The sequence below is a fragment of the Rattus rattus genome, chromosome 9, assembly GCF_011064425.1.
Source record: "Rattus rattus isolate New Zealand chromosome 9, Rrattus_CSIRO_v1, whole genome shotgun sequence".
NCBI lineage: Eukaryota > Metazoa > Chordata > Mammalia > Rodentia > Muridae > Rattus > Rattus rattus.
In genome coordinates, this window is record NC_046162.1 from 783385 (window position 1) to 916530 (window position 133146).

At 45.9% G+C, this 133146-nt stretch overlaps 4 protein-coding genes, 1 long non-coding RNA gene, 12 other non-coding genes and 1 pseudogene across 21 annotated transcripts; 2 read left to right on the forward strand and 16 right to left on the reverse strand.

The window, feature by feature from the left end:
- Positions 1–25633: 25633 nt before the first annotated feature.
- Positions 25634–26575, reverse strand: LOC116909395 (olfactory receptor 1361-like). Its single transcript, XM_032912955.1, has one exon. It carries the CDS (start codon positions 26573–26575, stop codon positions 25634–25636), a length of 942 nt encoding a protein of 313 aa, XP_032768846.1.
- A 27671-nt stretch (positions 26576–54246) lies between these two features.
- Positions 54247–54319, reverse strand: Trnar-ccu. The gene has a single exon. It is a non-coding gene; the product is annotated as a tRNA-Arg (tRNA).
- Positions 54320–56807: 2488 nt separating this feature from the next.
- Positions 56808–56879, reverse strand: Trnap-agg. Its single transcript has one exon. It is a non-coding gene; the product is annotated as a tRNA-Pro (tRNA).
- Positions 56880–57236: 357 nt separating this feature from the next.
- Positions 57237–57309, reverse strand: Trnak-cuu. The gene has a single exon. It is a non-coding gene; the product is annotated as a tRNA-Lys (tRNA).
- Positions 57310–58859: 1550 nt separating this feature from the next.
- Trnak-cuu lies at positions 58860–58932 on the reverse strand. The gene has a single exon. It is a non-coding gene; the product is annotated as a tRNA-Lys (tRNA).
- Positions 58933–61687: 2755 nt separating this feature from the next.
- Positions 61688–61759, reverse strand: Trnap-agg. Its single transcript has one exon. It is a non-coding gene; the product is annotated as a tRNA-Pro (tRNA).
- A 1030-nt stretch (positions 61760–62789) lies between these two features.
- On the reverse strand, positions 62790–62861 carry Trnap-ugg. Its single transcript has one exon. It is a non-coding gene; the product is annotated as a tRNA-Pro (tRNA).
- A 2273-nt stretch (positions 62862–65134) lies between these two features.
- Trnap-cgg lies at positions 65135–65206 on the forward strand. The gene has a single exon. It is a non-coding gene; the product is annotated as a tRNA-Pro (tRNA).
- A 97-nt stretch (positions 65207–65303) lies between these two features.
- On the reverse strand, positions 65304–65376 carry Trnak-cuu. Its single transcript has one exon. It is a non-coding gene; the product is annotated as a tRNA-Lys (tRNA).
- Positions 65377–75309: 9933 nt separating this feature from the next.
- LOC116909786 lies at positions 75310–76365 on the reverse strand (annotated as a pseudogene).
- Positions 76366–79404: 3039 nt separating this feature from the next.
- On the reverse strand, positions 79405–79476 carry Trnap-ugg. Its single transcript has one exon. It is a non-coding gene; the product is annotated as a tRNA-Pro (tRNA).
- Positions 79477–80327: 851 nt separating this feature from the next.
- Trnak-cuu lies at positions 80328–80400 on the forward strand. The gene has a single exon. It is a non-coding gene; the product is annotated as a tRNA-Lys (tRNA).
- A 1247-nt stretch (positions 80401–81647) lies between these two features.
- On the reverse strand, positions 81648–81720 carry Trnar-ccu. Its single transcript has one exon. It is a non-coding gene; the product is annotated as a tRNA-Arg (tRNA).
- A 1748-nt stretch (positions 81721–83468) lies between these two features.
- Positions 83469–83541, reverse strand: Trnar-ccg. Its single transcript has one exon. It is a non-coding gene; the product is annotated as a tRNA-Arg (tRNA).
- A 714-nt stretch (positions 83542–84255) lies between these two features.
- On the reverse strand, positions 84256–88582 carry LOC116909104 (caspase-14-like). Its single transcript, XM_032912579.1, has 9 exons — positions 88520–88582; positions 88048–88434; positions 87138–87245; positions 86843–87010; positions 86357–86579; positions 86014–86118; positions 85583–85651; positions 85033–85136; positions 84256–84363 (listed from the first exon to the last, which is right to left on the reverse strand). Exons 1-9 carry the CDS (start codon positions 88580–88582, stop codon positions 84256–84258), a joined length of 1335 nt encoding a protein of 444 aa, XP_032768470.1.
- Positions 88583–89955: 1373 nt separating this feature from the next.
- Znf213 (zinc finger protein 213) lies at positions 89956–96660 on the reverse strand. Of its 3 annotated transcripts, none has more exons than XM_032912925.1 (6): positions 96393–96660; positions 93898–94416; positions 92999–93116; positions 92721–92791; positions 92469–92634; positions 89956–91441 (listed from the first exon to the last, which is right to left on the reverse strand). In XM_032912925.1, the coding sequence occupies exons 2-6, from the start codon at positions 94294–94296 to the stop codon at positions 90789–90791; spliced, it is 1407 nt and encodes a 468-aa protein (XP_032768816.1). In that variant the 5' UTR covers positions 94297–94416; positions 96393–96660; the 3' UTR covers positions 89956–90788. The 3 variants fall into 3 exon arrangements, with proteins under 3 accessions (XP_032768816.1, XP_032768817.1, XP_032768818.1); XM_032912926.1 differs by lacking the exon at positions 96393–96660 and adding an exon at positions 95571–96386; XM_032912927.1 differs by lacking the exons at positions 92469–92634; positions 92721–92791.
- A 12424-nt stretch (positions 96661–109084) lies between these two features.
- Positions 109085–111777, reverse strand: LOC116910445. Its single transcript, XR_004389152.1, has 2 exons — positions 111370–111777; positions 109085–109210 (listed from the first exon to the last, which is right to left on the reverse strand). It is a non-coding gene; the product is annotated as an uncharacterized LOC116910445 (long non-coding RNA).
- A 1375-nt stretch (positions 111778–113152) lies between these two features.
- On the reverse strand, positions 113153–121422 carry Znf205 (zinc finger protein 205). 3 transcript variants are annotated; one of them, XM_032913786.1, is made up of 7 exons: positions 121313–121422; positions 120609–120746; positions 118302–118485; positions 118001–118092; positions 117373–117529; positions 114841–114948; positions 113153–114593 (listed from the first exon to the last, which is right to left on the reverse strand). In XM_032913786.1, the coding sequence occupies exons 2-7, from the start codon at positions 120663–120665 to the stop codon at positions 113539–113541; spliced, it is 1653 nt and encodes a 550-aa protein (XP_032769677.1). In that variant the 5' UTR covers positions 120666–120746; positions 121313–121422; the 3' UTR covers positions 113153–113538. The 3 variants fall into 3 exon arrangements, with proteins under 3 accessions (XP_032769677.1, XP_032769678.1, XP_032769676.1); XM_032913787.1 differs by having other exon boundaries at positions 117373–117493; positions 121020–121416; XM_032913785.1 differs by having other exon boundaries at positions 121020–121416.
- Positions 121423–133146: the final 11724 nt, after the last annotated feature.

Consider the following 133146-nt stretch of genomic DNA (forward strand, 5'->3'; position numbering starts at 1 on the left):
GTCCAACATCTGCTTCAGGAGAGTCAGTTTTCTATTACTGCAACAAGAGTTCTTCCCTAGAGGCAGGGGAGAGGGCTCAGTGGTGAAGAGTCCTGGCTATTTATCCAGAGGACCCAAGTGTATTCTCAGCACACAAGTGATGGCTCACAATTGTTTGTACTTCCAGTTCCTGTGAATCTGGTTCCCTCTTCTGGCTTCCTTGTGGAAGACATTTTTGTCTAATTCCATTTGTGGTCAGGTAATGCGGAACGTAAGGTGATGGTAACTGCTAACAGGAAGAGGTTTTCTGTTCTGACATTATTTAACATCCACGACACAGCGCTGTCAGGGGCGAGCGGAGCATAAAGCATGTTTTCATACGTGTGAGATACAGCGAACACCAATGACTCATTCCTAGGGCGTTTATAATCACCCATCTAAAATGGCGTGTGATTGCCGTTAAGAGCTGAGCAAATATTTGTTCTCATTTTGTCTTCTGAATGAATACTGCTTGTCACTTCCCCTAACACTGTGTGAGTCCTCCACTGAGGATAGAAAGGCATGAACTGAACAGCATCTCAAAAGCAGTGTTTGCATAAAGAATGGTGTTGTCATGAGGCTCCTGTTTCTGTTGAAACTCAACAATGAACAGAGGGACAAATAGCTGACAACTTATGGACCTGTGGGGGTGTGTGTGTGTGTGTGTGTGTGTGTGTGTGTGTGTGTGTTTGTGTGTTGCTCTCATGTGCACCTGTACTCTGTGTGAATGTGTGTTCGTATATGTATATTTGATATCTGATATGGTTTGAACTTCAAAAAGTCAGATGTTGTAAATGTGTGAGGATTACAAGCGGGGCTCTTTGGAGTTGATTGGCTCATGAGCCTTCCTTCCTAGTAAATGTGGTTAACTGTTTTAAGGGCCTCACACTTTGACTATTTGTCCTCTGCATTCTGCAATGTGAAGACACAGAGTCGCTCACTGACTTATGCATCCCTTACTATACAACTCAGCTGATCTAGAGCGTCCTCTCTTCCAGAACCGAGATAAGCACATTTCTATCCCTTATGAGTTACTCAGCCTCAGACAGTCATAAGTAGGATGAAAGAGAGAATGGTGGTGCCCAACACACCTGATAATCTTCACACTCAACCGGAAGGAACTTTCACTTTGTTCTATTAAAAACACAGAGACCTGGACCTACAGTGAAGATGTCTTAACATTATCGAATTTGCCAAACTTCACAAACCAAACTTAAATATGAGGGATTTTTCTACAGCAAATGCTGATATATATGAGAACATAACTCAGAAAGGTGTTCGGTAATTGAGAAAAATACTTTGTTTATTACAGACCATAATAGCCTGAGGCAATTTACTCCTGAGTGCTAAGGAAAAGAGTGTTCTTTGAAGTCAGGGAAGTAGAAGCAGATAGATGCTTTTCTAAAGAATTTATTCTGTGTTACAAGTAGAGGGAAGTAGATGCAGATAGATGTGTTTCCAAAGAATTTATTCTATCTCTAAAGTTGTAAACAAAATTGGAACTCAAGTCTTTGTTAAAAATATGGACAGTAGAAAGGATACTGTGGTTTATTTTATAAAGTAAACAGGAATTGTTCTCTAACCTTAGTTTACAGAGCATATAAAAATGCGTAGTAGATTGAACTACATATATTCTAAAAGACACAGTTATCAAGTGTGTAGCACAACACAGCTCTTAGCATTAGAATTCAGGCTGATTCATTTTGTAGATGGATGTGAGTCAAGACAATCCACCATTGACCATCAAGTTCCCTGTACATGCTTGCTGTGAACTCCAAAACACGGTAAGCCCTGGCCACTCTTTTCCTGCCCATTTCCCAGAGTTTTCTTTGAAGCAAAAGATGCAGCATGTCTTCCCAAGAGCAACCTGCGTCTATGTGGTGTAAAAGCTATGACTCTACCAAGCCGAGCTCTTTCTCTATTCATAAAGGATGCTGCAGTCCCTTGTTTCTGCCTTGGCCTCCTGAGCTCTGGGACCATATCTGTTCTCTTCCATACCTGGTGTCACATAATATTTTACCCATCAGACATTAAATTTCATGGAGAGAGATATTAAAGTTAAATACGATTGCATTATTTAGAATTTCTTATCTTCTGATGAAGTAGCTGGCAGACGCCATTTGAGAAGACGTTAATTTGCTCTCACTATGTAGGAGGACAGTCTCATCAGAGTGGATGAAGCAGCTCTGTGTATGGCAATGGGAGACGTAACTTGTCACCACAGATATACCTGCTTCCTATCCCGAAGGTTCCAAAACACCTCCCAAAACAGTGTTGCCATCTAAGGATCAACTCTTCAAACATAAGGCTTGGGGACATTTCACACCCAAAGCACAAAAATACCTAGGAAAATAACTGTATAAAATAAACTTATAATGGATGTTTATTGAAAAAGGAGTTGGGAAAACTGTAGGAAAAGTAATTTCTTTCTGATACATTTGGCTGATTTTTAGGAATGAAGACAGGGTGTGATGATGTAGTCCTGACTGTCCTGGAACTCAGTTTGTTGACCGAGCTGGCCTCAGAGTCGCAGACCTGCCTGCCTCTTTCTTCTGACTGATGGGATTCAGGGTGTGTGTCACCATGACTCTGGCTTATACAGTTCAATAAGAGCTTTCTGAACAGTAGTCTATTATGTGCAGGGCTGTGTGGGAAGATGCGGTAAGTAAGAAAGATTGAGTCCCACTGTTTTCTTTTGTTATTCTCCTTCCCAGGAGCCTTTTATCAAGATGGTTAGTTTAATTTGAGATTCGCAAGATACCATTTCTGTTCTTGAGTTTCTCTTAAGTTCTAATTTAAGTGAACATGAATTGTCTATAGAGGTGGGGTTTAAACCATAACTATGGGCGCAGTAATGAGAGGACTGAGTGAAAGTCTAATGAATGGGTGTAAGCAATGACATGGAGATTTGCAGGTGCTGTGGCCTCAACTGTGACCCCCTAATACCCACACGCAGAAGCTCTAACACTCCAGTGGGGTAATCAGACTCCTCAGGGACAGACCCTTCAGAATATGATAATGGTTAGGCTGAATCATAGGCTGGGCCCGAATCCTGCAGCACTGTGGACAGTACAGAGATGCTGTAATGTATGTAGGGAACAACTACATGAGGTCTTACTTGAGGAAAACTACCACAAATTCCTTTCACCAGAATTCAAACTGAATGGAAGCTTAGCCTCGAGCACATAGACACCAGAACTGTAACACCGTAAATACACAACAATGTAGGTACACAGGTTCATTCCAGGAAGTCTGGGGTATGTTGCCATGACAGCAAATAGATGAGTCCTGCAAGCAGCTCCGGAACGTCACCTAAGCTTTTTTCTTGAGGAAAGTGGTTATTATTATGACAGATTCAAATAGACTTGGTTATTTAAAAAAGAAAAACAGGGATGGCTATACTTAAGGTAAAAGATACAACCGAAAAGTCTGTCTCGGAGCAGAACGAGATTAGCTTAGCTCATGGTTTCAGAGGTATTCACCATCATGGCAGGAGACAGTTACTGGGCAGAGGTCTTCTGATGATGACACTCAAACTGGAAGAAGCACTTAAGCTTACCTGCTCCTTTTTTTTCTCCCAGCTAATGAAAGCACACCTCCCACCGTCTAGGTGTGTCTTCCCTCCCCAGTCGACTCTGCAGAACTGCCTTTACAAGCACACCTCTGACATGCTTAGCCAATCTCCTAGAAGATTTTAAATCTAGTCAAGTTGACAGTGAAGATGAACTGTCAGAATAACTAACTCACTGTGAATCCAGGGAGACTTTTCTGAGACTTATGAGCTACTACTGGAAATCTTTTATATACCTTTAGCTAACTTATGCTCTTACATAGCACAGACAATGCTTAGAACAATCATTCAGATACTTGAAAAGTGATATCCTTTCTTTTTACAGTTCTTAGAATGTGCTATGCGCTTTCCCACTTTATAATGTACTCAGATAATGTACATGCCTGTTAATACTCAGAGAACATACATGATGTGCTCAGAATACGGTATAATCATGAGTGCAGATAATGCGCATGGCTGTTAATACTCAGAGAACAGACACAATGTGTTCCAGAATGCATTACAATCATGTGTGCCACTCAGAGTAATTGCAGCAGGCCGTTTTCCCTTGTCAGCTTCAGTCTTCTTCTCATTCTCCAAGGCTCACTGCTGGGATTTGTTTAACTCTCTCTTATTCTCAACTAACGAGAACTGTGCTCATCCACTCCTTGGCGCAAGGCATCTCTTCCTATTGATCTTTGCTGCATTTTAATTTGCACTGATAATTAGTTTTGTTTTTCAGCTAGGACTTTTCCAGGGCACAGTCTCCTTCATGCATACCTGAATGCACAATATCCCTGGCAATTCCAAATGCGCTTATTTCCCCTTCTCTTCTTCTGCTTGCATGCTTTGGTTAATTTTACCTCACAAATTTCATTCCAGCAGATTTACAATTTTAAATTATTAATAATCCAGTATATTGAAAAAATTACATGTGTAAATTTTAAGGCCCTATAAAGCATTGTCTATTCATTTAAACATATAAAGGGTTTGCCTATATGCTAGAAGTTAATATTTTTATCTCCTTGAGATTTATTACATAATCCTGCTCAGTGTAAAATTTTAAATAAAATGTATTTATTTTAGTAAACCAATCTAGTGTTCCAAAATTGTTTTTCAATATTGATTCAATTCCTGAGACTAGTATAGTAATGGAAAGTTAAATTTGAATTAGAAGACTTGTCCATTTCTGAAGTACTTATTTAGCATGTAAAGATAAAAAAATATAATGTCAAGTACCTAGACAGGCTCTGAAATATACATTTATTGGTGAAAATTCTCCAATAGCAAAGCAGCTACATAGAACTCAATTTCCACTTCTCTTTTTAAGCTCCATAGGAAAATGTTTAAATTTAATTGTTAATAGGAAGGGAATTTTTATTTCAGGATCTTAAGAGAAATAGACCCGATAGAACATGATGTGTTATGGTGAACTGCCTCGCGTGTCTGTGGAGACTGACGAAGGAGTGGGAGGCCCCGTACACTCGGCAGTGCAGCTCTGAGAAACAGAGCTTACTAGTAATAGAGCAGGATAACTAATACCAACCCAGGGAGATGGGATCAAATGTTATAAATTATTTTATCCTGAAAATACATTGTGAGTGTAAGGGTATTTTTCTTTACTCAGAAATGAAGCTGGGCCATCAAGTAATCTACACAACAAAGCTCAGATTGTTAAGTCTACGTTTTCCTAGGCACTATCAATGAATACAAATACTACCGACACTGATCTAAATTTTATAGCAATGTAGATTTATTGGTTTTGTTTCCTATTTTTCAAAAATAATATTTTAATAGTTGTTAAGTGTTCAGCTTGTGTCAGATATCTAGTCATTTCTTAATAAGCATTGAGAATTCACCGATTCTAAATTACTTAATTTTTTTTTAATGTAAAACTTTAAATCTGTACTGTCTTAAAATTGTGTAAAGTCATGTAAACAACAAGAGGGATGGTATATGCTAACAATAATATCCTATTTAGGAAATGAAGTGGCAGGATGTAAATCACTGCATACAGCTGAAAGATCAAAATATGTTACCCTGTCTCTCACCAGGAGGATACACCAGCCTGAGTTTTCTACAAGGAAAAAAATATAAAATATTGAGCAACAATCACCTCTTGAATTATATTCAATGTGGAAAATAGGTGATATTAAGAAAAGTTTATGTGGAAGGAGCTTGCAACCCAATAAGAAAAACAATAACAAACAACTAGAGCTCCCAGGGACTAAACCACTACTGAAAGACTACACATGGACTGACCCAGGGCTCCAACTGCATACAGAAGAGAATAGCCTTGTTGGGCACCAATCAGTCCAGAGGTTCCTCAGAAAATTGGACATTGCACTACCTGAGGACCCAGCTATACCTCTCCTGGGCATATACCCAAAAAAAATGCTCCAACATACAACAAAGACACATGCTCCACTATGTTCATAGCAGCCTTATTTATAATAGCCAGAAGCTGGAAAGAACCCAGATGCCCTTCAACAGAGGAATAGATTTAAAAAATGTGGTACATCTACACAATGGAGTACTACTCAGCTATCAAAAACAACAACTTCATGAAATACTTAGACAAATAGAATGAACTAAATAATAACCCAATCACAGAAAAACACACTTGGTATGCACTCATTGATAAGTAGATTAGCCCAAAAGCTCAAATTACCCAAGATGTAATCCACAGACCACAGGAAGCTCAAGAAGAAGGATGACCAAAATGCGGATGCTCCCACTCCTTATAATGGGGAAAAAACATACATAGGAGGGGATATGGAAGCAAAGTTTAGAGCAGCGACAGTAGTAACAGCCATTCAGAGCCTGCCCAACATGTGGCCCATATATATACAGCTACCAAAACTAGATAAGATTGATGAAGCTCAAAAGTGCATGCTGAAAGGGACCGGATATAGATCTCTCCTGAGAGACACATCCAGAGCATGTCCAATCCAGAGGTCAATGCTAGCAGCAAACCACTGAACTGAGAATAGGACCCCCTTATGGGGAATTAAAGGAATGGTTGAAAGGGCTAAAGGAGCTTGCAACCCCAGAAGAACAACAACGCCAAGCAACCAGAGCTTCCAGGGACTAAACCACTACCCAAAGACTATACATGGATTGACCCAGGGCTCCAACTCATAGGTAGCAATGAATATCCTAGTAAGATCACCAGTGGAAGGGGAAGTCCTTGGTCCTGCCAAGGTTGGACCCCCAGTGCAGAGGAATGGGGGGGGCAGTAAGGGGAATGTATAGGGGAAATACCTGTATGGGGGAGGGGAAGGGTAGGGTTGGAGGTTATGGACAGGAAACCGGGAAGGGAATAACATTTGAAAGGTAAGAAATATATCTAATAAAAAAAAAAAGAAAAAAGAAAATGAAAAAAAAAAAAGGAAAGTTTATGGGACTGTTTCAGTATACAGAGTTCTAGGTAGGAGAAATATTGATGAGTCAAATGAATGAATCTCATGGTGTAGCCCTTTAAAATGAAATCAGATGAGCATCAAGGTTCAGAACAAAGCTGACATTAGTTACTGTCCAAAACCACCAGTTGGTTCTAGTGCAGTGGTTCAGAACCTATGGGTTGTGACCTCAGTGGGCATTGAAAGTTCATTTCATAAGCATTTTCTAGGACCACTGGGAAACATAGGTATTTACACAGCAATTCACAGTGGAAGAAAATTATAGTTATGAAGTAGGAACAAGAAAATTTTATGATTGGTGTCCACTACAACATGAGAAACTGTATTAAAGGGTCTCAGCCCACTTCTCTAGAAGGATGGTTCATAAAGTGCTGAATTTATTGCAATGCTTTCAAATACAGAGATTTTTCTCATGGATGGATCAAGTTTCTATAATTGAATTTTAATGCGATGATAACTTTTTGAGAATAATTATTAATTTAAATTAAATTACTGGGTGTGGTAGTTTGAATGAAAATGTCAACTATAGGCCATAGGGCATGGCGCTATTAGGAGGGGTGGCCGTGTGGGAGTGGTACAGCCTTGCTAGAGAAAGTGAGTCTCTGGGGGTAGGCTTGAGGCATCTTGCAGTTTCTGTGTTGTAACTGTTTCTTCTGAACTGAAAATTTCCATTAAGGCTAAGGAAGTATTAAAAACATGTAAGAAGCCCCTGAAACATTTGTATTCACAGAGTTCTCTTCCCAGCACAATATAGGTGATAATATAATTAATAATAATAATAGTAGTAGTAGTAGTAGTAGTAGTAGTAGTAGTAGTAGTAGTAGTAGCACCAGCACTAGCACCAGCATCAGCACCAGCACCAGCACCAGCACCAGCACCAGCACCAGCACCAGCACCAGCACCAGCACCAGCACCAGCACCAGCACCAGCACCAGCAGCAGTAGTACCCTGGGAGAGGAGACTCTCAGACTGACTAAGCTGCTGGTAAATTGTTCAGGAGCCCCAGATATGCAGCTTTCCTGAGTTCTCTCCTATTCCAATTTTGAGATGTGCTTTTTAGTGATATAGCTGCCCTTGGCCCACCTATCTAGGTACCTGTTAGTGGCCCCACATTATAGCCCTATAAGTGACACTCAGAATACCACTGATTCACTAGGCTAAACCTGGGTGGCATTGTGAATTTTGTCAGTTGTCTACTGGTAATTTCTTCAAGTCTTTCCAGAAAAAGTCATACAATATTCTAAGTACGTATAGAAATTATTAAAATTACATGTTTTATACAAAGGTGGAAAGAAGGACAGAAAAGAGAAGAAGGCAAAGAAAAAGATGTAAACTGGTACTTAAAATCATTTAAAACTCATCACCCTATTTTTCCCCCAACTGAAACAATTACTTCTACAGCTGGTCAACCGCATTAAGGTTTCACTGTCTAAAGAGAATTGACCACCCCTTCTCACAGACAAAAATACAACTACAGCGTGTCCATTGTTTCATGAAGTAGGTACTGCTTCTTCGGCTGTTAACTTTAGCTGCCCATATCACACACTTCATATTCTCACTGGTAAGGTATGAAAAACCTTCACAATAATGTCACACTCTCATTCTGTATGAGATCATGTCATCACAGTATTGGCCTCAGTCTAGAAAACCAATTATTTCATATACGTCTCAGAGATATGAAGGGTAATTAATGGTGGTGTTTCAACAGTGATATCTAAGTGAAGACATGGAACAATGTACAGAAGGATGTACAAAAAGACAATGCAGTACATTGCTGATGGCAGAGACATTTTTGTCATTATTAATAATTCTCTACTTCTCACTTATCTCACCTTCACGACTTTCTTCTTTTGCAGATATCCTTAGTACCTTATTGAAACAATAATGGCTTTAATGAAGAATACCAGACAATGCTAAAGTCTCGCTGGAAGTGGAATAAAATGCAAATCTCAGAGCCCATACTTCAGACAAAGACAAAGCACTGAGCATGAAAATCCTGGCATATCTTAGGAGTAAGAGGAGGAGGTATTTAATGACCAAGGAATTGGGATTCCACAAGGTAATATGAAAGAAGGTTCAGGGGGTGTTTCTGAGGAGTCGAAATATTGGAGGAAGTGGAGATAGCATTAAAACAAATTCTAAGAACATGTCTGTGTGATTCATCTGTACTCCTGATTTATAGAAAAGCTTTTAAGAATATACAAATCATTCTCTGACCTGAGTTCAGTCTGTTCTCATACTTATACTTTGTTACTGTGAAGTTTGGACCAGGAGCTGTAGAGCTCTGTATGACTTATGCACAATTAATTTCCCTGATATTTGCACATTAATTTTAACTCACTGGTTTTATTTAAAGTAAAGGTTATGAATTCCAACTTTAAAATAAAATAAAATGGTCTTTCTGCCAAGAAAAGCACAGACATGTATGTGATCTAGGTGATCTCATTCAATAGCTGCAATGTGTCACAGATCTGCTTAGTAGATAGATATTGAAAGCATCAGATTGTCAATAGAAATAGAATATACATGTTCATTCAAAGCACAATATACTTAAAATTATAGAAAAATATAAGCTTTCTATTATTGTATGTTAAATACAACAACTGAATAAAAATTATAAGCAAATTAGCTCATATCAGATAAAATTCAAATTGGTATCAAATAGGTAATTTATACAATACATTTATACATACATAATTGTATTCAACTTAGCATGATAAAACAACTGATATAACACAATAAAACAGAAAATTACAGATACACTATATAATTCTTTTCTAAAAGCATTGAAGGACAAACTTGGTGTCATACAGTGAAGTGCTATACCACTGATGTGTTTGTGCTTGTGTGTTGTGTGTGTGTGTGTGTGTGTGTGTGTCTGTCTGTCTGTCTGTCTCTGTCTGTGTGTGTATTTACCTGCTTGCATTATCTTTTGTCTCCACATATCAATTAATCCATTTTCTTTGATTTGTTTCATTCAGTTTTAGAAGGTACATTGACCAGGTCACAGTTGTAATAACAAAGATGTGGCTAAGTGGCAATGACCTTTGTGTAGTCAGAGTCACCATTTCAAAACCTCGAGACTAGTAACAAATTCGAGAAAAGTTTGTCAAGTGACTGGTCCAAAAATATTGTGGTCCTTCACTTCTTTTACAGAACAACAAGGTGGATTTTAACTGGAAAAAAGATAACCAAAACATATCTACTGATTATGTGTAATTATCATTTTTTTCACTTGGGGTGCTCAGTCATGTTATTTATCCTACAGAACCATGACTAAAAATCAATGACTAGTAAAAGCACTTCAACATGTATTTGTTAAAAATTTTAGATGGGGTAGCTTTCACACAGAGAAAATGGCAATCATAACATTATGTATTGCATTCACATGATTCTTTTTATACTGAGTGATTATAAAAATGTGTGTATGTGTCCTGGTATAATTTGGATTGAACTGATTTTCTACATGAAGAATTTCACTTTCAGATAGGCAATAAGGTTTTGTCAACAGTTTTATTTGAACATGGTTCTTACTGTGTGTTTCCTTTGAAATCTCAAGGACAGAGACCAAAGTCCAAACTAATTAGGAGCGGAGTGTTGTTTTCCATCATGTTCCCTTCTGCATGATCTCTGTATGCAATTTTTTCATTTACTGGACACACATTTTCAAAGGCCTACCAATCTATCATGTTTATTGTACTGAATAAATAATTAAAAGAAAAATCTATTTTCCTATAACACTTGTACACAACACAACAGAGAATGCTTTCTGAAAGTCATTCAAGTCAATGAAGATGGAACACTTCCTATAGGGCCAGAGCTGGCATTTGAGTTCAGTCTAACAACTAGGCAGAGGTCTCTATAGATAACAGGAAAAGAATATTGTCATAAAATAAGAAGAATAGAGGAATCCATAGTAGCATCAGCCAAGCAGGGGATTCTTGAGGACATGAGTTGCATCTAACTCATTACTGAACCACCAAGTAAGAAAATCTGATACATGTTCTAGTTTAGGGTCATTTCAAACATTCAAGATAAAACCTGTTTATTCAATCCTGTCCCAGTACTGGAAGCCTTGCTTGGTGACAAGAGATAGTCAGTATGCACTCCATATACTTCACTATTAGAAATTTTTATTAAAGTCATCTTCATATATTTTAGAAAATTCCTCTGCACTAGATTTCCATGTCATCCCTCAAATGCCCTCTAATTCCAACTGTGGTCTCTCCCGATACCTCTTCCTTCAACCCTAATTTCCCTCTTCCTCCCCACTTGATCCTACCATTCCCATCCCTACTTGCCACTAGTTCACCCATAAAATCTATTCTAATTCCCACTACCAGAAAGATCCATGTGCCTTGTCCTCAAAGTTCCTATCTCTATACCTAACCTTTCTGGGTCTATAGATTGTTGCTGTTCATCATTTATTTATGGTTAATATACACATATAAGAGAAGACATACCATATTTATCTTTCTGGTTTGGGGTTACCTCTAGCAAGATGATTTTTTTTCAACTTCTATACACTTGCCTGCAAATTTTATAAAAAAAATAATTAACAGCTAAGTAACATTCCACTGTATAGATGTACCACATTTTCTTTACCCATTTTTCTGTCTAGGAACATTAGGTTGTTACCAATTTCAGAATATTGTGAATAGGGCACCAAAGAATATCCTTGAGCAAGTGTTGCTGTGATAGGACTAAGTATCTTTTGATGTCCAAAAGTGGATCTTGGGGTAGATAAATTCCCAACTTTTTGAGGAAATGTTATATTACATTTAGTTAAGTTGTTGGCTAAGAGCATCTCAGGCAAATCGCTAAATAACCCAACTAGTGCTATGACCATGGGTTACTTTCTACACACTGATATTGGGGCCACATTGCAAAGAACAACACCCACTCATTGAACATGAGAAGTTGAGCTGGTGCCTACATGAAGCATTCATACTTATGTTCTAGTGTCCTTGGTGAGGAAAGTACTCTTCAGGCTACCCAAAGTGAAACGTAAACACCAACCCAACAGAAAACCTTTGACCTAAAATTTTTCCTGCCTGCAAGATATATTAGGGCTACATAGAACTTGTTGGAGTCACAAACCAAAGTCTGATTTGACTTAAGACCTACTCCATGAGATAGAAACCATACTTGAAACTACTTAGGTGACCAACAACCAGAGACTGAATAGCCCAGAGACTAAAGTAAAACCAAATATTACTAGTATTCCAAAAGAATCAATAACGTGACTCCTCTTCATACTCAGTTCTACTCATAGATTGGTGCCTTGTTCAGTTATCATCAGGAGGCTTCCACATATAGCAAGTGGGAACAAATACAGAAATATGGAGACTCACAGCCAGATATTTTTTCCAAGATAGACCTTGGTACACTTATCTCTAAATGGGTTGTCTTTGTCTAATTCCTCCCTTCAAAGCTCAGAGAAGTTCATGGGAATGGTGGCATAAGAAGTTTAAGAGCCATAGGTGAGAGTAGACATAAGAAGAAAAAGACCCTCTGAATCAAATGAACAAAGCACATATAAACGGAGAGACTGCAATAGCAATAACAGGGCCTAGATACGGCCGCATCAGGCCTTCTGTGTGTATATTATAATTCTAAGCTCAGTATGTTTATGCAAATTCTGAGTGTGTGAATGAGTGGGTCTTTCATTCTTTTTTCTGTACCTGTGGTTCTTTTCCTTCTTTTGGGTTGCTTTGTCCAAACCTGATGTACTACTTTGTTTATCTTTTGTTTTATTTTGCAAAAACAATATCAAGTCAATTGCAATATTCCAAACATTCAAGGTAACAGTTACATACAGAGAGAATAATCTAGAGTATAATTTAAAATATACCAAAAACCAAGACTTTTATCAATGGTATACAGCATTTATATAAGATGGTAAGATGGGGATCAGAGAGAGTTGGAAATAAGAAACTGTGAATGAACTTTGAGAATACACAGTATGCACAGTTAACAACAATACAGGTGGGCTTTTTATGAGTAATATGCACAAACAGAGTTACCAAATTGTACAGCATTAAAAGAAATGAAGCTAAACTTTTGCCCCAGCAAACCCATTTGTATAATATAAAATGTCAACTTATCATTCATTATATTTCCTGAACTTATTCCATCTAGCCTCATAGTAGAGCCGAGAACACCTTTCCTTCATTTTCTTCTCAAGGACCAGCATAACATTTGCCACTTGGAGCATTAGAATTTGCTTAAAGATCCAGGAGTTGATCCCAGGTTTGAGTTTGAGATCATGCCATCCTAATGCAAAATCTCTAGGGAGGCCTGAGGGTCACTTGCTTTCTGTTCCTTTGTTCTGCTGATCCTGCACTAAGGTTTTTCATTTCCATTGTAAAACCAATAAATCAGCATATGTTGCCTGAGGAGTTTTAACCTCTTAAGATGCAATCAAATTGCTCCATCAGAGTGACTCTGGAAAATTGATCTGCACATGACTGCAAGAGAGAAAGAACTTCTATGAATATAAGTAAAATGTACCACTGATTTATAGGATAATGCTAAGTGGATCTTGAAGAGTTGAGCAATGCTGTTATACTTAGAAGAATCTGACCCTACTTATACCAAAGAGGACAGGATGTTGTCTATTAGTAACTCTGACTAACTGCCATGTTGGTACAACTGTATAAAAGAGAAATTACTTTTATTTCCTTCTACCTAGTTTTATTCTTTTCAATAAGGGGGTGGGGAGAGGGTGGTGTGTAAATAAGATGGACCAAAGAAAGATGATCAATTTTATATTAACATACCTATGGAAGTGGTCATTAATCAATAACTCAAGACATTATTACAGTTTGGGTTATATATTATCAAATAAATGTCTTTAAAATTGTCACAGACAGGCCAAGACAAAGGACTGAAGATCTAGAAGCTTCCAAATGCAGGAATATAAAATATGGAATTAGTATATAAGGACTAGCTAGAATAGCTTGCTACACAGACCCATCTCATGCTTGGCCTTTACACTTAAGAGGGTAAAGCTGTTCCTAGAGATTAATTTCTGCCTCTCATGCTAAAGAAAAGGAGATGGGGGCACCCTAAGCAAGTGGAGGAAGTAGGAGGGTTTGTCTTGTATCTGCTTCTTCCCAACTGCCTTTGACTCACACGCATCTGCGTATATTTTAGAGTGGCCTATCCAGTTGCCTCTGTTACCTCAGCAATGGTATCAGCAGGCATGCTGACATTGTTTCAGTTACCTTCATGATAGTAAAAATGTTTACCATTTCTGATGGATGTGAAAAGAAGTAAACACTGTAGACACAATTAATTCCTGGAACCTGTTTCTCTGTAATTGTATAGCATTCTAATCTTTGTTTTCAGTTGACTGTTAAACCATGTGCCTTTGTAGTGACTTTCCTTACTTATACTTGATATAAATTTTCACCATAATTGGGTATTTGAGTGCACTACATGAGTTTTAGCATATTAGCTTCATCTTTCAAAGTGTACTTCAAATGATTAATATTGGCAAATTATTGCCAATGTATAATTTTCAAATTTCTTCTGTTCAACTCTGCCATCCTTGTAGATTAGCCACACAAGAGAGGCTTCGAATTTTCATTTCCAAAGAAGGGAGGTGGGAGAAGCTAGGGAGAGGAAGAGGGGGAGGAAGAGGGGAGAGGGAAGAAGGAGGGAGAGATGGAGGGAGAGAGAGAGAGAGAGAGAGAGAGAGAGAGAGAGAGAGAGAGAGAGAGAGGGAGAGGATCTTGAAGTAGTTGGGAGGTGGAATATGATGAAAATATGAAATTCTCAAAGAATAGATTTTAAAATAAAATTTACTTTTCCTCTTTTTGCTAGGGCATTAGGAAACCAGAGAAAAGCACAAGTCTCTTGACACCCTACCTTTCCACTTCCCTCTTTGATGAAGCATTATTTACATAGTAAATTTAACCAGACACAGATTACATAGGTAATAGCTTTACATAGGTAATAGTTTCCTGGAGTTTGTATACCTTATATATACATTGGAGAAGCTGCATGGCTTCTTTGTGTCTTCACAGTTTCATCCAGTCTTATGTTCACAAACTGCTTTTCTGCTTCATTGATATTATAATCAGGTGACCGTGTTGTCAGTGTAATAATTATGGATCTCATATCAAAGAAAAACCAATGAATCATAACTGCTGAAATCACCAAGCAATATATGAAGCTCATGAACATGAGCAATAAATGAGGGGTTGAAAGTTCTAAAAATAGTATTGTCCCTTTTCTTACAGAATTGAGCACCAATTTCTCCCTCTTGCTCTGCTGAATGCCATGTAAAATGTAATCCGAGCATGTTTTGCTAAACTAGCAATACTGTTGCTTCCTACTTCTATGCCCCCATAGAATAGAATCCAACTTTCCCATTGTAAGTGGGATCATCAGCAACAATCCTCGCCTTCAAAGTTTTGTGTTGTTATGAATAGAAAATAATAATTGCTTCTTTCTGTTGTTATCACAAGCTCATGTAGTGTTCAAATGTAATGAATGCGGAGAAAAGATGAATGGGTAAAAGGAATTGAAAAATGAAACCAGTCATTTAAAGAGGGTAGTGAGGAAGTCTACCAATACAGCTGCAATGCATTAAATTAGAGTTAATTGTTTCAAAGTTTTCATCAAAATTCTTGAGGGGGAGTTGTTGGCATGGTGAAGAGAGAAGGGCAAGCTATGCTAGGCATTTTGAATTATTCTAAACGTCCCTACATTCATTTTTATTTCACATGCTTAAAGGGAAAGAAAGTAGAGAATTAGAACCACCTTCCCTAATTCATGCTCCAGTCCCTGGTTACAAAACTATCATATACATCTTTTTTTTTTTTTCTGGAACTGAGGACCGAACTCAGGGCCTTGTGCTTGCTAGGCAAGCGCTCTACCACTGAGCTAAATCCCCAACCCTTATCATATACATTTTGTGCCTTTGATGTTTTGCTGTTTGTGGAATGGACATTTTAAATGCTGAGACTGGGAAAAGTTTGAAGAACAACTATCTCACATCAGTATGTCCATTTTTCTTTTTCTTTTTTGCCATACGTGTGTCAAATATTTACAGCCATGCCCATGCCCATGCAGAGTCCAGAGTGGGATTTTTGACCCTTTTCCTTTGCCTGGCTCTCTGCCTTTTTACTTGGGGTTGGGGTCTTTCTCAGAATTGGAAGCTCACTGGCTTTTCTGCTGGGCTCCTGAGCACTGGCGTCTCAAAGAACTGGCAGCTTTGAATCAGCACTACCAGAGTAGTTATCCAACAGAAATAAATAAGATCTACACACCAGTTCCTCCATCCCATTCCAGGATAATACTGGTATTAGGTATTAGGACATGGGCTTGGTGGTACAGTCATGTAATCCCAGATACTTTGACCTCCAAAGAGAAACTGGAAAGAGTATACACTAGCAACTTGACAGAACACCTGAAATCTCTAGAAAAAAAGAAACAAATACACGGAAGAGGAATAGATGGCAGGAAGTAATCAAACTCACACCTGAAATCAACCAAGTAGAAACTAAAAGAACTATACAAAGAATCAATAAAATGAGGGCTAGATGCCATTATGTAGGGGAATGACAAGGTAGGGAGGATACAGGGAGTGGATGGGATAGAGATTTTTTGGATTGGAAACCAGGAAAGGGTGTAGCATTTGAAACTCAAATAAGAAAATATCTAATAATTTTTTTTCAAAAAGAAAGAGAATAGTATAATTCTCAAATAAATATAACACAATGACAATAGCAACAGCAAAATGTAAAATAATAATAGTAATAAAACCTAAAAGTTGAACAAATACTAGCTACCTCTCCATGATTGCTATACTCTACTACTGCAGTTTGATTCCATATTGAAAAATAATCCTTAAAGCCATAGCAGTGTTTTAAATTATTGGGAATACTGGAGATTGAACCTAGGACCTTAACTCAGGCTAGCCATTGTTCTACCCCTGAGTTATATCTTCAGTATATTTGTTTTGAGATGGGCGTCTCACTAAGTCGCCCATTGTGTCCTTGAGTTCACCGTCTATTCCAGCCTGACTCCAAACCTGTGTATGTCTCCAAAGTAGCTGGGATTACAAGCCTGTACCACCAAGCCCATGTCCTAACACCTAATACCACACTAATTACAAGGTTGGATCATTAAGGCATTATGAGGCTATGATGCTGTGAAATTGATCCCATTGTAAAAGCACTTGAAGGAAGTGACTTTGTGTATGTCTTTGTGAATGTATGTGTGTATGTGTGTAGTCTGTTTTTTTTCAAACTACAGTTAACATTTTCATGCTACTTAGGACATGCATTCTGACATCTTATAAGATCGGGAGGTAATCACTATTCTTTTATATATTATAAATGAAAATAATATTTAAAAAGTCATGACATATAGGGCCCTTAACTGGGTTGTCTAGAATTCAGTAAATCTGGAGCCAGACCTTCCTTGCATCAGTGTCTTTCATGTTATTGTCATGCTGGTCTTGGAAACTGTCCCTGATGCAGCATTCTAGTCAAGTGCTGCTTTACCCAGAATAGACTGTACATTATACCGTCTCTCTCATTTACAAAGAATATCAGTGCAAAGATTTGGACGATTATATCAACTTCTGTGATTATTTCAGCCACTTATAAAACTATGAATTTAATCTAATTCAGTTTGAGCTAATAGATCATTAACCCAACATTAGAAATATATGCTCTATTAAGAAGCATAAAGGAAAAATGTTCAACCTATGTGTTGTAGATCACTGCAGCAGAAGATGAAGGCACAACGTACAGGCCTGGAACATTTGGAGAGCAGAGCGATACATGCAGAAGCTTCCTTCAGGACTGTGACAGAGTCATGCATGCCTCAGTTTCCGTGTAGTCTACAGATTCCTATGGAAAGAATATGAGGCACAGCAACCCAATGTCAGGAAAATAATAGGAAGTAAAATGTCAAATTGATACAATATGCTTGTATAGAATTCTACAAGCTAGACAGTATAACATATGACATGATTTGCAAAAGAAAGTCGATTCTGAAGGGAACAAAACAAAAAGGGATCTGACTAGATAGGAAACAAAAGAATCATTACACAGACCCTTGAGTAATTGGAAAAGAGAGGTATGTGACTCAAGAAGAGAGCAGAAATTTAAGTGAAATGTAAAGCTGAGAAAGTATGGGAAGATTTTAAATTAGAATTTGAAGACAAGCGAGGAGTTCTTCTTGGAGCCTGAAATAAGGAGAATGACAGCATTGAAAACTCTGAAATTAAATTAAGTATAGTGAAGAGTCACAAATTAAATACTGAAACAGAGGTTAAATTCGGTGACTAATAGTGTTTAATAATTCCATCGAGACATTGTACTTTAACACTAGGTTATCTTTAATTGTTTTGACTAAATTTAACTTCTGCTTGAATGAAAAAACAGTCATAAACTTGTTGAATTTAAAGGCTGAAGTCTGGAGACAGAATGCAGGTAGCTGGAGGATGCCAGAGGATTTCTAACTATAGAATAGTTTGTAAAATTAGGATGCTAGATTCTGTGCCCAGTGGTTGGGTTACGCGTTGATTCTGAACTAAGATGGTGTGGCGTTTTCCTTCACATAGCGAGTCAGCTGGATTCCAGAGAAATGTACGGTGGCAGAGCATGGTAGTGTGCAAGGTTATACCCCAGCCAGCCACGGGAATTTGGAAGCACAGGACGTGCATGACAACAGCCAGGTACAGGAATTTAGTGAGCAGGGAGGAAAGAGCAATTTTGGAGCTCCAGTGAGACAGAGCCTGGGTGAGACAGGCACTGGCCAAAAGGAAAGAATGCATTCTTGACCTGTCTGCTGGGCTGGATACAGACTGAGGCCCCTGGCTGGTGATAGTATTAACTTGGGTTATTTTTAATATTTCACACTACAGGTGGCGCCCAATGTGGGGCCCAAACCCAGGACCCTGAGATTAAGAGTCTCATGCTCTGCTGACTGAGCTACAGGTGGCTATCCATCGTGCTAAGCAAGAGTCCACTAGAAATTTAAGATTCTTCTTCTGTGTGTTAGGAAATAAGTCTGGGGAAGTGGAACAAAGGTGAGTCACATGATGGCTCAAGTGCAGGGCGCTTGAAAGAAAGAAAATGGGCAGATTGCACTCTCAGGTTCTGCGGTCCCCTGCTGTGATAAATACAGGATACACTGAGTCACAGAGAGTCAGAGAATGGAAGCTGCCTACCTCTTGGAGAAAATATTGATCGGAATATGCTTTAATTCAAAGGTTGGTTTCTTTGCTTTTGGAATAGATTAATATATAGATTTTATCCGGGTCACGTGGGGAATTTTACCCATGGTTTAGAACTAGTAAACAAAAAAAAATATATTCACTCACTCCAAGAATGGAGCAATGATAATTGCCTGCTATGAACAGGTATTAATAAAATAAATGTCTGTAGCTCTTGGCCAGAAAGCATAACAGATAGGTGCCATAATATAGTCTGCAGGATACACATATTCTTTGTTTGTGGGCTCCATGGTAATTTTGAGTTAATATCCTGGCATCACAAATTAGAATGGGCCTAAGAATGGGCTCATATAGTATTTGTTTAGTTTACACTATTTGGTTTGAATTGTTTTCATTATCAAAATGAGTAGGATTATGAGGCTTATGGTTGTTTTATTATTCCTCTGGAGAAGGCAAGCTATGGGTTTTCCTGGTTACGTTGATTTGGGAGAAAAGTTTTGTCTTTGAGTTTTTAGAAAAGGTGATTAGTGTCTACACATCTTCCAGAGTTATATGGATCTGATTCTATAGAGGCAGGCCCCCTGAAGAAATAGATTCAAATATATATTCTTTGTGCCATCCCTCACATGGCACAAATGAAGACTTACAATTGGAGCAAAATTTCATCATAACTAGTCTGAACACCACATACAGACTATTACAGTCCACATAGATATCTTGATGATGCTAAAAATTTTGTTTAAATTTGTATATTATAGAATGTATAGCTTTAGTGAGTTTCTTCATCAGACATGCTGAACTGACCTGATCTCATGCACTCCTGATCTCATGAACTTTCAGCCAGATCCTGTCAGGACACAGACATCAGACACTAAATCATTGGTGTGGCCTTCTTAAGGCCAACCAACTCCCTCATTTTCCCTACCCCCCTTAAAGACATCTTAACATCCATGTTCAGCAGGAAGAAATTATGAAGAGTTGTTGTTTCAGTTCCCTAAGCTTGGGGGCTGGAGGTGGTTATTCTAAGGTTGTCTTCTGGGGAATTAAGAAATGGTCATAATTTAACAAGGAGAAAGTACCTAGAATTGATTTTGTAGCTATAATCTCATTTGGTGGAAATCTTATAATTGTTACTAAGTTGAAGTTACAATTTCTGACACTGGTGCAGAATTCATTTTTGACACAGATTTAAGGTTTTCATTGGTATAAATTTCTTCTATTGATACAAAGATTTTAAGAATAAAAATCTTAGGTCCAGTCCTTTCCTAGCTGCCATTACAAAATGATCTGAGATGATTAAACATATGAGTTAAGGGCCAGATAGCAAATTCATGACTCTGATTTAACTGTTAGGGTGTTTTCAAGACATTTTATTTAGAAATAGCTGGGAGTAGTTAAAGGACAATAGTCCATATTACTTTGCATAGAAATATAGTCTTCAAAAACATCAAAATTGTGACATTTAATGTTGTTTAATCATTTGTTGTTGAGAAATATCTGCTCGTGACAGCTCCCCATTCTTGGATTTAAAGAAGAAACTGAGCATCTTTACCTCCAGGTGAGGTTGTACATTGTGGCAAGGTAGCCACTGGGCAGAAATTACCTATTCATCTACAAATAAATTACTGTTCAGAAAAAGGACACACTATGTGGAATCGTCAACTGATAATCTCTGCCAAGACAGGGTAATAAATCCTTCATAATTTTGCATTACAAAGTTCTGTCTGATGATCCTGGGCCAAATAGTCACAATTTGATGTTGTGTTGGTAAACAGGGAACTGCATAGGTAGGCAGCTGTCTCTACAATTTGTATTGGTTCTGGAAGCTATATTAAGCTTCCTATATTTTCAGGTAAATTTTATGCCACTCTTGGAATTCTGGAGGGATTGAAGACTGATTGTAGTCTCATTGCAAACCCAAGCTGTTTAACATTGAGGAAGAAGATATAGATTTGAGAGAATAGTTTTCAGATAGGATACAAGCTAAACTAGGACATAATAGGTATGGAATTGAAAACATTTTTAGTCAGATAGATGGTAGAGTGCGTTGTCTGAATTGACAGATTGACGGACCGGAGGTCATATTTACCTCATACTATATAATTAACTTCTCATGTTTTTTTTTTTCAATCATATCTGGGAAAAGAGGTTGCTTTTTTTTATTGGACAGAAAGGGTGAAATGTAGCTGAATTTTCCCCTAAGTGATTGATTAGATAATAAAGATGACAAGAAGTCAATTACTGGGAGAAGAGGGGGGCGGCCTTCTGGGTCCAAGAGGACAAGGGAATACAGGAGAAAGGAACACACCCTTATGGATGGAGAGGCAGGAGCAAAGCAGACAAGACGTAGGCTGAGGACTGTTAAAATCCACCAGGATCTGACACCGAAAGATTTCTATCGTAGAATAGTTGGTGAATTTAGGATGATAGATTCCTCGCCAAGCAATTGTGTTAACTGTTGATTCTAAACTAAGGTTGTCTGGTGTTTTCCACTCCACAGATACTCAGGTGGGCCAGAGGGAAAGAACTTAGGGTAGGCCATAGGGAAAAAAAACTTATCTGAGGTGGAATTTGGCCAGGATTTGGGAAAGGACTGAACTCCAGAGGAAAGATAGTGAGTGGAGTGCAGGCTGGCAAGAGCACACCCACAAAGCCACCAGGGACCAATAGAGCAATCTCCGAGCTCGAGAGAAGAGCCAGTGTTAGTGGGAGACACTTTAGTTAGGGCAAACATGTGGTCTCCATCTCGGGCTATGTACCAGGCTGGGAACAGACCGACACTGTGGCCTAGCCAGCACTAATGCTGATTGTTTTTAATTAGTATACACAAGAGCAGTGAACGTGAGAAACTACACACCAGGATTGAATTGACTACATTTTGCAAGTGCTTTGAAACCGGATCTCCTGCAGCAGAAGTGTCCTCAACCTTTTGCTATAGCAGAGCCGGCACAAGCTCTTGATCCTTCTGTACTTATCTACTGAGTGCCACAAAAAAAATGTGGATGATGACACATTCTTTTAGGGTAAGCACTAAAGTCTCATGATATGGCATGTGCCTGCAATCTTAGCAATTAAGTGAGTAATAGAAGAGGATTATTAATTTAAGAATGGTCTGAGTGCCCGGCCAAAGTGAGAAGGAGGTAGAGAGAGAAAGTAATATTATCAGAAGATAATTATAAAGGTGGCCTGGAATGTAAGTCATGAGTAGAGTACGTAGCACACCTAGTGGCTGGTTCATCCAGGTTCTGGATAAAACAATGATAGTATAGAGGACACAGCACAGCCTAGAGGTTGGGCAATGCCAGGATTTCAGTCAGTCAACCAGGCTTAGCTGCTCTTCCTGGTGTCAGATCTCATTACAAATTAAAATGTTAGATAGGGGATGGAGGGCCTACTCAGTGGGCAGAGCATTTGCTGCTCTTGCAACTGTGGGTTCAATTTCCACGTCCCACAGGGTAGCTCACAACTGCCTGGAACTCTAGCTCCAGGTCTCCATGGGCCCAAGGCACATAGTGCACATACATGCATCCAAGCATAACACTTGCACAAATAAATAAATAAATTTCCTGAAACGTTTTGTTAAACATAAATAAAAATGTTAGATGAAAATGTAAGTAGACATAAAAGATATTCCATGCACAGAATTATATTGGGACATTAAAAGAGAGTTCAAATCTGGGACCAGTTGCAAATTTAAGTGGTGCTGTTTTCTTTTGCCTCTCCTTCAAATGTTCCAAAAAAGGAGGATACTATAAACATCAAGACACTCACACAAACATCATCCTCCTCAAAGAAATGTGGTTTGGAGAAGTTTTAAGGGCACCACAAAATCTTAATTGACATATGGTAAAAGACACAAGTAACAGTGTTTGTGCTGAAGAAGGAGGAGTTGGACGAAGGACACAAGAGTCAGGTGGCTTGGAGAAGGGACTTTAGAAATATTTCTCCTTGCCTGGTTATACGTGTCTTCATTTTCTTTAACAACAACAAAAGAAAGCCTCTTTCAGTCGCCATTCTCAGGATGTGTGCAGAGGCAGGAGATGGCTCTCAGAGGCAGAGCGATTACCTAGGGCCCAGGGCTCACCTTGCTGCCCCCAGCTAGAAAGCAAACAAAGGCTCAGGCTGTACTCTTTCGTCTCTCTGCCTTCCCTGCTGCTGGTTTCCTTCCTTTCACTAAACTTGACAGTTGCCTTTGCTTAAGGACACAGAGAGCAGTGAGTGGGAGGGCAGAGGCTGCTCATCAGCTGAAGGAAGTCTTATGGTGAGGACAGAATAAATAACTCCAAGAGAGGCTTTGCGGGAAGGGGTGCCACGGGGCTTGGATCACGAGAGCATAGATGATCTGAGGAGATCTGGCAGTGCATCTGAGTAGAGAGAATGAGTCTTGCAATCCTTACCTTATGTCCCACATACCTCAGCTATGCACAGCCCCAAGGTGACAGCCAATCAGGATGCTCCTGAAGGGTCCCAGCTTCAGTGCTCCTCATCTCTGGGGACTTGAAGCCATGTCCTCTCTGGGGTTTCTGAAATGTTTTACTGAAGAGAGTTCTCTCCTCTATGAAGGCCATAATGGAGTACACACAAAGGAGGCTGAGGAAAATCCTCTCCATGCTCACTGGTCATTACAAACACCTCAGAGGTTTTTCTCCATGTTGCCCCTCCCTCCAGAGCCCCTGACTGATGTGTTCAGTGTGGAGATTGTATACTGTATTATATCCTTAGGTGATGTCAATATGCAAGTTCACATGTAACACCTATCACCCAAACAGACTTGCTAACAGGAGCATCCCTCAGGGACAAGTGAGGTGTCTCAAGGGATAAAGGCACTTGCCACAAGGACTGACCATGTGAGTTGGGTTCCTGAGACCCACACAGTTAAGAGGAGATCACTGACTCCTGAAAGTTAGTCTCTGGCCTCCACCTCACATCCCATGCCATGCACACACACACAACACACACACACACACTCTCTCTCACTCTCACACTCACTCTCACTCTCTCTCTCTCTCACTCTCTCACACACACACACACACACACACACACAACACCAACACACACACACACACACACACACACACACACACACACACACACACACACACACAGACACATTCACACACACACAGACTCACACACTACACACACACACACTACACACACTCACATACATTCACACACACACTACACACACACACTCACACACACACACACACACACACACATGCACACACACACTACACACACACACACACACACACACATACACACACACACACACCACACACACACACACACACACACACACGCACACATACACACACACACACACACATACACACACACACATATACACACACACACACCACACACACCCACATATACACACACACACATACACACACCACACACACCAGACACATCACACACACACACCACACACACACACACACCACACACACCACACACCATGTACACACACCACACACACCACACACACACTCAGACACATCCACACACACACAGACTCACACACACTCACATGCACATTCACACACACACTCACACACATTCACACACACATACACACATGCACACAGACACACACATGCATACACACACACAAACTCATACACACATGCTCACACACACACATGCACACACACACACTACACACACACACACACACACACACATAAGTCTTTTTTTTTATTGTATGTATTTGAGACAACGTCTCACTATGTAGCCTTAGCTGGCCTCAGATTCTCTATGTAGACCAGGCTGGCTGCAAACTCATAGACATCCAGCTGCCCCTGTATGTGGCACCATGTTTAGCTCAAAAATAATAATTCTTTAAACAGCTGATGGTTCAGTCTGCAACTTCCCTCCTAAGCCTGAGACTCTGATTTAATCCTCAGAACCAATGTAAAAGGCAGAACTCAGTTGAGTGCTTTTGTAATCCCAGAGCTGAGGGGATTGGAACCTGAAGATCCTGGGGTGCACTGGACTGACTGATGAGCCTACGGTCCCCTGAGAGGCACTGTCTCAAAAAGAGGATGTATGGCTCCTCAGATATGACACCCAAGTTGACCTCTGTCCTCTCTTCACACATTCACAATCATATGATCATGCAGCAGGAGAGACAGACTGACATACAAAAGTAAGGACCTGACCTGCACACAGAATGATTTTATAGTGAGTATGAATAACTGCAGAATACAGCAGGCCGTTGAGCTCTTTGTACATATGTACTAAGTTCCATGCCTTCAACCCCCAAAACGAGACCAATCCCCACCATTTGGTAAATATACCCAGGCACCTGGTGAATAAGAGTCCCCTAGAAACAAGAATCAAACCGTATTGTGACTGAGCCTAGCAGAGTACAGTTGCTGAATTGTGCTTGACTCGGAATTGTGGTACGGAACAAGACCATTCCAAACATTGTCACTGAAAAGAAAAGGTACTTCTGTGGACAAGTTTTCGTAGTGACCATTTCAGGTCCCTGTTCCTCAGGCTATAGATAAAGGGGTTCAGCATGGGAGTCACCACTGTGTACAACACAGTGGCTGCCGTGTCCTTCTCAGGTGAGTGGGCAGTTGAGGGATTGAAATACACAGCGATGATGGTGCCATAGAAGAGGCAGACCACAGCCAGGTGAGAGCCACAGGTGGAGAAGGCTTTCCATCCTCCCCTGGGGGATGAGACTCTCAGGACAGCGCTGGTGATGTGGATGTAGGAGATCAGAATGCAAACAAATGGGGTGACCATGATCACAGCTCCCTCTGTATTAATCATCAGCTCATTGAGATGCGTGTCTGAGCAGGAGAGTTTCAGGAGAGGAGTCACATCACAGAAGAAGTGGGGGATGATGTTGTCCCCACAAAAGGAGAGTCGAGCCATGAGCAGAGTGTGTAATAGGACATTCATATTGGCAGTGACCCATGATCCAGCCACCATCAGGACACAGACCTTATGGGTCATATTTGTTGTGTAGTGTAATGGGTGACATATGGCCACATACCGGTCATAGGCCATCACAGCCAGCAGGAAATTGTCCAGGTCCACAAACATGAAAAGGAAATACATCTGTGTGAGACACCCAGAAAAGGAAATGGCCTGACTGCCAAGAATGTAGTTGGCCAGTACCTTGGGGACAGTGGTGGAGGAGAAGCAGACATCCACAAAGGACAGGTTGCTGAGGAAGAAGTACATGGGGGTGTGCAGGCGGGAGTCTGTGCTGATGGCCAGGATGATGAGCAGGTTTCCCAGGACAGTGGCCAGGTACATGATGAGGAAGAGCAGGAAGAGGAGCTGCTGCTGCTGGGGCTGCCTGGAGAGTCCCAGGAGGAGGAACTCTGAGACGCTCGACTGGTTGGTGCCTCTCATTGGACTATGAGCAGGCAAAGATGATTAAATCCTGTACTTGGGGATACTGGTGAGGACTGGATGATTGAAATAACAGATAAATAGGTCAGAGAAGCTAGTGCAAGCGTGAACGTCCTGCCCAGTGCAGTGGCTTAACTGCTTCATTAGTGCAGTCTGATAGCTTATTTATGTGTTGTGTGCCCCATGTCAGGAAAGCACGGGACAGGTTATGACAGTTCCTGTTGGTGAGTTCCTGGTCGGACATGCGTGCCTCTTGTTCTCTGAGACAGGGTCTCCTGTGTTATCCAGGGTAACCTAGAATTCTCCTGACTTTGACTCCCAAGTTCACAGGGAGATGACCACAATGCCTAACCATCTTAATATTTTTTACAAACATGGTTTTTAAGAATCATAGACTTAAGAATTGGAGGAGAATCAGATGTGAGGGTGCAGTGGTCCGTGCCTGGAATCATAGTGAGTGCAGAAGGCAGAAGTGCAGGACCAGAGTTCAAGGTTATCGCTGCAGGGCCAGTCTGAGAGCAGCCTATGCTATATCCAGTTTCTTATAAATGCCTGTCAATGGATGAATGGACAAATAAATTATGGCATGTATATTTACACAGCAGTGTTCTATTTAAATATGTGAACAAACTTAGATCATTTGAAGGAGAATAGACAGAAAAATGTTATGTAGTAATTGAAGTATGCTAGGCTCAGAAAAAAAAAACATTTCTTTTCATTTGTTTGTTTGTAAACAGGATTTCTTTCCATAGTTCAGGCTGTCCTGGGTCTGGGTCTATAGACCAGGCTCGCCTTGAACTCTCAGAGATCCACTTGGCTCTGCCTGCCAAGTGCTGAGATTAAAAGTGTCTGTAGCCACCACAACCCAGCTATGTTTCTTTTTAAATGGAGAAATTTGGGTTAAAAACAAAAACAAATAATTAAATAAGGCCAGATGTGGTGATACACACCCTTAATCCTGGTACTCCAGAGGCAGAGGCAAGTACATTTCTGTGAGTTCGAGGCTAAACTGCTCTACATAGAGTCTAGAGCTGCCAGAGCTGGAGAGAGAGACCTGACCTTTTTAAAAGTGAACTGATAACTAATACAGAATCATCTTTAGTAAACACTAAAGTAGAAGGGAACCTACTTCAAGTGACAGGGAGAGCCAAGGGGATGCAGAAGCTAATGAAAGATGAAATGATTTGCTTGTGATCACAGCACATTTTCTACCTGTGTGAAAACGGCACCGGAATGCCATTATTTTGTACAAGCAATCTATATTAACAATAAAAAATAAAATCACAAAAAATACATCATGCACACAGAGTGATTGCCATAGATGTCCAGTTCTCTGGAACCCTCAGCAACGTTAATTACTGTGTCCCTTTAGAGAAAATATGAGCTCTTCATCCTCTATCCTTTGAACCAATACCGCTGTACTGACCTGTTTGCTCTGCAGACCAAATTGGCCTCATCCAAAACCACTCCCAGGGCGAAATGACAATGTGCTGTGCTCTACACTCCTGTCTACAGAGCTCACCTACGAGTCCTAAGCCGGGACTTCCTGGCTGCACTTACAGAATTAACCCGGAGGATGATGAGAATGTATGGACAGAAACTTGGCCAACCTGGACTACCCACAGTCAGATGCCAGAACCTGACAAGACCAATGCTGGTTACAGTGGGTGATTACAAAGAATGGCCAGTGACCTCAGGGCTGTTTCCCTGGCCCCACTTACAACAAAGGGGCATCCCTAGAAGGCCTCACCTCCAGTATGCACTTAGTTACCGATAAAGTCCTACTGACCTGAGTTTAGGGGAAATGGCAGTCCTCGATGTCACCAGAAGAGTTGGGAGGGGATTGTTATTAGGAATGTCACTGTATATGGGAGCCCTGGAGCAGGGACTCAGCCCTTAGAACCAAAAGGACATCTAGGAGAGTCACAGGGCAAGCTCTTCAGAGGGTTCCCATGGCCACTAGGGCCGTCGTCCCTGAGAGCCTCGTTAGACACAAGCAGAGAGCAATTTGTCCTTTCTCCTTCTTGGTCTCTTTGGGGTCCAAGAACAATAATAACAGCCTGTGACCTGAGTTACATAGTTTCTGCCTTAAGATGCAGTAACAACACTGAAAATGGTGGAATATTAAGAGTGACTACAGGCAATACTCTTCTGTTACAGGAAAACTCAATTCAATAGTCTCTCCTCTACACACGCAGTCCAAGTAAAGGCTGTTGTTGAGAAATATGACACGATATAAGAATTAAGAGACTGATTTTCAAGAGCTGGTAAGATGGTTCAGTTAAAGGCTCTGACCACCAATATGAGGACTTCAGCTGATGCCCAAGATCCACGTGGTCGAACTGACTCCAGCAAGCTTTCTCAGACATCTACTGTGTGCTATGGCCTATTTTTTTGCACGCACACATATACACACAGAAAAACAGAGAGAGAGAGGGGGGGGGGTTAATGATAATGGCCCCTAGTTGGTAAACAGTTTTGGGAAAAATTAGGAGGTATGGTCTTGTTGAAGAAAGTGTGTTACAGGGAGGGATAGAGGAAGGTGTTGTTGAAGGGACTTAGGGTTTGGGAAGGAAGAATATGGGGGAGGTAGGATCAGCTAGGGGATTGGGGAAGGGAGTGTTAATGTTTCAAAGGCCCACATTAGCCATGCTGCCATTGAAAACTGTACATAGGCACGTGTCCTACAGAAGCCTGGTCTGTGTGCTGTGCTTGGCCTCTAGTACCACCAAAGGCCACAAGGATGTCCATGGTCTGGAACCATGTTGGCATCCATGGGCTGTGCTGCATCCTGAAACCACAGTGATATCAGTGGTCTGGGCTGCATTGAGGGCCTTGTCTGGGTCCCTGGACCTACTGCAGCCGGGGGCAGTGTTCATGATCTGTGTTGTCACCAGAACCATGTGGAAGCCGGTGATCCATGCTCCTGCTCACTGTGAAAAGGAAGGGAGATACTTTTGCAGCTTTATCAATGATTGCAGATGCAGAGTTGAGATGCACATGGAAGGCTTCTGTGACAACCCCTACCCACACACCAGTCCCATACACCCCTAAAAGTAGCAGCCCAAACAGGGGGTGATCAAAGAGATCTCTTAAGAAGTGGTAAGGACACTGAAGTTATCGCTCCACAATTGATGGCTTTGTTGTGGCTGTTAAGCATTCTCGAACCCCAAAAGACCACCAAAGAGCCAATTCTTATGCAATCACACAAGAGTCTTTTATTCAAGATTAAGCTCAGTCTCACAGCCCACCCTGACTCAGAGTACGGGAGGGGGAAGTCCCGAGCTCAGTTTCACACAAGCATTTCTAAAGACAATCAAACAAGCAAGGGGGTATCCAGCTTGGCCCACATCTGATTGGGGGTGCTGTTATAGAATTTGTTGCCCTTTCAAAGGATTGTCTGATGCAGGGATCCAAACCGTAAACTTAACTTTTGCCTTTCTCCTGATTGGTGGTTGTCAGGGAGCGACTTGGGGGTATAGGCTTGTTGAGGAGTGACCTGGAGTCCAGTGCTAGGGGCAGACTTGTTGGTTAACCAGAGGTCAACCTTAGGTCAGGTTCTGTAAGATGAACCTTCTGGTCTCTCATTCCCCACTTTCTCTGGTAACTGGAAGGCTTCATTGTCTAGTTTTTTGAGGGGCTGATGATGACTCTAAATGACCATAAGAGGAATAGCCAAGTCTCTCTCATGTTAAGCAAGGCCCTCTCTAACGTTGGCCATTGATTCTCTGAATACTCCTGAATGGTCAACATAGAATCAGCATTCCCCTTGGAGGGCTGCATATAGTCCTCCTTGTTGAGTGAACAGTACCTAGGCCCCTTCTGGTTTGGAGTATTACTTCTGCCATAGAGCCTAGAGGCTCTTGGAGGTGGGAGGTTTTTTTCTAATTTTTTTTGTACAGTATCTATTGTTTGTCTCAGACCATCACAATGATTATTTTGTAATGACAGGGAGGATATCTCATGGTCCATATCACCTATACCTCATCTCATGAGAACAGCTAGTAACAGGACTGTCTTTAAAATAGGGCAGTTTTATCTCATAGCATAACTAGTATGACTCAGTTAACTCAGGTCTGGATGCATTGCTGACCTGAAAGAACTGGACCATTATATTGCAGAGGGGGTCAGCGTTGTCATCACCCAATCCTTATGGTGTCCCTAGGGCTTGGGTAGGGCCACATCAGTGGAGAAAGGAGGGGGTGGGTCCTCAGGCTGAGTTTCTCCCTGCTGGTCTGGGTCAGCTTCAACTGCAAATGGATCTGTAATTCAGTCATGTATGGGGTGGATCCAAGCTACAATCCCATTGACCTTCAGGTCAGTGAGTGTGGTCAAGTTGATAACATAGGGACCTTTCTAACAAGGCTCTAATGACCCCTGGAAGTGTTTGTTTATTAGGACCCAGCCTCCAGCCCACTGGTTCTGAAGGGGGGTCTGTTTCATAGAGAGCACGAAGTTTAAGCTAAATACTTTTATGAGCCCATTGGACAGCTTTGAGATTGCCCAGCAATTGAAGATCTTCTAACTCAGTGATGACCTCTGCCAGTATGGTAAGAACAATGGGATGTGTATTCTGAACAAGAATTCAAAAGGAGTGAGTCCCATCTGGTAAGTGGGGTTTCATACCCAGTAAAAAGTGAAGGGAATGGGGTTGGGGATTTAGCTCAGCGGTAGAGCGCTTGCCTAGCATGCACAAGGCCCTGGGTTCGGTCCCCAGCTCCGAAAAAAAGAAAAAAAAAAGTGAAGGGAAGGAGAGTTACTCAGTCATCATCAGTATCTAAGGTTAATTTAGTTAAGGTCTCTTCTTTTAGGGCTTTATTTATCCTTTCTAACTATCCTTAACTCTGGGGTCTGTATGCACAATAAAGTTTTTAATTAACCTCCAGAATATGGGGTAGTCCCTGACTTACCTGAGACAAAAGGCTGGTCTATTACGTGACCCTATCATCCGGGGAGCCCATACCTTGGCAATATGTCTTTTGAATGTTTCTCTGTGCCCGTGGGTGTAGTTTCATGCTTAGTGGGGAAAGCCTCAGTCCAGCCTGAAAAGATATCTATGAACACAAGTACATTGAAATGTTTTTGGATTTACCTCAGTGAAGTCAATTTCCCAGTAGGCTCTGAGTCTCTTTCCACAGAGCTTGTAGCCAGAATTCCTTTCGTTGGCCACTGTGTTAGTGAGCTGACAGGCCTTGTAGTCTTTAACAATTTCAGTGATTTTGGAGTTGACATCTCTTATCCTAACATGTGCGTGTCTGATCAGGTCTGGCTTTGGATACCCGTGTGGGAGGAATGATGGATCTTTTTCAGCATACGAGCACCCAGCCCCTCAGAGAGAACGAATCTTCCATCTGTCATTTTTTATCTTCTAATGAGCCATTGGGCCAGGGCAGTAGATGATAGCCAACTTCAGGGGCCCTTTTAATGTTTGTAGAGGGGCGGAAATCTTTCCCTCAGAGGTCCCTCTCTCTGTAGATGGCCCCATGGACACGGGCTATGGCAAATGCATATCAACTGTCCGTATATATGTTCAGCCTCTTGTTGGTTTCTACTCTTCGGGCATTCTTAAGGCTATTAATTTGGTCTTCTGTGTTGATGACCCCCCATGGCAGATATTCAGACTGTATAGTCTTAGTTTCCAATACCACCACCGTCCCTGCATACCCATGTTTTTCGTGGTTGAAGTTGTTGCCATCGGTGAATCACATCACCTTAGCATCCATCAAATGGATATCCTGAAGCTCTGCTCTGGTCCTGTGGTCTGGCCTAGGCCAAAATGTCTGAGCAGTTACATCGTGACCTGTCAAGCTCTGGGTCAGGCAGCAGGGTAGCTGGGTTCAGGGGAGTTGAGGCATCAAAGGTCGTGCTAGGGGGATTTTGAGAGGAGAGACTGGTAATGAGTCATTCTGGCATTGGCTTTGACCCAATGGCAGTTGTAGGCATCCTTTGCAGTGATGTACAAACAAGGAGGCCAGCCTCTGACAAATGGGTCTAATTTCTTTGACAGGTAGGCCACTGGCCAGGACCAGGGCCCAGAGTATGAGCCAATATCTCTTTCACTATCTCAGATCTCTTGTCTATGAATAGATGGAAGAGCTTAGTCACTTTGGGCAATGCCATAGCTGGTTTAGACATTCCTTTCTGGCCTCAAAGAGCTACCTCTGACCTTCTCTTACTATGTATCCCCTGGGTCTGGGGAGGTCACCTGTGGTTAGCAGAGTAGGAACTTCTTAGTGAAAACTCAATGGTCCAAGACTCCCAGGGCCTCCAAGAGACCCAGGGTCCCCTGTAGACATTTTCATTTGGTTTCTGCTGCCACAGGAGGTCATTGACAAACTATTGAGTTTTATTAACTATGAGGAATCTGATGGGTCACCCTCTAATCTTAAGGTTTTTCAAGTGGGGGAGGTCTCTCTCTTTGGGGCTCCCCTCATCTCCTTCTCTGGAAGCCATTTGTTTTAGGTGTTGCCAGATTGCAAATTTGCTCCTCCTTCTCTTTCCTCTACTTTTCTCTGCCTTCCTCTGCTCCTCCTCTACACTCTCAATCCTTTGGAGTTTTCTCTGGTGCTGCCAGGCTGGTAAAAGCTAGAGCTACTGCTGCATTTGCTTCTGTGATTCTGGGTCCATGGGGGTGTGTTGTCAGAATGTCTCTACCCAAGAAGATGGGGCTAAGGAACCGCTGAGTGTTCTCTCCAAAACTGTGAGCCAAACTTAAACCCTCCCAAGATTTTCTGTTAGATAATCTCAGGGTTATAAAGAGCTCTCATACCCTCATCAGACACCCATTCATGGTTAAGTTCAGTCCATCCTATCTCCAAAAGCAGTCCCCTAAAATTAAAATTAAACAACCCACAAAGTGAAAGGAAAATTATATAGATTTAAGGTTTAAAAATATAAAATTAAAAGAATAACTTTCAAAATTCACAAACACTGTGAAAAGCAAGTCCAGGCAGCCCTGCCCTGCCGCTAGGACTAACAGACCATAAAGATAAAGAAAAGGAATGCAGGAACCAGCCCGAGTTATCAGGACTGACTCAAACCATCTGGCAGAGGGGCACCTCCCCCAGCTTACTCAGAGTCACACCTTAATCAGATGTCCTTCAAACCCTTCTAAAATCCTGTACGCTCCAGTCAATTCAATATGTACTCTCCTGCTGTGCTGTAATCTCACTGCCATGTTTAAGTGAGCCAATCACTTATAGCCACGCCAGAAATTAGCCAATTGTGTGTAACTGTGCCAAACCCCCTAGCCTTCCCTATATAAACCCCTGACTTTTGAGCTTCGGGGTCGACACCTCTGTCTCCTGCGCAGGATACGTGTCGACCCAGAGATCCCCGTAATAGATCTCCATAATAAACCTCGCCTTTCCTTATTACATCCAAAATGGTCTCTCTGTGTCTGGGGTCCACGATTTCTCTCGACTTTAGAAAGGGTCTCTCTTCGGGGATCTTTCATTTGGGGGCTCGTCCGGGATCGGTGTTTCCTGGAGCGCACCGTCCTGAGACTCAAGCTAGGATCTTTCAAAAGCTAATTACAAAAAAAAAGAAAAGAAAAGAAAAATCCAGAAGGAAATAGTCATGAATTAGCAAAGGTGTTCTTTGAAAATAGTAAAAAAAAAAAAAAAAACTTTACTCAGCCTAAATAGAAACAGAACCTACCAACTGACTTGGCAGTTGCCAAGTCCAAACCATCTTTTTAGGATGTCTGTATCTTCAGACACTACTGAACTCAGGACCCTGGACGACGATGTCACCCTGAACTTCCACTCCACTTGGTTTCGGTGACTTTTTCTGGGGAGAAGGTGCCAGCCGTCCAGTACAAAGTCGAACAGTTCTCTGAACGCAGAGTAAGGCTGATTGTAGGAAATACAGAAAAAAGATGCAAGAAACAGATACTGGAAGATCTGCAGGTCCTCGCCACAGCAGCAGTGAGTGTATTTCCCATAGCCGTCTTAAACTAACAGAAACAGTTTCTGAAGTCAGACATCTGTTCCCATCCAAAATCCTCCCTGCTCCTTCCAGCAAGGTAAACAGAATCTTTATCCCCTTGCCTTGAGCTTCAAATGCACCTTCTCTTTATTGTCCCATGCCTCAGGTGGCCAAAAATCTGCCAACAGACCCTGACTTTCCTTAACTCTGCCTGACAGGCAGACTCTTCTCCTTTCTTCCCCCTCTGCTTCAGAGAAGAGGCAAAGGGCTCCTGACAGAGAAGTAAAAAAGAAAGTTCATTCCATACAGATAGGACATCAGCAGTGGAAGGAACTATTCCATCCAGGGCTGTCTTGGTGAGCCAATGCCTTCACTGGCGTCATTCTATAGGATCACTGCAGACGGGTTACTTACAGGAACATGAGTGAGATGCACAGGAGTACAGGGGAGGGGTTACTCATGGAAGCATAGGTGAGGGGTGACTTATAGGAGCATCGGTGATGGATTACAGGAGCTTGGGTTTAAAGTAGCCACATCACTGACAAGCCCCACCCAGCGTGGTAACGATTCTCGGTGTCCTGACTTCTGACCAACTTCCTACTTCCTGTGGCTTATGTAGCAGGAGGGTCGGGGTTAGGACAGGACACAGTAAATAAAGGCTCAGGTAAGAGTCAGATAACATCATCCTTGGGCATTAACAGCACCATTATCTCAGTCAAAGACCTATCACTGCATTGTTTTGCTGTTTGGTTGCCATGACTGCAGGACCAAAGTATTCTGTTGGTCACCATAGCAATATGCTAAGATAGACAAAGGTAGCTTCACTTCAACAGCTTCTATTCAACCTCAGTCTGTACTTTCTCTCGCCACATAACATAGCTCTGGACGGCTGTCCCAGGTTCACAGTGACAGCACACATACATCTCTCTACCGTGATGATTTGTTAATCAAGGTAATGCTGCCATCTTCCCCTCCTGGGGCATAAACTTCAACCAAGCATTCCAGATGGGAGTGTTGTGGTTTGCCTGGAAGTTATCTGTATTTTGATGCTAATTCCACTACCCCCAAGGACAGCTGCCTAGTCACTTACTCAGGAATCAGGTGACTTCACCAGAAACTTTCCCCCCATTGAATTTGTAAAGTACAGGTGAGGGGCAGGTACAGGATAGAAGGAGGCCTGTCATTGGAGGAGAACGAAGGATGGGCGGGAGAGAAGTTTGAAGGAAGAGGAGGAGACTGGGAGAGAGAAGCCTTGGCAGGACAATATGGCAGGTGATGTTAAGATTCTGCTCTGTGTAAACAAAGAATTCACAGCTGAGGAATGCCGAATGGCTAAGAAACACCTAAAGAAATGTTCAACATCTTTAGTCATAAGGGAAATGCAAATCAAAACAACCCTGAGATTTCACCTTGAAAGAGCGTACCCCAAAACGGGGAACTGCGTCTCTCGCTCCGATCGCGGGGTGGGGTGCCCCCAGGAATCACGAGTAGCCATTCTTGATGTAAAAGCACGAGGTAGCTTTATTAACGAGATCCCGGGTCTTAGCGGGATCCCGGGTCGACACGTATCTCACACAGGAGACAGAGGAATCGACCCCGAGCCTCCAAACTCGGGGGTTTATATAGGGGAGGTTAGGGGGTTTGGCGCGGTTACACACAATTGGCTAATTTCTGGCGCGGCTATAGGTGATTGGCTCATTTAAACATGGCAGTGAGATTACAGCACAGCTGGAGAGTACGTATTGACTGGAGCGTACAGGATTTTAGGAGCTAGGGGCGTATCAGGGTTTGAAGGACATCTGGTTAAGGTGTGACTCTGAGTAAGCTGGGGGAGGTGCCCTTCCGCCAGATGGTTTGAGTCAGTCCTGATAACTCGGGCTGGTTCCTGCATTCCTTTTCTTTATCTTTATGGTCTGTTAGTCCTAGCGGCAGGGCGGGGCTGCCTGGACTTGCTTTTCACAGTGTTTAGTCCGGAGTCTGAATTTTCTTTTAACTTCATATTTTTAAACCTTAAATCTGTATAATTTTCCTTTCAACCTCACACCAGTGAGAATGGCTAAGATCAAAAACTCAGGTGACAGCAGATGCTGGCGAGGATGTGGAGAAAGAGGAACACTCCATTGTTGGTGGGATTGCAGACTGGTACAACCATTCTGGAAATCAGTCTGGAGGTTCCTCAGAAAATTGGACATTGAACTGCCTGAGGATACAGCTATACCTCTCTTGGGCATATACCCAAAAGATGTCACAACATATAACAAAGACACGTGCTCCACTATGTTCATCGTAGCCTTATTTATAATAGCCAGAAGCTGGAAAGAACCCAGATGCCCTTCAACAGAGGAATGGATACAGAAAATGTGGTACATCTACACAATGGAATATTACTCAGCTATCAAAAACAATGACTTTATGAAATTCGTAGGCAAATGGTTGGAACTGGAAAATATCATCCTGAGTGAGCTAACCCAATCACAGAAAAACACACATGGTATGCACCCAAATGCTTGAATTACCCTAGATGCCTAGAACAAATGAAACTCAAGACAGATGATCAAAATGTGAATGCTTCACTCCTTCTTTAAAAGGGGAACAAGAATACCCTTGGCAGGGAATAGAGAGGCAAAGATTAAAACAGAGACTGAAGGAACACCCATTCAGAGCCTGCCCCACATGTGGCCCATACATATACAGCCATCCAATTAGACAAGATAGATGAAGCAAAGAAGTGCAGGCCGACAGGAGCCGGATGTAGATCTGTCCTGAGAGACACAGCCAGAATACAGCAAATACAGAGGCGAATGCCAGCAGCAAACCACTGAACTGAGAATGGGACCCCCGTTGAAGGAATCAGAGAAAGAACTGGAAGAGCTTGAAGAAGCTCGAGACCCCTTATGAACAACAATGCCAAGCAACCAGAGCTTCCAGGGACTAAGCCACTACCTAAAGACTATACATGGACTGACCCCGGACTCTGACCTCATAGGTAGCAATGACTATTCTAGTAAGATCACCAGTGGAAGGGGAAGCCCTTGGTCCTGATAAGACTGAACCCCCAGTGAACATGATTGTTGGGGGGAGGGCAGCAATGGGGGGAGGATGGGGAGGGGAACACCCATAAAGAAGGGGAGGGGGAGGGATTGGGGGGATGTTTGCCCGGAAACCGGGAAAGGGAATAACACTCGAAATGTAAATAAGAAATACTCAAGTTAATAAAAAAAAAAAAAAAAAAAGATTCTGCTCTGTGTATTTACAGGTTGTTATCAATGCTCCTAAGGGATAGTTGGTACCAGGCTTTGTATGTTTAAGTGGGCAATTATATCTTATCAATTGGATCTAAGATTACTGTGTTGTGTGTTCTTTTATGTGACGGTTTGAGTGTAGGAAAGTGTGCGGCGGCTGGAGACACTGGGCCTCCGAGGAATTGGGATGTGTTTCCACCAAGATATCTAGCAGATATCTTGGGGCACTGCGGTGTGGACCTAGCAGGGTAAAAGACACCATACTTATTTATTTTTTATATTTTTACAACAACATAGGAGTGCGGGATATTCTGACCATACTGGGCCATGGACCAATAGTTACACAGACCAAACTCCAGTCTTGATCTTATGACTCTTCATCTCAATTTTGAACTTGATGAGATCCAGAATCATTTAGGAGATAAGCCTCTTAGGCATGTCTGAGAGAAAGGATTTTTTTTTTCTATTGAAGGTATTTCACCCTAAAGTTCCTGTATTTCCTGAACATCCTTGAAGTGACTTGAATACGCTTGGCCAGAGAATAGCACTCTTAGGAGGTTTGTGGTCCTGTTGAAAGCAGTGTGTCAACTTTGGGGATGAGCTTTGAGACCCTCCTCCTAGCTACCAGGCTTTCTCTAGCTGCCTTCAGATCAAAAAGAACGCTCAGCTCCTCTAGCACCACACCTACCTGCATGCTACCATGCTCTCACCTTGATGACAATGGACTGAACCTCTGAACCTAGAAGCCAGCCCCAATTGAATGCTGTCCTTTATAAGAGTTGCCTTGGTCATGGAATCTCTTTACAACAATGGAAACCCTAACTGAGACAGAGCCCCTTCCACTTTGTCCCAATTAGCCAATTGCATTAGATTGTAAAGTTGAGCTCCAAGCACTGGGATGAGACGCGATCAGGCACAGAAGACAAAGGCTATCTTGGCTGAGTAAGCTCAGTAGCTCTCTTAGAGTTTCATCGCTGTGAAGAGACACCATGACCAAGGAAACGCTTATAAAGGACAACATTTAATTGGGGCTGGCTTACAAGTTCAGAGGTTCAGTCCATTATCATCAGAGTGGGGAGCATGGCAGTGTCCAGGCAGACATGGTGCAGGAAGAGCTGAGAATTCTACATCTTGATCGAAGGGCAGCAGCAGGGGGAGACTGTCATCTGCAGGCAGTGAGGAGGAGGTCTCTCTTCTACCCTGAGAGGATCTTAAGGATAGGACATCAAAGCCCATGCCCACAGTCATACACTTCCTCCAACAAGGTCACACCTACACCAACAAGTCCACACCTCCTAATAGTGACACTTCCCGTGGGCACAAGCCACTACAATGGCCCTATTTGGTCTCTAAGTGCACCCTTTTTACGAAAAGAAATTGCTTTGCCAAGTCAATTTCTCTTTGTTAGTGTATTCCTTTGAACAATTGTGGGGTTCATCCAGGTTTTCAAATCCATCTAATGGAGTCTTTAGAGTTCCAACCTCAGGTGAATGACACTTTTTCATATCAGTAATTCCAGGACAGAAAGTTTCTCAGGAAAAAAGATGCCTCAGCGACCAGAAAACTCTTGTACAAAAAGACCAAGGTAGGGAAGGCGAAGAGAGGCAAAGCGCTCCTTGGCAGCCCGATCATCCTAGAGACACGTCACTTACATGAGGTGCGTGTGGAGACCTGATCCGTAACTCCACTAGTGTCTGTGGTGACTTCTGAATGCTAAGATGTCAGGACACAGCACTGCCCCTTGAGGGGGTTAGTCGGAGATGTATGGAGCATTCAAAATAGAGTGCAAGAAACCTCCATTGCTGGATGCTTAGATTGTGATCGGTTATCAGAGTGCGAGAAACCTCTATTGTGTAGGGATGCCAGTCCGATAGGTTTACTCTCACAGAGCCAGAATGAGAAACAAATGGGTTAAGAAATAAATTCTTCCAGATGGGAATAACCAACTCCTCTGCCTCACCCAGAGACTCCCCTACTCTACGCGCTATTCACAAATCTATCTGATCTCAGCCCAGATCATGGCTAGTTTTTCTCTCAGATTCGGTGAGAGAAAAATGATACTAAAATCACTTTCTCCTTCCCAGCTCTTCTATGTACTTCCAGTGCAACAGCGCCACCTATGGGCACACCTAGACTTCCCCTCTGCTTTTCCAGTGCCACAGTTGCCACCTATGGGCACACCTAGACTTCCCATCTGCTTTTCCAGTGCAACAGCGCCACCTATGGGCACACCTAGACTTCCTCTTTGCTAACCTAACTCTACACTTTTCTATTTAAGAAAAGGAGTAACTTTCCACCATTAATATATGAGACTTACGTATCCCCAAGAGACTTACGTCCTAATGGGGCTAATTTTATCATAGAGCTGAGCTCACAATAAGCATAAAGAACTGTACTGTATTCTCACTAATTTGGATGGTGACTTATCAATATGGTTGGTGGCATCATCCTGATAGCCATAGCCATGTGACTCCACTGCCATGTGGGACTGTGCACCATATGGCAAGAGTCAAAATGATGGCGCCCATAAAAGTTCCTGGGCTCCCAGTGGATTCCCACACTGCTAGAATTTACTGCATCACAGGCATACAGGCACAGGTCCCAACTCTCTTCTAACTTTGTTTTCCTTTCTGGTTTTTACTTTGCTTTTACCTAGAGGCATCATGGAAATGGGAAATCCAGAGGAGACTCCAACATGGTTGTCCTACCGAGTGACAAGGTCAATGCAATTTTGCTTTAGACTAAGAGATAAGACCAGACCTCCACAGCGGGTTTTTGTTTGTTTTGCTTGATTTTGCTTGATTTTGACAAAAAAAAAATAAGACTTATTTATTGTGAGTACACCGTCACTGTCTTCAGACCCACCGGAAGAGAACATCAGACCCCATTACAAATGGTTGTGAGCCACCATGTGGTTGCTTGGAATTGAACTCAGGACCTCTGGGAGAGCAGTCAGTGCTCTTAACCGCTGAGCCATCTCTCCAGCCTGACAAATTGTTTTCTATGATATATTCCCTGATTTCTAGGCAAGACTTTAGAGCTTCCACAGCCGTGGGTCTCCAATACAAGCCTGCTAACAAAGGGAGCTGACATTCTGAAATATAGACTTGGAGAGCTCGAGTGAATTTTCAGGAATTGTTTGGGAAAGTTCAGTCCCAAATGGAACCCAAAGGACAGATCACCAGGCGCTAGGCAAGCTACCACAAGTGGGCAGCTACAACAGCTGGGGCGGGGCGCCCTGGAGATGTGGGCTGTGCTGGGCCTTCGTGCGCCTTCTTTCTGCCCTGTGTCTCAGCCCCTTGAGTTGGAGTGTTCTTTCCCTTCCCCAGACTCCTGTGCTTTATGTCTGTGTCTGCTTCTGTTTCTGTCCCACTGAGCCTCACGTACCCTGAATTTTGATTTTACTTTCAGTTACAGCTCCATGGACAGGCTAAGAGGAAGTGCAGGTTGATGCCACCGCTTTCAAGTTCAGAGTCTTAACAGGGCTTCCTTGACTGAGTTCCTGCTGGATGCTGTGGACACTCTGACGTGTTTTACTGTGCATGGCTGTATTTCTCTATGTGCTACTTGCACTCACTTAAAACCAGAAGCTTGGCTATGGGAGGAGGTCATAGCTGGGTTTACTGATTATTGGTGGAGATTAAAATGGCTGGATTTTTTTTCCAGAATGAAAAAAAGCTGAAAATCATATGCAAGCTACAAAGCTTTGAACAAATCACATAAATGTACAGAAAAGATGCACATTTTATATGTGTGATATTAAAATTTCTTTTTATATTAATTTTAAATTTATTTTATTTCACATGCATTGATGTTTTGCCTGCGTGTACGTCTATATGAGGGGGTGTCAGATCACCTACAGCTGGAGTTACAGGCAGTTATGATTTGCCATGTGTGTTCTGGGAATTGAACCTAAGTCCCCTGGAAAAGCAGCCAGTGCTCTTAACTTCTGAGCCATCTCTCTAACCCTAATATTAATATTGCTGAGGCTAAAGTTTAATGCATTAATGTCAAACCTTTGTTTAAATGTCATTAGTGGAATTTTAAAAGTAGCAGTTTTTGTTTAACCTGGCTAGCTCCCTAATAGTTGAGACAGAGACTATAAGATTTGTTCAACAGCTTTAATGCACAATAACTGAGCAGTTGTTAATCTATTCTAATCCTCTAAAATAATCTGGTGACCTCCCAGACAAAGTGTCGAAGATACTTGCGTTTTAGTAGTGAACTGGCCCTCTCTGCTCCAGATGAGTTCCCATGTTCCCAAGGTGGCTCCTGGGATTCTCTCTCTCTCTCTCTCTCTCTCTCTCTCTCTCTCTCTCTCTCTCTCTCTCTCTCTCTCCTTTCCATTGCTGGGATGGGAAGTAGACTCATGTATTTAAATGCTTGGCCCACAAGAAGTAGTACTGTTAGGAGTTGTGTCTTTATTGGAGTAGGTGTGGCCTTGTTGGAGGAAGTGTGTCACTGTAGGGGTGGACTTTGAGGTCTCTCAGTGCTCAAGCTCTGCCTTGTGTGGAATCAGAGTCCCTTCCTGTCTCCTCCTGGCTGCCTTTGGATCAGATGTAGAATTCTAGGCTCCTCTAGAACCATGTCTGCCTTCATGCTGCCTTGCTTCCCATCATAACGATGGTGGACTGAACCTCTGAAACTGTAAGCCAGCCCAATTAAACGTTTGCCTTTCTAAGAGTTGCCTTAGTCATGGTGTCTTTTCAGAGCAATGAAACCCTAACTAAGACAGAAATTTAGCCCTATTCTCTTCTCTGCTCAATCATTGGCTGATCAGCTCTTTATTGACCAATCAGGGAATAATTGAGGAGCAACGTTTACACAACATTGAGACAGGAGATTCTTATAATAAGCATTACAATGATATGTCCAGATTGCGACCAGATATGAGGGCACAGAAATCAGCATTTGAATAATACAAAGGATAATCTTTACACAGTGCACAATAACATTATGCTGACAAAATGTATGTCTAATAATTTATTTAAAATTTATTTTATAGTGTTTGTGGTTTTTCTCTGCTTTATCTAAATATTACACAAGTAATAAAAGTAAAAGACAGGTATAACTGACCCACTAAATGTCCAGTGACCATACATAGAGGCCTATACTGGTGTAGCCACAGGGAGTTAAAAATGAGGAACATTTCCCCCTTGTTCTCAAAGCCTTAAAGGCAAAAGAAAAATGAGGAGGAGCCTAATAGATGGCAGCTCAAATCTCTAAAAGAATTTCTAATAGACTTTGATTCAGACATTTAAAAACTGTTCCCTGTTCTGTTCACCTGGTTTCCTGGTTTCTCCTGTAGGCCTTGTGATGTTAATAGGTCTCCCCTCTACTTGCCCCTCACATTTCTATCCAGGCACAGGCTAAGGACTTCTTTCCTCCAGATGCACAAATAAAATTACTTGTGTGCTTCTGTGTTGGCCTGTTGGAGGGGAACCCTGAATGCCAGACCCAATGACCTCATCTAGCTGGAAGAAGCTAAAGTGTCCCAGTTCCACGATGGCAGTTAGGGGTACCTTTTAGGAAGGTGGAAAAAACTGGAGGTTCAAAAAATTGGGTAGTCAGTCTAGGGTAAAACAATTCCAAAGAAGCAACCAGTTTCTCCTTGGCTAAAAGCCAATTGGGAAGCCTTTGCATTGGCCAAAAGTATTGGGGGAGAGGTGCTCTCTGAGATTGTTCCTAAACACTTTTTAGAGTTACTTTTTCAGAGGGTTTGTATTATTTAGGGATTTCATTGTTATGAACAGACACCATGACCAAGGCAACTCTTATAAAGGACAACATTTAACTGGGGCTGGCTTACAGATTCAGAGGTTCAGTCCATTATTATCAAGGCAGAAAGCATGGCAGCATCCAGGCAGGCATGGTGCAGGAGAGCTGAGAGTTCTACATCTTCATCCAAAGGAAGCCGGGAGCAGACTGTCTTCCACACTGGCTGGAGCTTCAAAGCTCACTGTGACAGTGACACACTTCTTCCAATAAGGCCACTCCTACTCCAACTAGTAGTAGTGCCACCCTCTGGGCCAAGCATATTCAAACCACCACATGGGGGAGAATAATAAAATAGCACCAAGGACCTATTACAGAAAAAAGTGTTCTAGTCAATCTCAGGCCAGCTCCCATTACTATTCAGCCAGGTCAGTTGCTTGGTTGAGGGGCCAACCCTAGGATGAGCTCACTTTAAACCATGCTTTTGTTGTCACTTGTCTTAACCATCGTTTATTGTCACTAGAGACTTCAAATGCTCAACCTCTGGTGTCTAATATTGAAAAGAAAAGTGTAATAGAGAGACTTGTGAGAAGCACGCTTTTCCTCCCGAAGGTATCTAACCTAACAAGGGCCCCTTTACCCTGAGCCTTTCCTACCTACCCTTCTCTGTATTCCCTTGTGTAATTGTAGCCAATTGCATCAGATTCTGAAGCCAAGCTCCCACCAGCGGCTGAGCTGCCATCATCATCACTTAGATTGAGAGAGAGACACGCCATCTCAGCTGAGCATGCTGGTTAGCCCAGCTGGGGTTCCGGCCACGCCTCTGCAGAACGGCTTCCATCTTGTTTCTGTGCCTTGGGCAACACAACAATTATTCCTTCCCTGGACACAACCGTGGTGGGTTAGGATCTTGATTAGGGTAATGAGGGAGGAAAACTCACCTACTGTGATACCACTTCCAGGGCTAGGATACTGGACCGTCAGAAAGGGAAAAGAAGCAGGCCTGGCAGCACACCCTTAGTCCTAGCCTTCAGGAGGCATACGTAAGTGGATCTCTGCAAGTTCAAGGCCAGCCTGCTCTACATAGCAAGTACCTATGAGCAGGGCTATACAGAGAAACCATGTGTGGTGCCTAGACCTGACTGTATCCGGAATGAACTGCAATCCAAAAATGGAGGGCCCACCTGTGACCCAGACCTTGAGGCTGGAAGACACAAGCTTTTGCTCCAGATCTTGAGGTGGAATGACACACACTCTTAACCCAGATCAGCACACACCATTAACCCAGATCTTGAGGCACGCCCTTAATCTGGGCCATACCTTCTGCTGGAGGTCAACATAAGGACGATGGAAGAAGGAAGGGTTAGTTTATTCATTCTTTGCCTCCTTGCACTTAACTTGCCAGCATGTCTATTGGAGTCTACTTCTTTGGGATTCCAGCTTACACAGAAGGCCAGCTAAAACATCCAGCCTTGTAGGAACGAGCAATTACTAGATCCTTAGACTTTTCCTTTACAGCCAGCCATTATTGGGTTAGTTGGACCGCAGCCTGTAAGTCATTCCTATAAATTCCCTTATGTACATAGATCTTAAATGCCCCTCTAAGTCCACAAATTAAAGGCTTAGACCCCAGCAAGGCTCCACTGGAAGACAGTGGAACCTTTGATAAATGGATCTGGTACCAGAGTTAGGTCATTGAAAGCATCCTCCTGAAAGGCTAGTGAGACCCCAGCTCCTTTTTCCCTACCCATGTTTGCTTCTCAATGATATAGTGTTTTCCATCACCAATCAGCCCCACACTGGAACCTCCAAAGCTATGCCCTAAAGAAGCTTTCTCAGTTAATTATGTCAAATCTTTTTTGTGACAATGGGTAGTGGATGAGTGCACATATCAGAACCCAGGAGTGATGTCATCACCCTCACCAAATGGTAGCAAAGATAAGCTCCCACGAAAATCAGGGATAGAGTCCCCATGGGCAAATCAGATCCCATGATCCCCTGGCTCCTTCATCACAGTTGAACAAAAGGGTTGGAGAAGGACCTTGAGGTGTGGAATTAAATGAGTAGAGTTTTGGAAGAGTTTATATGAAAGTAGAAATTATAAACAGCCATGTCTCAACATCAGCACCTTGAGCAACTAGGAATTAATTTCTAAATACGAGTCTTTGAAGGCCACATCACTCAGCCATACAGGCACAAGAGAGCCTGGGAAAGAACATGGTTAGCTTGTAAAGCCCCTAGGAGATGAGCCAAGATGGCAGAAGTGTTAGGTTAGATGGAGAGATCGCCTTAGTTAGGGTTCCTATTGCTGTGATCAAACATTATGACCAAAGCAACTTACAAGATTACAAGTCTCGGGTCACATTCCATCACTCAGAGGAGTCAGGGAAGGAACTCAAGCCAGGACCTGAAGCAGAGGCCATGGAGGAGTGATTTGTATTGACTGCTCCTCAGACAAGTTTGCTTTCTTAGAGCAGGACCACCTATTTAGGAGTGGCACCGCCTACACTGAGCTGGACTCTCCCACATCAATCATCAAGCAAGAAAATGCCCACACACACTTTCACACAGGCCAATCTGGTAGGGACATTTTCTCAGCTGACATTCCCTCTTCCAAAATGACTCCAGCTTGTGTCAAGGGAACAAAGCTAGCCAACACACTGACTGAGCTACGGAGTTCATCCTGCAAACCTATAAATCACTGGCACAAGAGGAAATGGCTAAAGACCTTCAAACTGAAGGCCAGGGAACATTTGGAAGAAGCCAAGAGTTAAAAATTGATGGAGTTGAGATTTGCACTAGGGATATAGAGCTGACAAAACTTTCTTTTTAAGACACAGTCTCGGGCTGGAGAGATGGCTGAGTGGTTAAGAGCACTGACTGCTCTTCCAGAGGTTCTGAGTTCAAATCCCAACAACCACATGGTGGCTCACAGCCATCTATAATGAGATCTGATGCCCTCTTCTGGTGTGTCTGAAGACAGCAACAGTGTACTTATATATAAGAAATAAATCTTTAAAAAAAAAAAAAAAAAGACACAGTCTCACTTCAGAGCCTTGGCTGGCTTGGAATACACTGTGTAGGTAAAGCTAGCTTTGAACTGATGGAGATCAGCCTGCATCTACCTCTCAAATGCTGGGATTGCATCACACCCAGCTAATGAAACAGATATTTAAAACATCAGAGAAAAGCCAAGTACGGTAGCTCACATCTGTAATCAGAATCAGAGGCTAAGGCAGGAGGAGAAGTCAAAGAGTGAGGCAAACTGGGAGTGGGGTGTAAGGATTGTTATGCAGTTGACAAAGTAAGAGTCAGAGGTCCCTCCCACACCCAGAGATAACTTAACTCCCAGGTTCTTCGACACAACCATGCTCACAGGTGAGACATCCTGTCACTCCAATACCTGGCCCACGAGGCCCAGCTGAAGTGGACCCTATCCACCCTGCCCTGCCAGAGACACAGGCTCACAGGCTCACAAGAGGGACAAGATCCAGTCAGAGACAGTAAGACCAGCTAACACCAGAGATAACTAGATGATGAGAGGCAAGCGCAAGAACCTAAGCAACAGAAACCAAGACTACTTGGCATCATCAGAACCCAGTTCTCCTAAAACAGCAAGCTTTGGATACCCCCCAACACACTGGAAAAGCAAGATTTGGATTTAAAATCACATCTCATAATGATGACAGAGGACTTTAAGAGAAACGTAAATAACTCCCTTAAAGAAATACAGGAGAACACTGGTAAATAGGTACAAGCTTTTAAGAGGAAACACATAAATCCCTTAAGGAAATACAGAAAAACACAATAAAACAGGTGAAGGGATTGAACAAAACCATTCAGGATCTAAAAATGAAAATAGAAACAATAAAGAAATCACAAAGGAAGGCTACCCTGGAGATGCAAAACCTAGGAAGGAGATCAGGAATTACAGATGCAAGCATCACTAACAGAATACAAGAAATAGGAGAGAATCTCAGGTATAGAAGACACCATAGAAGATATTGACACAATGGTCAAAGAAAATGCAAAATGCAAAAACCTCCTAACCCAAAACATCCAAAAAATCTAGGACACAACGAGAAGACCAAACCTAAGGATAATAAGTATAGAAGAAAGAGAAATTCCCAACTCAAAAGGCCAGTAAATAGCTTCAACAAAATTATAGAAGAAAAATTCCCTAACCTAAAGAAAGAGATGCCCATAAACATACAAGAAACCTACAGAACCCAAAATAGATTGGACCAGAAAAGAAATTTCTCCTGTCACATAATAATTAAAACGCCAAATACACAAAACAAAGATAGAGAAGGGAAGATAGGGGAAAATGTCAAGTAACATATAAAGGCAGACCTATCAGAATCACCAAACTTCTCAACAGAGACTATGAAAGCTGGACAATTCTTGGCTAATGTCATACAGATCCTAAGAGAATGCAAATGCCAGCCCAGGCTACTATACCCAGCAAAACTCCCAATTACCACAGAGGGAGAAACCAAGGTATTCCAAGACAAAACCAAATCTAAACAATATCTTTCCACTAATCCAGCCCTACAGAGGATAATAAATGGAAAACTCTAACACAAGGGAGGAAACTACACCCAAAAAGCAAGAAATTAATCATCTCACAATAAACCCAAAAGAAGAGAACCACAAAAACATAATATCATCACTAAGAACAAAAATAACAGGAACCAACAATCATTGGTCTTTAATATCTCTCAACACCAATTCCCCCATAAAAAGACATAAGCTAACACACTGGGCACATAAAAAGGACCTATCATGTTGTTACATACAGGAAATACACATCAGAGTCAAAGACAGACACTACATCAGACTAGAAGAATGGAAATTTTTTTTCCACACAAATGGCCCCAAGAAACAAGCTGGAGTAGCCATTCTAATATCGAACAAAATTGACTTTCAAACAAAAGTTGTCAAAAAAGACGAGGAAGGACACTTCATACTCAACAAAGGAAAAAGCTACCAAGACGAATTCTCAATTCTGAACATCTGTGCTCCAAATGCAAGGGCACCTACATTCATAAAAGAAACTTTACTAAAGCTCAGAGCACACATTGCACCTCACACAATAATAGTGGGAAATTTCAACATCCCACTCTCACCAATGGACAGATCATGGAAACAGAAACTAAACAGAGACACAATGAAACTAACAGAAGCTATGAACCAAATGGATTTAACAGATATCTACAGAATATTTCACCCTAAAACAAAGAATATACCTTCTTCTTACCACCTCATGGTAACTTCTCCAAAACTTACCATATAATCAGCCACAAAACAGGCCTCAACAAATGGAGGAAAATTGAAATAATATGAAGCATCCTATCAGATCACAACACACTTAAGGCTGGTTTTCAACAACAAAAACAACAGAAAGCCCACATACACGTGGAAGCTGAACAACGCTCTACTCAATGATAACTTGGTCAGGGAAGAAAAAAAAAATTACAGACTTTTTAGAATTTAAAGAAAATGAAAGTACAACATATCTAAACATACAGGGCACAATGAAAACAGTGTTAAGAGGAAAACTCATAGCTCTGAGTGCCTCCAAAAAGAAACTGGAGAGAGCATACACTAGCAACTTAATAGCACATGTGAAATCTCTAGAACAAAAAGAAGCAAATGCACCCAAGAAGAGTAGAAGGCAGGAAATAATCTAACTCACGGCTGAAATCAACCAAGTAGAAACAAAGAGAACTATACAAAGAATCAACAAAACCAGGAGCTGGGGGTTTTTTTAGAAAATCAACAAGTTAATTAAACCCTTAGCCAAACTAACTAAAGGACACAGACACAGAATCCAAATTAACAAAATCAGAAATGAAAATGGAAACATAACAACAGAAACTGAGGAAATTCAAAAATCATCATATCCTACTACAAAACCTTATACTCAACAAAATGAGAATATCTAGATTTAATAGCTAGACCAGGTGCCAAAGTTAAATCAGGACCAGATAAACCATCTAAACAGCCCCATAACAATAGAAGCAGTCATTAAAAGTCTCCCAACCAAAAAAAAAAAAAAAAACCAGGACCAGATAGATGGGTTGACTGCAGAATTCTATCAGACCTTCAAAGAAGACCTAATACCAATACTCTTCATACTATGCCACAAAAGAGAAACAGAAGGAACACTAATTCCTTCTATGAAGTCATGGTTACACTGATACCTAAACTACACAAAGACCCAACAAAAACAGAGAACTTCAGACCAAGTTCCCTATGAATGCTGATACAAAAATACTCAATAAAATTCTTACAAACTGAATCCAAGAACACATCAAAATGATCATCCATCATGATCAAGTAGGCTTGATCCCAAGGATGCAGGGATGGTTCAGTATAAGGAAATCCATCAACATAATCCACTATATAAACAAACTCAAAGGAAAAAAACCACATGATTATCTCATTAGATGCTAAAAACGCATTTGAAAAAACTCAGCACTCCTTCATGTTAAAAGTCTTGGAAAGATCAGGAATTCAAGGCCTATACCTAAACATCATAAAAGCAATATACAACAAATCAGTAGCCAACATCAAACCAAATGGAGAAAAACGTGAAGCAATCCCACTAAAATCAGGGATTAAATAAGGCCCACTCTCTCCCTATATATTCTATATGGTACTGGAAGTCCTAGCCAGAGCAATTAAACAATGAAAGGAGGTCAAGGGGATACAAATTGGAAAGGAAGAAGTCAAAATACCACTATTTGTAGATGATATGAGAGTATACTTAAGTGACCCCAAATATTCCACCAGAGAACTCCTAAACTTGATAAACAACTTTATCAAAGTGGCTGGGTATAAAACTAACTCAAACAAATCAGTAGCCGTCCTCTACTCAAAGGATAAACAGGCTGAGAAAGAAATTAGGGAAATGCCACCCTTCATAATAATCACAAAATAACGTAAAATACCTCGGTGTGACTCTAACCAAGCAAGTGAAAGATCTGTATGATAAGAACTTCAAGCCTCTGAAGAAAGAAATTGAAGAAGATCTCAGAAGATGGAAAGATCTCCCATGCTCATGGATAGGCAGGATTAATATAGTAAAAAAAAAAAAAAAAAAATGGCCATTTTTCTCAAAGAAATCTACAGATTCAATGCAATCCCAATCAAAATTCCTACTCAGTTCCTCATAGAATTAGAAAGAGCAATGTGCAAATTCATTTGGAATAATCAAAAACCCAGGATAGTGAAAACTACTCTCAACAATAAAAGAACTTCTGGGGAAATCACTATCCCTGACCTCAAGCTGTATTACAGAGCAATAGTGATTTAAGAAAATCTATATGGTATTGGTACAGAGACAGGCAGCTAGATCAATGGAACAGAAATGAAGACCCAGAAGTGAACCCACACACCTATGGCCACTTAATCTTTGACAAAGAAGGTAAAACCATCCAGTGAAAAAAAGACAGCATTTTCAACAAATTGTGCTGGCTCAACTGGTGATCTGCATGTAAAAGAAAGAGTATCAATCTATTCTTTTTTTTTTTTTTTTTTTCTTTTTTTCGGAGCTGGGGACTGAACCCAGGGCCTAGCGCTTGCTAGGCAAGTGCTCTACCACTGAGCTAAATCCCCAACCCAAATCAATCCATTCTTATCTCCTTGTACAAAGCTCAAGTCCAAGTGGATCAAGGACTTCCATATAAAACCAGATACACTGAATCTAATAGAAGGAAAATTGGGAAACAGCCTTGATCACATTGGCACAGGACAAATTTTTTGCACAGCATGGCAATGGCTCAAGCTCTATGATCAATAATTGATAAATGGGGCCTCATGAAACTGAAGAGCTTCTGTAAGGCAAAGGAGTCTGTCAATAGGACAAAATAGCAACCTACAGATTGAGAAAAGATCTTCACCAACCCTACATCCGATAGAGGAATAACATCTAAAATATACAAAGAACTTAAGAAATTAGACTCCAAAAAATACCAAATAACACTATTCAAATTGGGGTGCAGAACTAAACAAAGAATTCTCAACTCAGGAATATCAAATGGCTGAGAAACACCTAAAGAAATGTTCAACATCCTTAGTCATCAGGAAAATGCAAATCAAAATGACCCTGCGATTCCACCTCACACCAATCAGAATGGCTAAGATCAAAAACTCAGGTGACAGCAGATGCTGGTGAGGATGTGGAGGAAGAGGAATCCTCCTCCGTTGCTGGTGGGATTGCAGACTGGTACAACCACTTTGGAAATCTATCTTGAAGTTCCTCCACAAATTGGAAATAGCTCTACCTGAATACCCAGATATACCACTCCTGGACGTACACCCAAAAGTCTCTCCAACACATAACAAGGACACATGCTCCACCGTGTTCATAGTAGCCTAATTTATAATAGCCAGAAGCTGGAAATTACCCAGATGCCCTTCAATAGAAGAATGGTTACAGAAAATGTGGTACATTTACACAGTGTAATACTACTCAGCTATTAAAAATGACAACTTCACCAAATTTGTAGGCAAATGGATGGAATTAGAAAATATCATCCTGAGTGAGGTAATCCAGAGCCAAAAAGATGTACATGGTATGTACTCACTGATAAGTGGATATTAGACCAAAAGCTCCGAATACCCATGATACAGCTCAAAGCCCATTTGAAGCTTAACAAGAAAAAAAGGGGGGGGGACCACTTAAAAAGGGAACAAAATAATCATGGGAGGCAGAGGGAGAGAAGGAGGGATCCGGGTGGGACAAGGGAGTGGGATGGAGAAAGGGGGGACAGGACCAGGTATGGGAAGAGACAGGAGAGAAGTCCAGAGAGGGCCGGGAGAATGACTAGAAATATGTAGCTGTGGGGGGTGAGGAACTTGGGAACCACTAGAAAGTCCCAGAGGCCGGGGTTGGGAGAGGCTCCCAGGACCCATTGGGGATGACGTTAGCTGACATACCCAACAGAGGGGAGATAGAACCTGAAGAGACCATCTGCAGTCAATAGACATGGCACCCAGTTGAGGGATGGGGTCACCCACCCATCTAAAAAATTTTAACCGAGAATTGTCCCTGTCTGAAGGAAATGCAGGGACTATAGAAATAAGCTACAGTTGAGCCATGTGTACAATTGAGCTATAAGCTACTCTGGCTAGAACAGACTAGAATACGAAAATAGAACAGAGGCTGTTGGCTCAGCTTAGACTCCATTGCTGCCTTTTACTTCCACTCCCTTCCCCCTCCAGGTTGATGAGTGTGTGGTTTAAAGCCAGAACAAAGACACCTACAACAGTTCTTTTATGGGTAATTCTCCCCCAACCCATATCAATAACCAGTCTGCACTCTTCAGTCCAAGGGATGGATTGAGGAGAAGACGGAGGGAAATAGAAAAAGACGAAAGAACAAAGGGGAGAAGAGAAAGTCACTCACCACACATGCCTAATCTAAGATGCAGTCAGGGATTACAGCATAGTCTGAGTGACCAGCCCCTTTCCCAGAATATAGTGAAGTAAAATTAGCTTTAAAAAAGTATTAGATATTAATTAATTGATTTCCTTAGTGCTTTACAGTGCTTTGCAATGTGCAAAGCATGGCTTCACTTGCTACCTGAAACAGAATGACCTAGAGAACTGGCTGAATCAGTGGGTCGTCCTTCACAACGTGCTGACTGCCACCAACACTTATGTAAAATCTCACTCACTTGCTTGCCCACACAGCCTTGTGATTTTAAAGTATAACATAAAATTACAAAGCTTTGCAGGAGCTGCCCTGGCTTCGTTCCACCGATGACATCTCTCTTCCACTCTCAATGGGTCAATGCGCTTACTTCAGGAAGGTTCCCCCAACAATCGCTGTCCTCGGGCTCAAAGAATCTGGCCTTTGTGTCATCAGAGTGCTCACTAAATCATAGACCAATTTGCTGGACCCCAAATCATAGACCAACACCTGAGTGTTCCCACCTTGAATGGATGATAAAAAGTCACAGAACTGACCAGTCTTAAACAGAAATTCCAACGGAAGATCACCCATTACCGGGTTAAGTCATTTTCCTTCTCCCTGGACCCTCCCAGTTCCTCCAGCCCTTGCGGGTTCACTGTCAGAGGAGCAATCTCTCTTCCTTGGACCTGCCTGTTCGTCCACCCTCTAGTCTGTTTTCTAGTCGAGGGAAATAAAAGCCTCTCACACTGATAAGAGCTGGGGCATCAGGGAGGGGCTTGTTTTATAAAAAATCTCTCCCATGTCTTATCAGTCAAGCAGACCAGAATCAGTTAAATTTCCATTGTGAGGTTGAACAACATTAATTAAACAAACTGAAGTTTCATGCAATGTCACTCCTGTAAGGGCAGTACTCAGAAGGCTGGGATAAGGAGAGTTCAAAGCCAGCCTGGGCTACTAGGGGAACGGGAGTGGGGTGGGGCATGCGGGGCCGGAAACAAATGAAACAAATGTTACTTAATTCTTCCCCTATTACTGAACTTTTGCTTTTAGCTAACAGCTACAATAGAGCTTCTTTGTTACCAGATTTCTGTACACCTGAAAGTCTTCATACTCTCCCAAAATACGGGGTTACTTCTGGCATACTTTCAGTGCCGTGCAAACAAAGGCTTTAACAGAACAGAACTCGAAAGTTGAGTGCATTGCCTAGATTGCTCTCAGAAGTTCACACATTGTCTACCCACCGGAAGGTCCCACTTACCACATTTCTTAAGCAAATAGACTGAGCATTTGATGCGGTCGTTATTATATAGCTGATTTTGCCACTCAAAATGTTACCTGCCAACCAGGTAGCAATCTCAACCTACCCCAGGTGGGACTCGAACCCACAATCCCTGGCTTAGGAGGCCAGTGCCTTATCCATTAGGCCACTGGGGCAGTTAGTCCCTACTGTCTTGAAAAATGTTAAGTGGAATACGTCCTCACCAGGCGTTAAGGCGTTATTCAGTGATTAGTGTGGGGACTTAATTACTCGGGATCTTTTATCTGAGTTGCCACAGTCTTCCAGACCCTGCGCCCTCACAGACCTTGAGCTCCTCTGGCTGTGCTCCTGAAACTTCAGCCCACCACTCTGCAGCACCTACGCCTGCACTTCCTTCCCAGGGCTTCCTGGCTCTGGACACACCGCATTCACCTAAGGATAAAGACTCGGGTAGCACTAGAAAATTGGGGATCCCTGACTGCCTCCGACGGTAAAACCCTGGGCCCTCGAAAAGTCCTCAGGGGGTCCTCGCGGGTGTTCCTCTCCAACCCATCCGTGAACCGTGCTGCGGAGAGAGACGCAGGGGCGCCCCGGGACTGAACGCCACCTTCGAAGCTTGGCCACCGTTCAGGACCCTGAAGGTTCAGGCCAGAGCCTCTCAGTAGACACCAGCGCGCCAGGGGCATCGGGGCTCCAGACAGCCCTCCCACGCCCGAGAGCTGCCGGAAGCGACTCCTTAGTGGTAGCTGGCAATTTACCCAGTGCTGAAAGTTCGGCAGAATCTGGAGCTGTTCAGACATGTCCCCACCCCGCCTTCCAGCTCACAGAACTTTAGAGGGACTCCCTCCTCCTCCTCGCGTCCGTTGTCGCTCTCCGCACAGGAATCCACCTTGCAGTTTCGAAACCTGGAGCTGGGAGCCCCGGCTCAGTCAAGACTCTGCAGGGGCGGGAGGGCTGCCTGCGGTTCTTGGAGTATGTTTCCCACCCAAAGCGCGAGGTCTAGTTTTAAAATTCTTTGCATTTTTACGGAGAGCAAGGGGAGCGGGGGAGGAAGCTCTCACGCAGACGTGCAAAGCTGAGTGAGATCCTAGTTGGTTCCGGGAGCGGCTTCCCTTTCTCAGGTCTGCGACCCAGGGACCTGAAAAATGCTAGCCCAGCGAATCCCAGGAGGGCACAAGATTTGCGTTAAGGACTACTGGCAAACTTCAAACTGTGTGTTTATTAGCAAGCCAGATGATGTCTTGTAGGTTGTCCCACAACCCTGTTTGCCCCGAACACACTATAAAGCTGAGGATGACTTTGAACTTCCGATCCTCCTGCCTTCCCGTTCCACTCTCTGGGATAACAGGTGTGGCGTGTACTGCCACGCAGAGCTTCTAACTATCTTTCTTATACGAGTCAAATTTGGGGGGAGAGGAGGCAAAAATGTCGCAAAGACTCTGGGTCTAGTCAGGAAGAACATATCAGCCTGGTAAATCAACCCGTACCTACCTCACTGAAACGCCATTTGGTTGAGCTGTATTTCCGAACGCCTGGGTGGCATTTGCACATTATTCGTACATGGTTGATAAGCTTTTTCATTGTAACTTGGTCGTTTCTGATAAGATGCAAAAAGTCCCCTCCTTCTCTCTTTTTCTTTAGGTGGCGTGCAGGGGATCTAAACAGAAACTGAGGCGTGCTAGAAAGGGCTCTCCCACCTTCTCCTTAAGCCCACTCCTTGAAGGTTGCTGGACAGTGCAGGGATAATGAATCTAGGGGGTATAATTTCATTCTCCGCAAACCCTAGAGAGATATCTGAGGGTCTCAACATCTTAGGACCCCTCCTATGCCAGAGGATTAACTTTCTAGAAGCAGCTCCCAAGGGATAGAGGCAAGTAGGGCATTTTTCCCAGCCACTTGCTCTAGCTCTCCCTGCATTCCCAGGGTCCCGGAGCGATTGGCAATTGCCTTCAAAGTAACTCTGAGGCTCTGTGCGCCTTCCCGTGTCCACATAAATTTGGACCAGAATTCCTTTGCTATTTTGAAAGTTCTCTGATGTGGTGTTTGGAATTGGGGTTGGGGGAAGGGGGACCACAGCTTAGCTCAGGCTGTTCTAAGATTAGTTCTCCTGCCCCATCCGCCCTGGAGCTGGAATCCCAGGCGTATACCATCCTCCTCACAGTCAAGGTTGCTTTTGTTTTGTTTTGTTTGCAATACCACAGCTGGATTGATTTTTTTATTCCAATATTTTCCATGAGTTTTATCCATCAGGTTAGTTTGAATAATCCCAGTCATTCTTGATGGAAATTTTGAGTTATGAACTGATAGCTCAGCTAATTGCTTGCCTAACCCTGGGTTCTAACCTGAACACCAGATTGATAGATATGCCTATATTTCAGCACACGAGAAGTGAAGGTAGGAAAATCAGAAATGCAGTTACCCTTGACTTTGTTCAGGACCAGACTGAGCTACAGGAGTGAGTCCCTGCCTCAAACAGAAAACAAACAAGGTCCAAACAAACACTTTGAGTACTTCTGTTTTCCTTTGTTTAGTCATACCTTCTAAGTAGCTACGGTCAACTTCGAATTCTGCGTGTCTACACTTTCCAGGACCAGGATCACATACAGGCTTTTGAACTGTTAAATTTCCATAGAGTAGTCGCGGTTTTTATGGGCAAAAACAAGAGGGCTCGTCCGGGATTTGAACCCGGGACCTCTCGCACCCTAAGCGAGAATCATACCCCTAGACCAACGAGCCTTGAGCATTGGTTCTATCTGCTCCTTCTAAGGGGGATAAAGTGGAGTCCTTTGGTTGAATTCAGTAGATCCGGAAGGAATTGAATTTCAGATCTACCTGGAAAGGGTAAATTTAAGGGCATTGCAAGACTGCCCCAGTGTCCTACTCCATCCAGAACGTCAAAAGAAATTCTGTGACATTTCCACCCGCTCAAATCTAGTATATCCAGTACTGCTTCAGCCAGAACAAGAAACCCACAAACTGCCCGCTAACTCCGGTTTTGGCCTAAATGTCAGAGTTACTGAATGCAGAGCCCCAACAATAGGGCACTGCGGGGAAGGGAAGTGCCAGCGTTATCTCCCAACCAAAACGACAGCTCGCCCAACGTGGGGCTCGAACCCACGACCCTGAGATTAAGAGTCTCATGCTCTACCGACTGAGCTAGCCGGGCGTCTTGTGACTCGCTTGCTGAGTATCATGATTACCGAGGTTGGTACAATACTGGAAATTGAGATACTGGGGTAATGTCCGAAATTCCATAGTCTCTTACCGCAACTCACCTCTGATGTCCAGATTTCTCTCAGGCCAAGGCACCAGGGTTGCAGCACCGGGAGGACGAAGGACAGGAAGACACAGTCAAGGCCCTCCAAGTCCAGGCTAAGTTCTTCTTGGGACAAACTATCCTAAGAGAGCGACAGACAGATGGACACGGACTGACTGTTCATCTTTTCGCCCATGCCAGATGGGGCTTCCCTCCATATTTGCCAGCCTCCCTCCAGTCCCGTCTTCTAACCGGGAGAAAAAAAATTACGTCTCAGAGACGGAATTAGACTCCACACAAATATCTATGCAGGCACACTCAGGGAATAAAACTGATACAAGTGGTGCTTGAGGACACCAGAACCGAGAACTGAGGACACCAGAACTGAGAACTGGGTCTCGCTGGCTCAGGTGGCCCTGGGGGAAGCAGGCTGAGCTCGGGATCTCAGTGTGAATCACCGGAGTTCACTTTGGCGTCCCAGCTGACGTCCCAGAAATGCTGGGAATATTGTACTGACCCGACACGGCCCAAACGTCCACACCCCAGGTCCCAAACTCCAATGGCCCTGCGACGGGGATACCTAGGCAGAACCCGCAAGAGTCCTTAACTACTAAAGAGGCAGAAGAGGGAGCTAGGAAGATGGATGGAACTGTGTTCTCGCGCGAGCACGACCACCCCACACCTAATGATCAACTCAGGCCCGGCCAGGCAAAAGCTCTACCACCGTTTCGTTGTAATTTTGTAAAGGTGAATTGCCCTCTTCTTTGTGCGTTTCTTTAGAGAGAATTCTGCGAAATACAGGCTAAGTGTTGTGTGCTTCTGTCAGGAACAGAGGGTATAAGAAATTATAAGTCACTCTAACTAAATCTGTTTCCACTCTCCCCGCCCCAGTCACGTTATTGTACGTCACTTTTAGGATATTTGACTTGTGGGAGGTTCTCAAGCCCTCTATCCCAAACAAAACAAAGATCGGGCCTGACAATAACAAGTCTGGAGGATGGAGGGGCAGGAGGACCCAAAACTGCAGGCTCTGAACCACAACTGGGGTTGGGGGAGAAAAAGACAAGTCATCCGCTAGTTACCCCAGACCCTGTGGGCTACCCCAAGGTTTGGTCCAGAAATTTGAGAGCGTCAAGAGTCACCCTACAAAAAGACGGTGGAGACCTCCACAGGCTGAGGATGAGACGAGGGAGTGGCAAGAATTTGGAGGAGTTCCCTTTCTGAAGCCACTTGGAAAGGAGTTGTACCTTTTATTCACATGACATACAACGTGGGTTTTCTTCTGTTTTCCCAGACAGGGTTTCTCTGTGGCTGTCCTGAAACTCACTCTACAGACCAGGCTGGGATCAAACGCTAGATACCCGCCTGCCTCTGCTTCTGTCCAGTGCTGGGATCAACCGCCAGTTAACGACACATCTCCATTCATAAAGATTCATGAAGTCCAAACCAAAATATGTAGTCGCCCAACGTGGGGCTCGAACCCACGACCCTGAGATTAAGAGTCTCATGCTCTACCGACTGAGCTAGCCGGGCAACTGCTTTTCTAGCTCGAAGTTTACTACACGTGACCTGAAGGTACTGAATTGGCTAAATAAAGTTATTTCAGATTAAGAGCAATTTCCGAAATAAGTTTTACCCCCACAGCAGACACACGCTCCAGGAACACTGAGCCACACTCCTTCTCTCAGCCCTGAGCACCAAAAGGAGCAACTAAAGAGTAACGAGAGGACCCTGAGGCTAGGGCTAGTTAGTTCCTGCGGACCCTCTCGGAGAACAAAACGATTGATCATCTTCATGGGAAAGAGAAATAAGGTTGAACTGCCTGTCCGGTTCTCCTTCCCCTATTCCCAGACGCAGGTGGAACCCTCCCTCTAGTCCTTCCCCCTAACCGCGACGAAGACCTTGGCTAACACTTGCTCCTTTCGCATACCATAGAAATGCAATGCAGACAAACACAGCCGCGTCAGGCGCATGAGGAGCGAAGTCCAATCTGGGTTGGCACCTGCACCAGGTCTTTGCGCACCTGGTCAGAAGACGGGCACCCAATAATTGCTGATTAAACTCTATGTTTGTCCCGACAGACGTCTCTGCTTGCCTTTGTTTCCCCCAAAACTAAACCTAATCTAAACGTGAGAGGTCTCGTGTGAGTCTAGTGCTCGGCTGACTTAGTCGTTAGGAGCTGTAGGTCTTAGCCCAGGTCTTAGCCCAGGTGGCGCAGAGGCTGGGAGCTGGCACAGGGTGGCCGTAGTGGGAAACAGGTCAGTCCACGGACTCCAGCTAGGGCTCAAAATGTAGGTCAGTAGGGTTTAATTTGGTATCCTAGCCAAGGTCCCAACAAAACCAGGGGTACTGATCTGAGCCAACAGAGGCACCCCCAGGGTCTTATCCACATCCACTCTCTGGGCTTCTCCCGGGTCCTTTCTGTCAGTCAGAGGCCCAGGAGTCTGGTCTTACCCACGTCTCAGGAAGGAGACCTATCACACGGCAGTGCTGCACACAGAACACCAGAGGCTTCCATTGAAGTCTCCAGAACACACGCTAATGGGAGGGGGGGGTCTTCATTTATATCCCTACTTATTTCCAACCTAAGGACTGGGCTGACTTCCTCATCCACTTAACTGCAAACAACCTTAATTGTGGGAGGAAGAGGCACAAGAGAGCCAGCATAGGGAGGACTCGGTTGTCACCTCCCCCCGACTTCCCTCACCTCCACCCCACAGAGGGGTTCATGTTTGACTTTACTCAGGCTGGACTAATCTCCACTACCGGCCACACCATAGCCTCGTGTAGTTTTAAAACTTCAATCACTGTGTGCTTTTATATGGAGAAGTACTTGGTTCGTTTTATTCCGTTTTTTAAGACTAAAAGTCCGGAGCTAACCTTTTAATAAAGAAGACTTGGGCTCTCTGATGCACATAGGAGCACTTCTCAGTGCCTCTAACTACCGCTGAAAGTTCAGGGCTGTGACGCAGCTGTAATGAGGAACGGTGCCGAGAGCCTTTGAAAACAGCATCTTCTTAGTAGCAAGGGGCCATAACTCAGCCATAGAGCACCTCAGGTTCAAGCCCTAGTAGTTGGTAGGAAAACAGCCTTGATGTCCAAAGCTGAGGTCTCATGGGTGAACGGCTGTGATCTCTGAGTACTGTCTAGAGAAAGCAAAGATATAATACGGTTGGTTAATTTATTTATTTTATTATTTTTATTTGTTGTTTTCGTTCAGTTTGGTTTTTTAGATAAGGCCTCACTATGTAGCTCTGGCTGGCCTAGAACTAAGTAAACCAGGCTGGCCTCGAATTTGTAAAGCTGTTCCATCCTCTGCCTCCTCCCATTATGGTATTAAAGGCCTACACCACTACACGCCACTGATTAATTCACTGGATTTTTAATTCTTTTTTTTTTAATGTTTATTTGCTTTGGGTGGAGGTCAGAGGTCAGAGGTCAGAGGACATTTTGTGTGAGAGTAGGTTCTCTCCTTCTGTCGTGTGAGTCCTGGGGACGCACTCAGGTGATCAGGGTCAGCAGCAGGCATTTCAGCCATGGAGCCAGCCTTCTCTCTGGCCTCTGGATGGCTTGCCTGTTTGTTTGTTTTTAAATAAGGCCAGTTCATTCAGGATTTGAATCCCGGAACTCACTTGATCTAGGTAAGAATCGTATCTCTAGTCCAAAGGACAGTTTCCACTAGTGTGCCCCACTGAGTGGAAATCCATGATTGGACTTCCGCAGTGGAGAGTAGGACTCTGGGGAATTCGAGTAGCAAGTTGCTATACTCAAAGGTGGGGTTTCTAAAACACAGTAAGGCAGGAGAATAGCCACTAGCCAGTGTCTCAGGACTCTTGTCCAAACTAAAACATCACGTGGTCCAACGTGGGGCTAGAACCCACGACCCTAAGATTAACAGTCTGATGATCTCCACCTGGCAGTCTCTCAAAACACAAACAAAACAAAAAAGTCGTGCTCTACTAACCGAGCTAGCTGGGAAAGCCATACAAACACTTCTGGGGCACCGGTATAAACTGGTTTTGCAGATGGAGTTTAAAATTCCCATCTTGGCATTTGCCTACCTGAACCCAAAACCCCTGACCTGAACCAAGGGCAGAGATTGGAGTTACAGGCACAGGTTTTAATAGTCTTTCTGTCTGGACAAAGTATTCAGGAGGCTTCCCTCCAACAAGCGTACCTGGCCAGCTGTAACACAGATTGAAGTCAGAGATGTCTCAGGGTTAAGTCTAGGATACAATGTTTCCTTACATTTCCTAACGAGTGTTTCATAAAAGAACAAAACATCAACGGGCTCGTCCGGGATTTGAACCCGGGACCTCTCGCACCCTAAGCGAGAATCATACCCCTAGACCAACGAGCCACACCAACATTACCCAGAGTTTCACTTTATGGTGGCAATTGAAACAGCGGCGGACCCCGAAGCGCTCAGCGAATAAGAAAATTATGTTTCAAATAATCCTGGAAAGGCTAATTCCGGGACCGTGTACACCAAAATAATCAACGTTTCCAGTCCCCCTTCACGACCTACAAAGTGAGAAACAGCCCCAGGTCCACAATCCGGAAACCAATCGGTCTGGCTTTGGCTACGGGCAGCATGGCTGGGATCAGCGTTTGCCTACGCGGCTGCTCGCAGAATGGGAGCCGAGGTCTCTCCCGACGATCAGACGGAGTCCCTAGGAGTCAAGGGGCGGCTGCGTGGAGGGTCCTTGCGTCCTTGCCGGCGTCCTTGGCCGCGCAGCAGCACGAGAGTTCAGTAAATGTCAGCTGATTGCCAGCTGTACCAAGCCCCTCATCATTTTGTGTTCCATCTGTCTGTCCATTCCGGTCAAAATCAAGAAGGCTCCCCACCTGGGTGTAGTGGCTCACAACTTTAATCTTCGAGGGCCTTCTGGTCCACATAGAGAATTCCAGGACAGACAGGGTTGCATAGATAAATTGTATCTGAAAAAAAGAAAAGAAAAGGAGAGAGAGTCGGGGGGTGGGGGGAGGAAGGAGGAGAAGAAAAAGAAAGGAAAAGACTTTGACTTAAGGGCGACAACTCCACGAAGCGCACGCAGGATCTCAGGCCCTAGAAAAAAGTAGGTACAGATTCATCAGACCACCAATCTCCCTTCCTCTCCCTTCCCAATCCTGGGAGCAGTTGCTGTGTTCTCTCTTACTAGATGAAGGAAGTTGCCCTGAGAGACAGGGCCAGAGTGCTGAACGGGTGTCCAGCACCAGCCCATCCTCACTTAACCCCCAAATACCCAGCAAATCTGGGCTTTCAGAAAGTGTACCCCTTCCAATTTAAGTACTATCCCGTAAAGTGCACGTTTCTTCGAATCTGTTCCTTTGCCCTCTGTTGCTGAGAGAAACGGTAACTGCAACTTGTAAAAGGGTGCCTCTATACTGGGCTCGTCCGGGATTTGAACCCGGGACCTCTCGCACCCAAAGCGAGAATCATACCCCTAGACCAACGAGCCAGCACACAGCTTCTGTTCCCCCTCCCCTCTCTCCAAATGAGGTAGTCACTGTCGTTTACAATCTTTATTCTCTACTCTTAAGTTATTCAATATCACTGTGCACAGGAACCGTAAGGATTCACTGGTTCACAGCCACGATGGGATTTCCAGGGCGAGCGCTAGTCCAGCGACATAAACCAAGGAGATGATGAGCTGGCAGTTTCCATCCTCTAAATGCCTAACTAGTGTGGAATATGTATGGGCTTACCTGTCATTAAAGTAGAAGACAGTCCAGGCACGGTACTGACGCTACAGATCGCAAAGGAAAGTGCAGAGAGCATCCATTTTTCAAGATGATAAAGGCCAATCAAAACAAAATGCAAAACTGACAAACCAAAGACGTATGACTTGGCTACATAGATTTAAAGCACTTAAAATACATATGGTTTTAGCCAGGTGGGACGAGAAAGGCCTAAAATGGAAGCACTTGAGATGTGAAGCGAAGGGTATTAGGATTTCAAGGTCCATCTTTGGTTCCAGAGTGAGTTTGAAGCCAGCTGCCACTACATAAGACCCTCAAAAACATGTAGGGCTTCTTCTGCTTCTTCTTCTTCTTCTTCTTCTTCTTCTTCTTCTTCTTCTTCTTCTTCTTCTTCTTCTTCTTCTTCTTCTTCTTTTCTTCTTTTCTTCTTCTTCTTCTTCTTCTTCTTCTTCTTTTCTTCTTCTTCTTCTTCTTCTCCTCCTCCTCCTTCTCCTCCTCCTCCTTCCTCCTCCTCTTCTTCTCCTCCTTCTCCTCCTCCTCCTTCTTCTTCCTCTTCCTCTTCCTCCTCCTCCTCCTCTTCTTCTTCTTGAATCCTAGACTTTGATAACTATGGGTCATAGTTCCGATTCCCCCATTTTTAGGACAGATTCTCGTTATATTGCCTAGGCTAACCACAAAGAAGTCACCCTGCTCCAGGTGTACAGTCCCTGACTGCTCCTAAGTGGATTGGGTGTGAAATAACCAAGTTTTGGAGTGAGGGTTAAACAAAAGGGGTTTCTTGAGGCCTGGGAAGAGTCTCAAGACCCCACACTGTACATTTGTAATCCCTGCTGTGTGGAGGCCAAGGCTGGGGGTCAGTCTAGGTTGCAGGGAGACTGTCTCCAAGCAACAACGCACGGGTCACCTCACACTGCCACCATTGCTGGTCTCCGGACCCTGAGCTGAAGTTCTAGGGGAACCAAGCTGACCACGCAGGCAAGAGTTCTCGTCAAATACACACAAGGCAGTTCAGGATAGCAGAAGGGCTGGACAATTGGAAGTCCAGAGCCTGGGTTCCTGGGGGTCTGCTCCCTCTGCTGCACGACAGACTTCTGGAAGGAGCCTTCTACCCACTTCCCACCTGGCTACAGCTTAGAACAGAACTGAGACTCCCATACTATGGAAATGTGGGATTCCTCCACCCAATTCTGTTTGATCAGATCTGAATCGAATCAACATCTCTCAGAATAAGACCTCATAGGCAGTTGGGTCCAGACTAAAGAGGGCACACGGACCACCAAAGTGGGCGAGAAATAAGGGTGTTTGGGGTTCCTTGGCCCAATCTAGGATTCTTGCTAAGAGTTTAAGAGGGTCAAATGCATTTGGAGAAACTCGGTCCTCAATAGCTATTTCCTCTTAAGGGAGCAGAAAATAGGCTTCTGTCACTGAATCCCCTCAGGAATGGGGCAAGAATTCACAATGGCACTCCAGTGGGCCAGGTCCCAGGCCTCACCCGCTGTGTTGGCTGGGCCACCACGTGCCAGTTGGGTATCTTTTTTCTTTGATCGGAGGTGTCAGATAATTCAGCTGCTCCTAAGAGGCCTTTTAGTATTCCCATCGCCCTGCGCATAGAGACCATACCCTGTCGCTGAACCTTCCAGATGCAAACAAATTTTATGGCTGAGACCAGTGAAACCAGACTCCGGGAGAGTGAGATGTGAATCCTATTCATTACCCAACTGGCCAAGCTGCAGCTGCGTCCTCCAGTCTTGGGCGTCCAGTGGGGCTGTTTGGCCACGTGTTTGGGGAGCGTTAGTGGGGAGGTTTATTTAATGGCTGGTCCTTGCCTGGTCCTTGCTCTCTAGCTACACACACAGAGCCTCAACAGCAGTCTCAGCCTCAGGCAAGGACTTCCCAAAATGTAGCTTTTCTCCCGAGGTACAGGCTACTTTGTAGCAGGCTCTCTGGTAAATTGCCAGAGCAAATTGCGAGTGCAACTCATTTGGAAATGAATACAGGCCTGTTAGAAAGTATAAGAGGGGAGTAGCTGTGTGGCTCGTTGGTCTAGGGGTATGATTCTCGCTTCGGGTGCGAGAGGTCCCGGGTTCAAATCCCGGACGAGCCCTGGAGGGGGTCCAGTTTCCCAATATTTTTGCTTCCAATATTTTTTTTTTAATTCTATCAGTTAAAGGTTTCTCCTCTATGAGATAACAAAACAACTACGCCCAACGTGGGGCTCGAACCCACGACCCTGAGATTAAGAGTCTCATGCTCTACCGACTGAGCTAGCCGGGCTGCATAGCAAACTGATGGCCAATGAGTTACAGAGCCATTATTGTCCTGCTCTCTTTTTGGTGAAATCATGGTAGAGAAAATTCCCAGTGAGAAACAAAGAGAGCGCCGAATCGGCCGCGAGGGCTGGGAAAGTACATGAAAGCATGGATCCACCGAGGCGCGAGCTGGGCGGCCGCTAAGAGACCAGTGTTTGACGCACTGTGGCCAGAAATCTGGAGGTTTACTCTGAATAGGCACCCAGGGGCGTCTGCTCTGAAAGGTACAAGCTTCACTGTCAAGCGATCGCATCAGTGAAGTCCACGTCGAGGAGTGTAAGGTTAGTGAAAATAAGGGGGACAAGGCGTGTCTCCCTGCAATGGTTCTTAAAGGATGAGTCTCCTCTAGGCTTATGAGAATCCTAGGGACCAAACCCAGTAGGAGGCCACAATTTCGTCACCCACCTGCTATCTAGCGGGGGTCGGGGGGGGGTCCCTTTAAAACTTATTCTTTGACAATTTCATACATTTATATAATGTGTGTTGGTCATTTCACCGCTCCGTTTTCCACCCACTCCAGCTGGTCCCCACTTATTCCCAAAAGGCCTCCCTCCTATTTCCGTGTCTGTTGGTTTGCTCGCATGCTTCTTCGGTTTGGTTTTGGTTTGTAACCTACTGAGTTTTATTTAGTAGGACTGTTTGCATGAGCGTGAAGCATGGCCTCCCCAATCCAGCAACCATTAATTGGCCCTAGAGAGGGGTGAAGATCTCACGAGCGCCTCTGACTAGCTCCTTTTTGTTACAAATATTAATTGTGGGAAGGCAAGGGGGAAATCAAGGGTCGGTGTTTGGCAGCTTTTATAGCCCTCTGGGTCTGGTGGCAGTGTGTAGGGTCAGACCAGCCCCCGGGAGCGCCCACCAGTACCCACCAATCAGGAAGCTCCTATCACTGCTATGCAGTCGCTGCATGGTTGCAGCTTAGCCTGCACTTGCAAAGTAAGCAAGACAAGAATCCACATCAGAATACACAGCACAGGAGAAAATTTCTCCACAGGATGATCCAAGAGAGCTGGAACACCGGATCACGTGGCCAGGGAAAGGTGGTTTATACCAATCACAGCACACCTCCCATGCAAATGAAGGTTTGCCTTTACACCAATCACAACATTTTTCTCTTTAGCGCTAATCCCAGTGATCCCTTCTGCTAGATTACAAGAGATGTGCTCCTCCCTTTCTGTCTTGGATGAAAATGTTTGCAGAAACACCAAGAGTTCACCCAGGCTTGTGCAAAAAGACTGGTAGAAACAGAAACAGTCCTGGTGGAAGCCATGCCCTTGGGAACCGAAACAATCAGCCTGTAATGAGTACCGAGGAGTTTTCCTAAGGCTTCGTCTGCAAGTACAGACAAGCAGTGCTGGTGTGGGGGCAGCTTGGCTGGCAATCTGACTGACACTGTCCTTTCTCTCAAGGAAGCCAGGGCAGCAAGGAGAGTCTGAGAACTGCCAATTAAGAATTCAAATTGCCCCAGCCACCAGTGCTTTCGCTTATCCATAGAAAAATGAACATCAAAAAACGGCATTTAAAAAGTCGTTCACTAATTGTGATTTTAAAAAACAAAACAAAATAAAACAAAACAAAACAAAGCAGGGCTTTAACAGTACCAAACAGCTGCTCAGTATCCCAAAGATAATTATAGCTCATTTATCTGCCTCGATTTTACCATCAAACAAAGTGATCAGACGGGCACTTAGTACTTGGGCTTGTGAAGCCAGGGTGTCACTCAGGAGCATACAGACAGGCAGGTTCCTCTCTTGAGGACCAGACTCAGGAAGTAGCTGTTTTGAGAGCAAGTGTGACCCTGTGAGTCCCCTCTGACCAAATCTATTGTGTTCCTACCTTCTGGCAGAAAGGATCTAGCTCCCATGTTAGAAGATGATGGTGGACTGGCCCTGTGGTTTGCCAACTAAGCATGGGTGGATCTTCATGATGCTTTAAGATTTCTAGGTGTGCTGGACAAGGTGTTTCACATTCCGAACCCCAGCACTTGGGAGTCAGAAAGATAAGCACAAGTTTGAGATCAATATGGGTGACATAATCAGTTCCAGGCCATCCTAAGCTACAGTGAGACTCAAAAGAAAAGAAAGGAAGGAAGGAGAGAGAGAGAGAGAGAGAGAGAAGAGAGAGAGAGAACGAACTCATCCTCAGATGTGGAAAAACTCTGCTAATTAAGGTCGAAGTCCACCATGACTGGATAGCCTTGCTCAGTGCAATATGGGAGACTCCCTTCATTAGCAGGGCTTCACCTTCCTTGACTTCGTCTGGGGAATTCACAGTCTACACAAATGGCTCTGCCTGAGGGATGTCACGTAGCCTCAATTAAATTATGAGATCAATTTCCTTCCTCCTGATAAAACCTGTTCAGCCAGCACCTGAGAGTCCTGAAATGCTTCCCCATGCTAATGAGACATTCCAGATATCCTAAGCGCCAATGACCTTTGCCCATCCTTAATGTTCCTGCCCTCAGTTCCCTAAAACTTTATAAGCCTTGAATCACGGTGAGTAAAGATGATCTGCTTCCTGAGAGCTGGTCCCAGTCTGGTCATTCGTGTATGTATTCATCGGGCTTCCAAACCCCCAGTTCATTGGCTTTGCTCCCACTGCCCTCATGGATTGAATTGGCTGACAATCTACAAGAGCAGCAACACCCACACTCAGCTACCTAGTGAGTCCAAGGCCTAGACCAAATACAGGAGACTGTCTCAAACTAAAAATCAAACTGTTGGGGTCTAGGAGTTGCCTCATAAACCACACTCACAATCAGACAGGGTAGTTTATTGAGCATATGTCCCAGAACCAGTCAACCAGGGCTACAGTCCAGATTTGGGGACCAAACCATGACCCTGAGTTAAGATCCTACACAATTTTTAAGCCTAAAATCCACAAACATCTGTTTGTTTCACCATGTTATTTCATCAATCAGGATTTAGGGATAGAGGACTTCCTTAGGAACATATGAGCTTGTTGTACACTCGTCCTGGGATGCTCAACTGTGGCAGGGGACTTGCCTTGTTTAATATTCATGTCCTAACTTGTCTACCAGGATGGGACTTGTCTAACATTCATCTCTTAACTTGTCAACCAGGATGTCAGTTACCCACACACATGTCTCTTTCTGCCAAGTAGGAAGTCAGTTCCCAGGAAGGTCTTGGGAACTTAAACTTTACTTGACCACTATTCAAAATGGAAGTCTTATTCCAAATAGTTTCTTATATTGATACAGGTGTCTCTCTTATGTTGGGGTTCATCCCAGGGGCAATTTATAGTGGCAAATACCATAAAAGTTCATACGCAGGAGCACAAAGTGTTGTTAGACAGTTGGTATGCATCCAAGCTTATTCTGGGTAACTATAAAAAAACAGTTCTACTGACTTTTATTGTGATTGGTGTCTGAGGGCACAGAACATAACAGAATGTATAGTCAACTTAAGCATGAGAAAATTTCCTGGTGGGGGCTGGAGAGATGGCTCAGTGGTTAAGAGCACTGACTGCTCTTCCAATGGTCAATTCTCAGCAACCACATGGTGGCTCACAACCATCTGTAAAGAGATCCAATATCCTCTTCTGGTGTATCTGAAGACAGCTACAGTGTACTTACATATAATAAAGAGAAAATTTCCTGGTAATAACAGAAACAAAATAGTAACAGTTCAAAACGGAAGGCTTAAACAAGCAACTGTTACCTAGGCCCGAACACACAGCAACAAAACAACATCTGGACTAAGTTAAATAATTTTCCCCAAAAACACATGTATAGGTTGGGTATGGTGGTGTATGGCTTTACCCAGCATTCAAGAGGCAAAGGAAGATGGTTGTGAGTCAGAGAGCCAGGGCTACACAGCGAGACTTTGTTTCAAAACAAACAAATAACAAAAACCCATGTCTACCTAGGACCTCAGAGAACAGGAGTCTTTGCAGATATGATCAGTAAAGTTGAAATGGAGTCATAGTGAAGTTGAATAAGCCCTAATCTGGTGATTGAAATAGACAGGAACATAGTGGGAAGGGACTGCTGGGATGACAGAGGCATGTGTTTGTAACTAAAGAGTAATACACGGGAAAGGGAATAACACTCGAAATGTAAATAAGAAATACTCAAGTTAATAAAAAAAAAATATGGTCAAAAAAAAAAAAAGAGTAATACAGATTGCCGGCAGCTACCAGAGTCTGGGAGAGACAAGGAAGGGTCCTCCTTGGAACCTTGAGAGGAAGCAGGGCTTGCAAATACCTCAAGGAAAGACTGCTGGCTACAGAGTAGCAAGAATACCTTTCTACTCTGTTAAGCCACCCAGCTTCTAGTAATTTGTAACAGCAGCTGTAGGAAACTAATTAGTACACAGTAACATGTTTTGGAATTTTGTCGCAAAAGATGTAATGGTTTATGGTATAGAAGTATCATTAGAAAAATGAGCATTCCCTTAATCTTAGAGCACTGTTAAAATTGCTATTAGTGTTTGGGTTTTGTAGACAAATTTTTGTTTGTTTGTTTGGCTGATTGCTTGCTTGCTTGGTTTGGTTTGGTTTTTCAAGACGGGGTTTCTCTGTGTATCCTTGACTGTCCTGGAACTATATCTGTAGACCTCAGTGTTGGGTTCAGGGTGGAATCAGAGAAAACTCACTTTAGAGATAGAAACTTAAAAATGAAAGCTTTATTTTCTAAAGACCCAGGGAAGCAGCCAATTCTCTATCTAAACCTGAAGGAAGATTGTACATTTTTATAGGCTGGGTACGCAAAGCAAGTCGGGGAGGGAGCCACAGTGGTATTCAATTGTAGACGATGGTTCTTCCTGTTCTCAGTGTAAGCAGAGACAGTGAGGTGGGGCAATGTGACTCCTGAATTAGCTAGCATCTGTTAGACTCTGCCTTGCTGCTCAGGCTCTTGTGGCCCTGTCATTACAGCACCCACAGCCATCAGGAACACTCCACAGAAGCTCTGAGAAAACTAGCTGCTGACTGCAGCTGATTCGTCTGAGTGCGAAGCTGTTCCAAAGAATACGTGCCATACTTTCTGGTACCTCAAGCCTAGGTGAATTCTTCATGACCTTGCAATCATGCCCACCTGGGCCAGAGAAGCGGCATTCCTGACAGTCTGAGAGATGGCTGTGATTGGTCCAAAACACAAGCCTTGACGTTTGTGATTGGTGCTACAGAGGGAAAGCTGTGATTTGCATATCGGGCCCCCTTCTTTAGCTAAGTGGAGCTCAAACTCCTGAAAGATACTGTCCTATGCTGCTCCCCCTGGTATTCCAACATCAAGCCTAATGCAAGACATCTCTCAAGTGGGCAGCTCAACTGAGTCAAGAGAAGCCAAGATGGAACAGAGGAATAAGTAGTAACGGAGTTACAGGTGGGAGGTGGATCCTAGCAGCATGGAGGGTGGGCAGCTGCGCAGCTACTGTGCTGCTTAAGGCACGTTAAAATATAAGGGCCGTGTGCGTGTCTGTGTGTGTGTGTGTGTGTGTGTGTGTGTGTGTGTGTGTGTGTGTGCGAGTGTGTGTGTGTGTGTGTGTGTGTGTGTGTGTGTGTGTGTGTGTGTGTGTGTGTGTGTTTCATCCGGGAACATAAATTGTCTAAGGTGTGGGATGTAAAACCATGCCAGGAAGTTTGGTAAGGTAGAGCATGTCGAGACCCGGAGACTTGGTGGGCACACACCTGAGACAGGCGGCTTCCTGCTCCCTGCCAAACTCCCAACTTGGAACACGTGCCATGCTTCTCACATAAAAGAAGCATACCCTATGATCATGTTGGCCCAAAGAAGAGTTCTCCATGCTAATGAGGTACCTAAAGACCAGGAGGGCTTAGCCCATCGCTTCCCTTCCCAGACATTCCTCCCTGCAAAAAGTATTTAACTGGGGTTGGGGATTTAGCTCAGTGGTAGAGAAGTGCAAGGCCCTGGGTTTGGTCCCCAAACCCAGCACCCACAGCCATCGGGGGGGTGGGGGGGAGCATTTACCCTGAGAAGTAGGTGTGGTAGGTTCTCCATCCATTTTCCACCATGAACAACCAATAAACCGTTTAAACATATGGGCTGTCTCTTTCATCAAGTTCCGCTGTGGGGAGCCATCGAGAAGGCTTTCGACTACAGAACCACAGCTTAATTCTCCCGTAGAAGGCCTCTCTGCGCTCCCAGCCATAACCACCACCAAGCCTGCCTCTGCCAAGCTAGGGACAATCACCGCTGGGACGAACCAGAGCTCTCCTGTCCCTCAACCCCGGGGCTAGATGCTGTCCCCAGCCCTCAGGCCTCAACTCCACTGTCAGCTCTTCCACAACTCCCAGTGGTGTCTGGATGTCCAAGAGTCAGAGAACCCCATGGTCAGGGTCTGGTCACAGGCCCAGGGACCCTGAGCCCAGCTCTGGCTTTCCAACATCTCAGACTGTACTTTCCCACCCCAGGGGCAGTGTCTTGGTGATTCTGAACAGCCCAGCACATGCCCTCATGGCAGAGGGAACTCAGACCTTGACTAAGGCAGGAAGGAACCCCTATAATTAAAATATTCTTACTACATTATACATCTCAGATGATACAAAAGCTGAGACCTATAGAGCTCGCCCTCACCCACCCACAATTTTTAAGTAGAGCAAAAGGGCCCCAGTCACCTGATTCAAAACACCCAGGACAAGGACACAATTGGGTTGTCGGGCTCTTTTCCTGCTTTCTTTCCTGCCTCTGCTTCCCAAGAGCTGGAATTATAGTCATGCACTGCCACCCCCAGCTACAATTATAGGTATGACCCACCACACCCTGCCGTAGCCTTCAGCTTCCCTAACATTCCCCAGCATAGACTGGAATTCATTGGGGAAGAGAGCTGGGCATCTGCTCCAGCACCTTGAGGGGCCACCCAGGTCTCCTGGCCTGGAGGACCTGGGGCTTTGCCCACCCACCCCTGCTAATGAAGCAGGCTCCTTCCTGAAGGAGGGTCCAGAAAGGCCTCCACATTTCCCAGGCAATGCACGTTGTCTGGGGTGATCGTCATCTGACCCCAAGCACCCCAGCCCCATGTGAACTTCAGATTCACCACCAGCCAGAGCAGAACAGCAGCTACAATGTGCTATTTACTGCTCTTTGGGACTCAAGAACCAGAGGGTCAGTGTCCCTGTCTTCCAATGTCTCTGCCTGAGGCAGTGGTGGCAGCATAGAACCCCACAAGTTCCTCTCTGGTGCAAGCCTCGGTCTAAGCATGTGAAGACACTGAACACTGACTCAGGGAGGCCCAGTGGAGCCCTGGACCCAGAGTTGAACAGCTCTGGATCTTGCACTGACAGCAGCGAAGATGCCAAACCACTCTACCAGTTTCTCCACCCCAAGGCTGAGACCTCTGCACACAGGACCCTCCTGACTGGCCCTGAGCCACGAACACATTGTCCTGACTCAATAAATAAACATGGAGGTGGTTAGAAAAAAAGCTGGCGTGGCCGCTGGTCTATATGATTCCGTTCTAGGTGTGACAGAGTGACAGGATTCAAGGCTCTGTATAAGCTTCTATCTTTACTTCCACAGTGGAGAATTGATACCGCATTCCAGAATCCAGCTGAGTCTTGTGTGATACAGGCTGGTACAGGCCCCTGGGCTGCCTTCCCCTAGTGACTGAGTTTGACTTAGATGTACCTGTTGCAGAACATTGGATCGCACTGTGAAGACAGAGATGGTGAACTGGAAAAACCTGTTTCTTGTTGTGGTGTGGCTCAGCCCTAGCCCACGCCTTTAGCCCAAGAGCTTTCTGTAAACCAGAGCTAAATAAAGTCAAGAATAAGTTAAAGGCCAAGCCAGCAACCAGGGACAGGGAGTGAACATAAGAAAGCCCAGGAAAGGGCTGGAGAGATGGGCTCAGTAGCTAAGAGCACTGATTGCTCTTCCAGAGGTCCTGAGTTCGGATCCCAGCAACCACATGGTGGCTCACAACCATCTGTAATGGGATCTGATGCCCTCTTCTGGTGTGTCTGAAGACAGCTACAGTGTACTCATAATAAATAAATAAATTTAAAAAAAAAAAAAAGAAAGCCCAGAAAAGAGAACGGAGGGTCTTGAGTTAAAGGGTATTTAAGACAGCATGGAGAAGGAGCAAGGGCTTTTTCTTTCAGGGACATCGGGGAAGTAGGAAGGTCAGCTGGGTGCTTTCTCTGCCTCTCTGAGCTAGCAGGTTTTCACCCCAACATCTGGCTGCTGAGTCTTCATTGGAAAAATCAAACATATGGTGTTTTGCTTCTTGGTTTTTGTTTTGTTTTTTTTTTTCCGGAGCTGGGGACCGAACCCAGGGCCTTGCGCTTCCTAGGCAAGCGCTCTGCCACTGAGCTAAATCCCCAACCCCGGTGTTTTGCTTTTTTTTTTTTTTTTAAAGATTTATTCATTTTATTATATATAAGTACACTGTAGCTGTCTTCAGACACACCAGAAGAGGGCATCGGATCTCTTTACAGATGGTTGTGAGCCACCATGTGGTTGCTGGGAATTGAACTCATGACCTCTGGAAGAGCAGTCGGTGCTCCCAACCACTGAGCCATCTCTCCAGCCCAGTGTTTTGCTTCTTAAAAAAACAACTTGTACCATTTTCCTCTCTTCCCCCTAAACAAGGCCAGTGTCCTGAGTGTATTAACCTGAGAAACAGAGGGACACATTTGGTTTGCCCTTCCACGATGTCAGAATTTATTGAGTAACGATAAATTCACAATCTACAGCGGTTTTCTTGCCCACAATTTTCCAAGTAGTCCTGATTTGCCTAGATACCTGGTTATTGACAACCACCTGTTGTGGTAAATATTTAATCATGTCGGGGGTTTCTACCCCACCTTTGATCGTTCAGTCCCCAGATAAAAGACACAAAACGTTTATATTTATAATAAGCCTTGAAAGCACTAGAGCTGGGCAGATATCAACTCTCTGTGCTAATATGTCTCCTTCCCTGCCAATAACCCCGAGATACGACTTGCCATGTTCTGCCTGGGCCACTCTTACTCCGACTGGCCAGCCCTCATGGCCAGTTCTCACGGTCCCTTATCTCATGGCGTCTTCTCTCTCCATCTTCTCCTCTCTTTTCCTGGTCTCTGCCTCAGACCCCAAGCCCGGGAACCAAAACCCTGCCTACCTCTCCTCTGCCCAGCTATAGGCTGTAGGTATCTTTATTCAACCAATAGGTTTACATTAAACAGCAAGGTTGCTTACGTTAAACAGCAGGGTTGCATAGCATCACTTGGTGTGCGTGAAGATTTCCTCATCGCTGGGGGCAGCCAGACCTTGGAGGCCAGTAGTTAGCACCCAGCTGACCTTCCTTCTCCACCTGTGTCTCAGAAGGACCACAGCAACAGACCGGTCACTGGCTCTTTTTATTCCAATCTTACTAATTAATATCGACTCTGAGATCGCACGCTACTTTCTCAGTGCACGTACAGAGGCTTCGGAGTTCGGAAAGGCCGTCATAAAGTCAGAGAGAGAGAGCTGATGGCCTTGACCATGATCCAGATAGATCAACCAACAGGAGCCTGTAGTAGACCAGACACGTACATTCTAATGAACCCCAGGCCCGTGTTGTTCAGACGGACATCCGTGGCCTGTCCCGATGACCAGCCATTTGAGGGTACTTTGACGCAAGCAGCAGAAACTTCACTGAAGCCTTGGTCTGGGGACAGAGCTCCTTTGCTGTGCCAATTTCCCCGGATAAAATTCCTAACAGATGGCGGAGTGGGGTGCCTAGGAGTGTCTAGACACTGAAGTGTCTGCCACATTTCAGTCTTAGGGTGTTCCTTCTTTGTAGTCTAAAAGATGGGCTCCACCTGGAAAGGATGATATGACTGAATACATCTACAGTGTCATCATCCGTTGGCAGAAATATGCTGTCGGCCTCCTTGTGCTGACAGGCGGCCATTGCTTTCTTGTATAAACAAGATAAAGAGTCATTATTTTTTATTAACAGACTTAATTCATTTATTTTTCTTGTATAAAAACCCTTATGTGGTAGCCACAGCTGGAGCCTGGGTCCTCTGAACAGAGACCCTGGTGTGGGTTTTCATAAGATGGTCAGTGAATTCCTGTTAGGGAGACTTGGTGAACACGGTCTCTTTCCAGAGGTCAGGGGTCAGGTAGCTGCAGGTCTTGGAGATGGCATCAAAGGTGGCCTTGGCTGTGAAACAGTAGAAAGGGTTGGTTTCGTCTTTAAGATTAAAACAGCCAAAGAGAGGCCACAATAAATGAGCTACCTACCAAAGTTGCCCAGGGTGGCAGTGCAGCCCCTGGCTGAAGTGTAGCAGTCATCTATACCGGCCATCATCAGTAGCTTCTTGGGCACAGGAGCAGAGATAATGCCAGTGCCTCTGGGGGCAGGGATGAGACGCACCAGCACAGAGCCACAGCGGCCTGTCACCTTGCATGGCACAGTGTGGGGTTTGCCAATCTTGTTCCCCCAGTAGCCTCTCCGCACGGGGACGATCGAAAGCTTGGCCAGGATAATGGCCCCTCGGATGGCAGTGGCTACCTCCTTGGAGCACTTAACACCAAGACCAACGTGGCCATTGTAGTCTCCAATAGCCTTGAACATGGTTCTCTGGCCAGCTCAAGTCTGCATTTGCATCAACATGATCTTTAGAGCCTCATCCTTTAGAGATGCACCATGGAAAAAGTCAATAATCTCAGACTCCTTAATGGGCAGGGAGAACAGGTAGATCTCCTCCAAGGACTTGATCTTCATGTCCTTAACCAGGCGGCCCAGCTTGGTGACGGGGATCCACTGAAGGAAGAGATCAGTCAAAGGGCTGCATCTCCCAGCAGAGAGTGAGCAACCCACCCCTCCAGCGGCCCACACCTACCTCCTTGTCTTCAGTTTTACCTCCACGAGCCCCGCGGCCGGCGACCATGGCCACCGCTTCTACGGCCACTGCCGAATCCTTCGTGGAAGCTGCCATGGCCTCCTAATCCTGGGCCCGTGGGTCCTCCGGGCCCTCCCGCTGCACTGGCGTCATCAGCCATTTGGTGTTTTTCGAAGAAGAAAAAGAGGGAGGAGGAGGAGGAGGAGGAGGAGGAGAGGAGGAGGAGGAGGAGGAGGAGGAGGAGGAGGAGGAGGAGGAGGAGGAGGAGGAGGGGAGGGGAGAAGGAGGGGGAGAAGGAGAGGGGGAGGGGGAGGAGGAGGAGAGGGGAAGGGGAGGAGAGGAAGAAGAGGAAGAGGAGGAGGAGGGAGAAGGAAGGAGAGGAGGGGAAAGGGGAGGAGGAGAAGAAGAAGAGGAGGAGGAGGAGAAGGAGGGGGGAGGGGGAGGGGGAGAGGAAGGGGGAAGAAGAGGAAGAAGAGGAGCAGGAGGAGGAGGTAAAGGAGGAGGAGGAGGAGGAGGAGGAGGAGGAAGAAGAAGAAGAAGAAGAAGAAGAAGAAGAAGAAGGAGGAAACAAAGGAGAAGGAGAAGGAGAAGGAAGGAGAAGGGGAAGGGGAAGGGGAAGAGAAGGAGGAGAAGGAGAAGGAGAAAGAGGAGAAGGAGAAAGAAGAAGAAGAAGAAGAAGAAGAAGAAGAAGAAGAAGAAGAAGAAGAAGAAGAAGAAGAAGAAGAAGAAGAAGAAGAAGAAGAAAGATTTGTGTTCAGAATGAAGTAACCGGATCAAAGTTGTTGCTTTATAAAATGGAGTCATTCATGGCTAAATGTAGCCTGAACACAGATACGTCATACAACATATAATAACCCAGACAGCCAAATTACAGTGCCTAGGCCTTGGCATTTCATCTAGGCCTTGATATTTCACCTAGGTAAACCATAACAAAAACTCTTATTCATTTTTAATTTTTTAGTTTTTTTTCAAGACAGAGTTTCTCTGTATAACCCTGACTGTTCTGGAGCCCTCTTTGTAGACCAAGATGGCCTATGAACTCACAGAGATCCACCTGCCTCAGCCTCCCCAGTGCTGGAATTAAAGGCGTGCACCACCACCCTTGGCTTAAAACATTTAATTAGCTTGATCAGTGTGGTTATGGACACCTATCTCCTGTGGATCATTTCAGCTGAGAGCTAAAGAATCCTGAGAGCTAAAGAATCCCGAGACCTAGGCCCAGCCAAAAGCTGCAACCTCAGTGCTCCCAGTGTCTAAGGAGCACTTTAGACCTACGCAGGAGCTCTACACCCTGGTGTGAGACTCACACCCCTCCTATCGCTCCTGGCTGCCTAGAGCCTGATGCCTGTGCACAAATGCAGAGGGCTGCAAAAGCGGCCAAAGACTACGCCTGCAGTGATGCACCACCTACACGTGAGCAAAAGCTGACTAGAAATATAACAACATTTAAAATGTGTGGCTGTTCGCTCCTTTAATTTTAGTGACACAGTGAGGGGCTGCTAGCAAAGTCTACCTACAGTTACAAAGACAACTTTACAACTTGTTTTATAACTATAATACTATATAACTATAAATATAACTATATATATATATATAACTATAAAACTATAGTTTTATAACTATAATTTCAAGCAGAGACTTGCAATTCCCAAGCCTTGATCATCATTCCAAACCTCATCTATAATACCAAAAGACATCTGTCGGTTTCCAAGCACAACCTTCATTTCAAACCAGATAGGTCTCGTCTCTCGTCTCTTGTAGATATAGATATAGATAGATAGATAGATAGATAGATAGATAGATAGATAGATAGATAGATCCCAGTTAACTGTATCTTGTTCTAGTGAACTGTCTCCCTTTCATTTTCATGATTTTTCCCCTTTTCTGTCATTTGTCAGGGAGGATTCGATTCTGTCCCCTGTGAAAAGCAGAAGGAGTCAATACTCTAGGGTTGAAAGGCCCCAACTGTGGATCCTGTTCTTATTCCACCTCAGTGAAACAAACTACTGTCTTAGGGAAGCATCCAGCAAGATCTCCTGTCACTTGATTAAAGATTAAGACAGAGTTTGGACTCCCAAACCCACCCGGAGGCATTGCAGGCCCCCAGATCTGTTCCTGGAACCCAGTTACATTCTGGAGTCAGCCTGGGTGGGAATAAGAGCATAGCTGGCTATACGGAGGAGGTTAGGTCAGGCACCAGAGGGGAATTCACCTGCAGCTGGGGAAACAATGGCTTCCACTTAAACAAGAGTCTTCAAAATGGTCTGGCCTCGGAAGGCACCGAGCAAGAAGCCTGGCTATGCCTTGACGCTACCAGACCTCAGGGCGTAGGAACTGCAGATCAGTCCTTGTTTAGGGGATAGCAAGTCGAGGACAGGAAAGGAGTCCTAGCACCAGGTCCCTGAATTAAGAAGAGAAACTTGGGCAGTTTAGAAGCAAGACCCAGCGGCGCCCTGAGCTGTGCTCGGAGCTCCCAGCCTGTGTTCAATTCTCCTAAAGAAGCAGTAATCTCTAAGGGCTCAATTGAGACTCTCCCCACCCACCCCCCGCCCCCACTTCATTCTGATGCTTTGGTATTTGGGCCTGGCTAATACTGTCCCTCCCAGATTAGCCAGTTTCTAGAGTGTCTGAAATGATTGCTTCAAACATAACCCACGGTGCAGAGCCCACACCCACACTCACACCCACAACCATAACCACATCTTTTCTCCAGATCTCACCAGAGTCAGATATCCGATGACTAGGGACAGTTCACATGCACTAGGGTCCTGAAATCATTAAAACTAGCTAAACACGCCTGTTAACGCTCCTGGTCTCTTCCTTCCAGGAAAATTACCATGCGGGTAGGTTCTTGCGTACAAGGCAAATGTAGTTGTGGTCACTCGGGATGCCACAGTCACATGGGACTCCACGCTCCCTCCTCTGTGAGCAACACATTATATTTTCAGTAGCAGTCATTTCCTCTAATGGCCTTGCCATACCTGAATAATCAAATAGTAAAATCTAGTAAAATTCTAGTGTGCAAAAACAGAACCCATACCCTGGTGACCAGCTTTATTATGGTGGGATGTTCAGTGAACGCAGCCTCTGCTGCCGCTCTCTTCTTCCGGTGGTGTGGAAGGCGCAGGACACTACATCCAGGAATCTGCGGAGACGGAGCTACGTGATACACTGAGAAAAAAAAATTATTTAAAAAGATGGGCTCGTCCGGGATTTGAACCCGGGACCTCTCGCACCCAAAGCGAGAATCATACCCCTAGACCAACGAGCCACCGTGCCGAGGCTGCTTACCGCTGATCTTTGGATATCTCTAGATGAATGACACGTTCCCTTAGTCCTGCCCCTGCTGAGGACGACTCCACGAGTTCATTTTCCTGTGAGTTTCAGGAACCCAAGGGAGGAGGCTCGTCTCCGTGGAGACCCGCCTGAAGGGAAAGTTCCGAAACGCTCAAGACAGGGCAGACCGATCCCCTACGGCCCAGCATTCGATATGAATGACCAAGGACCATCGTCCTTCGGGAAAGGGAAACCTGCGAGCTTGTATGAACAACGCAGTCTCATGGTGGACTCCGGCTCAGAAATTTTGCCCACTAGAACCCAAGTCTAGGACGTCAAGAATGAGAGCCTTCCGATCCGCCAGTCCCGCAACCTCAGTCTTCCGGGGAGAGCCACAGAACCCGCAGATCCTGTACCGTGGCCAAACCCACTCGGGCCTGGACTCTGCCAGCTCAGCCCGCGCAGCTCAGAGACCCAGACGCAGAAGCCACAACTCCGGGTTGGTTCTCCGAAGCCCGCGGCTTAGCGTTCGGCCAGAGATCCAGTGTCCTGCGGCGACTTTGAAAACGTATGTTCGCTCATGATTAGATTCTAGAACCGATCAGGCCCTAAACGGGGGTCTCACTGACATCCTCACAGACCACCACCTTGTCCCCAACCCTGTGGCTCCTGGGAAGGAAGGGACCACACAAGTCCCGGCCGGGAAGTTGATAGAAAGCTGCAGGAGCAAACCAATCATTGCTCTAGGACTAGAAGCTCGCCCTAGAAGAACAAATCGACTGCGTTCTAGAACCCGGAAGTATATAGAACTCCAAGAGGCCTGTGGGGAACGACCTATTTATCGCCGCCCGGCTAGCTCAGTCGGTAGAGCATGAGACTCTTAATCTCAGGGTCGTGGGTTCGAGCCCCACGTTGGGCGGATACTTTTGTGTAAAAGAACTTAACAGAAGTCTGAAAACTGGAGAGGATTAGTTGTGTTGTACTTGACTAACAAGCATTTCGTACACGGGGCAATAGAGTCAGAATCCTGTGGGAAGACTTCCTTTTCTCTTAAGACTATCTCTATAAATTTAATTTTTATACATTTAAACGAACACTTCATAAATATACCAAATTTAAATAATTCCAGGTATGGTCGGAAGAACCTTCCAGACCCTGTCTAAAGGACTGAATCTCTAGAAAATCAGGGTCAAACTCCAAAGACCTCCACACAACCGTCATGTAGCCACAGGGCTGCTCGTGCTAAGACAAACAAACCAGACAAACGAAGAAAATATAATTTCATCCTACAAGTTGCAGAATCAGCCTCGGGGAGGCCTTCCTGTGAAAGACAGCATTAATTAGGAAGGGTCCCTGACACATAATGCATCAGAAACTTCCAAATTTACGATATATCGAAGCTTGTATTTTGGGAATTTTTTTTACCCGAAGATGAAGCCATGCATTCTATGTATTTTAAATTCATATAGTATTTTTATCAGTATTAATACAGTATTATTATCTATTTCAAATATGTATCCAAGCTTAAAAAAAAAAAAATAGTATTCAGTGCCTTTGAGTCGGCCACTGAGCTATGCTCTCGAGCTCCAAAGTACAATTTAAAAATTAACCAATTGCCTTGGACGTTAGTCTCTAAATAATTGGGTTTATAAAAAATTAGGACTTAAGCGCAAGGCCCTGGGTTCGGTCCCCAGCTCCGAAAAAAAGAACCAAAAAAAAAAAAAAAAATTAGGACTTTTTGAGAATACATATAACTTAACCCGGAATCAATGTGTACAACTGTGATCCTGGTGTTCAGGAAGAAGATGCCGAAGGATTTTGCGTTCGAGCCCAGTCTGGCCTACCTAACGAGACCCCGATATTTTTTTTAAAGGAACTTCAATAAAATTGCACATCTACAACCTGAACAATTACTATGTATCAACTAATAATTGGTGGTTCATAAAAAAAAATAGTTCGAATAAAATTCATATGGTATTTTTTACAGCGAAAACGTGTTTATTTGAAAATAAAACATTGCCTTGAAATGGTATGTTGAAATTTATTTGAAAACAAATTGAGAGCAAAATATGTTTCATTTCATATAAAAACCTTCTCCATTGTTTGAAAACCGCTTTACTTCGATTTTCACTTTCCAGATACCTAAAGGCCTAAAACACAACCACTTACCCCGGGTGGGACTCGAACCCACAATCCCTGGCTTAGGAGGCCAATGCCTTATCCATTAGGCCACCGGGGCTGACAGGGAGGCCGGCCCACGGATCTTCCACCAGTTTGTTTCTTTGGGTCGCTTCTGCGCTCGTCGTTTCTGTGTTCATCAGCTGCGTGTACCATTTTCAGCCAAGACCCCCAAAGATCTAAAAGAGGACGCACTTGCGAGGAGGCAACCGTAACACGTGAATCACTGTTTTTATTGTGCACATCGGTCTACAGAACAGGTATACGTCCTTCCAAGATACCAATACCGAATGAGCCCTTTGAACCCGACGGCCGGTATGGAAAACGTGTTTGTGATGCAGGATGCAGGATGAACAGAAGCCGATGCGATAATGTGTGTGCGGTCAGTGCCGGTTCCCTGTCCAGAGAAACTGTGCTAACCAGGTGTTACTTGGTAGGGACAGGTCTTCATACTTTTTCTTTACAAAGTATACAACTGGCCTATATATTTTACTTGATACCTACCCCTCTCAAAACCAAAAACAACAACCGAACAGTTAGCCCAGTTGAAAGAACCTGAGATAGATCTTTGGCTTGAGGCTTGTGGGTTCCAGCCCAGCCTCATGTCCTTTTGACCTTTCGATGACTCTCCCTTATCCCTTATCTCTTGTGTGTGTGTGTGTGTGTGTGTGTGTGTGTGTGTGTGTGTGTGTGTGTTCGCGCGCGCCCGCGCGTGTAACTGATCTAATATATTTGCAAGCCTTATTAAGCCTCTGTAACATTAAAAAGAAAAAATTACTCTCACGACGCTGTGTCACGTGAGCTGCCCCCCCCCCCCGCCCTTGCCTTCTGTGGTCCTAGGATTTGTAAGGATGAAAGACATTTCACTTAGACCGGATCCTTAAATAGAGATTTTTCTCCCCCAGGTGAAGTATCAACCCAAGGGCTGGAGAGATGGCTCACTGGATAAGAACACCGACTGCTCTTCCGGAGGTATTGAGTTCAATTCCCTCCAACCACATCGTGGCTCACAACTGTCTGTAAGGGGATCTGATGCCCTCTTCTGGTGTGTCTGAGGACAGTTGCAGTGTACTCGTATACATAAAATAAGTAAATGACTCCTTTAAAAAATGTTAACTTAATCTCGGACATATTCTTGCTATTTAGAATTTTGTATTTAAACTGGACCTGTGCGGAGACACCTACGGATCTCACGTAGCCCAGAGTGGCTTTTCATTCCCCTGCCTCCGCCTCCTAAATACTGGTATTACAGGTGTGCCTGGTCACACTCTGGTTGTAAGAAATCTAATTTTCTTTCCCTTTCACGGATTTTAGAGTTGTGGACATACACACCAAACTTAGTGATTTAATTATTTCAAATGTTCAGTTCAGTGACATTAATTACATTCACTGTATCATACAAGTATCAACCGGATGGATAGCCTACTGAGTTGTTTTTGGTGGTGGTGGTGGTGGTGGTGGTGGTGGTGGTGGTGGTGGTGGGGGTGGTGGTGGTGGTGGTGGTGGTGGTGGTGGTGGTGGTGTTTAATGAAGTGTCCTTGGCGTCCCCTTGGGGGGACGTGACACCCACCATGCAAGCACCCAATCTGACATCTATTCGGTTCCTTTCCTCGGCACTAATTCCAGCTGCTCCTGGTCTATCCTCGGCTACCTTGACCTACTTAACACAATCATGCTGACCTTCCTTCGGTGTCATCCAGGGTACCAGACGGCATGGGGAGTCCTGAGAGCCGTGGGGTGAAGAGTTTGGAAAGCAAACTTGAGAATGGGAAGTTTTAAAATAGGATTTTAGAAAACAAATACAAGCAGCGACCACGAAGGGACTCGAACCCCCAATCTTCTGATCCGGAATCAGACGCCTTATCCATTAGGCCACGCGGCCCTACGCCGACTCCCCTCTTAGCTCTCTCCATAAGGCTTACTCAAGCGCCCACTGCGCATGCTTAAACTGAAGAAAATTCCTGCCCTTTGAGTTCATCTATTTAGCGACAGGTACATAGGAGCCTCCGCAAGTTTAAATCGCTACGAGCCCTCCTGGGCAGTCAGCCAGTCCTTCCAAATCCTAGAGGCTTGCCTTTCGGATCTCCTCCATTTGCTGGCTCTCAACTCAGGATCCGGAACAACACGTGCACTTGCCCTATCACATCACTGATGTATGCACGATGGTCTCTTCCATCCAGATCTGTGCTGGCTCGCCTTGTCCTCAACTCTGTGGCCCCAGTGCCATGTGGAAATTGAGAGGGCCCGCATCAGGGACTCGGCGAGGCGAGAGTTATGGTTCCTGAGCTAATCCTTCCCAGGACCTCTATCTCCCTAGGCCTCCCCGGGCATATCCAAGTCAGCTTTGTTAGGTTCCGTAGTCCCAGACAGGAGGCACAGACCCCGATCCAACCTCTGGTTCCCGGGAGCACAGTCGCTGCCCTATCTGCCACGTACTTTCCCGTTATCTCCCGTATTTCAGAAAGAGCATGCATTTCCCGGAGCACGCCGATCGTGAATACATATTTATTGGCGCTATCTGAGCTCCCATGCCCATTGCTGCACCGATGACAGGATGTGAAGAGGGGATGCAGGGGAAGTGGCGAGGTTGTTAGTCCTATAAACAGAGCCGGCGCCTGAGCGAGCTGCGGATCTCCAGGCAGGCTTTGCGCAGTTCATCACTGTCTGGCCCTAGGACGTCCAGCTCACACACCCGTCTGTTAACCTGAGGAGCGACACTCAGCTAGGCTCAGTTCATTACACCCACTGCAGTCTTTGTCTGCTGGCGGGTTCTTTGCCTGAGAGGTCGATGTATGTATCCCAGGCTGGTCTCAAACCTGCCGCTACCTCCCAGATTCAGGCGTGCCCCACAATGACCATCTCTTGTGTCTGTTATTCTGTAAACCTAAAATTTCAAGTGCTTACCTAATCATCTTTGAATCTCATACTAACCCAAGGGTTTAACCTGAGTTCCTTGCTCTCAGCCAAAAAATACTCCACCCAAAGGGAAAGGCTCCCCACCCCATATATATAATCATATAATCGGCCAGACCAGCCTTGCCCACCCCGATCTCAACAAAATAAGAGGACCTCCGACTCCTTCTGCTTCCCAGTACATCCCCCACCTCGCAACCTCTCCCCACCCCGCCCTCATGGCTTCTGGTGTCCTCCTCTCCTGAACTTTAGTGTATGTTATAACTGCTTCTGAGTTTGTCACCAATGTGCCCCATGTTTGAGCAACTCAAGATGTGAGGGCAAGAGAGCCCTCCTAGTAATAAAGGCATGGGGGGGGGGGGGGGAGGAGAGAGAGAGAGAGAGAGAGAGAGAGAGAGAGAGAGAGAGAGAGAGAGAATAGAATATGAATATGAATGAGAGCCGTCCCCCTTCCTCACACCTCAGTCATCAGCTCAAGGAGATCTCTTCCAGGGTTGGCTCTGATGACCTCCACCAGTGTCTGGACAAAGTCCGAGCCCTTTTCGTCCCGATAGGCCACACAGCCTAGGTGAGGGGATGGGCTCAGAGTCAGCCTTGGGCTGCTGTGCTCTGCAGCCCAACCCCCAGTGGCGTATTGTGGGTGGAAAGAGTGAAGAGGGGAAGCAGAGAACATTCTGGGTATCTGGCTTCAGACCAGCACGAGGTCAGAGACTTCCTGCCTCGGGAAGAAGTTGCTGATATTTGTAGAGAGAATGTTTGGGTAGAATCAATATACAACAAACATTTACTGTGGGCTTGCAAAGTACCAAGCTGTGGACAGGCGTCTGAGGCAAGCAGGACTGTCCTGTCCTAGAATTCACGCGAGGGAGCATTTGGCAGGATCTTACCACTGTAACTATGGCTATAAAGACTAACCTGTGGGAGGGAAGTGACTTAGCTGGACTCCTGCTGACAGCAAAGCCACTCCAGGTCTTAGGAAACTAGGCCCACAATAACTGTGGGCTTCTTACCCTCAGCAGCGGCATAGACGGTAAGGATGTCTGCTTGGCCTGAGCCCCCTGGAGTGGAGAGAAGGCTGCCTGCAAAGAGAGTCAACTCCTGTTACCAGCATCCGGGACTCCACCTGCCAGTGTGGGCTCTGGGTCAAGGGCAGCACCGACAGTGGAATGAGTGTAGGGCTGGAAAACCACAAGTCTTATGGCATTTAGGCTGTATGAACTCCAAGAAGCTCGTTCCCCTTGCTAATTCCAAACCGTCGGATTCAGTTAGGAGCAGAAGGCTCAGAGTCCCCACAGCTTAGAGAGACATTTCCTCCCTGAATCTTGGCAAAGCAGGAACAGAGATGGTGGCAAAATGAAAGCTGACAGGCCTAGAAGTGTGCTGTGAGCTGTTCCCACCACCAGTGTGCTGAACCCGGGCTTCAGGAGAAAAGCAGACCCACCTGGGGCATCAGCATGGATCTGAAGAATGTCTGCCTGGGTGGGGATGGCTGGGGGTGCTCTCAACCATGGCAGAGCTCTTGGCCCCACACCAGGGTCCCTGTACCCTGGAGGAGGATGGAGCAGATACTTTCACGACTTCATATAAATAGTGAGACAGGCTTGCAGGGCTGGCAACATTCATACAGGCTCAAGTTTGTGGGCTTAACTCCAGGGGAGGCTGGACAGGGGCAGGAAAAGGCCAGCATGCAGGCTTCCGGGAGGAGCTGGGTGGGAACTGTGGGAGGGTAAGGGCTGGCAGAGGAGTGCCAGGGTAGAAGGTTGGCTGGAGGCAGGGCCCCTTACCACCACGGCAGGCCTGGAACAGGAAGATCTTGGGGTGGCCATGCAGTGCCTGGCAGCAGCTCAATTCCTGCACCAGCACTTCTGGCTGTACTTCTTCACCATCGGCCCCCAGCAGCTGCCCCTGTGGCCCCCCATGGGCCATCAGGGCCACCAGGGCACAGCTCACAGGGCCCTTGTGGGTATCCAGCTTTTTCCGAAACTGTGCCAGTTCCTCCCTGAAGGCCTGGAGTAGTGAAGTCTAGGTCTGAACCAGCACCTGGCTGCCCTTCCTGGGGCTGGGGGCACTTCTTCACTCTCTGCCTTGGAGGTCAGGCTTCCCAAGGCGAGAAAGTGACTGTCTCATGCATACAGCAGGGAGTCAGAGGCTAGATTTACAGGTGTGCTTCCTGCCTGTGATGTGGGGGGAACCCAGGAAGGAGAATTCCAGGGTCCTAGGGCAGGGGTACCCTTCCTTCCAAGCACTACCAGCTTTGGGCTTCCCCCAACCTGAGCTGAAGGGTTTGTCCTCAGGGAGACCTTGAAGCCCAAAGCCTGGCAAAGATCCCTCAATGCTGCCACATCGTGCCGAGCTCCTAGCCGATCTTGAATCACAGCCAGTAGGAGGGCAGCCCTGGTCCCAGACAGGTCATATTGTGTGCTGGGTCCAGGGTCTGACTGTACAAAGGGTTAGGGACACTCAGTAGGGGACTCCCAGGTCCTCCACACCCCATCTGTACCTCCCTCAGCCTCCACCCAACCTGCATCTGCAGACACAGGACTGGACTCCCTCTCTGCCCCTCACCTCTGGCCTCCAGGGCCCATCTCCCAAACACAGAGTCCCCCGAAAGGAGGTCCTAAAGATGGGGCAGTAGGTGTTCTCAGCAGACTCTTCAGCCACTCTGCAAAAGAGCTAGGAGGGCAGGGCCCAAGAGCCCCTCAGAAAACTGCCCTGCTGGGGATCAGGGATAGGATTACAACCCAAGCAGAGGGGTCAGGATCTTGGCTCCAGGGGAGACTCAGAGAAAGTAGAGGTCAGAGTGGAGTTAGGCAAGACCTGGGCTCACTCTGACTCATCCTCAAGTTCATTACCTCACTCTAGGGATTAATACAGAGACAGGACCATCTATCTATCTATCTATCTATCTATCTATCTATCTATCTATCTACCTACCTACCTACCTACCTATCTATCTACCTACCTATCTATCCCTATCCTTAGAGGATAGGTCTGTAGAGGAGGGCTCCCAAGGTGCCATTACCTGGGGAGGAACTAGGCTGAGAGAGCCTTAGAGCAGAACTGGGGCCCACAGTCCCCACTTCTAGGTCACTCAGACACCACCAAACTACCTGACAAGATGTTCAGACCTCAGGACCAAACCCGAGCCTATCTCAGCCACCAGGGCCTTTCAATAGAACAGAGCAGTAGTCATTGCCTGTATCAGTGTTGACCGGTGAGGCTGGATGTTTTTCAGTGTAGATACCAGGAGCCAAGCCAGCAGGGAGATCATGTGACATTGAGGGAATACTCTGGGCAAAGCTGTGGGGTGGAAAGGACGTTTGGATTCTGGGTGATCCCGTGTAGTTACGAAGGCATGTCCTGCAGCCCATGTTTGCAGAACAGGTGCAACTGAGCCTGAATTAGTTTGATCGTAACTGACTGTAGGAGGCCAGGGAGACATAGGCCCAGCCTTCCCTTCCTCTGGTTCCCCCACCTCTGTCAGGAGCTGCAGCAGTGACCAGTGAGGATGTTGACTGCAGATTTTCCCCAGATGCAGAAGGAAAGCTTCGGGCTCCCAGGCAGCTGGAGGAGAAGCACCCCACCCCATAGCTGTGTAGGTAGGACAGCAGCTCCCAGCTTTCCTGTTCATCTCCCCAAAACTGGGATCACTGTCCATCCACTCACCCTTGAGGCCACTAGAGAGTAACAGGAAGATTTTGGGGCAACCCTGCAGGGACACACAGTGACTCAGCTCCTTGACCAGCAGCTGTGGCTGCCTTAGCTGCCCACTGGGGGCCATTAAGACCACCAAGGCACATCCCACAGGAACCCCCTGAACGTCCAGCTGCTCCCGGAACAAACCCAGTTCCTCAAGGAAGCTCTAGGAGAAAGAGGCAAAGTCTGGTGAGGCCCCAGCTAAATGTGAGTGTTTAGCTGAGGGCTGAAGGTTACAGGATAAAGCTCACCTGGACTAGGACCTCCCTCTTCTTATAGTTCTCAAAGCCCAGAGCCTGGAGCACACCATCCATGGCAGCAACCGCTCTGGCAGACACCCCAGGGCTGCAGAGTATCAAGGCTGCTCTTGAACCCTGCACATTGTATTTTCCCTGGGGAAGGAAAACCAGAGCTAGGCTGGGCTAGGGCCCAGCTGGGTGCTGGGAACAGGCTGTACCAGGCAGAGCATCTCACTACCTTTCTCCCCAGGCTGTCCCAAGCATCCACCAGCTGTGCAGCGGCTTGTAGGGTCCCAGACACCAAGAAGGCCATGAGAACCAGGAGGGGCTTCCTCCAGGCCCAGAGCTTACTTCCTGGCTCTGCTTCCCAGTACTTTGGGGCCTGATCCTTGCCCTCTTCTACGCTCGCTGCTGCCTATCAATTGCCTGTAATCCCAAACGGACTCTGCCCTTCCTTAGAACCCTGGCTCTGCTCCTTTTTCTGGCTCTGGCTGACAACTTCACGGCTGGCATTCGTATGTCCCCACCTGAGCCCAAATTCTATTCTTAGCCCTTGGCTCATGCTCCTATCTGATCTTGTTACACCTGAATGTCTCCCTCGGGAGGGAGCTGCTAGCACCAGAAAGGGCCTCACACTTTCCCCAGCACCGTTTCACCCTATTCTCCTTCATGCAGCTGTGCACAAAGCCCACGCATACAACAGTTCCTTCCCACGGAAAACAGGGATGGTTGAGACCACAGGATAGATGTTCTAAACCTGGGGACAAAGGCTGGCACAAATGGATCAATTTGTAAGGGTCAGGAACATCTTGTCTCTGTCCATCCCCAGATGAGGCCCCCTAGGGCTGCCCAAAAGGACCAAAAGGATTAGCAAGAGTCAAAGACTAGTTCTGACCAGGTACCGCCAGCTCAGTGTAGGTCCCAGCTTGTACTAAAACTAAGAGACATGTTGAGGGCTGGCTGAGAATAGCAGCTTCTGACAGCTTCAAGCACACATTGGGCAATTCTAAGTTCTGCATCCCACAGAGCAGCAGCATGCCCCTCAGTCAGTCAGTCAGTCAGTCAGTCCACATCCCACAGAGCAGCAGCATGCCCCTCAGTCAGTCAGTCAGTCAGTCCACATCCCACAGAGCAGCAGCATGCCCCTCCGTCAGTCAGGCAGTCAGTCAGGCAGTCAGTCCGTCCTCCTTTAGCCTCTTGCACATTTTACCACTGAGGACGGAGGACCTAACAAAGACTCCGAGTCACATGTGTCTCCCCCCACTTCCAGACCATGACTATATGGACTGACACAGGAGAGGGAGAGTCATGCAATTGCAGGTCCAGGATGGGGCTCTCCATGGTGACTGCATACACCACGAACCATCGGTGCGACCAAACCAAAAGGCTAAAAGATAACTTCCACGCTTCTCACTCAGAAAAGCCAGCTAAAGAATGAGAGACTAGAGGGAGTTTTCCATGTTTATTCAAACTCTTCTGAAGCCCACTGGTCTGTTCCTGGTAATGTGAATCTGCACACAATGCAGATTAAAAACATGGAAATACAGTGCGTGAGGAGTCAGCTACGAAGTGCTGATGGAGTACTAGTGTTAAGTACAACCAAAGTCACGCGTCTGGAGGGCTGGGTGTTCTCTAGTCAGCCTGCTAGAACCACCACCTCCCCAACCTCCAGACCTGCAGTGTATCTCGGGGCTCAGAGCAGGACAACTGGGCAGCTCCTGGGGTCAGGGCGTGACAGTGGTCACAGGTTGGAAGTGTGGAGGATGTTGGAACAGTGAAGGCTAAGAAACTGCTGGGGTGGAACCCAGGACCTAAATCCCCACTGGTGTAGGCCCACAGCCCTTCCCAAGGCCAAACCCAGCAGCCCCGAGGAGGAGGCCAGTCCCCACTGGAAGGCACAAATAGAAAGGGCAGAGGCTTAGCCAGGCTGCTGGGGCCACATAAGAAAGGAGGAAACAAAGAACGTTTGCCCAAGCAGGGCTGGAGGGCTCTGGGGAGAAACCTTAGGTCCTGCCTGAGCCCTCAGACCACCTGAGCCTCGGCTGGAAACTGTGCCACTCCAGGAGACAAGTGCATGAGAAATCCAGACCAGGAGAGACATGGTGGCCGGATCCTGGGGGCCGGCAGGCCAGGTCAGAGTAAGGGGGCCTTGTGTCCCTCTGACAGGCTGGCAGTGGTCACAGGTGAGTGGAGAATTCCCCAGGGGGAAGAAGAAACTCTGTGAGAGTCACAGGAAGTGGGGGAGGGTGCGGGGGAGGGCTGCTCAGGTCACACCATTGGCTCACCCCACCGGTTGAGCCATCTTGGCGTGCAGGCTCTGGTGCGCAATGAGGTGTGCACGCTGCTTGAAGCTCTTGTCACACTCGCCACAGCCAAATGGCCGCTCGCCCGTGTGCACACGCCTGTGGTCTAGCAGGTAGGAGCGCAGGGAGAAGCTCTTGCCGCACTCAGTGCAGCTGAAGGGCTTCTCGCCTGTGTGGATGCGCTGGTGGTCAGCCAGGTAGGCGCTGCGGCTGAAGCTCTTGCCACACTCAGAACAGGAGAAGGGCTTCTCACCCGTGTGCACGCCCTGGTGGCGCACCAGGTCAGAAGAGCTGCGGAAGCTCTTGTCGCATTCAGGGCACTTGTGTGGCTTTTCCCCCGTGTGTGTGCGCTGGTGCCTGGCTAAGTCTGAACCCCAGCGGAAGCGCTTCCCACACTGTGCGCAGCTGTGGGGCTTCTCCGTCACTAAGTTCCGAAACTGGCGCCTGCGAGTGGGCGGCCGCCCCCGACGTGCTACCACCGGCTTGTCCGGGGCTGTCCTCCTTGGGTTCTCACTCTCCCAGACCTCGGTCTTGGCCTCCTCGGGCTTCCAAGACATAGGCACTTCGTTCTGTCCCAACAATGCTGTCACTGTCTCCTCTGCAGGGGGCTTTTGGCTTTTGGGTCCCAAACCTGCAAGGAGAGAGGGGAGCCTCTTTTTAGTCCCCCTTGATTCTGGTTCAGGAAGAGAGCTGAAGAGATGTGTCTTAGAGAAATCTCCCTGGCTTTCAGGTTCAGGCTGCTGTGGCTCCCATCAAGCCTAGGTCTTCTCATCTACGAAATGACTGGATGATAGGCAAGCAAGATGGCCTCAGTGGGTAAAGTCACTTGCCGCCAAGCCTGATGACCAAGCCTGAGGCCACCCCTCACCCCCAACCTACATGGTAGAACGAAGCCTAGAAAACCATCCTCTGATCTCCACACATGTCCTTCTCTGCATTGTAAACAAAAGAAAAACATTAAAACGCAGTTTTATTTCAAAAGTGTTTTTAATGGGAAGATGACAGAAGGTCAACAAACGAGCAGTTCTGAGGGAACCTCGGGGACATCAGCTGAGCTGATCCTTCTGAGAGGTGCGTGCCATTATAAAGACCTCTGCCTGTTCCCTGTACCAGCACCCCGCTTTCCACAGGTGAAGCCACCAGCACACGCCCAGCCCACTGAGCACAGCTGGCTTAACTCTGTAAAAGAAGGCATCAGAACGTGCAGCTATGGTGGTCCTCTCCCACTCCCTTCCTTAAGTTTCATCTCTGCAGAGGACAGGGAGGAACTCCAAACGTTCAGAGTACTACCAGTAAAGTAAGATGGGACCAGGGAACATGAGGAAAGGGCCTGACTTGTGTGGCTTCAAATAGTGGGGTACAACAAGGGCTCTTGTTTTTTAGCATTTCTGTGGCTGACATGATCCATCGATCTCACTGAATCCCAGATTTTTATGTAGGGGCAAATATTCCCGCGTGCCAGACTGAGAAGATGCCCATACGAGCCCTCAGCCTGGAGCCAGCACAGGGAGAGCATGGTCGACTGCTCACACAACTCAGACACAGAAACTTGAACATCATCGGGAGCTGCTGGGGAGACTCAGGAAAGGCTGATCATGGAAGGGTGGGGGAAAAGGCAGGATTACAACAGAAAGAGGGGACCCGATGGATCTGCTCACCGAGGGCAGCATCCCGGGAGTTTTCTCTCTTGATATCCCAGAAGAGGTTTCTCTGAGCAGGGTCCAGGGAGCTCCATTCTTCTCGGGAAAAATAGAAAGGGATGTCTCCCAATGCCACAGATTTTTGAAATGGGGAGATATGACCCAGCTCAGGTCTCCCAGGTAGCTGTGTGTGAGTGGGGACAGGAGGGGTCAAATTATGTAGTCAACAGCACCAAGCCTTTTAAGAGAGTATAAGGACTGCTAACTCACATCAACTTCAGAGGCAAAGCAGACATCCAACATCTCTCCTGTCCGTCTCTCTTTAAGAACAGGGGGCTGGGCTGAAGGAAAAGAACAGAGCTTCGTACAGGCCAGAATCAAGGGCTGAGACGGATGGCTTCACCTACACTTGCAGGTGCACACCTGTCAGATGCATGCATACATGTACGCGTGTGACTGAGCTTCCGTGCCTGCCACCCTCAGGGCAATTCTAGAGAAGAAATCTAGCCCCTGTGCAGCCACACGGCTGACTGAAGAGTTTTGCTCACCGTGGCTGTGCTGCTCTTGGGATGCACGTAGCTGCTTCTGCACTCCTGCCTTCTCGGGAGATGCTGTAGCTTGGAGTTCCTGGACTGCTGCCTTAGGCTCCACCTCTGAGAGCTCATCCTGTGCAGAAACACATAGCATGCCCATCACACAGACCAGCCTGGAGGTAGGGGATGCCACAACTTAATCCTGGGAAGGAAATACGGGAAACAGCCCTTGGGAGGCTAAGGGTTGGGAAGGAGTAGGGATCAATGGAGGCCCAGAAAAGTTCAGAAAAGAATGAGATACCAGACATTTCATGATCAAGAGGCCCCTAAAATGCCAAAATTATAGTCACTCAGTAAGGGAGAAATGGGGCAGGGGTGGTCCTCCTGCCGAGGGCAGAACCCACACCCTAGCTGCATTAGTACACCATCTCCAGATCTCCTAGTGTCAGGAAGGAAAGTCAGCAGGCTACCCTTAGACAGCTCTGCTTCCTTATACACGTCTGGAGCTCTGATGCACATCAGCGTAGACTAACTACAGCAAAGCATGAATACTTGTGTGGACCTAAACCTTCCTGGACTCACTTGGGAGGCAGAGGCAGGTGGACCTCTGTGAGTTCAAGACCAGCCTGGTTAACAGCAAGTTCCAAGACAGCCAGGGGTTACACAGAGAAACTCTGCCTCAAAACAAACAAACAAAATCCAACAACAACAAAAACCACATTTCTGGACCATAACCACTTTAAATTCAATAAAGTCATAAAGAACAGAGTATATTTACTTAAGACAACATTGGCAATTTTTTGTTTGTGCTTCTCTGGACTTGGTGTTTTCCCCCTGCCCCCTGGGCCCTGTGGAGACTCATCTCCATGAAGATGGTCTCTATTCTTCAAACATGGAAAGGACTCCTCCCTCACCTGTGGCCAGGTTTTCAATGACTGATTCTGTATGTCCTCCACCAAAGCGACAGCTTCCTCACCGCTCCCAAGGTGCTGTGTCCTCACCCGGGCTTGGATCTCCCCAGGTAGCACAGCCAGGAACTGCTCCAGGACCAGCAGTTCCAGGATCTGCTCCTTGCTATTCAGCTCAGGCCGCAGCCAGCGGCAACAGAGCTCCCACAGCTGGCTGAAGGCTTCGTGTGGTCCGCCCGCATCCCTGTAGCAGAACTGTCGGAACCGCTGGCGGCAGGCTTCTGACTCCCTGCTGTTCACTGGTTGGGCATGCTCCTGTTCCCAGGAGCAGTCTTCCACCTTCACAATCATAAGTCCTTCTTCCTCCCCAGGAGCAGGGTCTTGGAGCTCCTGGAAGGATGCCATGCCCCAGCCCAGCCTAAGGCTCAGGGCTGGTCAGCCTTAACTTGAGGCTCCAGAGCTGAGCCTCTCAGTCTCCCAGAGGGATTCTGTGTGTGGGCTGGGCTGGCATCAGGACACACCTGCCTATGGAAAGAGTAAAAGAGCGGTATTTGAGGGAGATCGGAATACACCAATCTGGAGGAAAGTCGGGGGACTCTGTTATCTACTCTGTGCCTCTGAAGCCTCTTTATGGTTTAGTGCAATGGTGTACTCTGTGTAACTGTGTATTGGTAACACAGACCCACAATCCTTCATCACCATGTCTGACATCCCAAGTCTCGGTTTTTTTGTGGCCCGTTTGGCAGCAAAACCTAATGTCACTCATTCAGAAGCAGTACTGCATCTGTTAATATGAGCTTATTTTTACCTTCATGTATAGTAACTTTCCAAGCTTAGCAGCGACACTAAGCATGTCTATGCGGTAGGTAAAGCTTCCTTGAGCTGGCTGCAGATGGAGCTCAGTCGTTAGAGTGCTTGCCTAGCATAAGTGATCCACACCACTACCTTGAACTGGGTGACATGGTATATATTTCTAATACCAGCACTCAGACGTTCAAGGAAGAAAGATTAGAAATTCAGGGTCATCTTTGGCTACGTGGGAAGTCTGAAGCTGGTGGGCTGCAGAGATAGCGCAGAGGTTAAAAGCATTCACTGCTCTTACAGAGGAGTCAGGTTTGCTTTTGAGCACGCACATGGTAGCTCAGGACTATCTGTAACTCCAGTTCTAGGGGCCCAATTCCCCCTTCTGACTGCGCACACACCACATGCAGGTAAAACACTCACACGCACAGAATAAAATAACTAATTCTAAAAGAAACGTTTTTAAATCACTGAGCTATGTTTTTCAACTATCACTGAGTGCTGTTTTTCAAGACAAGGTTTCTCTGTGTAGCGCTGGCTGTCCTGGAACTCATTCGTAGACCAGGCTGGCCCCAAACTCAGAAATGCTCTTGCCTCTGCCTCCCAAGTACTAGGAGGCATCTGCCCCCATATGTTTTCTAAGTGGATATACTTCAATCGTAAAATTTCCCTGGGCATAGCAGAACATGCTTAGTGGTGCGTGTCTAATCCAAGAACTGTAGGAACCAAGGCAGGAGTGCCCAGAGTTAGCAATCAGTCTGGGCTATAGAGCAAAACTGTCTAAAAAAATTATAATTATTGTGTTTAATTATGAGTGTGGTTTTAAGACCCTCTACTGATAGGCCATACTGTAATTTTTCTCAAATTTGAAAACTCACAAATTTATGGGGCTGGAAAGATGGCTCAGTGATTAAGAGTATGTCTTTGTCTTGAAGAGACCCCCAGATTCGATTTCCAGCATCCAACCATTTGTAATTCCGGTTCTGGGGTATCTGACAGCCTCTATTGGCCCTTCTTGAGCACTGCATACATGTAGTACACTTACATACATGAAAGCAAACACTCAAGACATACAAAAATCTTTGTTAAAGAAAAGCTTACAAATTTCAGAAACATCTTATTCCACATAAGGGACAGGTGGTATAAGAGGCCTCATGGACACCATCCAACATCATTTATTCAACAACTATATATGAATGTATGGTATGTATTTGTATTTTATGTGGTTACTACTTCACATACTCTCATAAGTGTGATCTGAATTTTTCTCTTTTATTTCAAAAGTCTAATTAGCATGAATATCATAATTTAAAGAACGGGAGGGAAGTGTTAAAATATCAATGTTTTCGATTCACTGACAATATGATATATGACGGTGTCATATTTTTCCCATGCTTTTACTGAAAATTGTTATCTTCAGAATCTACAAGCTCTTGATGTGTGTTTTACATAAATGAGATCTTATGAGCAAACCATTTTGGATTTCGCGTTTTTTCACCTAGCAACGTTATCTTCGTAAGTGAACCTATAAGCTTCCGCGGCATGGGAGTACTCCAGTTTCTCAACCAACCCGAGTGATGCATTCGGGCGGTTTCTAATTCTTCTCCACTACCACAAGCACTTCATTTACGCTTCTCTTCACGAGCCTTCAGTCTCATCCTCCAGTGACCGAGGTGTCCTCGGGGAGGGCCCGGACTCACCAGGGTCGCTCGGCAGGACGTGGGAAATGGGGACGGTCCCCAGCAGCCTGGCGAGGGCGGCGGGCTCAGCGGTGCTGCCAGGAGACTCGGAGAGCCCGGAGCCGCCGAGGGCCGGCGCTGCTGAGAGAAGAGCGTCCTCTCCGGCCGGCGTCTCGAGCACCGAATCCGCACGAGCCCGTCTGAGAGAAACGCCGGTCCCGCCCCCAGGACACACCGCCCAGAGACGCGCAGGTGCTCAGAGCTTCCCCTCAGCTCCCGGGGCCGGAAGTTCGCGCGGGGGTCGCTGGGAAACCAGCTGGCGCATGCGCCGGGATAAGCACTTGGAGCTCGTATCCAGAATGCCGTTTGTCCCAGATGGGTAGCCAATGAACAGGGAGAATTCTCTCGTGTAGCCAATCTGACACCCTACAGCTAGAGATTTGGAAGAAGTCTCATTTTTGCCTTCTGGGTCGTTCTACACCTAAGTCAGGTCCTTGGGAGATCTAGGAGCTTCCCGAAAAGTGCGGTCTAATTAGAGCGGAGCCTCCATCGTGTGCAGTATCTCCTGACCAGCAGTTCCATCTGTACTGAGCTGAGGAACAGGAGTCCTGCTGCCTAGCGACACTGAGCAGGAGACGCCCCTTTACCCAGAGCATGTGTTAAGCATTGTTGCAACTTGTTAAAGTCACTATTGGTGTTAACGGTAAATTACCTTTATGTTGTAAACATCCTTGAAGTTTATTTTCCTACAAATAGACAAAAGGGGCAATTTGACTCCGTAGGCAACTGTTGGACTTTCCTTGCTTCCCTTGCTGCCTTGAGCAAAAGAACTGTTAGTCAAACAGCCAGCCGGATTGACCTCGTGTCAGCACTGGCTATCTGAAACACTCAGTGGACACCTTGAGAAAACTACACGTGGATCAAACCTGATTATCCCTGCAGCTTCAACCAGGGCTGTTTTGAGATAGGCATCAGTTCTTGCTGTCACAAGCCTCTGGATTCTAGCTACCCTGAAGCGATGTCCACGTAGACTACAGAGGGTACATTTCCTTCTCCTGTAATTGATTGCTAAAAGGCAAGGCTGCAGTTGTCCAAACACCCCTTCCCAGGGTATATAAGCAGGTCTACCGGACACACAGCAGGCCGGGAGATTCTTGTGTTGCCTTTCCTGGTGTTGCTGTATTAGTTCAAGTGAAACTCCTGAGTTCTTGCCTACTTGGAGTAGTGAAGGCTGTTATTCACGTCATGCACCCCAGACCTATTGATCTCCCCAGCTCCTCATATCTGCCCTTCCCTTTGCAACCTCCCCCCGAAATAACACACAACACAACAACAACAACAACAACAACAACAACAACGAATCTCACTGTGGAAGCTGTAGTCTGTCACAATGTGTTGGTTTTTTTCTTTAAAAAAATTATGATATGAGTATTTCACCTGCATGTATGTGTGTGTGTATACACACACACACACACACACACACACACACACACACACAGAGCATTCATCCATGGTGCCTCTGGGGGTCAGAAAAGGGCATTTGATTCCCTGGAGTTATAGATGGTTGTGAGCCACCATGTGGGTGCTGGGAGACACACTCTGGTTGTCTCTTGTGGAAGCCTTTTGTACATGTGGGGTGGGAGTAGTAAGTGTGCATACTTATTCAAGTGTATGCATGTGCTTGCGTGTGTGTGCACACGTGTGTGTGTGTGAGTGCACACGTGTGTGTGTGTGTGTGTGTGTGTGTGTGAGGTCAATACTGGATGTCTTTTTCTCATCATTCTCCGTTTGTTTGTTTGGTCTTACTATGTGGTTCTCTCTCTCTGGGTTTAGTGTAGTACAGAACAGGAAAAGTTTACCCTAATGGGCTGAGCCCACCAGTGAGGCAGCACCAGTTATCCAATATCCACTACTTCCATGGCTCACATGTGTATTCTTGAACAAGAAACCTCTAAGTTTTGAAGGTCTTCCTACACGTTTAAGGTGGAGAGAAGCAATGCAACACACCCATGTTCACCGAGCATGTTCTCTCTGCCTAGCGTCATTTAAGGCGTTCTGTGTAGACTCTTTCCTCAGAGCCAGACACACACACGATAGTATGATGCTGTCTGTACAGAGAAGAAAACCATGGCAGGGAAGTAACGAGCAGAGCCTCTTCACCATCTTTAAATGGATAAATAGGTCATTAAAATGATGTAAATGAGGGATTGGGGATTTAGCTCAGTGGTAGAGCGCTTGCCTAGCAAGCACAAGGCCCTGGGTTCGGTCCCCAACTCCGAAAAAAAGAAAAAAAAAATAAGAACTTAAAATGACATGAATGTTTTAGGGCAGGAGGTGGTGGCATAGGTAGAGGTAGGTGGCGTTTGAGTTTGAGGCCACGCTGGTCTACAGAGTGAGTTCCAGGACATCTAGGACAATGGGGGGAGCTGTCTTTACCTTGACGTCTGACTATTCCAGTACACTATTTCAGCTTGGTAAATTCAAACTATTCACACTAAACAATATCTTAGTTAAGGTTTCTATTTCTGTGATGAAACACCATGACCAGAAATGACTTAGGAGGGGTTGGGGATTTAGCTCAGCGGTAGAGCGCTTGCCTAGCAAGCGCAAGGCCCTGGGTTCGGTCCCCAGCTCCAAAAAAAAAGAAAAAAGAAAAGAAATGACTTAGGGAGGAAAGAGTTTATTTCAGCTTAGAATTCTCAGGCCACATTCCATTGCTGAGGGAAATCAGGGCAGAAACTCCATAACAGACCTGGAGTCAGACACTGATGCAGAGGCCATGGACCGGTACTGCTTTGTAACTTTAAATGTTTTCAAACCTTATTTTTTATGATGGTTCTTAAACATTTTAACCTCAAAAAAAAAAAAACATTTTAACCTCCCTTTAGCCCACTACCCACCAGAGGTAGTTGAAAAGAAAGAATACTGGGCTGGGGGGAGGTGGAATGGACCTGTTTAGAGAGGTCCTTTGGAACAACTTCCGTCTGTGTTGTCTGGAAATTGGCAGTTCAGTTCACAGGTTAGCAGGCAGCGGCAGCTCGATCCACTCGCAAACACCTCACAGATACACCAGCTCCATTTCTGTAGTGTCAGGTCAGCAGCAGCAGTGACACGACCTAGCAGAGACAGCCAGGCCTCGGCCTCAGCTCCAGGAGAGACCAACAGAACACCAGGAGAAGTTCTCGGCTGTGCCTCTCTCAGGGACGTGAAGGTCAGCAAAGATGAGAGACCCACAAGCGTGGCACAACTGGCTGTACCAGCAAGCCAAGTTCTGCTTCTGTCACTCCACAAAGTCCTATTTACACCCTCCAAACATCATGTGTCCTCCATGTGACTTTTCTCAACGTGGGTTTTGCCTCAGCATGTGCATCCAATGAACCCCAGTCTTCGGAAGCAGCAAGAAACTGCAGCAGGCCACCAGACGTTTTCTGATGCATTTCTCTCTCTGGAGTCCTGACAAACGCAGCTCAACTACGCAGTGCAAGGTGGAGCAAGACATGCGAATCCTTAGCAAAGAATCCTTCCTCACTCGTCCTGTCCCGTGCTGCTTTAGCAGATCATCCTAGCTCCTGCGTCTGCTTCAGTGAAACATTCCTTTGTGATTTTGCCCCAGTGAAACGTCATCCAACTGGCTTTCCAAAGAATCCTTAAGTTTCCACTTCATATCCCCCTTTCTGTTTAAGAATTGTCCTCTTGGGGTTGGGGATTTAGCTCAGTGGTAGAGCGATTGCCTAGGAAGCGCAAGGCCCTGGGTTCGATCCCCAGCTCCGAAAAAAAGAACCAAAAAAAAAAAAAAAGAATTGTCCTCTTCGCTAACATTAGCAGTCTATACGCACTAGAAACAATTATAAGAACCATCACATTTTAAATAAGTGGCTTATGTACAATATAGTGAAACAATAGTCTAGTAAAACAAGCTTAAATTTCTCTCAATATACATTAATTAAAGAAAAATAACTTAAATTTCTATTAATATCAATATAGAATAATTCTACTAATATACACTAATTAAACAAAAACTTACATTTTTATCAATAAACAATAATTAAGCAAAACAACCTAAAACCCTAGATGACAGCAATCATAGCACATCAAGCAACCAAAATGATGCACCCCAACTTAAAGAGAAAATGGTTAGTCTGAAAAAAGCTAACTGCAGCCTTTATTACTCAGTCTCTGCATTGTCTGTCTGTCCATCTCTTCATGACGGATCACCTGGCCTAGCCCTTTTGAAGTTGATTTGCATGTGTTTTCTGAAGAAATCAGTAATTGAGACAGTCTGAGAATTATTTGGGCTGTTTGCTTTGTGGAGACATCCTTGTCTCCGGTGATAAGAGATTTTCCCTGGTCAGATCTGATTTTTATAAGTTTTGTTGGTCTGATCTAATCCTTGTAAGTTTTCTTGGTATCCACATTTTTTTCATTCCCTGTACATACATAAGCATAAACCACATCCCCATCTTAAAACCATTGCAGGTTTCCATTGTAATGTCAACACATCCTTATAGTATATTGGTTGGACCAGTTGCTCAGTTTTTTGATAACGCAGTGTCTCTCAGCGGCTGTAGTTCCCTTCTCACCAACAGTAAGAAAGTTGAGTGTTTAGTCTGTCCCTGGGGGTTTTCATTCTCTCTTTTTGTTTACTCAGCATCTCTTTTAAGGCGTGATTGGCTCTTTCTGCTTGTCCTGTGGGATTGTGTGGTAGCGTGCTTTATCTTACGGTGTGCAGAGAATTGCTTCATCTTATCGGATACGTACGCGGAAGCACTCTCAGTTTTAATTGGTGCAGCTGACCCATAATTGCCATTATTTCCTTTTCTTTTTTTCTTTTTTTTTTTCTTTCTTTCTTTTTTTTTTTTTTTTCTTCCGGAGCTGGGGAACGAACCCAGGGCCTTGTGATTGCTAGGCAAGCGCTCTAACACTGAGCTAAATCCCCAACCCCGCCATTATTTCCAGTAAGTGTGTAATTGCACAGTCAGCCTTTCAGAACTTAAAGCAGTTGCCCATTGAAACCCCGAGAATGGGTCAATGGTATGCATGGTGTATATATCTTTGCTTTCCAAATTCTGGGAAATGGAAAACATCCACTGCCAGATGTCATTTCTTTTGGTGCCCCTAGGGTTACTACCCACAGGTAATGGAGTTTGGTTGTATAGAGAACATGTAAGGCACTTTTTTATTATTATTTTTGGCTTGTCGCCAAGCAATGAGAATTTTTTTTCTTTAAACCTTTCCCATTAACATGATGTTTCTCATGAAATTTTAAAGCTTCTGACATATTTCCTATTAGTAATTGGTCGATTTCATCATTTCCTTAGGCTGATGGACTGAGCAAACCTGTAGGAGACCAAATATGAGTAATATATAATCAATAATTTCTACTTCTGATGACCTCTTGTAATTGTATACATAGCATAGTTAATTCCGAGTTATCAGGTTCAAGTTCAGCAGTCTCTATAATTTTATTAATAGATTCAAGAGAATCTAGTAATACCCTAAGGATCGCATACAGTTCTAATTCATGAATCGATGTATACAGACTTCTGACCACCTTGCTTCTCTTATCTGACTTATAACCTGCCATCCCCATCTGGTTTGCACCCATATAAAATGTCAGTGCCTCTGGAATTGGTGTTCTCTTTACTGTACGTGGAAGAATCCAACTGGTTCTTTGTTTATATAAACTGTATATGTTTGCTTTTCTGATATTTGTTATTAATTTCACCCAAGAAGTTACTACAAGCTTTTTGTCAATTCTCATTAATCACCCATAATGACATAATCTCGGCATTTGTAAGAGGTCCAATAATTTCAGCTGGATCTGTTCCCGCCAACTTATAATTAATTCAGGAATCTTTTCTATATATATCTTTGATTTTTTTACTTTGTTTATTAGCTAAAAAAATTCATCCCATAATACTATCTTCCCTTTACATAATGAGCCCAGTAGGAGAATGGTCAAGGGTAAAATGACCAGAATACAGCCAAGTTGAGGATCATAGACTGCCTGGTTCCTTGGATCCAGATAAACACCCAGATAACACACACACACACACACACACACACACACACACACACACACAGAGCTCATCTTTACCCTGCCTTATGGCCCAGCTGCTGGGCTCTTCTAAACCTCCCAGGGCTAGCCTGACTTTTCCTTTACTCCTTGCTCTACACTCTAAATCTGCCCTCAGCTTAGTAGCATTTCTAATCTCCTGCCTGAGGAAGTGACCAATGGCCACTCTACCCGGGATCTCACATGGCTGGTGACTCTCTGTTCCTCCCTTCTCCTGTGTCTCCTAGCCTGCCTGCGGGAACCTGGAAGTCCCACCTCTTCCACCCAGCTGTTAGCTGCTGGCGTCTTTATGGATTGGTCAAGAATCAATTGGGGAACAGGACCTTCAGTGCTCACACACAGATTCCTGACCAAAGCATCAGAACCACCCCTACAGTCTCCTGGCAATGTTTGAGACAACGTACTTATCTTATATGTACTTAGTCCAATTGTAGGCCTCGGTCAGTTAATTCTCCCAATGATTTTTGACAATCATTAGCAATCTGTAACCCCCCCCCCATCATGGCAGAATTCTTTGTGTCACGTTAAGCATATTCCTTTTTTTTTTTTTTTTTCCGGAGCTCGGGATTGAACCCAGGGCCTTGCGCTTGCTAGGCAAGCGCTCTGCCACTGAGCCAAATCCCCAACCCCAAGCATATTCCTTAAAGTATCTTTGTCAGGATCAGCCAACAGAATGTTGTCCATATAATGATAAATTATAGATTGAAAAACTTGCTTACAAATAATTTTAATGTCTGTTGCACGAAATACTGACAAAGTTGGTCTATTTAACATCCCCTGTGGAAGAACCTTCCACTGGTATCTCTTCAGTGGATGACTATTAGTCAAAGTACGTCCGAGAAAGCAAAGCTTTCCCTATCTTTCTCACGCAAGGGTATTGAGAAAAAGCAGTCTCAATTATTATTATTAAGTCAATTATTATTATAGGCCATGACCTTGGTAACAAAGATGGTAGGTAGAGGAAGTCCAGGCTGCAAAGGACCCACTGGTTGAATTACCTTATTGATTACTCTTTTTTTTTTCCTCAGAGCTGGGGACCGAACCCAGGGCCTTTCGCATGCTAGGCAAGCGCTCTACCACTGAGCTAAATCCCCAACCCCCTTATTGATAACTCTTAAGTCTGTTATTATCCTCCATTTTCCTAATTTTTTTAATTATTTATTTTATGTACATGAGTACACTGTTGCTCTCTTCAGACACACCAGAAGAGAGCACCAGATCTCATTACAGACGGTTGTGAGCCACCATGTGGTTGCTGGGAATTGAACTCAGGACCTCTGGAAGAGCAGTCAGTGCTCCTAACCACTGAGCCAACTCTCCAGCCCCTGATTTCTTCTTACAACAAACACAGGGGAACTCCATGGGCTGGAGACTCCTCTATCCGCTGAGCCTCTGGCTGTTCTTGTACCAGTTGTCCAGGTGCCTGCAATTTTTCTTTGTTACAGCTCACTGCTCTTGCCAAAGGCTGGTTTGATAACCATTTTAGGGGCAAGGCCGTGTTAGCACTGCTTCATCATAGCACCCAGGACCACCAGCCAGGGGTGGCACTGCCCACAGTGAGGTGTGCCCCTCCATATAAAGCTTCAATCCAAGAATGTATCATAGACCAGTCTGATGGGGGGCATTTTCTCAGTTTAGGTTCACTCTTCCAAAATCACTCAAGCTTGTGTCAAGTTGAAATAAAACGAACCATGGTTAAATTCTGGCCTCCGTGGTTCTGTCTAGTAACCAACATCCTTTTGTTTTGTTTTGTTGGAACTTTTGCTTTTTGGTTTCTGTGTTTAAAGACTTACATATGTGTGTCTGCTACATTCGCTGTATGTGGTATTCAAGGAGCAAGAGAGGGCAATGAATCTCCCGCTCCTGGGATTTACAGATGGTTGTAAGCTGCCCAACTTAGGTCCTCTGGAAGCCCTCAGAACTGTCTCCCGTAGCCCAAGCTGGCCTAAAATTTGCTATGTAACCAAGTATCTTAGGTACTTGATTTTTTTTTTTTAGAAGATTTTATTTTATTGTATATGAGTACACTGTAGCTGCCTTCAGACACACCAGAAGAGGACATCATATTCCATTACAGATGGTTGTGAGCCACCATGTGGTTGCTGGGATTTGAACTCAGGACCTCAGGAAGAGCAGTCGGTGCTCTTAACCACTGAGCCATCTCTCCAGCCCCGGTACTTGATTTTTCTATTGTTGTGCCAAAACACTAGGGGCTGGGGAGCTGGCTCAGCTGTTCAGAGCACAGGGTGTTCTTCCAGAGGATTCGGGCTCCATTTCCACCACCCACGTGGCAGCTCGCAACTGCCTGTAGCCCCTGTTCCAAGGGATCCAACGCCCTCTCACAGACACATGCAGTCAAATCCCCAGTATACATAAGATACGTTTTTTAAAAAGGCACCATGACTAGGGAAGCTTATAAAAGAGAGCAGTGATGTGAGGTTCACAGTCTCAGTCATAGTAACTATGGCAGGAAATGTAGCAGCAAACCAGCCGGCAGGCATGGGGCTGGAGCAGTAGCTGAGATCTTAGGTCCTGGTCTACCATTCTGGAAGGCAGAGAAGAGAGAGAGAGAGAGAGAGAGAGAGAGAGAGAGAGAGAGAGAGAGAGAGAGAGGAGAGAGAGAGAGAGAGAGAGGAGAAAGAGAGAGGGAAAGAGAGAGAGAGAGAGAGAGAGAGAGATAGAGAGAGAGGGGCAGACAGGCAGAGAGACAGAAAAACAGAGAGGAGGGAATGGTGTAGGCTTTAGTCTTTGCTGATGCGGCATTTCTCCAGCCACAGTTGGAGCCTTAAAAGCTAGTTTTTGGGGTTTTTTGGTGGGGGTTTTGCATCCTTGCTTGCTTGCTTGTTTCAGATTTTACATTTCTTTGGGGAGTGTGCATAGAGGTCAGAGAATTTTTTGACGAGTCAATTCCCTCCTATCATTATGTGGGCCCTGGGGCTAGTGTGATGGACAAGTACCCTTACCTGCTAAGCCACCTTGCCAGCCCATCTTTTGAAAATTTCCTTTGAATTGATAATTTATGTGCAAGCTTCCAAATAAAAAGTGCTTGCAGTGAAATGTTTTAGTCTCTCTCTCTCTTTCTCTCTCTGTGTGTCTGTCTGTCTGTCTGTCTGTGTGTGTGTGTGTGTGTGTATTATATACATATGTGAGCTCAGGCATATATTTACATAAATAGATAGACAGACAGATAGATAGATAATGAATAAAGTCAAGAAAATGTCCCTTGTGTCAGAAGGACGGACAACTCAGGATGGGAACAGACCCAGAGTGGTTCAGGGGAGCCAGGCTTCTCATGTGTTCTGTGGAGAAGTTCTTTATTCCGCATGTCCTCCAAGCCCGACCCGTGATGTAATCGTGAGAGTTGTGACTTGTATGACTTGAATCCTAGCCACCTTCCTCAAAGAGTTCCGGGGTCCTGGGTCTTTGTTCTTAGGCCGTTTGTGCACAGCCTCAGCTGGAAACTCTGGTTCTCCAGAGGTAGAGAGTCTACGATTGTTTCCTGTAACCTGAACTGCCCCAATATCAGCTTGAAAGAAGATACCAGTATCCAGGCAGGTTTCCACATCCTCACGTAGGTTCTTCTCCCTGATTCCAAGCAGGACTTACGGGATTGGGGATTTAGCTCAGTGGTAGACCGTTTGCCTAGCAAGCGCAAGGCCCTGGGTTCGGTCCCCAGCTCAAAAAAAGAAAAAAAAAAAAAAAAAAAAAAAAAAACAAGCAGGACTTACAGACACCACTCACACCTACTCCCTGCCCTGCTCTCACCAGCAAATGGCCCTGTGTGAGCTCAGTTTCAGTGACAGTAGAAACTGGGTCGATAAAAGAGAATAGTTGTTTATCCCACAAAACAGATACCCAATGACGCAGCCTCACAAGCGAAGCCCAGGTGCTGCCCGCAGTCTCTTGTGTACTGTGGGAGGCACACATGTACAGGACCGCCACCAGATGCCACCAGATGCCACCAGATGGGAGGCAGCCAGCACCTGCTCAGCCTCTGCCCCGAGGCTTGCCACGAACCCCCACTCTGCTGTTTTGGTCTCTGTCACCGCTTTGAGGAGAGCCATAGGTCGGATCTTCCAAGACCTTAGAATTCTAGGGCGTGGGAAAGCATAGGGGGAAGGAAGGGGTGACCTCATGCTGGTGAGCCTGTCTCTCCAACAAAAGTCCCAGGAGGAATAGGCGAGCTTTTAAATCCCAAACTGGGACAGGCCCAAGATGCTATGAAACCCTAGTGCAGCTTCTGGGGTTGGGGGGTCCCTGGACAACTCTGGCAGTCTAAGGAGGCACAAAGGCTCATGTCCCCAACATTCAGCGGAGTCCTTTAAAGCCCCTCCAGCTAGGTTCAGCCACTCTACGTTTCTAACTAGCTTCTCCAGCAGACCTGCGGCAGTTGCCTCCCATCTAGTTCTAAATGTCTGGGAGTCTCGCTCAGTCCTCTAGGCTGAGTGCAGCCAGAAGCCTACTGTTTGGTCATCCTAGCTCTTCCCTGTCCAACCAGTTGAGGGGAGTTCTGAATCACCCACTCCCTCCACATCCAGAGGTCCATACTACATCCGTAGAACCCTCGCAGGCTCCCAGTAAGACTTATTGCTCTGCAATGTGGTGCCGCGTGCAAACCCTTCCACTGCTCGCTTCCACACCACCCTTCAAAGCTTCCGGTATTCCTTCCAAATCCAGCACAAAGCTCCCTCCCTCCTGCCAGCTGCTGGCTCGGCTGAATCCACACATCCATCCTTCATCTCCCCTGTCCCAGTTTTTAAGAGGCAAGCCTCATCCCTTAGGACTTTTTGCAGAGGCCACATAAAACATCGGCTGTTCAAAAAGTATTGTTAGTCCTTTTTCTTTTGTTTTCCATCGATCTAAAGAAATAAAATGCAAAGAACTCACTCTTGTAACAGTGAGCAACACCCCCACACACACACACACACCCTCCGCCCATGGACGAGACCACACCATCTACAGTAGCAAAACAAAGGCCGGGCTTCGGGGTGCGTGCAGGAGGGCTCAAGAGGCACTGAAATAAAGAGGCTTTTGAGAGGCCCGCCAGGCGGCCCCTCTAACTCCAAGAAGCCAGAATGGCTGGGGCTGGTCCTACCAGCTCCTCCGACCGCGGCCACAAGGTGGCAGTGTCGGTCACGCTCTCCCACAGCCCCAGGCCAGCATCTTACAAGCTTCAGGGCTGCATAGATGGTGAGACATAACTCTCTCCTACAGATCTTGTGTTGTCTGACTTATTCGATTTTGGGAGCCCCCCTTTTTTTTAAATCAGGGTTTTGAGACGAAAACAAAGGACGTCACACAGTGCTGTGGTCTGGTTGAACACTGCCAGTGACGGGTTCTAAGTTCTGAGACAGCCTTTTGGAATTCAAAAGTCCAACTTCCATTAAACACCCTCCCCGCTTTCTCCTTGACAGAATCTAACCTTAACGTAACCCAGAGGCAGAGAATCAAAAGAAGTTGGCGCTGACCTTCTGTCTACCTGGTTTTCACAGTCCGTTGCAGAATCACAACCCGATACCTGTATTGATTGTTTACTTGCTGGCAGGCAAAGACGTGATCTTTTTTATTCCTCACACAGCCCTGCACTGCAGATGGAGTCTCCAGGGCAAGTAAACTAAGAAGCTGTGATGAGAAGAGTCTGCCTGCCCACAGCGAGGACCTGAGGAGAAGAGTATAAAGCCCTGCAGCCTGTCCTTCATTATCTGCCGCAGAGGGACTGGGACAGTAAAACTTCCAGAGCAAAGAAGGGACCTGTGAGATGGCTTTCCAGGTAAAGACACCTTCGTTCCATCCCCAGAACCCACATGGTGGGAGGAGAAAAGTAATTCTGGTAAGTTGTCCTCTGAGCCACATACTTAGGGACTGAGACAATGACAGAAAGATGCACAGGAAATAAAAATTATAAAAACAAAGTCGGCCAGGTGGTGGTGGTGTATGCCCTTAATCCCAGCACTTGGGAGGCAGAGGCAGATGGATCTCTGTGAGTTCAAAGCCAGCCTGCTCTACGGATCCAGCTCTAAGATAGCCAGGACTACACAAGAGAAACCTTGTCTCAAAACAAAACAAAAGTCAGGTCAGGGTGACTAGCAATTCTGCAGGAGACTCCTTGAGGTGGGTGGGGGCTTGGTACCGGCCTCTCCTGGCCGTCTTTGTTCCCGAGGTTCCAGATTCTCTGCACCCAGGTTCTGAGGTTCATGACTTGGCCTCATTGGCCATCCACCTCAGTGAACACTGTTTAAACAAATAAGGATCCGGGCCAGAAGAGATTGTAATTACCTCTTCTCCGGAATCATTCACCTTGAACAAATACAACTCAGGTGCCTGGAGATAAAATAAAGTACAGTAATATCACAGTGGGTCTCTGCCTCAAGGAGGCTTGGGTGGTTCACAAGAAAGTGAGCCACATTAACCGAGATTCAGGGTTGGAGAGAGAACTGAGTCCACAAAGCTGGGACACAGCACGCTCCAGTCCCAGGGAGAGATTCTATCTCAAAAAGATTACATCTGAGGGGTTGACCTCTGGCATGAACTAACTCTCTCTCTCTCTCTCTCTCTCTCTCTCTCTCTCTCTCACACACACACACACACACACACACAAACAATGCACATGCACACGCAGGCAAAAAATACAACCATAACCACTGAAAGACCCTTTATCTGTGCCATGCATATGCAATCAGAAGAAATTAGGGACATCCCCTGGATGCTTTAGCTGACACAATGATGATCCACTGTTGCTGCAAACACTCCAACCCAAATAAGCCTGTGCAAAGAAGATACAACTCAGTTAATATGAACACAAGCTGTGCACCTAGATTGAGCAGATCCACCACTACACCTCTACATTCCCAGCTGTGGGATCCCTTATCACTTGCGGTTTCTCTGGGCCACGTGCTTCTGCTCCATTTTCCTTCTCTTCCCTCTCTTCCTCCTCTTCCTTTCTCAGTCGTCCTCTTCTCTAGAGCTCCTCCCTTCTCTCTAAAACTTTTCAGCTCTACCTTCCCTTCCCTTCCCTTCCGCTGCCCAGTCACGAGCTCTAGTCTTTATTTTTCAAGTTAAAATGGGGAGAAGTTTCCGTTGAAGTCACCTGAGTACCTGATTCACTCCTCATCCCAGGCAGCCCCTCCGGGGGAAGCAAAATTAACATCAAAATACAAAGAGCACCAGGGCAACCCCCAGCAATCCAGACTACAGCCCGAGAGCCAAGGTCAAGCCAATGTGTACTTGGTTTGGGTGACAAGGTTTTGGGTTTGTTGTTGTGATTGTTTGTTTAAGGTTTCGAATTATTTCTTTTCTTTCTTTTTCTTTTTTAGATGGAACCTTCTGTGTAGTCCTGGATGGCCTGCAGCTTGCTATGTAAACCGGCTGACCTGGAATTCACGGATCTGCAACTACCTCAGCCCCATGAGTGTCGGGATTAAAGGTGTGTGTCACTTTAGTATTTACCCATAGCTATATTTAAAGGAATGCACACTCCTCTTACTTGGCATCACCTATGAGTTGGTTTTGAAGCCATCCGTTGATTAGTGTACCAGTCCCTTCCCTTAAGGTGACTCTGCCCAAAGTAGATAGGTTCCGTTCTATTTCAGTGTGTTACTGTGTATATCTGTATAGAGCAAGTGCTTCCAGGGCTAGAGAGACAGCTCAGCCATTAGAGCACTAGTCGATTTTCCAGAGGATCTAGGATCAATTTTCAGCGCCCACTAGCGGCTAACAACTATCTGTAGCTCCAGTTCCAGGGCTCTGGCGCCCTCTCCTGGTCTCCGTCAGCATCAGGCACGCACGTGGCGCAGACTTACATAAAGGCAAGTAATCATGAGCACAAGAAAGAAAATTGCAGGGGTTGGGGATTTAGCTCAGTGGTAGAGCAACGTGGGAACCACAACTGGGGGGTGAGGATGACTATAGGAAAGGCAGATAGGTATGGAAGGGCCGCTGGTCAATACTATGTCAGGGAGCGAGTGTATTTTCTCTGTGTCTTCAGCAACACAAAGCAAGACCAATTCCAGGAAGATAAACAATGCCACAAATGCTTACATGGCAAGTTTAAGGACACGGTACCTGTCTGACTAAGGCTAGGACAGTCTCTCAAGAACGCATGCATAAAAAAAAAAAAAAAAAATCATCATCATCATCATCATCATCAATCATTACAAGAAGGAAGAAGGAGGAAAGGAGGGAAGGAAGAAAGGAAGGAAAGAAAGAGGAAAAGATCACACTTGGAATACATATAATATTTCTTTTTCGAGACAGAGTTTCTCTGTGTAGCCCTAGCTGTCTAGCTGTTGTGGAACTTGCTCTGTTGCCTAAACTGGCCTCAAACTCAGAGATCTGCCTGACTCTGCCTCCAAGCGCCGGCATTAAAGGCGTGTACCACCACTGCCTGGCAAATAAATGTATATTTCTATAATCAGCTGGGTTTTTTCTAAAGAATATGCCACCTCTAATATGAATATACACGTCCTGCACCGAAATGTGCAAACCATTTGAAGGCAAAATTTAAAACATACCTGAATATATTTATATACAGGTGTAGTAGCACACACCTGTAATCCCAGCACGTAAAAGGCAGAAATTCTAGTCCAGCCTGGTCTCTACATGGGGGCCAGCCAGGGGTACAGGGCTAAGAGCCCTAGCTAGTGGCGCTGGAGGGAGTCAGTGGTTCGTCTGCTTACCACCCTGAAGAACCGAAAACCGGACGAGTTCTGAACAGTAGCCTAGAACTGTTGTCTGGACAACAGCGCAGCTTTGTTGAGGGGGGGGGGGTGGTGGTGGTGGTAGGGGGGGTAAGGAAAAGGGAAAGTTGCTGGGTCAGCGGTGATTGGCTGGTTTTTCTCGTGCCCATCTCCCTGGCAACCGACCAACTAAAGACAGAGGAGGGCAGGGCCCCTGGTGTGGAAAAAGCACCCTCAGACTCCTGACCTGTTGCCAGCGGAAAATTCTGGGGAGCTGTTCTTGGCCAGAGCAGTGTCCATGTTTCCACCTCCGCAGGACAAAGACAGCTTTCACCCGAACCGTGAGCGGGAAACTCAGAAGAAAACCTGTTCGCTCTCAAAATCACACTAGTAAACCAGGCGTTCAGCAGCGGTCCACGAGCCCCCGAAGCTCCACCCCGACATCAAGACCCGGCTCAGGCTTCCTGTCCTTTCAGGACACCCCATCACCCACCAAATCATCAGTCGTTCCGTCACGCGACACTACTACTTCCTCGTATTTGTTCTTTGTTAAAGGTGCCCGTTTCTTCTGAAGGTTCTCATGCGTAATCTGTCCCTGCCGTCCCCACACATCCAAATGTGCCACCACACAGCCTGAGGAGCTGAAGTCACAGCCAACAGCACCCATTGTGGAAGTGAGTCAGTTCCCGCGCACTTAACACGGCTTTGCAGGCAGCCCCTACCTTCATTAAAGAGTTTCGGGGAGAGAAGCCCATTTCACAGGAGAGAGGCCTCCTCCTCGGTCTCTCACACTGAGCCACATTGCTGGCTAAGTGACAGTCGTCTGCATAAACAAACTAGGGGAGCAGTCTGTCTTTCAGGCCTCTTCTGAGAAATAACCATCGAGCCAGGCATGGTAGGGCATATCTGTAGTTCTCGCATCTGTGAGGCAGAGGCAGGATGACCAGTCGTTCAAGGTCATCTCTGATTCGACAGTGAGTTCCAGGACAACTTCAGATACTGGAGATCCTGTCTAAATGAAACATTTTTTTTCCCCAGACAGGGTCTCTCTCTGTGGAACCCTGGCTGTCCTAGAACTCTCTCTCTATAGACAAGGCTGGCCTTGAACTCAAAGATCCATTTGCTTTTACCTCCCAAGTGCTGGTAAATGGTGTGTGCCGCCATCACCACCCAGCCAAATAAAGCATCTTTAAGAAAATTTTAATGTTTTGATTATGTGTGAGATATGTGAGGATTATGTGTGCACGCGTGTGCAGGTGCCTGCAGAGACCGGTAGGCATCATCAAAACCCCAGCACTGGAGGTACTGGTGGTTATGAGCCACAGAAGAGTCCAGGGCTCAGGGAGTGCCAAGCGCCTCCGGGACACGCCAGCTGAAGGGACTCCTTTCTCCTGCTCTACAGTTTCAGAAGTAACTGGCTTTCTTCAGGTTGGCAAACCTGGACTTAGAAGCTTTTGGTCTCAGGTTGAGCCGGACGGCTTTCACCTGTAATCCCAGTACCTAGAAGGGAGAGGCAAGTAGCACCCGTTACATAGCAGTTCATGCTACCCTAGGTCTCACACAAACAAGACCTGGGTGAGATGGCTCAGTCGGTAAAGACACCTAGGACAGCCTGAGTTACACACCTGGGATCCACATGGTAGAGAATAGATGCTATGAGTAGTCTCTGACCTCAACAGGTGCACTGTGACACGTCTGCACACGCGAATAGATACCAACGATGACCACAACAATTTACTATTATTATTATTATTATTATTATTATTATTATTACTACTACTACTACTACCACTACTAACTGTGTTTTGGTTTTTGAGACAGGGTCTCTCTGTGTAACAGTCCTAGCTGTCCTGCACTCACTTTATTAAAGGAGTGCGCCACCATACCCGACTCAAATATTGTTGCCTTTAAAAAAGGTCCTGGGGCTGGGGATTTAGCTCAGTGGTAGAGCACTTACCTAGGAAGCGCAAGGCCCTGGGTTCGGTCCCCAGCTCAAAAAAAAGAACCAAAAAAAAAAAAAAAAAAAAAAAAAGGTCCTAATGTTCTGGAACAGACGTCTGACAAAAGAGTCTGTGACCCAATTCAAAGCGAGGGAAGAGCGGCTTCCTAGGCCAACAGTGGTGACTCAGGGTTACTTGAACAAGGATAACCTCTGGTGGAACCAAGAGCTACCCGATACTCAGGGACCAGCTCAAGCACCAGGCAGACATAGCCACAGGGCACAGCTTGAAATCTAGGCCTTTAATCTGCAGCTAGAGTGCCCGCCCTTCTAGCCCTGGCTCCTCCCACGTTACCATGCCCACCAGGTGCCAGAAGTAGCACCTCCCAGTCTATATCATCCCACTCACTAGGACCCTAGGCATCGGCGGGGCTGTCCCAGCTTCCCTGGGTATTCTCACTGCTCTTTCTCAGGCTTTTAAGTAGGAGCAGGTGGAGGGGCTGTAAGCGCTCCCGCCGCCGCTGCCCCCAGCATGAGCATGGCCAGAGCCTTGGGTCCAGTGGTGTGGATCTTCTCGTGCCGGTGCAGGTTGGAGCGGCGGCTGAAGCTCTTGCCGCAGAGTGGGCAGGAGTAGGGCCGCACGCCACGGTGGGTGCGTTGGTGAGCAGTGAGATGCGAGCTGTGGCTGAAGCTCTTTCCACAGTCGAGGCAGTGGTAGGGCTTCTCGCCCGTGTGCGTGCGATTATGTGCGATGAGATTGGAACGCTGGCTGAAGCACTTGCCGCACTCTGGGCACGGGTAGGGCTTGACGCCAGTGTGGGTGCGCTGGTGCGTGACCAGGGCGGAGCTCTGGGTGAAGCACTTGCCGCAAATGGGGCACTTGTGGGGCTTGGCGCCGGTGTGAGTGCCCTGGTGTGTGACTAGGTCCGAGCGGCGGGTGAAGCGCTTGGCACAGCGGTCGCACACGTAGGGCTTCTCACCGGTGTGGATGCGCTGGTGCTGGATCAGCGTGGAGTGGTGGCTGAAGCTCTTCCAACACGAGGGGCAGGTATAGGGCTTCTCGCCCGTGTGGATGATCTGGTGCTGGATGAGGTGTGAGCTTCGGCCGAAGCGCTTGCCGCAGTCCGTGCAGGTATAAGGCTTCTCGCCCGTGTGCGTGCGCCGGTGTGTCACCAGGTGCGAGTGCCAACTGAAGCCCTTGCCGCACTGTTCGCACTTGTATGTCTTCTTGCCCGCGTCGCTGTCGGGTACCAGACTCTCTTCGACACCTTTCAGGGCCTCCTCCCGCTCACTGGGTTTCTCTGGGCCTCTGTACTCTGGGGTCTTGAGAGGATGTGCTTCAGATGGGGCTGGTTTTAGCTGACTAGCTTCCCCGGTGTCTCTGGCCAACTCTGTAGCCGGACCACTAGCCACTTGTTGACCATACTTCGGGTCTTCCCCCGGGGCCCACCTGGCCCTAGTCCTTATGGGTTTTGTGTCCTCTAGGGTGGCCACCGCCAGGGTTGGCACCATTTTCTCCATTTCCATAGCTCCTGTAAAAAAAAAGAAAAAGATAGGCTGCCGCTGAAGATAAACTTCTGGAGAGCTCACAGAATGAGAGGGCAGAGCTAAAAAAAAAAAAAAGACCAGGAGCTAGATTCTTGGAGACAGGAACAGGCAAGGGGAAACTAGGGGACCCTCAAGGCAATAGCCACCCTCTAGCAGTAGAGGGGTCTGGAGACCCTTGCATGCATATCCACAAGGGGATCCCCAAACCTTAGCATTGGCTAAGGCCCTCACCTGAACCAAGGTCTCTCTTCTCCTCAGCTCCTGTGATCCTGCTGGAGCTTGACGCCTGGCCCTTCCCCTCAACTTGGGGGACCCAGAAAGGTCTGCTGAAGGGAAACCCTGTCCAGAAAGAAAAGCTGAACTTCTGGGACTGCCCCGCAGTAGGGTCATCCCCTAATCGGACTCCACCCATTGTGATCCATCTCTACCCTGACTCAACGCTGTAAGGCAAAAGGGGGGGAACCCTTCACCTAGAAACCTAAGGCAAAACCAGGGAGGCTGAGCTCAAGCCCCGCCTAACACACAGTGATACTATCTCAACAGATTAGTACTCAAACTTCAAACGATTCCAGGCTTGGTGGCATAATTTTGGTATTCCACTTAGGAGGTGGAGGAAGGAAGATCAGGAGTTTAAGGCTAGCCTGGGCTACATGGGCTATATGTGAGAGGCCCTGAGTCCCATCCCCTAGCACCACATAAAAGTAAAGTAAAATAAACAAGTTCCTGTGTCGACAGTGCATCCTTTCCCAGCGCTTGGCCCTATCTCTGTTCCCCTGAGCAAATAACAGAACTCGAGAGCGAGGAGCAGAGACTGCTGGGCTCGGCAGGAGCCTCATCATGGCGGACAGTCGGTGGGCCCAACAGTAAGAACCACAGAGGACCACCTTACTCCTGCACTTGCATTTGGGGGAATCAGTTCTTAGGCAGAGAGACTGGGACACTGACAACCACAGGACTCATGTGCTGTGTCCTTGAGGAGTTCTGTGTGGTCAGTAAGAGCAGAGAGCTATGGCTCCCATGCCTCAAGGGAGGAAAGGAATTTGCTAGGTCATGACCCAGTTGAGTGCTAAATTCCCTCTAATCTCCAGGATTTGCTTGGACTTGTTGGTCTGAGCCCTGGCAAATGCTAGCAATGGCTGGTAAGCAAACCTAAGGAAATTACAGGAGTGGGGTCCTGGATGGGGTCCTGGTGGTCTCAGGACCACCACACCCGTCACTAACAGAACTGGCACGGTCACAGGGCTGGAAAGAGATCAGTCATTCAAGTGCCTGTCAACACAGCACTGTGAGGATCTAAGCTCCATCCTCAGCAACCACACTAAAAGCCAGGCACAGTGGCAATGTCTGTAGTCCTAACGATGGGTGTGTGGGGACCTGGAGCTCGACAGCTATCGAGCGCAGACAACTTGCTGAGCTCCTGACCAATGAAGGACCCTGTCTCAAAAATGACCTGGCACAACTTTAATCCCAGCATTGGGAAGCAGGGGCAGCCTGAAGCCTGGTCTACAAAGTGAGTTCCAGGACAGCCAGGGCCACAATCCTGTCTCAAAAAATCAAAAATCAAAAGAAAAACAATTCACCACCAACCAAAAAACATGGACAGCTCTTAGAGAGCCATGACTCAAGGCTGACCTCTGGTGCATTCTCTCAATCTCTCTCCCTCTCCCTCTCCCTCTCCCTCTCTCTCTCTCTCCCTCTCCCTCTCCCTCTCTCTCTCTCACACACACACACTGCTTAGGCTCAGGGATTCCACCTTAACTAGTAAATTTGAAATAGCTATAGCCACAAAATGAATGGATGGATAGATGGATGGATGGATGGATGGATGGATGGATGGATGGATAGACGGATGGATGGACAGATAGATGGATGGATGGCTGGATGGACATGGATGGATAGACAGATGGATGGATGGATGGGTGGATAACAATGGATGCTGGAAGGGATCATCAATGGATGGATCTGGATGGATGGATGGATGGATTTGATGGACTGAGGGGTCAAAAGCTTGGATGGACACAGGGTGGATAACAATGGACAGCTGCCCTGTGGGTTCTTTTTTTTTTTTTTTTTTTTTTTTGAAACTGGGGGTAAACGATTTGACTTTGAGGCAGCGGCCCTTCTACCCTGAGCTGAAGCAACCCCATCCTGTGGGTTCTTGGAAGCAGCTGCAGTGCCTCAAGGATCTGGGAGGGCGGCTAATGGTGCATCTGACCAGGGAGCCTCCAGATGAGCAGACACATCTGGAGCTGGGAGGCTGAGGTGGATAATCTGTGATATGAATGCAGGGAGAGAAGGAACAACATTCCAAGCCGACACTGGGCAGTGCTGCGGCACTAACCTGCACACCTGCCTCTTCCTTTTTAAATCTCCTTTGAGACAAAGCCTCCTGCTTAGCTGTGGCAGGCCTGGCGCTCCCTGTGTAAGCATTAGTGCCCCAGCCTTTGCCTCTGCCCCTACTGCTGGGCTTACAGATGTGACCACAGCACCCAACACTGGCTATTCAAATTCCAATCTAAGTTGACCAAACATAGTTTAAAGCTAAGCCCCATATCTTCTTTCTAGAACTCAACAGGCACCTGGCTTGTGGTCACTGTCCTAGGACAGAAGCAAACATGTCCCTCTGTGTGGAAGATTCTGCAGAGCAGTGCTGTCCAGATAAACAAGAGAGAAAGGGGCAGGTAAGGTGTGGGCAGGGAGGCAATGACGGGGCAGTCTTCAACACTCCGGAGGCCACAGGAAGCCATTGCAGATGAGTCTTACCCAAAGCCAGCCCATTTTTGCCCTGTAGTACATCTCTGTAGAAACTTTGCTGTGTGTGGTCCAGTCTTCCCCACTCCTCCCGGGAGAGGTACAGAGCCACATCCTCAAAGGTCACCGGCATCTGAGACAACATGACAACAGTACTATTCAGGGTTTGCTGCGGACATGATAAAAAAACAAGGTGTGTGACAAGACCAGGCCTTCAAACTGCCACCCAGCAGGAACCCCATCGCTTGGATTTGATGGTTGGTCAGAAGTACCACCCCAGGATGGTCAGGAGCAAGGCAGCGTTTTCGGGTACACAGTGAAAAGTCAGGCCCTCGCAGAGCCTCTACCCTATGCTCTTCCCTCAGAGGGGTGTTCATAATGACAGAAGTCTCTCTGCTGCCTCCACTTCTCCATCAGCTGCTCCAGGACTGCTAGGAGCCCCGCGCACAGGCAAGGGCTCTCGGGTGGCCCCAGCAGCACTTTAGCAAGTCACGGGCAGTAGGTTTTGACTCCACGTCACAGGGGGAGCAGCCTTCTGGAGTCATGTGCTGAGCCAACTACAGAAGAGGGCAGCATGTGACGGTAGGGAAGAGGCTGGCCCCTGTCCTGGGGCAGCCGGAGACCCTTGGGGGTCACTCACCTGGGACCAGGCAGTGAGGAGCGCCGCGGCCACCTGTCGCTCTCTGGTCCGTCCCCCTCGGGACAGTATGGGAATCCAGGGTGAAGGAAGAACTGTAGGAAGACAGGGCCCTCAGAGCAGCCAGCATCCTGCTGGGCCTTGACGCTCCCACACCACAAACCTCACCCTGGATTTAACCCAAGAAGCGGGTCACCCACTCTAAAGCTACCAGGAGGCAGCTGGAAATCTGGCCCCTCCATCCCTTGGTAAAACCCTCAACCCTCCCCAGGATGCCTCCCCAAGAAAGCAGCACTTGTCTTACCTCCACCAGGCAGGAAAGGGGCTTTGTCCTTAGAGCCCGGTGTTCCTGGAGTCCTGTCCTCCGGTGATGCCCTTTCACAGCATGGCTCTGCCTTAACATGTGTTGACTCCTGAGAGGTTTCCAAGGGCACTGTCTCCTCCTGCCCAGAGAGCAAGTCTCCACAGGGTTGCCCATTACCTGAAACCTGGGAATCACAGTCCCTATCAGCATTGGGCTGCAGATCCAGCAGAGAGACCCAGGCACATACAAACACAAGGCACACCTTAAAGACCTGGCCTCTCTTCATACCCAGGCTTACCCTAGCAAGGACAGGCAGAGGGAGATGGAAAATGTCAACCCCCACCACAGTGTCTGGGGACGACACCCTGAAAGCAGTTGCCACCTGTCCACTCAAGCGTCATACTGCACACAGCACTGTAGACTGCTTTCTTAATATAGGAGAAAATTAAACGTACTGGGTTAAATGCACCCCACCCCCAAATCTCTGTCAGCTATAAATGTAACTTTATTTTAGGTCAGGAGTAGTGGCACAGGCTCATAATTCCAACCTCTGGGAGGTGGAAGCAGAAAGATCAGGAGACCATGGTCATCCTTGGTTGACTACAGAAGCAGTTCTAAGCTACATGAGACCCTGTCTAAAAGCAAAACAAAACGAAGAATGCGACCTGATTTAAAGAAAGGATCTTTTACATAGAAAATTCAGTTACCAATCTTGAAATTAAATCATTGGAGCCCAGTAGTGGTAGCTCATGCTTTTAATCTCAACACTCTGATTTCAAGATCTTGGTAAGTTCAAGGCCAGCCTATTCTGCAGAGGTAGTTCTAGGACAGCCAAGGCTATGCAAAAACAAAAACAAAAACAAAAACCAAAAAACAAAACAAAAATAAAACCAACCCTGTCTGTAAATAAATACTCAAGTTAATAAAAAAAAAATAAATAAATAAATAAATAAATAAATAAATAAAATAAAAAAACCAACCCTGTCTCAAAAAGAAAGGAAGGAAGGAATTAAATCATTGGAACTTTAGCCCTACATCCAGTGATTCAGATCTTGATAAGAGAAGGCACAGTCAGGTCTGGCGGTGCCAACATGGGAAGCTGAAACAGAAGGACAGCAAGTAGTTCAAGACCAACCACGGCTACTAAGAAAGTTCAAGGCCACATAAAAAAAACAAACAAACAAAAAAAACCCTTAGCAAATCTGTTTCAGAACAAAAAAGCCAAAAGAGACCTTGAGATGTAACTTAGTAGAAGACTGCTTGTAGTGTGTATGAGAACCAGAGAGTAGCCCTTAGTCAGTCTCTCTCTCTCTCTCCCCCTCCAGCCCCACCCTCCCACCCCCACCCCAACACAGGCAGGAGGTTGGAATGCATAGCTCAGTAATAGAATGCTTGTCAGGGTCACTAGGTTTGATCCCCAGGACTATCTGAAAACAAACAAAAAATAAAGGCACCGGAGCTGGAAAAATTCCTCAACAGTAAGAGCACTTACTCCAGCTGCAGAAGCCCCGAGTTAGGTTCCCAGGATCTGTGTGGGACAGCTTGGAGCAGCCTGTAACTCCAACTCTAGGGAATGTCATGCTCTGTCATGCTCTCTCTGGACCATACAAGTCTGTGTTCTCTCTCTCATTCACACACACACACACACACACACACAAATGCACATATGCACACACATACACATACAAATGCACATGTACACACACATACAAATGCACATGCACACAAACACAAGTGCACATGCACACACACACATGCACACACATGCACACACACATACAAATGCACATGCACACACACAACACACACAAATGTGAACACACATACAAATGCACATGCACACACACACAAGTGCACATGCACACACACACACATGCACACACACACAAATGCACATGCACGCACACACATACAAATGCACATGCACACACACACATACAAATGCACATGCACGCACACACACGCCACACATGGGCAGGCAACAGTTACAGGCAGAACTAGAACTTAGAACTTGGACCCGGAGAGGTGAACCATGAGGAGGCGTGGCCCAAAAGGAAGAAAGTGGGAAGTAGGGGACTTCCCTGTGTTCTGTGGGTGCTATGCCCCTGACGACAGCCCAAAAACAGTTACACTGTAAAGATCGGTTGGAAGCTATTTCCCATGATTCCACCTCTTCTCCCACACCCCTGCCAATCTAGAAGCTCCATTCTCAGTGACTCCCAAGCTTCCTTTTGCCCAGATATCGGTTTTGAAAACATCCTCTCCTCCAGTTCAAGGCATCCCTCCCTAGCTAGGATCCCACAATACCTCATGGGTTTTCTCTTTGTTCTCGGTAGCCGCGATGCTTTGACTGTCTACAGACATTTTCCACTTCAGAGCCAGGAAAAACAGCAAATGGTTCTCTCCCCTGTTAATCGAGCCCCCTCCAGGTTTTTAGCCAAGATCCTGGAAAAGAGGAAAGAAATCAGTATGTCCGGAACACTTCCGAAGTGCCCCGCACTTCCCATGCCTGACCACAGTGATTATGAAGTCTGCCAGCCCCTGTGGAGCCCCCCGTGGTGAATGATATGTTCTGGTTTCTTTGAAAGGAATGGTACTGTTCCCTTTGTCACTGAAGCAAGAGCCCCAAATCTCAGTGCAGCCAGTGAGGGAAAGTGAGGGCTGAATGGAAATTAGGGTTTCTGTCATGAGGTGCAGAAACTTCTGCCAAGAGCCTACCAAGGAGGCGCCAGTGCGTTGATGCATGCTGTGTCCCGCAGCTGGACAGAGCTTCGCCTGAAACAAATCAGCTGCCTACTGCCAGCCGTTCTCTCAATGCTGCAGCTTCCCATCTGGGGATGTTCATCTTGGTCATGGTCAGGGTGGGCTATATCCTCATCTTCCCAATCCTGGGTCCAGCCCCCTCATCATCTCTTGCCAGCCTGCAGCCTTCCACCTTTGACCCTGTTCCCTTCTGCAAGCTGACGGCACGGGCCGATTTCCAGGTGCCTTCCCTAGCATCCCCTTCTCACCAAGGTGGAAGCAAAGGAGACCCCGGAGGTGGAGCCCCCTCCCGAGGGTGAAACGAGACTCTGCAGGCAGAATTGAACGGGTGGGGAAGCCCGGTGGAGGCTGGGATTAGGGACAACAGGAAGTCCCTTCCAGATCCCATTCCCCCGTTCAGCTGCAGCTTTACAGGGTTCCCAGGTTAGAGAGTTCCGGTTCTGGGGTCCCTATCCCCGGCTGCACCTGCTTTTGGCTTGGGAGAAAGTGTCAGATCTACAGTGCTGGCTCTCAGTGATTACTATACCCAGCGGTATCTATGAACACGAGGCAGAAAAACAGAAGATGCACCGAGCGTTGGACACATGCCTTTAATCCCAGCGCTCGAGTGGCAGAGGCAGGCGGATCCTTGAATCCTTTAGCTCCAGGCCAGCCTCTTCTACAGAGCGAATTCCTAGACAGCCAGGGCTGTACAGAGAAACCCTGTCTCAAAAAAACATTTGCGGACAGACTTGAGGGTTTGAGGATTCAAAGACAGCATTGCCGTGATCCTTAAAAGAGCAACATTGTTGTACTAAGTATCCAGCGGGAAGGGGCATAGCCATTCTCTTTCCACAATCCACACATCAGAAGGTCACATACACTCTGGAGCCCTCTGGGTCCTCCAAGATTGTCACCGAGTGCTCGAACTGAGTGCAATTGGGAAACGGGATGGGACTGTCTGTAGCCCATTCCGATGCCTACCTGTCTCCATAATAGAAGTGTGTGGTGACCCAGGGTGGATTTGAGAGGAATAGGGGGAGGTATGGTGGATACCTTGTACAGAGTTCTCGAAGATCTAAATAAGATATTATGTATTTGTTGTCTCAACTATATAACCCTAGCTTCCCTGGATCTCACTATGTAGACCATGCTGTCTTCTAACTCACAGAGATCCGAAAATACTATATTTTTAAAGACAGAGGGAGGGGCAGAGGGGTGGAGCCATAACTCTAAGGTTTAGAGCAATGGCTGCTCTTCTAGAAGACCTATGTTCAATCTCTAGCACCTACATGGTGGTATTTCTAGGAGATCTGACACCCTCCTCTGAATTCTAAGTGTCTTGCATGCACATGGTACACAAACATATATACAGCAAAATATCTGTACACGAACAATAAAAGAATAAGAGCTTTTAAAAAGAGGCTGACCCAGTTGTCCAAGATCCTGATGCTACCTTCAGACCTGGGGAACTAAGGCTCCAAAGGGGAAGAAAGTGACTTCGAGTCTCATTCAGTCCAGAACTGTTCTTTGGGGCAGAGCACAGGAGTGTTTGGATGGTGCCCTCACCCTAAGTAAACTTCCTGGGGGGTCTACAGGAATTCATCCTGTGCCTGTTGGCTGTGGCTCATCCAAGTCTTCCGAGACTGGACTTTTCATCCCAAAAGGCAAATACTGGTAGCTGAACAGTGGTTTGTTCCTATAATCTCAGTCATCAGGAGGCGCAGGCAGTGGATTACCAAAAATTTGAAGCCAGGCAGAGTGAGCTACATGAGACCACATAAATGAGGGCTACATAGCAAGAAATTGTCTTTAAAAATTAACGACAAAAGGGACTCACCCTAGTTCCTTGCACATAAGTATATAATGTGGGTTCCCTGGGCTTGATTTCTTTTAAATTTGCTAGACTGGATGTCACAGGGTTGGAATTCTGATTAGTCAGAAGACTGAGTCATGGGTTGGGGATTTAGCTCAGTGGTAGAGCGCTTGCCTAGCAAGTGCAAGGCCCTGGGTTTGGTCCCCAGCTCCAAAAAAAAAAAAAAAAAAAAAAAAAAAAAAAAAAAAAAGAAGAAAAACTGAGTCATGAGAGTCATGAGTTCAAGGTCTGCCTGGGCAACTGTGAGGCCTGTCTAAAAGTAATGTTTTAAAAACAAAAAGGGTGCGGAGCAGATTAATGGTAGAGCACTTCCCTCCCATGTGTCAGGCCCTAGGGTTACATTCTAGTGAGTGATTTACAAAATGAGTAAAGTTAAAGTTAACTGCACCAGTAAAGATGATTAGAGGGCTGGAGAGATGGTTCAGTGGTTAAGAGCACTGATTGCTCTTCCAGAGGTCCTAAGTTCAAATCCCAGCAATCACATGGCAGCTCACAACCATCTGTAATGTGATCGGATGCCCTCTTCTGGTGTGTCTGAAGACAGCGACAGTGTATTTACATATAATAAATAATTTTTTTTTTTGGTTCTTTTTTTCGGAGCTGGGGACCGAACCCAGGGCCTTGCGCTTCCTAGGTAAGCGCTCTACCACTGAGCTAAATCCCCAGCCCCATAAATAATTTTTAAATGATTGGCATTCCCTTGAGGTGTGTGTGTGTGTGTGTGTGTGTGTGTGTGTGTGTGTGTGTGTGTGTGGGAGAGAGAGAGAGAGAGAGAGAGAGAGAGAGAGAGAGAGAGAGAGAGATTGAGAGAACGCACCTTGAGTCATGGCTCTCTAAGAGCTGTCCATGTTTTTTGGTTGGTGGTGAATTGTTTTTCTTTTGATTTTCGATTTTTTGAGACAGGATTGTGGTCCTGGCTGTCCTGGAACTCACTTTGTAGACCAGGCTTCAGGCTGCCCCTGCTTCCCAATGCTGGGATTAAAGTTGTGCCAGGTCATTTTTGAGACAGGGTCCTTCATTGGTCAGGAGCTCAGCAAGTTGTCTGCGCTCGATAGCTGTCGAGCTCCAGGTCCCCACACACCCATTGTTAGGACGACAGACATTACCACTGTGCCTGGCTTTTAGTGTGGTTGCTGAGGATGGAGCTTAGATCCTCACAGTGCTGTGTTGACAGGCACTTGGATGACTGTTCTCTTTCCAGCCCTGTGACCGTGCCAGTTCTGTTAGTGACGGGGGTGGTGGTCCTGGAACTTGCTGTGTAGACCAGGCTGGCCTCAAATTCACAGAGATCCACCTACCTCTGTGCTGGGATTAAAGGTGTGCACCACCACCACCCAGCCAAATTTGAAATTTTTTTTTGTTGTTGTTAAAGATTTATTTATTTAATGTATATGAGTACACTGTAGCTGTCTTCAGACACACCAGATCTCATTACAGATGGTTGTGAGCCACCATGTGGTTGCTGGGAATTGAACTCAGGACCTCTGGAAGAGCAGTCGGAGCTCTCAACCACTGAGCCATTTCTCCAGCCCCCAAATTTGAATTTTTTAAAAATCAGAACATTTGGCTTGGTGAGATGGCTCCACAGTAAACGTATTCGCTGTGAAAGTGTGGTGTTTTGAGTTTGATTCGTAGAAAACACATACAAGTGTAAAGGGGAAATAGATTTTCACAAAGCTGTTCTCTAACACCTGTACTCACACACACAGACACACACACACGTGCACTCACTCACACATAATATTTTTTTAACATCAGAACATTTGGCAACACTAGGCTCTGTACTGATGATAAACTTTGTAAGTGGCCTGTGTAGCCGGGAGTTAGTAACTCTGCTCTAGGACTTCATGATGCTCGTGGGGTTGGGAGGTAGTTCAGCGGTTAGGAACACTTGTTCTTGCAGAGGACCCAGCTTGGATTCCCAGCACATGGTGCCTCACAATGGTCTGTAACTCCAGTCCCAGAGGATCTGATGTGCCCTTCCAACCTCCTCCAGCACCAGACTCACACCTGCTACACATACATACACGCAGGTAAAACATGTGTAAAAAATAAAAGAGAGAAGGGGGAGCTGGGGACAGGGATTGAGATATATTAAAAAAAAAAATCATGTTTGAGGAATTGTGGGATCTGGCTTAACTCTACTGCCAAAATAAAGCATGAATTTACACTGGGGTTTGTCTCCGGTTAGTTTGTCCAGGAGCCTGAATCCTCAAGGTGAAAGGAATGTACTTAATACCATTTTCAAACCCGAGACAGCTACAAGCTCACACATGCCAAGAGGGCCTAGAATAGATGACATATTGTGCTCAGCCCGTGAGGAGCAGAGGCGTATACGAGGCAGCGGAACTCACTTGGAGAGTAGACCTTGTTGCCTCCAAGTGTCCCAGCCCCTGGGTGAAAACTCCCCACCAACAAAAGAGGCCATTGCAGGCATATTGAGGGACAGGATGTGCACAGAGGTGGGTCCTACCCTGAGGTCACCTGAGCTTGACAGAGAACAGGACACTCATGTTCAGCAAATAAATCATGAGCTGCTCTCAACGGTCTCAAGGAGTAATGAGACCTAGGAAGAAAGAACATAAAGCGAGAAGAAAATAACTTACTAATTAAGGTCACAAAGCAGAGTTAGAGACTAGGACAATACAGACATGGGACGTTAGGAAGGAAAGTGATAGCATACAAGAAAATAGCAGAACCTGAGAGAAATAAAGAAAAATGATAGGCCAGACACGATAGTGTTTACCTTTAATCCCAGCACTCTGGAGAGAAGAAAAGGTAGAGTGAATTTGCAAAGCCCTCGTTTGGATCATCCCCAAATAAACTAGGCATTGTAATAAATATTTGGAGTTGGGGATTTAGCTCAGTGGTAGAGCGCTTGCCTAGCAAGCGCAAGGCCCTGGGTTCGGTCCCCAGCTCCGGGAAAAATAAAAAAATAAAAAAATAAATATTTGTAATTTCAGCACCTGGAAAGTGAAGGCAGGAGGATCAGAAATGCAAAGTCATTCAGAACTACATAGCATGTTCAAGGTCAACCTGAACAACAACAGGAATAGCTGAACTTGACCTGTTATTGTTTCTTTAAAGGATAGGAATTTGGGAAGACGGGGACGGGGACCAGTGGTGGATCTGGGAGGGGCTGTGAAGATGATCCAAATACATTGTATGCAATTTACAAAAAGTTAATAAAATATACTAAAATCAATATATTGAAGGCTCCAGAAATAGCTCTTCAGTTAAGAAAATTTGCTGCTTTTTAGAGAAGCAGGGTTCTTTTGCCAGCACCTGTATGTTGGCTCAGGATTTTTATACTCAACAAGTGAGAACCTGAGGAATACCCCATTTTAACCCCATTTTAACCCCATTTTAACCCCATTTTAACCCCAGAGCTAGGGAGGCAGAGGCAGACGGATATCTTTGAGTTCCAGGCAAGCCTAGTTTATGTATTGAAGAACTAACTGAAGGAGGAGGAAGAGGAGATAGAAAAGAAGAAAAAAAGAATCACTAAAATTTTCAAAGACCACCAGACATTTCCAGAGACGCGGAGGGGACCCCGCGATATGCTCTCTCAAGCCTTGATAGCACCGGTTTAGAAGGGCAAAGGCCTTCTACGCCTGCAAAGAGCTCTGCACTCCGCAGCACACTTTCTGGGGAGCTCCTAGATCCGCCACGCCACCCGCCACGCCACACTCCGCAGCAGGCGCCCAGGGTTGGCTGTAAGCTGGAGGCCCCGCCCCCTCGTCCATCCAGGCCCCGCCCACCCACCCTTTCGCGCGCTCTCTTTAGGCAGTCCTGTCCAAGCAGACCACCCTCTCTCCGGTGTCCCTGCATTTCCAGTCCGGCTGCCACCGCAACTTCCGGTTTGCCCCTCTTTCTCGAGTTCGCCATTCTCGCGATGAGGATGCATTGCTGGGAAGTTGCTGCCCTATAGTCGGCTTTTACCCGGGAGGAAACTGAGACTGTTTGCCGGCGAGAGAGCCCACTCGTAGAGAGCGTAGAGACTGCTAGAGCCACTTCGATGCCTGGGTACTAAAAATTAAAGAGCCTTCAAGAACAGAAACCAGATCGGAAATCCGCAAAGGTTCAGCGCTACCACTGAGTCTCCAGAACCTACTTATGTCTGTCCCACGCACACTTGCTCACTTACAGTGTGAACTGTTTTTGGAAAGGGAAGTAGGGCATGGAGAGTAGTTCAGTGATGGAGACTTTACCTAGCGTGTAGGGAAACCCTGGATTCAAGTCCAGCATCTCGAATAAAACTTTTAAAAAAATTTAAATCGGTAGAGGGGAGATCGCTCAGTCAGTGGAAGTGTTTGCTTGTCAAGTACAACTTTGATCCCCGCCACCCATGATAAAAGTTTCCTCAGTTTTGTGTGCCTGTAACCCGAGCACTAGGGAGGCACATATAGGAGGATCCCTGAGACTTGCTGGCCAAATGAGCTCCGTGATCAGTGAGTGACCCACTGTGAAATGCCAAGATGGCTGGTAACTGAGGAAGACACTGGAAGTCTACACTCATACACACAAATTGTTTTTTAAAGGAAGGTCTGGTGTGACGTGATACCTATAATCACAGGATTTCTGGGACTGAAGTAGATCTCAAGTCTGAGACCAATTTCAACTACATAGCAAAACCCTTTCACAAATGCATAAACTGTTGTGGGATATCTACAAGAAATGACCACTTGGGCACAGGTTTAAGCCAACAGAAAGTCTTTATTGAAGGAGACATTGTAACGGGCAGGAGACTACACCAGCAGGATCCCAGTATAATCCCAAGTCTTTTTCAGGTTGAGCTTTTAAACATAAAACCATACCCTAACATTCCCCAGTTAGCAAGAATAGTTAGCCAGAAGCAAAACAACCAAAACCAAAAAAGCAAGATGAGTACGTTAGAGACTTTCTCAGAACTGTGAGCTTTAGTGGATCAGGTCTTTGTTTTCACTTTGGCAAGGGATGTTTTCTACACTTTGAGTTTTATGGCCTGAATGGCACTTTCATCATGGAGTTAGTTGTGCTAAGGTCTGGGGGTCCAGTTACAAAACCATGTACAGCTGGCCTGCTCACTCTGGGTGTGTGTGACACAGGTCTTAGAGATCATTCATCCCTGAAAAAAGAAAAAGAAAGGAAGGAAGAAAGAAAGAAATGAAAGAAGGAAGGAAGGAAGAAAGAAAGAAAGAAATAAAGAAAGAAAAAAGGAAGAAAGAAAGAAAGAAAGAAAGGAAAAAAGCAGGCAGTGGGCTGGAGAGATGGCTCAGCGGTTAAGAGCACTGACTGCTCTTCCAGAGGTCCTGAGTTCAAATCCCAGCCACCACATGGTGGCTCACAACCATCTGTAATGGAATCTGATGCCCTCTTCTGGTGTGTCTGAAGACTGCTACAGTGTACTCATATACAATAAATAAATAAATCTTAAAAAAAAAAAAAAAAAAGCAGGCAGTGAGGCTGGTTGCTCAGTGGATAAAGGCACTTTGCCACAAAACCTGATAAATTGCATTCAATCCCTGGGACCTACATGGTGGAAGGAGAGAACCATCTCCTGAAGGAAGTCGCCCTCTGATCCCCATACACAAGGGGTGGCGAGAACAGTTCCTTGTGCTGAAAAGGCAAGACTCCTCTGCACCTGCACAGCACCGCAGTCCCAGACTCCTGCCTATGCCTAGATCCTAGATCCTAGATCGGTCAGCTTTGGCACCGGTAGTCACAGCCTCAGCCAGGGCTGTTTGACACAGTTTGTACCAGACTTTTTTGCCACCATTTGGTCTTTCCTTGTCCTGATCAAGCGCCACGAGGACAGGTAGGTCCTTTTAGACAGCAACATTAAATACTTCTCTTCGTGATGGTTGACAGTCGTGAAAGCTATAAAATTGAGGACCAGAAATCTCCAAACCTCTCTACCCCAGCTCCCAGAACACTGCCTACCCAATGCTAAAGATGGTAGCCTTCAGGGCAGGCACGAAGGGACGTCATTAGAACTAAACTCAAAAGTCACTCGGGCTCGAGGGCTGCCCTTTAGGGTTGGTAAGTCAGTGCCTTTTTAAGAAACCAAGACACCATCATCATCCTGAAATACTCCTTGCTGCTGTCACCTCATGCCATGTGATACCTAGAATGTTCCCCAGTATTGGCTTGACTTTCAAGCCCAGCCATAACTCAGTCAGACACTGCAGCAGATGGAGGAGGAGGCACATGGGCTGACAGATCCGCTCAGTTAGCAGGGTGCCCGGGCACACACTGCGAGCTCCCTTTCAGCTGGAGTCTTTCACTTGCTGGAAGTCTGGATTCAATCCTCTTTCCAGCCTGTGACTCCCTTCTCTACATGTCAGGATATCTATTTTTTCAAATGAAATGAGCGTGTGTGTGTGTGTGTGTGTGTGTGTGTGTGTCTTTATTCTTTCCTTGGAATGGAAAACATACGGACACTACTTTTTTACTGGTGTTTTGTTTACTTGTTGGACACTAGGCCTTGCTATGTACCCCAGACTGGCCTCAAATTCACTATATACTCAGAGTTGGTCTTAGCTTTATAGGGAGACTGATGAAAGGGACTCATCTCTCCCTGGAGCATTAGACTGGTGTGAAGCACTGTTAAAAATCACTAATAGCGCTTGGTGTCATGGTCCATGTCTTTAACTCAGGAAACAGAGGCAGGCAGATCTCCGTGAGTCAAGGCCAGCCTGGTCTATGTAGGGAGTTCTAGGACAGCCAGAATTTGAGGTATTGTGAAACCCTGCCTCAAAAAGTTAATAACCGGGGTTGGGGATTTAGCTCAGTGGTAGAGCACTTGCCTGGCAAGCGCAAGGCCCTGGGTTAGGTCCCCAGCTCCAGGGGGAAAAAAAAAAGTTAACAACCACTATCAGTGATAATGATAAGTTCCTCTAGGTCTTATAACTTATTGAACACCTGCCAGTGCCCCTGCAATGTTCATTTTCCTATAATCAAGCAAATACACCAGGGACGAGGTGTGATTTGACTCGCTAAATGACAGCTGTTGAGCCCCACTCCCTTGCTGCTCTGAGCAAGAGGACAACCCATCAAACAGCCACCCAGACTATCCTTACGACAGCCCCAGAGGACTAAAACCTTCCCTAGCGTGAACACTGGAGCTGGTGGTGTCTGGGCCCTGAAGGCACAGGCTGAACCCGCCATTTTGAAGTCTGCACGAGAGGTTTTCTCATCCCAACCCTGAGTGTTTGGAACAATCAATCACAGCCACTAAGTCTTGCGTTTTCAACCAAGCGCAACTTTGGATCCTAGCACAAATGGTGACTTGGGCCAATTACAGCCTGGCCTCTTAGCACTTGTCACAGCCATCTTTGTTAGGCCGCAGAAGGAAGGGCTTCTCCTCTGGCCTGACTGGAAATGGTTTGTAGGTCATCTCATCCTCTAACTTCGGTTCTGGGAAGACTGTTGCGTCTGAGGCTGGTTTGAACTACACAGTGATTGTGAGTTTCCTAATTGACCGGGCTATAGAGAACTAACTCAACAAATAAATAAAAATTAGTCCGTGGTAGTGCTGACCTACTCATTTAACACAGACAATCTAACCAGAGCACTTTCTCAACCAAGACTCCTCTTCCCAGATGACTCTAGCATGTGTCAAGGAGACACATGTGTGGTAGTGCGTGCTGGTAGGATTTCCTGAAGGAAATAGAGGCAGGAGGATCACAAGTTTGAGGCCAACCTGGGTTACACATTGGGCTCGAAAGATGGCTCAGCTGTTAAAGGCACTGGCTGCTCTTCCAGAGGTCCTGAGTTCAATTCCCGGAAACCGCGTGGTGGCTCACGACCATCTGTAATGGGATCTTCTGGCATGCAGGTGTCAGTGCAGATAGAGCACACATGTACGTAAAATAAATCTTTAAAAGGGAAGAAACTAACCAGAACCTACGATTAACCTGACTGGTTCTTTTTTCTCAAAATCATCCACATCAATAAAAATAATTATGGGAGACTTAGTAGAAGACTTAGACAATATGGTGCTCACATAACAACATGAAGACCTGAGTTCACACTTTCAGCACCAATGTTAAAAGTCTAATGTGGGGTTGGGGATTTAGCTCAGTGGTAGAGCTCTTTTTTTTTTTTTTTTTTTTTTTTTTTGGTTCTTTTTTGAGCTGGGGGAACTCAGGGGCCCCAGCTTCCTAGGTAAGCGCTCTACCACTGAGCTAAATCCCCAGCCCAGTGGTAGAGCTCTTGCCCAGCAAGCGCAAGGCCTTGGGTTCGGTCCCCAGCTCCGGAAAAAAAGTCTAATGTGGCCATAAATACCAGCACGCCCTACACTTGGGCAGCAGATCGAAAGTGTATCCCGGGGTTGGGGATTTAGCTCAGTGGTAGAGCGCTTGCCTAGGAAGCGCAAGGCCCTGGGTTCGGTCCCCAGCTCCGAAAAAAAGAACCAAAAAAAAAAAAAAAAGAAAGTGTATCCCTAGAGCCAACCAGTCTAGCCTGCCATCCAGCTCCAGGCTCAGTGAGAGACCCCGAATTCAAAACAAAACAAAACAAAACAAAAAAAAAAACAAGAGAGAATGCTCTCCTTGATGGCACATGGCTTTAACTGAGGCACCTAGGAGTCAGAGGCAGGCAGATCTTTGAGTTTGAAGCCTAGTTTACAGAGCAAGCTCAAGACCAGATAAGGCTACACCACCTTATCTGGGGGTGGGGGTGGGGATTAAAAAAAAAAAAAAGGAGAATGCCAAGCATAGTGGTGTGTGCCTTTAACTCCAGCACTTGGAAGGAAGGCAGAGGCAGGGCTAAATCTCTTTGTGGGTTCAAGACCAGCCTGGTCTACACAGTGACCGTCAGAGCTTATAGTAAAAAACAAGAGTAACCAAAGAAGTCAGTGGGCTGAACACAAGTGTGAATACATGTGTACCTGTATACATATGAGTTTAGCATATATATATATTTATATATATATAGTTTAGCATATATATATATAGTTTAGCATATATATATATATACACACACACACACACACACACACACACAAATTTGTAAGGAACAGTCACTGGAAGAGGGTCCTTAGGAAACGTTGTCTATTTTCTAGTAACTGAACACGGTGGACCGTATACCCACCGCGTCCCACCCACGCCATGTTCCCTGACTGCCCGCCAGTTTGCCATGCCCTAAGCATGAGGAGAGAGAGGTCTTTCTGACCCAGCAGTTCTCTTTTCCCTCCCACCCCTGTGGACCTTGGTTCCGGCTGGGCCACCAGTCAAGAGCCCTCTGCTGGGTGCATAGTAGCTTCTGCTTCTTCAGGGTGGGCAGCTGCCTCCGCTAGCGTTCAAGAGGCAGGATAGGCCCAAGGCTCCGGATAGTGTGTAAGAGTGAACACGTGTGACCTCAGACCACGCAGAGAAGCAGGAGTTGGGGAGCCTGTTTACACACGCTTTAAACTAGTCAGCCTTCCTCCTTGCTCTCAGAACCTTTGCTGCGTCTTCCCCACCTCCTCCCGACAAGCCACCGCAACCACAGGCAGGCAGGACACTACCCTCTATGCTCAGGTGCTGGGAGAAAGCGCTCCACCCCTCCGCCCCGCTCGCCGCGCCTCCAGAGAAGGTCACCTCAATTCCAGAATGCCCGGCTCCTGCCATCCGGCCCGCCTCTCTTGGGGTGGGGCTTCTAGAATGGAGTCAAAGTTGCAGGGTTGTGGGAGCTGAGATGCTCTGCCATTGAAACACTGGAGACCTCCTGAGGGCGGTACTTAAGTCATGCAGTCGCCCAACCTTTTCCCGTGTCCTGCGTGCCAGGAGCTAGGCTCTGTGCCGAGGACGTAGGGCACAGTAAGAAAATTAGTGCCTACTGGGTGATCCGGTGAGATCCACCCTACACAGTTAAAAATAAGCTGGATGCTGACCGGAGCAGGGAATCTTGGGAGCATCCAGAGCAAGGCTGGGCCTAGTCAGGACAGAAAGAGACATCAGGGCTGTGACCAGCGCCGAGTTTCCTTGACCCCGCGAGTGATGGAGCGCACTCTAGGGCGCGGCGGACACTCCAGAAAGCGCCGATTCCCAGAAGGACTCTGTGTTTGGGAACTTGTAATAAGAAAGCCCAGCAATGCAAAGGGGGAGGGTTTGACTTTGAAGTGGGCTCCAAAGCTTTTGTGGAGGTCACTTCGTGGGGCGGGGCGGGGCGGAGGGCGGTGTTAGTAGGACAAAGCCACTAGCACGAATGGGGGTTGGGGGAAACTTTAGAAAGCTATGCGGACTGACCAGCACTTTCTTTTGT

Excerpts from the sequence above, each read along its gene's own strand:
- LOC116909104 (XM_032912579.1), bottom strand. The coding sequence starts at position 88,582 with ATGGATGGTGTGCTCCAGGCTCTGGGCTTTGAGAACTATAAGAAGAGG. Across the intron at positions 87,246-88,047 it reads TGCTGCAGCTCCTGACAGAG|CTCTTTTGCAGAGTGGCTGA; the intron begins GTGGGGGAACCA and ends CTGCCCTCCTAG. Across the intron at positions 84,364-85,032 it reads TCCTTGAGCTGATGACTGAG|GTTAACAGACGGGTGTGTGA; the intron begins GTGTGAGGAAGG and ends GTCGCTCCTCAG.
- Znf205 (XM_032913786.1), bottom strand. The coding sequence starts at position 120,665 with ATGTCTGTAGACAGTCAAAGCATCGCGGCTACCGAGAACAAAGAGAAA. Across the intron at positions 114,949-117,372 it reads CAAAAATGGGCTGGCTTTGG|GGTTTCCCTTCAGCAGACCT; the intron begins GTAAGACTCATC and ends CTTTCTGGACAG. Across the intron at positions 114,594-114,840 it reads GAAGAGAGACCTTGGTTCAG|GAGCTATGGAAATGGAGAAA; the intron begins GTGAGGGCCTTA and ends TTTTTTTTACAG.
- Znf213 (XM_032912925.1), bottom strand. The coding sequence starts at position 94,296 with ATGGCATCCTTCCAGGAGCTCCAAGACCCTGCTCCTGGGGAGGAAGAA. Across the intron at positions 93,117-93,897 it reads CATTGAAAACCTGGCCACAG|GATGAGCTCTCAGAGGTGGA; the intron begins GTGAGGGAGGAG and ends GTTTCTGCACAG. Across the intron at positions 92,635-92,720 it reads GCTTTGCCTCTGAAGTTGAT|CTACCTGGGAGACCTGAGCT; the intron begins GTGAGTTAGCAG and ends ACTCACACACAG.
- LOC116909395 (XM_032912955.1), bottom strand. The coding sequence starts at position 26,575 with ATGAGAGGCACCAACCAGTCGAGCGTCTCAGAGTTCCTCCTCCTGGGA.